The sequence below is a fragment of the Salmo trutta genome, chromosome 35 (assembly GCF_901001165.1).
Source record: "Salmo trutta chromosome 35, fSalTru1.1, whole genome shotgun sequence".
Taxonomy (NCBI): domain Eukaryota; kingdom Metazoa; phylum Chordata; class Actinopteri; order Salmoniformes; family Salmonidae; genus Salmo; species Salmo trutta.
In genome coordinates, this window is record NC_042991.1 from 30,385,160 (window position 1) to 30,508,095 (window position 122,936).

A 122,936-nucleotide genomic window follows, 5' to 3' on the forward strand; every position below is an offset into this window, starting at 1 on the left:
TTGGTCCACGGCTTGGCTTGGCTGACGTCAAGTACCCAATCACTGAAGCAGCAGCAGGCTGGTTTCCAGGGAGAACAAACCACTTGACCGTTCTAAAAATATCCTCCTTCAGCGCAGCCCCTTTCATATGGGTTGTCGTGGAACCTGTGCACCTCTCAGTCTTTATTAACGCATCCGCACCAAGGCATCCATTCAATATCAAATCAAATCAAACCACATGTTATTTGTCACGTGCCGAATACAGCTGCTGTAGACTTTACTGTGAAATGCTTGCTTACGAGTCCTTCCCAACAACGCAGATTTTCAAAATAATAATACAAATAAAATAGTAGCACAACAAATAAAATAAAATACGCAAGAATGGAGCTATATACAGGAAGTACCAGTACCAGATCAATGTGGAGCTATATACAGGGAGTACCAGTACCAGATCAATGTGGAGCTATATACAGGGAGTACCAGTACCAGATCAATGTGGAGCTATATACAGGGAGTACCAGTACCAGATCAATGTGCAGCTATATACAGGAAGTACCAGTACCAGATCCATGTGCAGAGGTACGAGGTATTTGAGGTAGATATGTACATGAAGGCAGGGTAAAGTGACTAGGTATCAGGATAGATAATAATAAGGTATTTGAGGTAGATATGTACATGAAGGCAGGGTGAAGTGACTAGGTATCAGCATCGATAATAATAAGGTATTTGAGGTAGATCTGTACATAAAGGCAGGGTAAAGTGACTAAGTATCAGGATAGATAATAATAAGGTATTTGAGGTAGATACGTACATGAAGGCAGGGTAAAGTGACTAGGTATCAGGATAGATACATATAAGGTATTTGAGGTAGATACAGTTGAAGTGGGAAGTTTACATACACCTTAGCCAAATACATTTAAACTCAGTTTTTCACAATTCCTGACATTTAATCCTAGTAAGAAATTCCCTGTCTTAGGTCAGTTAGGATCACCACTTTATTTTAAGAATGTGAAATGTCAGAATAATAGTAGAGAGAATGATTTATTTCAGCTTTTATTTCTTTCATCACATTTCCCAGTGGGTCAGAAGTTTACATACACTCAATTAGTATTTGGTAGCATTGCCTTTAAATTGTTTAACTTGGGTTAAATGTTTCAGGTAGCCTACCACAAGCTTCCCACAATAAGTTGAATGAATTTTGGCCCATTCCTCCTGACAGAGCTGGTGTAACTGAATCAGGTTTGTAGGCCTCCTTGCTCGCACATGCTTTTTCAGTTCTGCCCACAAACTTTCTATAGGATTGAGGTCAGGGCTTTGTGATGGCCACTCCAATACCTTGACTTTGTTGTTCTTAAGCCATTTTGCCACAAAAGTATGCTTGGGGTCATTGTCCATTTGGAAGACCCATTTGCGACCAAGCTTTAACTTCCTGACTGATGTCTTGAGATATTGCTTCAATATATCCACATAATTTTCCATCCTCTTGATGCCATCTATTTTGTGAAGTGCACCAGTCCCTCCTGCAGGAAAGCATCCCCACAATATGATGCTGCCACCCCCGTGCTTCACGGTTGGAATGGTGTTCTTCGGGCTTGCAAGCCTCCGCCTTTTCCCTCCAAACATAACGAATGTTATTATGGCCAAACCATTCTACAAATCTTTTTCTCAGGTTTTCTCAGCCAAAAAGCTCAATTTTAGTCTCATCTGACCAGAGTACCCTCTTCCATATGTTTGGGGAGTTTCCCACATGCCTTTTGGCGAACAACAAACGTGTTTGCTTATTATTTTCTTTATGCAATGGCTTTTTCTGGCCACTCTTCCGTAAAGCCCAGCTCTGTGGAGTGTACGGCTTAAAGCGGTCCTATGGACAGATACTCCAATCTCCGTTGTGGAGCTGTGTAGCTCCTTCAGGGTTATCTTTGGTCTCTTTGTTGCCTCTGATTAATGCCCTCCTTGCCTGGTCCATGAGTTTTGGTGGGCTGCCCTCTCTTGGCAGGTTTGTTGTGGTGCCACATTCTTTCCATGTTTTAATAATGGATTTAATGGTGCTCCGTGGGATGTTCAAAGTTTGGGATATTTTTTTTATAACCCAACCCTGATCTGTACTTCTCCACAACCTTGTCCCTGACCTGTTTGGAGAGCTCCTTAGTCTTCATAGTGCCTTTTGCTTGGTGGTGCCCCTTGCTTAGTGGTGTTGCAGACTCTGGGGCCTTTCAGAACAGGCGTATATATACTGAGATCATGTGACAATTAGATTGCACACAGGAAGACTTTATTTAACTAATTATGTGACTTCTGAAGGTAATTGGTTGCACCGTATCTTATTTAGGGGCTTCATAGCAAAGGGACATACATATGCACGCACCACTTTTCAGTTTTTTTATTTTTAGAATTTCTTTAAACAAGTTATTTTTTTCATTTCACTTCACCAATTTGGAATGTTTTGTGTATGTCCATTACATGAAATCCAAATAAAAATCCATTTAAATTACAGGTTACAGGTGCAACAAAATAGGAAAAGACCAAGGGGGATGAATACTTTTGCAAGGCACTGTAAACAGGGGTGCTAGTCACTGTATCTATCAAATGTCCAAATTTACCACACATTCAATGTATCTGTGGTCTGTTAGAAGTAGGATCATATTTTTAGTCATTGGTTTGAATTATGAGAGGGACACGACAGGAAGGTGGGAGGAGAGCAAAAGACAGGGAGAAAAGGAACAAGAGAGAAAGAAGGTGATAGATGGGGAAAGAGAGAGAGGAAGGGAGAGAGAAAGAGAGAGAGAGAGAGAGAGACTAAAACAATACAGAAATGCACAGCAGAAAAAGAAGGAACAGCACGTCAGAAATCAGCTCAATGTAATTGAAGAATCCATAGACTCGAACCACTTCTGGGAAAATTGGAAATCACTACAACACAAAGAATTATCTATCCAAATTGGAGATGTATGGGAAACCACTTCTCCAATCTTTTTGTCTCTATAACAAAGAACATACATGATCAAATACAAATACAAATCTTAGAATCAACTATTAAAGACTACCAGAACCCACTGGATTCTCCAATTACCTTGAATGAACTACAGGACAAAATACAAACCCTCGAACCAAAAAAGTCCTGTGGTGTTGGTATCCTCAATGAAATGATAAAATATATAGACAACAAATTCCAATTAGCTGTAGTAAAACTCTTTAACATCGTCCTTAGCTCTGGCATCTTCCCCAATATTTGGAACCAAGGACTAATCACCCCAATCCACAAAAGTGGAGACAAACTTGACCACAATAACTACCGTGGGATATGCGTCAACAGCAACCTTGAGAAAATCCTCTGCTTTATTGTTAACAGCAGAATCCTACATTTCCTCAATGAAAATAATGTACTGAGCAAATGTCAAACTGGCTTTTTACCAAATAATCGTACAACAGACCACGTATTCACTAATTGACAAACAAACAAACCAAAACAAAGGCAAAGTCTTCTCATGCTTTGTTGATTTAAAAAAAACCTTCGACACAATTTGGCATGAGGATCTGCTATACAAATTGATGGAAAGTGGTGTTGGGGGAAAAACAATAAACATTACAAAATCCATATATACAAACAACAAGTGTGCGGTTAAAATAGGCAAAAACACACACATTTCTTGCCACAGGGTTGTGGGGTGAGATAGGGGTGCAGCTTAAGCCCCACCCCCTTCAACATACAGTGAGGGAAAAAAGTATTTGATCCCCTGCTGATTTTGTATGTTTGCCCACTGACAAAGAAATGATCAGTCTATAATTTTAATGGTAGGTTTATTTGAACAGTGAGAGACAGAATAACAACAAAAAATCCAGAAAAACGCATGTCAAAAATGTTATAAAAGGATTTGCATTTTAATGAGGGAAATAAGTATTTGACCCCTCTGCAAAACATGACTTAGAACTTGGTGGCAAAACCCTTGTTGGCAATCACAGAGGTCAGACGTTTCTTGTAGTTGGCCACCAGGTTTGCATACATCTCAGGAGGGATTTTGTCCCACTCCTCTTTGCAGATCTTCTCCAAGTCATTAAGGTTTTGAGGCTGACGTTTGGCAACTCGAACCTTCAGTTCCCTCCACAGATTTTCTATGGGATTAAGGTCTGGAAACTTGCTAGGCCACTCCAGGACCTTTCTTGAGCCACTCCTTTGTTGCCTTGGCCATGTGTTTTGGGTCATTGTCATGCTGGAATACCCATCCACGACCCATTTTCAATGCCCTGGCTGAGGGAAGGAGGTTCTCACCCAATATTTGACGGTACATGGCCCCGTCCATCGTCCCTTTGATGTGGTGAAGTTGTCCTGTCCCCTTAGCAGAAAAACACCCCCAAAGCATAATGTTTCCACCTCCATGTTTGACAGTGGGGATGGTGTTCTTGGGGTCATAGGCAGCATTCCTCCTCCTCCAAACACGGCGAGTTGAGTTGATGCCAAAGAGCTCCATTTTGGTCTCATCTGACCACAACAGTTGTCCTCTGAATCATTCAGATGTTCATTGGCAAACTTCAGATGGGCATGTATATGTTTTTTCTTGAGCGGTGGGACCTTGCAGGCGCTGCAGGATTTCAGTCCTTCACGGCGTAGTGTGTTACCAATTGTTTTCTTGGTGACTATGGTCCCGGCTGCCTTGAGATCATTGACAAGATCCTCCTGTGTAGTTCTGGTCTGATTTCTCACTGTTCTCATGATCATTGCAACTCCACGAGGTGAGATCTTGCATGGAGCCCCAGGCCGAGGGAGATTGACAGTTCTTTTGTGTTTCTTCCATTTGCGAATAATCGCACCAACTGTTGTCACCTTCTCACCAAGCTGCTTGCCGATGGTCTTATAGCCCATTCCAGCCTTGTGTAGGTCTACAATCTTGTCCCTGACATCCTTGGAGAGCTCTTTGGTCTTGGCCATGGTGGAGAGTTTGGAATCTGATTGATTGATTGCTTCTGTGGACAGGTGTCTTTTATACAGGTAACAAACTGAGATTAGGAGCACTCCCTTTAAGAGTGTGCTCCTAATCTCAGCTCGTTACCTGTGTAAAAGACACCTGTGAGCCAGAAATCTTTCTGATTGAGAGGGGGTCAAATACTTATTTCCCTCATTAAAATGCAAATCAATTTATAACATTTTTGACATGCGTTTTTCTGGATTTTTTTGTTGTTATTCTGTCTCTCACTGTTCAAATAAACCTACCATTAAAATTATAGACTGATAATTTCTTTGTCAGTGGGCAAACGTACAAAATCAGCAGGGGATCAAATACTTTTTTCCCTCACTGTATATATCAACAAATTGGCGAGGGCACTAGAACAGTCTGCAGCACCCAGCCTCACCCTAGTAGAATCTGAAGTCAAATGTCTACTGTTTGCTGATGATCTAGTGCTTCTGTCACCAACCAAGGAGGGCCGACAGCAGCACCTAGATCTTCTGCACAGATTCTGCCAGACCTGGGCCCTGACAGTAAATCTCAATAAGACCACAGGTAACTTCCAAAAAGCTGTGAACGATCTGAGAGACAAGGCAAGAAGGGCATTCTATGCCATCAATAGGAACATAAAATTTGACATATCAATTAGGATCTGGATAAAAATACTTGAATCAGTTATAGAGCCCATTGCCCTATATGGTTGTGAGGTCTGGGGTCTGCTCACCAACCAATAATTCACAAAATGGGACAAACACCAAATTGAGACTCTGCATGCAGAATTCTGCAAAAAATATCCTCCGTGTACAACGTAAATAACCAAATAGTACCCGAAAAACACCAGTCTCAATGTTAACAGTGAAGAGGCGACTCCGGGATGCTGGCATTCTAGACAGAGTTCCTCTGTCCAGTGTCTGTGTTCTTTTTCCCATCTTAATCTTTTATTTTTATTGGCCAGTCTGAGATATGGCTTTTTCTTTGCAGCTCTGCCTAGAAGGCCAGCATCCCGGAGTCGCCTCTTCACTGTTGACGTTGAGACTGGTGTTTTGCGGGTACTATTTAATGAAGCTGTCAGTTGAGGACTTGTGAGGCATCTGTTTCTCAAACTAGACACTCTAATGTACTTGTCCTCTTGCTCAGTTGTGCACCGGGGCCTCCCACTCCTCTTTCTATTCTGGTTAGAGCCAGTTTGCGCTGTTCTGGGAAGGGAGTAGTACACAGCGTTGTACAAGATCTTCAGTTTCTTGGCAATTTCTCGCATGGAATAGCCTTCATTTCTGAACACAAGAATAGACTGACAAGTTTCAGAAGAAAGTTCTTTGTTTCTGGCCATTTTGAGCCTGTAATCAATCCCCCAAATGCTGATGTTCCAGATACTCAACTAGTCTAAAGAAGGTCAGTTGTATTGCTTCTTTAATCAGAACAACAATTTTCAACTATGCTAACATATTTGCAAAGGGGTTTTCTAATGATCAATTAGCCTTTTAAAATGATAAACTTGGATTAGCTAACACAACGTGCCATTGGAACACAGGAGTGATGGTTGCTGAAAATGGGCCTCTGTACGCCTATGCAGATACTCCATAACAAATCTGCCATTTCCAGCTACAATAGTCATTTACAACACTAACAATGTCTACACTGTATTTCTGATCAATTTTATGTTATTTTAATGGACAAAACAATGTGCTTTTCTTTCAAAAACAAGGACATTTCTAAGTGACCCCAAACTTTTGAACGTTAGTGTATATACGATACATATATATTGGCAAATATATATATGGGCATTGGAAATTATGCAGACAATTACATTGATGGAAGCCAGATTCTATCTGCAATATTGAAGCTGATCTACCCCTATTTTTATTTTATTTTTTATTAAAAAAATAACACACTAAATGTGATCAATTAAACGCATGTCTATTTAGACTGAGGTCTGACTCGACCATGTGATGTAGGCTTTCAGTCCCAGGATGGCTAAGGAGACCCAGATAAAAAGCTATACCAGGCTGTTATAAGACTGAGAATCAGGACGCCCTTCCACAGCCACACACACAAACACATTTTAAAAGGGACGCTAGTGAGAATCTCATCCATTTGTGTCCTCATAAGTCTCTGACGGAAAGCTCTAGCCATCTTTTAACCTTTTCATACAGCGTTAAATAGTAAGGACACTCAGAACAACACAGAACTGCAGCCAGGTTCCTCAGCGTGTGTCTCAATAATACAGGGCTCCCCAAATTTGGCCCGCGGGTGGTTTTATTTGGCCCCCAAGTTATCTGAGCAAAAAAATAATAATTAATTGTTGGACATAAAAAACTGTAAAAACACCAGGAAATCAGCTCCAAGTAATTTTAATTTGCTAAATCTGTTTCTAAGTATTTCCACTCATAATAGAGAGACACATGATTATATACAAATGTAAGCAAGGTTTGAAATTATTATGTTTTAGTCAAATATTACATCTGTTTGGGCTTCTTGCAGTCAATTTGCAGTCTACAAATGACTTGTAATTATGTTCTGGCCCCCCGACCGTCTGCTCAAGAAGAAATCGGCGCGCGGCTTAATCTAGTTGATGATCCCTGCAATAATATCTCCTTTCTCCCAAAGTTTGCACTTGTTTACTTGTTCCCCACAAATCCAAAAGCATTGGAAACACACACCTGTTTAGGTAAGGTGCTGGCTAGGGGAATTTCCACCATATTAATTATACCAGTCATTTTCTTTCAAATCAGTGAAGGGACGCGAACAGCTGCACACTTTGGGAGAAAGGAGCGATAATTGGGACTCACTCCTTGTTATAATGAGAATGGCCCCTCACACTTCATTAGGCAGCCTCTACTGTAATGAGGTGGTCTGAAACAAAGCACCCAATATGTGCGTCCTCCTTCCTATCCCCCAAGAGATCTGTGCGATTTTAATACCAGCTCAGTTTATTGGCATGCTGAGTCATGGGCTATGTCCCAAATGGCACCTTATTCCATATGTAGTGCACTACATATGGAACAGGGTCCATAGGGATCTGGTCAAAAGTAGTGCACTTTATAGGCAATATGGTGCCATTTGGACGAGGCCCATGGTTATTCCGCTTCAGAGGCTCTGGGCACAATCTTTTGCTCCAATCTCAACTAGCACTCATTTGAGGCAGAGTATTTCTGTGAAACTCTATGGGTTCATCTTCTACTGTTTGAAGTTGAACCAATGTTCTGTAGACTACTGCTGGTGAGCTCATTAATCAAATCGAATCAAATGTTATTTGTCACATGCGCTGAATATTAACAGGTGTAGACCTTCTGGTGAAATTCTTACTTACAAACCCTTAACCAACAAAGCAGTTTTAAGAAAATAGAGTTAAGAAAATATTTACTCAATAAACTAAAGGAAAAAAGATAAAGTGATACAAGTTGGGATACTGTATATTTCTGACTAGTGTCTTTTCATTACAAACAGGGAAGCAGTAGTGAAATAGGTTGCACATGTAGTATAACTGTAGTAGAATCAAGGCAGAGATAACGCAATCAAGATAAACCAGGATAGGTTAAGCTAATTCAAATGATCACCATGTCATTATCATCCGAAAACCCAAACCATCAACTGATTCATTGAAGCTTTTTTAGAACCTACTGTACATGTACATATGACCTCAATTACGTCGACTAACCTGTACCGGTACCCCCTGTATATAGCCTCGCTACTGTTATTTTACTGCTGCTCTTTAATAAATAAAAAAATAAACCAAACATTTTTGGGGGGGTATTTTTCTTAAAACTGCATTATTGGTTAAGGGCTTGTAAGTAAGCATTTCACTAAATTCTACACCTGTTGTATTCGGCGCATGTGACAAATACAATTTGATTTGATTTGACACAAACTATTCCAAATGAATGTGAGCCAATCTCTGTTGTACTGTCCTCTCTGGCCTCAGGGGACCCCAGGCACCTTTATTCATATCATTTGGTCCTGAGATCCTGGAATTGCATGTCCCCATGTCTGTGCACACTAGCAAATAAATGAACCTACATTAGAATCTATGGTGTGGCAGGAGGTCAATCCTAAGGAACCAACAGCAGGAGTATATTCATTAATGCACACTGTAGAAAAATGTTTTGCAACTGAAACAAGGGTTTCTTATTGGACAAATTCAGCTAGTGTCTCCCCTTTTTGTCCTGTTTGGTTCCTAGAGTAAATAAACTCCTGTTGATCTGAACACATACTGTACTATATAAAGCAGGGTTGGGGTCAATTCAGAATGTAATTCAATTCAAACAATGTGTAACGATTGTCGTCGGGAGACGAGGAAGCGGACCAAAACGCAGCTGGGAGCGAATACATGTTTATTTAACACACTAGAATTAAACATGTACACAAAATCAAGGAAAAACTGCCAATACGTTACGTGCTCAAATAACAGAGGCAACAACCCACAAACATCGTGGGGGAAAAGGAACTTAAATGTGATTCCCAATCAGACTTCACAAGCGACAGCTGTCTGATTGGGAAATCACCCCCGAGCCCAACATAGAAATAAAACACAAAGAAAGGCTATAACCAAAACATAGAAAATAAAGCATAGAAATGCCACACCCTGACCAAAATAGCAGAGTTCACCTGGTCAGGGCGTGACAGTACCCCCCCTCCAACGGTGCGTACTCCCGGCGCACCAAACTAAAGTCTATTAGGGGGGGGGACCCGGGTGGGCGCCTCACCCTCGGTGGAGGCTCTGGCCCCGGGCGTGTTTCTCCCCCTGCCTCCACCCTAGCCCTACCCCTCTGGCCCGGACTGGACCACTGTGGAGCGGCATGCTCAGGCTCCGGAGCGGAGCCGTCGACCGGAACAGGATTGGGCACCGGTGGACCAGACACGGGCCGTGCCGGACTGTGGACACGCACCGTGGGCTTGGTGCGGGGAACAGGGACGGGCCGGACAGGACTGTGGACACGCACCGTGGGCTTGGTGCGGGGAACAGGGACGGGCCGGACAGGACTGTGGACACGCACCGTGGGCTTGGTGCGGGGAACAGGGACGGGCCGGACAGGACTGTGGACACGCACCGTGGGCTTGGTGCGGGGAGCAGGGACGGGCCGGACAGGACTGGGGACACGCACCACTAACCTGGTGCGGGGAGCAGGGACGGGCCGGGCCGGACTGGGGACACGCACCACTAACCTGGTGCGGGGAGCAGGGACGGGCCGGACAGGACTGGGGACACGCACCACTGACTTGGTGCGGGGAGCAGGGACGGGCCGGACCGGACTGTGAACACGTACTGGTGACCTGAAGCGTGGAGCCGGTTTAGCCACTCGTCCTGGCTGGATGCCCATCCTAGCACGGCATGTGCTGGGCATGTCCACCGGACACACTGGGCTGTGCGTGCGCACTGGCGACACAGCGCGCAACTCTGCATACCATGGCTTGGTGCGGGGAGTAGGGACGGGCCAGACAGGACTGGGGACACGCACTGGTGACCTGAAGCGTGGAGCCGGTTTAGCCACTCGTCCTGGCTGGATGCCCATCCTAGCACGGCATGTGCTGGGCATGTCCACCGGACGCACCGGGCTGTGCGGGCGCACTGGCGACACAGCGCGCAACTCAGCATACCATGGCTCCTCCTCCAGATCTTCCCTCTGCAGGTCCTCAATCAAACGCCTCATCTCCTTCTCTTCCTCCGCCGTCATCCCTCACGAGAGCAGTGGTCTGGGCTCTTCCTCTGCCCTTCCGGACCACCCCATTAGCCCCCCCAAAAAAATTCTCTTGGGGCTGTTTTCCGGGCCTCCTCGACCGCCGCCTGCGACTCCGTCTACCGGCTGGCTTTTCCTCCTCGACCTGGGAGTCCGTCCGCCAGGGTCCTTTCCCCGACATGATCTCCTCCCAGGTCCAGAACTCCTTTCCCTCGCGAGCCCATCTCTCGCGCTCCTTTGCCTCCCGCTGCTTGGTCCTGGTTCGGTGGGTTGTTCTGTAACGATTGTCGTCGGGAGACGAGGAAGCGGACCAAAACGCAGCTGGGAGCGAATACATGTTTATTTAACACACTAGAATTAAACATGTACACAAAATCAAGGAAAAACTGCCAATACGTTACGTGCTCAAATAACAGAGGCAACAACCCACAAACATCGTGGGGGAAAAGGAACTTAAATGTGATTCCCAATCAGACTTCACAAGCGACAGCTGTCTGATTGGGAAATCACCCCCGAGCCCAACATAGAAATAAAACACAAAGAAAGGCTATAACCAAAACATAGAAAATAAAGCATAGAAATGCCACACCCTGACCAAAATAGCAGAGTTCACCTGGTCAGGGCGTGACACAATGAATCTAATGCATTATCGGAAATGTATTTTTCTGATATTAAAAAACAAGAGGATTATGAATTATTATAGACAACCCACAACATAATCTTAGAATATTTCCAGACCACTGTAATTATTTAAAATGCTTTTAGGAGAATGAGTTTTAAAAATGAACTAGATAGTAGTGTTAACCATACAGGATGGTCAAATAAACATTATTATGGTGATGTGTAGAATAAATAAGCCATTTGACTTTCATTGGATTCAATTCTACTTCCTTTAACTTAAATTCAATTCAAATTCTGTGGCCAATTTTAATTAAATTCAAATTCAAGAATTGAATTGGAATTAAAGAGCAATTTCTCAACTCAATTTAGAATTGACCCTAACCCTGGTATAAAGCTCCAAAGGCTCAGGTGATCGATTATGCAAACATATGCTAAGAGAAACAAACACTACAAACAAATCAACACATCAAGCCAAAGTTACTGATCTGTCCCTCACAGCATTTTATCAAGCAGATTATTCCTGGCTGACACAAAGATTTGGCAGACTAGAGAGAAACAGTAATGAAGCCTTTTTGAAGGCAATAACTCCAGCATTGATTCGGTGGACAAAGCCTATAGGGAAATTATAGTTTTTGTAGGGTTTTTTGGATAACTGCTGAAAATAAGGTCTGTGGTAAACACAGGTTTAGGAGATACGTTTGGTTTTATGACATAATCTTCATCAGCTAACGTCACCTTTTTTATGTAATAAAAAGCACAAAAAGCACATAAAGGTCATAATTCCTAAAGGTCACGTTAACTGACTGATACATAGAAGTTATCCTAAACCTGTGTTGACATTGGACCTTGTTTTCTGTGTTTTTCCCAAAACCCTCATCTTTCCCCATTTATTTTCCCCATGGGGATTGCTGAAGGAACCAGAGATAACTAATTTGCGGGTTTTAGGATGACAAGCTGGTGAGTTCTATTAGCCTAGTTCAGTGGTGGCTGGAGGGAGACATGTTAGGTAGGCGGGTGGGTTTGGGAAGGGAGTGGGAGGTTGGGGTGGAGCCTCACTTCTTTTCCTTCTTCCTTTTTCTCTCTTTGCATACTAAATGTTTTGTTACTTTTCGGCTCTGTGAAGGAAATGTGCAATTCACACTCCGACCTGTTAACGGCAGCAATACACAACAAAGGATATAGTCTGCCGGAAAACTACACGAAGAAGAATGAGGTCAGCGGGAACTGAGAGCACAGAGTAGGAAGCGAATGTTGTGTAAGTTATGTACCAGGGGCACGTCATGTAACTTATTGATTTTAGTTATCAAGATAAAGATATTTTGGGATTTTCGTTCATGCATAATTTCGGGTAATACTCTCGTATCTTCATGATAATTCATTAAATCTTTAAGGTATTTCTATGAGCGTGTATGTTTAATCAATAGCTACATGTCACCTCAACGCTGACATTCATAATTATCGTACTATTGACATGTAGCCCTTACATTAGACAGTGCATGAAGCCATTTATACTTTTCTACACAGTTGATTTGATAGACATTTCAGGAGGTGGATAATAACATTTGATATGGGCTCTGTCAAAGTCATGGCGTGCTGCCGGCAGCTATTTTTGCCCCATGCAAGAGCACTTGCTTTAACTACAAAGATGGCTAGTTCTGTGAACATCATATGCTGCATCCGAAGAAATCTCAGCTCCTCTTCGAGTTTGCGGTCCAGCATGCCAGCTTGGGTGATTGACGAGTATGGCAACAATGGGGTACTGAGGTTCACTGAAGATGCCACAGCTCCCAGTGTCAACTCAGCAAGTGAGGTCTTAATTCAGGTCCACGCCGCAAGCCTCAACCCTCTCGACATATCCATGAGGAGTACGTATCTATAAGTCTGTAATGTCAATATGCTCATGGTCATATTTCCTTATAAACCAAGATTATGGGACTTCAGTCAGTTGTAATGCATTAGCTGTCATGGGAGTCATTTTGCATCTATATCACAATTGTTTTACTAATCTGTCTGTTTATATTTCTCAGGTGGGTATGGGTCAAATCTTCTGAAGCTGAGACGGGACCCGGTGTCTTTGGGTCAGAATGGCGGCGAGTTTCCCATCATACTGGGTCGGGATGTCTCTGGCGTGGTGGTGGATTGTGGGTCGGGAGTGACCCATTTCAAACCAGGAGATGAGGTACGTCGTTGAGCAGCTCTGATGTGGCCTAGTAACAGTCATTAGGGCCGACCGTAGCAAAACGTTTTGCAACGGAAAATGAAAATGGACATTTGTTATTGAACAAGTCCAAGTTGTCTCTCCAGTTTTTACTCGGGTTCCTTCATTTGGTGTTTACTGAACACAACCATGCTGAGTCGGGATGGCAGGCACAGTGCCTTCCTGTGACATTCAAGAGAACAGCCGTTTTGCTGATCGAATGAAAACGCACCTGGCCATACTTTTTACCTACTGGTAAATTATTTGCATTGTTGGCAGGAATGAAACGGGTGTTGTTTTTTCTACCACACTTGTCACACTCATTATCTGATACATTGTTTATCAAGTAGAATTACATAGAGATACCCTTAGAATGTATTTTTCCATCCCCAGTGGTTGTGGCTTGGCCGGCCCCCTCAGCGGTGCCCCGTCTAGGCTACCTCCTCCGCTGAGTCTCCGCCGGGCTGCAGGTGGTGTGCAGAAACTTGTCTAGTCCAAACCTTCCAACTGTCTGCTGGTTGCCTGTCTGCTTATTGTAACAAGTTTCATTTTGTTTTTAGAGGACTTCGGTGTTGTTTTGTGTTTTTTGTATGCATTACGATGTTATTGTAAATAACTAATGTGTTAAAAATATATAATGTTTGAAATATATATTATTTTGTGTGTTTTTTTTTCTTCGCAGGTGTGGGCGGCCATCCCTCCATGGAAGCAGGGCAGCCTGGCAGAGATGGTGAATCTGACAGAGTATGAGGTAATTCTACTATGACTGTGTATGACTGTGTATGCTACATGTACATTTTATTAATGCAATGGCATAGGGTGGTTCTCAGCTAGTAGAGCGTGTCCCCTCCGACGCCAGGGTAGTGGGTTTGATTCCCGGGACCAACCATACAGAAAATGAATGCACGCGTGACACGAAGTCGCTTTGGATAAAAGCGCCTGCTAAATGGCATTTATTGTTGTTATTATGAATTGTTTTCCAAACAGGTTTTCATTCATTGTGTTATCCCATTATACATGTAGAAACTGAATTGTTTCATGAAATATATCTTAGTCTTTGTAAGACAGACCCCCCTCTTGGTGTTCAGTCGTCTGCTGAATAGAAAACAACATGGGCTTCTTTCAGATTTGAATGGCTCTGTTATAGAGGAGAATATTAGCTTATTTGAATGGCTCTGTTATAGAGGAGAATATTAGCTTATTTGAATGTCTCTGTTTTCTAACAAATGAAAGTACCAGGGGGCATCGCTTTCTACGACCCCTTGCTTCAACTGAGAAAACGTGTAAAATGAACTTGGATGAGGTGAAAGTCTATAATTATGTAATCATATAATCATATTGCAAAGAAGTGTGCTTAATTAATTAAGACTCCCAGTACAACTGGTTCCATGAGCCAGTGAAAGCAGCAGTTAGGCTAGCCAGACGAACTGTGAGTTGTGGGGTGCATCATTAGTTTGAGCCAGTGAAAGCAGCAGTTAGGCTAGCCAGACGAACTGTGAGTTGTGGGGAGCATCATTAGTTTGAGCCAGTGAAAGCAGCAGTTAGGCTAGCCAGACGAACTGTGAGTTGTGGGGTGCATCATTAGTTTGAGCCAGTGAAATCAGCAGTTAGGCTAGCCAGACGAACTGTGAGTTGTGGGGTGCATCATTAGTTTGAGCCAGTGAAAGCAGCAGTTAGGCTAGCCAGACGAACTGTGAGTTGTGGGGTGCATCATTAGTTTGAGCCAGTGAAAGCAGCAGTTAGGCTAGCCAGACGAACTGAGTTGTGGGGTGCATCATTAGTTTGGCACTTCTCAGCATGCTGTCCTGTTGTCCTGCTGTCCTGTTGTCCTGCTATCCTGTTGTCCTGCTGTCCTGCTGTCCTGTTGTCCTGCTGTCCTGCTGTCCTGTTGTCCTGCTATCCTGTTGTCCTGCTGTCCTGCTGTCCTGTTGTCCTGCTGTCCTGCTGTCCTGCTGTCCTGTTGTCCTGCTATCCTGCTATCCTGCTGTCCTGCTGTCCTGCTGTCCTGCTGTCCTGTTGTCCTGCTATCCTGTTGTCCTGTTGTCCTGCTGTCCTGCTGTCCTGCTGTCCTGTTGTCCTGTTGTCCTGCTGTCCTGTTGTCCTGCTGTCCTGTTGTCCAGTCCTCGCAGCAACTCCAGTCGTTTGGCTTTCCCATCGTTGCCTGAAACAAATGAAGGGTAAAGGGAGGGAAGAGTAACAGTTAAGCACAGACAGATGTGTGTGAGAGTTTGTACCTACTGTATGTCCTTCTAGTGTGTGTGTGTGTGTGTGTGTGTGTGTGTGTGTGTGTGTGTGTGTGTGTGTGTGTGTGTGTGTGTGTCCTTGTATGAATAAAAAAAAATTGTATTTGTGTGCCCTCCCACCTCAGGTCTCCCACAAGCCAAGGTCGCTGAGTCACAAGGAGGCGGCGTCCATCCCCTACGTGGCTGCCACGGCCCTGTCTGCCCTGGTCAACGCGGGCGGCCTGTGCAGAAACAACTGCACTAACAAACGGCAAGTACACACTCATCCATACATGACCAAATTCACTCTCTCCCAGACATCGCTCCTGCTCTGTGACGGTAGGTCCCCACCCTGTTCCACTTTGGCCACAAACCCTAGACCAACACTTCACACTTCTGAAGCAGCTTTCTAACCAATCTCTATACCAAAAACCATGGTCTTGGTTTGAGCAAGAGTGACTTTACTTTAAGTGTCACGCAGGATGACGTCACTGCTGCATGATGGTCACTCTGGCGCTCGGCTAAGCGATACTATGTCTGCTATATGTGCTACACTGAACATAAATGGATCACCTTCTCTCTTTGAATCCTGACCTCATGTCTGATCTCTCTCTCCCCCGCCCCTGTCTCTCTCTCTCTCCCCCGCCCTGTCTCTCTCTCTCTCCCCCGCCCTGTCTCTCTCTCTCTCCCCCGCCCTGTCTCTCTCTCTCTCTCCCCCCGCCTGTCTCTCTCTCTCTCCCCCGCCCTGTCTCTCTCTTTCTCCCCCCCCCCGCCCTTGTACTCTCTCTTCTCTCCCCCGCCCCTGGTCTCTCTCCTTCTCTCTCTCCCCAGCCCTGGTCTCTACTCTCCTCATCTCCCACGCCCTGTATCTTCTCTCTCTCTCCCCCGCCTGTCTCTCTCTCTCTTCCTCCCCCGCCCTTCCTGTTCTCTCTCCTCTCCCCCGCCCCCCTGTCTCTCTCTCTCCTCCCCGCGCCCTTGTCTTCTCTCTCTCTCTCTCTCCCCGCCCTCTCTCTCTCTCTCTCTCTCTCTCTCCCCCGCCCTGTCTCTCTCTCTCTCCTCTCTCGTTTGTGCCCCCGCCTGCTCTCTCTCTCTCTCTCTCCCCCCCGCCCCCCTCTCTCTCTCTCTCTCTCCCCCGCCCTGTCTCTCTCTCTCTCTCTCCCCCGCCCTGTCTCTCTCTCTCTCTCTCCCCCGCCCTGTCTCTCTCTCTCTCTCTCCCCGCCCTGTCTCTCTCTCTCTCTCTCTCTCTCCCCGCCCTGTCTCTCTCTCTCTCCTCTCTCTCTCCCCGCCCTGTCTCTCTTCTCTCTCTCCTCTCTCCCCCCCCCGCCCTCCCCCGCCCCCCCGCCCTCCACCCCCCCCCCCCCCCCCCCCCCGCCCCTCCCTCCCTCTTCTTTTGTCTCTCTCTCTCTCTCTCTCTCTATCTTCTTCTTCCCCCGCCCTCTCTCTCTCTCCTCTTCTCTCTCTCTCTCTCTCTCTCTCTCTCCCCCGCCCTCTCTCTCTCTCTCTCCCCGCCCTCTCTCTCTCTCTCCCCCACCCTGTCTCTCTCTCTCTCTCCCCCACCCTGTCTCTCTCTCTCTCCCCCACTGTGTCTCTCTCTCTCTCTCCACCACCCTGTCTCGCTCCCTCTGCCCCCCTCCTTTCGCTCCTCTCTCTCTCCCTCTGCCCCCCTCCTTTCTCCTCTCTCTCTCCCCCACCCCCTCTTTCTCGCTCCCTCTGCCCCCCTCCTTTCTCTCCTCTCTCTCTCCCTCTCTCAGAGTTCTTATCACCGGAGCCTCAGGTGGTGTTGGAACGTTCTCCATCCAGGTAAGGACCTTTCAGGGATGACCAGCAGCTCATAGCACCAACACTGAAGACTCACCTCACACCAGCACCAGTGGTTGGTTGACCTTGTGCAGTCATAAAGAGTATACACACATCAACACACACCCACACAGAGAGGTGTCTCTCTCACTAAGTGTCTGTTTCCTCTGTAGCTGCTGAAGGCCTGGGGCGCCCACGTGACAGTGACCTGCTCCCACAATGCCGAGGGACTGGTGAGGGGTCTGGGGGCGGATGAAGTGGTGGACTACACGGCGGGAGACATGGCCACGGAGCTGGGACTGCTGGAAAAGTGGGTTTTATTAGTTGGAATAATGTAAAAGTGCGTGTATCAAGGAATGTTTAAAACACTTTTTACAACCCCGTGATGTGTCGACTGAGACAGGGCCACAACACTAGAAGATAATGAGTGCCTCAAAGAGATCATGTATCTTAAATAAACCCTATTTTATCCATTGAGATTCTCCTCTAGATCTGATTGTTAACATATTTCTGAGACATCATGAGAGTAGCTAGCTGCCAAGGTCCAATCTAATGACATACAGTCACGTTCCCACTCGAATACCACTTTCCCCACCGACTCTCTCCCTGGCCAACGTCATAAACAACATTACCCACCCACGCAGCTGAGCAAGGTTGATTTGGCATACCAACTCACTGATTCGCTTCCTGGTTTCCATGGCAACATGGCTCAAGGACTAGAGTGGGAGACTAAATGCTCTCCATTGGTGGGGGGGGGGGGGGGGGGGGGTTTGATCAGAATAAACCCTGTTAACCTTGTCTCAGTGGTTGAGTGAAGACACACTTCAATCCCTTAGGCTTGGCTAGACATCTCAGTTTATCTTCAGGTTGACTTCTATATTTGTCTATTGAATAGCATGAAGGTATAGTACTTAAGACCATCTTGAGTGTTGTGGATCGGATTCTCTCTCTTTCTCTTTCTGTCTCGCTCTCTCTTTCTCTCATGCTCTCTCTTACCATGTTTACACTAGTGAATCAAGCAGAACTGTACTGTGCTGACCTGGTTACACATCCTCCATCTTAGTTGGAACCGTGCTGGACTGAACAAAGTGAAAGAAAGTACCCGAGTCAATACAGTGTCTCAGGTTGGCATGATAGTGTGTTAGACTTTTTCATTATAACCGCTGTCCCTGTGTTCCCCCTCAGGTTCGACGTGATCCTGGACAATGTGGGTGGGGACTCGGAGCAGTGGGCCCTGGGCCTGCTAAAGCCCTGGTCAGGGGCCAAATACGTGACCCTGGTCACCCCCTTCCTGCTTAACATCGACTCCATGGGCTTGCTGGAGGGAGCCGTCCACTCAGGACTCAACCTGCACCAGAAGGCCATCACGGTAAGCTAGCAAAACAAGTTGATGCCTCACGGATGAGGTCTGAACTCCGGTCTTACGCTCGGGAAACAAATGTCTTAACCATTCGACCAAGTCGCTGGTACGGCTACCTCATCACGAGAGCTTGAGTCCGATTCACCTCCGTTACATACGCATGGCAAAACTTCCTAAAATATCAATGCACTCTCATGTCAAAGTTTAAAAAAGCCTTTATTGTAACTTGACTAAACCAACCGACCCCGCCCCTCTGTCAGGGTGGGGGTTACAGGGGCCTTTTCACACCACTGAGCTGCGCTGGCCAGCTTACACATTAAACATAATTGCTAGAACCATGCTGGAAAAGACGATGTAAAAAATAAAATCTGTGCCAATGCTTTACAATAGTTGAAAATGGATAAGTGAAAGCCCTTAGTTTGGCCACGGTGGGGCCGTTGGCACCATGTGACTGATTCAACCAGGGCCTCTGACTTATATTTTTGTTTTTATGAGCGTTTGTCCGCTTGTTCTCATGTTGTCTTTTTGGTCTCGTTCGCTCCGTCTGTGCTGTGCACCTTTCCATTTACACCAGAGATCTGTACATAATGACAAGATGCTCATGTCTCCGCCCTAACAATGGGAGTCGTTGTCCCAAAGGCGGCAAGGCAGACGAAAAGCTTAACTTCATAAAATCGCATTGGGATTATTTTGGACAGATTTTGGCGAGAGTGGCACCTCTCGCTTCGCCTCTTTCTCCCAAGCCCCTCCCCCTACCACACACAACAACAAAGATGAGAGATCTCTTCTTCCTCTCTGACAAACGGTTTCAACTCTCTATTTGCATTTGAGGTTTGGTCCAAAAGAATGGGTCATGTGTACACCACAACACATGGAGAAATGATTTTACTGTAATAGAGGAGAAATGAACCTTTCTAATGAAACCCTGTTTATGTTTCAACTGCTCAGAAATAAGGTAGGCCACTTGATTTCAACATCTGAACAAAGTGGACAGGCTAGCACGCTATTCAAACAGTTGGAGACGGACAGAAGGTTGTGTTCATAACAATTCAACTGTTCTACCTTGTTAGCTGAATTCAGAGCTAGTGAAATTATACCTAGATCCAAGTTGGCTAAACTAGAAATATAAATATTAGCTGGCTACTAACTAGCACGTGGGCTTGTGCTTGAGAGATTGTTTATGAGACCAGTGATCATTTTCTAGAATGGCTGCTACATTATTAGTGAATGTGCATTATGCATGGTTCTGGTTACATTTGTAACAAAAAGTACATTTTTATAGACAAACCTGAAAGCCAGATTAGTGATTATTGCAAAAAAAAGCAAGTACAACTATTTTGATAAAATAATTAAATTACAAGTGGGTCTTATGGTTGTCGAAGGCATATGTTCAGCCTCAGTATAATTACACAAGCTCTGAATTCATTAAATAAGTTCACTATTTTAAATGCAGTGGATTTGACCTTTAATTGTATAACAAAGCTTATTTAGAAAAAACATTTAAAAAATTGAGATATACAGTACCAGTCAAAAGTTTGGACACACCGACTCATTCCAGGGTTTTTCTTTATTTTTACTATTTTCTACATTGTAGAATAATAGTGAAGACATCAAAACTACTAAATAAATATATTTTAGATTCTTCAAAGTAGCCACCCATTTCCTTGATGACAACTTTGCACACTCTTGGCATTCTCTCAACCAACTTCATGAGGTAGTCACTTGGAATACATTTCAATTAACAGGTGTGCCTTGTTAAAAGTTAATTTGTGGAATTTCTTTCCTTCTTAATGTGTTTGAGCCAATCAGTTGTGTTGTGACAAGGTAGGGGTGGTATACAGGGCTATCTTCTATTTGGTGAAAGACCAAGTCCATATTGTGGCAAGAACAGCTCAAATAAGCAAAGGGAAACAACAGTCCATCATTACTTTAAGACATGAAGGTCAGTCAATATGGAAAATTTCAAGTGCAGTCGCAAAAACCATCAAGTAACAGACACATCTCAACATCAACTGTTCAGAGGAGACTGCGTGAATCAGGCCTTCATGGTTGAATTGCTACAAAGAAACCACTACTAAAGGACACCAATAATAAGAAGAGACTTGCTTGGGCCAAGAAACACGAGCAGTGGACATTAGACCAGTGGAAATCTGTCCTTTTGGTCTGATGAGTCCAAATGAGAGATTTTTGGTTCTGACCGCTGTGTCTTTATGAGATGCAGAGTAGGTGAACGGAGGATCTCTGCATGTGTGGTTCCCACTGTGAAGCATGGAGGAGGAGGTGTTATGGTGTGGGGGTGCTTTGCTGGTGACGCTGTCTGTGATTTATTTAGAATTCAAGGCACACTTAACAGCATGGCTACCACAGCATTCTGCAGCGATACGCCATCCCATCTGGTTTGTGCTTAGTGGGACTATCATTTGTTTTTCAACAGGACAATGACCCAACACACCTCCAGGCTGTGTAAGGACTATTTGGACAAGAAGGAGAGTATTGGAGTGCTGCATCGGATGACCTGGCCTCCACAATCATGTGACCTCAACCCAATTGAGATGGTTTGGGATGAGTTGGACCGCAGAGTGAAAGAAAAGCAGCCCACAAGTGCTCAGCATATGTGGGAACTCCTTCAAGACTGTTGGAAAAGCATTCCAGTTGAAGCTGGTAGAGAGAATGCCAAGAGTGTGCAAAGCTGTCATCAACGCAAAGGGTGGCTACTTTGAAGAATCTCAAATATAAAATGTATTTTGATTTGTTGTTGAACACTTTTTTTTGGTTACTACATTATTCCATATAGTGTTGATGTCTTCTCTATCATTTTACAATGTGGAAAATAGTAAAAATAAAGAAAAACCCTTGAATGAGTAGGTGTGTCCAAACTTTTGACTGGTACTGTATATTGTGAATCATCCATAAGTTAGAAAACAAATAGAGATATGAGTTTTAGGCCATATGGCCTGGACCTAATTAAAGTATGGTTTGTGCTTAATCAGTGCAAATAACCCTGCAGGGTGTCACTGTTCTAAACGATTTCATGAGGAAGAAATTACACTGGAGGAATTCACCCGTTTGTGTATATGTGTGTGTCTCTCTTTCTGTGTGTGTGTGCAGGTGTGTGTCTTTCTGTGTGTGTGTGTCTCGCTCTCTCTGTGTGTGTGTGTCTCTCTCTCTCTCTCTCTGTGAGTGTGTGTCTGTCTCTGAGTGTGTGTGTTTGTCTTTGTGTGTGTGTGTGTATTACATGCAGCTGGGCTGTTTGGAGTTCATGTGTAATAGCCTGGGTGTGGTTGAGCTGAACTAAATGGATGGATGGTCTGGAACAGGGTGGAGCTGAACTAAATGGATGGATGGTCTGGAACAGGGTGGAGCTGAACTAAATGGATGGATGGTCTGGAACAGGGTGGAGCTGAACTAAATGGATGGATGGTCTGGAACAGGGTGGAGCTGAACTAAATGGATGGATGGTCTGGTACAGGGTGGAGCGGAACTAAATGGATGGATGGTCTGGAACAGGGTGGAGCTGAACTAAATGGATGGATGGTTAGGAACAGGGTGGAGCTGAACTAAATGGATGGATGGTCTGGAACAGGGTGGAGCTGAACTAAATGGATGGATGGTTAGGAACAGGGTGGAGCTGAACTAAATGGATGGATGGTCTGGAACAGGGTGGAGCTGAACTAAATGGATAGATGGTCTGGAACAGGGTGGAGCTGAACTAAATGGATGGATGGTTAGGAACAGGGTGGAGCTGAACTAAATGGATGGATGGTCTGGAACAGGGTGGAGCTGAACTAAATGGATGGATGGTTAGGAACAGGGTGGAGCTGAACTAAATGGATGGATGGTCTGGAACAGGGTGGAGCTGAACTAAAGGGATAGATGGTCTAGAACAGGGTGGAGCTGAACTAAATGGATGGATGGTCTGGAACAGGGTGGAGCTGAACTAAATGGATGGATGGTCTGGAACAGGGTGGCGCTGAACTAAATGGATGGATGGTCTGGAACAGGGTGGAGCTGAACTAAATGGATGGATGGTTAGGAACAGGGTGGAGCTGAACTAAATGGATGGATGGTCTGGAACAGGGTGGAGCTGAACTAAATGGATGGATGGTCTGGAACAGGGTGGAGCTGAACTAAATGGATGGATGGTCTGGAACAGGGTGGAGCTGAACTAAATGGATGGATGGTCTGGAACAGGGTGGAGCTGAACTAAATGGATGGATGGTCTGGAACAGGGTGGAGCTGAACTAAATGGATAGATGGTTAGGAACAGGGTGGAGCTGAACTAAATGGATGGATGGTCTGGAACAGGGTGGAGCTGAACTAAATGGATGGATGGTCTGGAACAGGGTGGAGCTGAACTAAATGGATGGATGGTCTGGAACAGCGTGGAGCTGAACTAAATGGATGGATGGTTAGGAACAGGGTGGAGCTGAACTAAATGGATGGATGGTTAGGAACAGGGTGGAGCTGAACTAAATGGATGGATGGTCTGGAACAGGGTGGAGCTGAACTAAATGGATGGATGGTCTGGAACAGGGTGGAGCTGAACTAAATGGATAGATGGTTAGGAACAGGGTGGAGCTGAACTAAATGGATGGATGGTCTGGAACAGGGTGGAGCTGAACTAAATGGATGGATGGTCTGGAACAGGGTGGAGCTGAACTAAATGGATGGATGGTCTGGAACAGCGTGGAGCTGAACTAAATGGATGGATGGTTAGGAACAGGGTGGAGCTGAACTAAATGGATGGATGGTTAGGAACAGGGTGGAGCTGAACTAAATGGATGGATGGTCTGGAACAGGGTGGAGCTGAACTAAATGGATGGATGGTTAGGAACAGGGTGGAGCTGAACTAAATGGATGGATGGTTAGGAACAGGGTGGAGCTGAACTAAATGGATGGATGGTCTGGAACAGGGTGGAGCTGAACTAAATGGATGGATGGTTAGGAACAGGGTGGAGCTGAACTAAATGGATGGATGGTCTGGAACAGGGTGGAGCTAATTCTTAGGTAATCTTGGTTAACCCAGAACTAAAGTTTTGTGTAATTGGTCAGCTGCTAGATTAAGTTCAGTGGCCAGACGTTAAGAGAAGAGATGTTAGAACGAGGAGCTCCACCCTCTCTCTTTGCGGGCAAGTCTATGGGCCGAATATCCCCTTCCGAAATTCGAAAGATACGAACAGCTGTGAAATCGTGATTGGTCCAAATAAGCTTAAGCACTGGAACTATTGCTGTTTGTTGGCTATCAGTGCCCATAGTATAAAGACTGATCTATGGCACCATTCAGGTTTCAGTAGTCTGCCCACGACAGATTACAATTTAGGGGACTTTGCTGTTCGGGAGGACTACATAGCACAAGCCTGGTAGGCAAGGACAATGACTTTGGCAGTGAGTTACAATAGTCACTAGACTGTCTGTCTGTGAGTTACACACACTGGGGTGGGGGGCTGCTGAAATGGCAGTTTTTAGGCACTCAAATCACTAAATGCCTGTATGTGTATGTTTGTATGTTTCCTGCCAAGCCTGGGGCTCAGGGCCCTATTGTCTGGGTGAGCAGCTGGCTGGCCATATCGGGCCACTGCAGGGCTGAAGCATGAGTCACACTAGACTGACTGACTGACTGACTGACTGACTGACTGGGACTAGGACTAGACACAGTACCTGAGAGACTACAGCCAAATGGGGACCTCTAGTGGGCAAACGTAGCCTTACTAGTCAGGAGCACAAGTGGCACTTTCATAGCCTGTTCCGAGATCTGTTTGTGCCATCATCATGTCATGACAATGACTTGACATGTTGGGCATAACAAGGTGTTGAGATAATAGTACAGACCTGGGACCAGGCTAGCACATTGACTTATTTCTGGAGACGCATAGTATAATGCCACCACGTGTTAACTTAGCATTATTATGTGACTATGCAGTTTTGTATAGGATGTGTCCAATGCAGTACATGGTGCTACCAAACAGTCATTATCAAGGTCATTTCATCAGCGTTTGTGCTTGCTGTTCATAATTAGTCCCTGGTCGGTTTTCTGTATGTTTATGGCCTTTGGGGACAATAAAGAATTGAAGTTGGATATTATCTTGACGATAAGATTTTTCCCTCTCAGAACATGTGTAACGGAGTGTTCTACCGCTGGGGGTTCTATGCTCCAGACGGCCCGGCGCTGGACGAGGTCAGCCAGCTGGTGGATGCCGGAAAGGTACTGCCACTGCATTCTGTAGTCTATAACATCCTACAGTAACTCATTTGTACAGATGGAAATTAGCCAGGTAGGTGGGTCTATACATGCCACAGATTCCAAGCATTGTCCTACATTCAGAGTCCCCCTCTGTCTTTGTGTGTGGGCGTTCCCCTGTGTCGGTACGTGGTCTATGAGTCAGATTTGAACAGTGAATGGGTTTCCGACAGTGCTGAGCAGCCATTCGCTAAAGTGCCCCCCCCCAGTCACGGGTGTAATCCATACCCCTTTGTCCCAGGGATTATAGGGACAGCATGGCATTTTGGGGAGCGGGCGTGCCGTGCTGGTGGCAGGAATCCATTCACACAGACATACCTCACACACACCCCAATCCCTGTCAGTATGGAGATAGAAATCTATCAAAATGTTTAAAATATATTAGTTGTGAGACACAAACAGAAGATGCAACTTTTAAATATCAGACTATAAATATGCCCATATAGTTTCACCAACATATGTTATGATCCAAAAGCAAATGAGTCATCATTAATAAAAATAAATAACAAATAAATGCAAGACAGGTTTTTTCTGGTTAAAACAGAACATTTTACAAACATATTTCTTTCTTTGCAAACACAAGTGGTCAAATATATGCTTTTGTGAATGTGACATTTGACAACATTTGTGACCTCCATTTTACATATTTGTGACTCACTACTTAGTTTTCTAATAAAAGGTAAAAAATATATATCTCCAGTCATTCATTGTTAATGACGAGACGCAGACGAGAATAACATGTTGGGTGGGGGGAGGGGGGCACAGGATTGTCCTTCCTCATCACATTTTTAACACTAGCCCTCCCTCGTTTTTTTTGTTGTTGACGCTTGTGCATTCATTTGGAGATGATTTGCGCATGGGTGGTTGAATGTATTCATAGATTACTAATGTGTTTAGGGTTCTCCTGCAGTATGTATTAGTTTGGTTGGTTGAGGTCCATACACACAGCTCGCTGCAAAAACAAGCAAGTCATTTCATTGGTTTTAGTTACACATTTAGTCCTAGGGCATTTCCTTGTGGTGGTTGTTCATTGGTGGATTGTGTTTTTACTGTTCATGTGTGTACAGACACTCGGTGTTGTCATTCCTTAGATCCTTCCAGTGGTGGAGGCCACGTTCCTGTTCTCCCAGGTGCCCCTGGCCTTCCAGAAGGTAGAGGGAGGTCACGCCAGGGGGAAGACTGTGGTCACCGTGGCCCAAGAGGAGGAGGGGACCGGAGTGACTGAAGAGGAGGGGGAGACTAGTGACACCTCAGAGCAAGTCAGGGAGGAAGTCAGGCAAGCAGCTCCAAAGAGCTAAACCGCTGTGATGTCAACACTAAGCATTGGGTCATTAAGACACGCAACAGTTGTTTTTTTTAACGCTTTGCAACGGACAACTTAAATCATTTTTGTTTTTTGTTCCAGTTAGTCTAACCCTGTTTCAGTTTTCTTACATTTGCCTAATGGACATGACCCTGGATATGGTTTCTCCATGTCCGTCCTGTAGAACGCTGAACTCTTGAGCTCTACTGCAAGACACTGTTTGGTTTGCATTGTTTGCGCTTTTGCAGATAAACTGCTTGTTTGAGTAAGGCAACATTTATTTATCTTATGGTTTGTCTTGTGTGTTGAGAATTCATTACGGAAAAGTAAAATATATATTTACATTTTGGCCTGCGCAATTGATTCATACTTTTATGACATGTTTTGTTAGGCAATTTGTTATTCCAAATATTCTAGATGTTATTCCAACTATTCTAGATAACAAAATATAATCACATCACATATTTATTTACATAAAGACATTAATGGCAGAAGGGAATAAAATGTCGAAATACATATTCATCAAAAATGTAACAATGTCAAACTCGTATATTATCAGATACAACATTAAAGGGTAGGTAAAGTATTTCAAGTTTAGTCTGAATCCATTTTCCCATAATATAGTAATGAATACTATTGTTTTGTCCCTGTTTGTTCGTGAAGAAGTAATGCGATATTATAGATTATCCAGAAAATGTGATGTTGACCTCAGAGGAAAGATTATACTGTATATAAGCTTCTCTTCCAGCAGCAAATGTTCTGTTCCTGAGGCATCTTGTCCTTGAGGCTTGTATGGGGCCCACGCTGCAGCTGCGCCACAGAGCACTGAGGCCCCTCATCATACTGCACCTCAGAGACTACACCTAGTTCTTCCCTCTCAAAACAAGACCTCAGAGAATCTCCACTGTCCATCTTTGGTTGGGTTTGTTTGGATCAAACGCGTTGAGAATCACCTGGTTTCTGTCATAGTGTTGACCACCTGCAAGGACAGACAAAATTATTTGAGTTGTGCCTTGTTTAAATACAATGTGTCCCTTCCTTCTTTGGGCCAATCACTGATCTGCCAAGGTTGGATCAGTGAAAGCACAATGGAAACGTTGCCTTAAGTTAAGGCAACGTTGTCTGGATAAGTTATCTAATAACTTACTGATTAGTGAATACCTCAAAGAAGGGGAAAAGGAGGGGCAAGTTTGAGGGGGGTTTTCATAGCCTATCGGTGAATCCCAAAACACCCCCTGGTCCCTACCAACTCGCATGGAAGGCCCTTCCTTGGGACACTTGTGCATATGGCGGAGGTGCGCGCAAATGGAGGGGTGAGGAGAAGGCAGTGATTTGAGATTCAGCCTGTCTGTCTCTAAACTTGTCACAAGCCTACTTGATACTGAATCCAGCTGCAGCCCATTGTCACGTCTCTGTCCATCCACAAGGTGTCGCTAATTCACAATTATTCTAGTCAAGTTACCTAATCTAAGTAAAACCCCAGAACTGAATGACGTGAAACCAGTGAACAATACAATACACAGACTAGTTCATGTAGCTCTAAGAGGTAGAAGCATTATTGCAATAGGTTTCTCTTGCCTTCTGATTGGCTGGGTGGGAATGTCGTCATATTGCTCCTACCTATCAAATCCTCTCAGATCTACAGGAGTGGCTAGTGAATATAAACCTGGTATCCCATGTTTGTTGTTGTTTTTGCCTCACCTTTGACCTCCAGGAGCAGGTCGGGGCTGGCGGTGTAGCGGATGAGGCCATCAGGCGTGATGCTCCAGCAGGAGGGTTGTTTGCCAGGCTCAGGTGAGAGGCCCATACGACTGCCTGTCATGGCCACGCTGCACGGAGCCACACAGCAATCCTCCTGCACCTGGACAGACAGAGTGAAAAACTTTATTATCCTCTAAAGAGGAAATCATTTGTACCGACATTCAATCACACACTTTAAATAAAGAATGGGCCTGCATCAAGCATAAAAACTAGTTGAGTGTTGTAATAAACCATATAAGTGCGATATAGAGCATGATGCTGTGAGACGTGGCAGGGAGTCCAGAGCTGGAGTACAAAGGCTGTTATAAACTCACCAATTGAAGTCATGGGTCGGAAATGTTAAGTTCATTAAATAATAATCAACGTGCTTACTCTAAAGTTCTACTCCCAAAAATAGTTGCAGGATCCTTGTCGATAATCCATGAACAATGAAATGGATGGCATTCAATTTATGTGAAGTTACAAGGCCATGTTCAGAGTGCTTCTCTGGAAGCATAAACTATAAGAACTGTACAGTAGGTGTAGACCAAGACAGAATACTTAACAAATCCCCAAGGGTTTGATTACCCAAGAAGCAGCAGTACTCCAGGCTGATTTAAATACCCCAGGCTCTAGTGCTTGTTAAGTCACAGTTTTCCTGGCCTGTCCACCTTCTCTAAACTGGAGCTCTGCTACCAGACCCGAGCCCGACGGGCCCTGACATTATGCATCGGGTTAGAGCCGGGTAAGGCCTGTTTTCTCATCAATTACATATGGGCTCGGGTATCACTACATCACTAACATATTGAAGTTGAGCCATTTGCTTGTGCTGCACAGTAGTCATATCTGACTAAGATCATAACATGGTGTCAGAAGTGCTTCAACCTCGTGAAATATAAAACTAAGATCATTTAAAAAAACGTATAATGTTCCTTGAGTTTAGAGTGACCAAAAGTAGCAAACAGCTAACTGCTCTCTCATGTCTCTTCGTTTGTTGAGCAGAGCCAGAGACACTTTTAAGGAGATGGAAAACTCCATTGGAATCCTATTAACGGCCATTGTGTACATTGCCCATTCTACATCAATGGGACACATGGTCCATTCTGGGTGATTCTGGGACAAGGAGAGCTCTCTCTTAAGGCGTGAATAGGAATCAATTGGGTGCTAGCTCAAAAACCCAACATTAGCATGAATTTTGTCAACAAGAAGTACAACATTACAAATCTTCGGAGATGTGTGATAATTAACTTGCTATCTGTATAGCTTTGGAATTGTGACATTATGTACTTATTGAGGAAAATAGGCACGTTTCTCGACTCACACCCTGATTTTGAGAAGGGATTGTGTGATGATTAGCTTAGCAACCACGTGATGTAGCATGAGAATGCGATTGGTTGACAGTCTGCTGGGTGGGGCGTAATGCGTTCCTCCATTCATTGCCCATTGCTATGGATTCACAGACTCAGAGTCGCCATGAGTAGAGTGCAGGAAGAGTGAGCTGCCTGCACGCAGGGATTGATAAGAGTGACAGAGAGGAGCAGCTAATGGATTTACTAATGGAGGAAGTTACTTCTGATTTCGGGCAGGGCCTTAAATTTGTCAGAAGCAATTGGGCCTGGGTAGGGTCTGAACGTCACGGGCATGGGCAAGGCTTAAAAATGTATGCCCCTGCAGGGCTTTACTCTAAACACCCTGTTGCCATGACGATGCTACCTTGCAGTGGAGATGTCCGTCCCGATAGAACCAGATCTGTTCGACTCCGCCCATCTCCTCCGTTGCCTGGATACGCATCAGCTTGATGTCATCCATCTCCCCAGTGACAGACATTAGAAGGCCCTCCTGGCTCCTCAACCGGAAGTGCACCTGTCGCTGCTCAGGTAACACACACACACTGGATTAGGGTTCACTGTCTATGAACCACAAGTAGTTCTCAGTTCAACATGCTGTCAATGTATTCCTGTCTGCCATGCAGCCCCTGTGCTCACACAGAATATTATGCAAAGCTCCATTGATGGGGCCGTTACAGAGTAGTGCACTATAGAAGCCAACAGCGCACCTTTAAAAGGTATTTTCCCTGACTTTGGCAGAGATCACATTAACGGTAAACACTGCCGATGTTGGCTCAAGTGTAAAGTACCTTTAAAAATCTGTTGTAGTGCGTAGCTCTATAAGGAAACTAGGATTGAATCCTGGCCTTAATCTCTGTGTACCCATATAATCATGTTATCACATTTGAGATGGCTTCTTACCTGGATCAGTGGGCGCAGGGATCCGATTCGCTGCCAGCTACTGAATGTTCGCCAATCGAGCACCTCGCCGGGCTTCAGCAGAATCTGAGCTCCGCGGTAGTTGATCCCCTCATACAGCACCCACCTGTCAATCAGAAGTAAGCAAGTGTCAATCAAAAAGTATCAATAAACACTAGCAAAGCTTATTGTCTCACATATCAGACAAATTATTCCTTGAACTTTTCACTCAGTGTCAATCAAAGACAAGGTCAAAGTCATGTGTAGACCCACAGTTACCAAACTAAGTGTCTCAAATATCAATTAGTGGGGAATGATTGCTTTGCCTTTTCACCCACTCAACCCCCAAAGAAACTAGAACACAACACAGGAACATTCTGTCTGTGCTGATGTCATCGCTTTATCTGGAATCAAAAGCTCCATTAATTTGGCCTCATCCCATTTCTCTCCCTGCAAGAAAGTCCCACTCATGAGTTATGTCTGACCCTGCCGGGTCGCCTTGTGTTTCTGTGTGTTCCAGAGGTGAGTCCACATCTCCAGTCTGAATGTCACACACCATTGGGATCTTTCCACTGGTCTGGACCAAGCCTCACTACCTCATAGTATCCCACGATTCTAAGACCCTTCCCTTCCAAATCAAATCAAGCTTTATTTATACAGCACATTTCAGACATGGAATGCAACGTAATGCGCTTAAAAAAAACGTTAATATTTACTACACAACAAACATAAGAGGATAAAAAAACTAAAGAATAACAATAAAAACTGAAAAGCACCCTTAAGAAAAGCAAAGCTAGAAAGGTGTGTTTTAAGATCTCATTTAAATATGTCCACAGTTTCAGCCCCCCTCAGGTTCTCTGACAGGTTATTCCAGAGGCTGGGGTCATAATAACTAAAGGCTGGGGTCATAATAACTAAAGGCTGGGGTCATAATAACTAAAGTCTGCCTCTCCATGCCTCTTGGTCCCCCTCAGGTTCTCTGGCAGGCTATTCCAGAGGCTGGGGTCATAATAACTAAAGGCTGTCTCTCCATGCCTCTTGGTCCCCCTCAGGTTCTCTGACAGGCTATTCCAGAGGCTGGGGTCATAATAACTAAAGGCTGCCTCTCCATGCCTCTTGGTCCCCCTCAGGTTCTCTGGCAGGCTATTCCAGAGGCTGGGGTCATAATAACTAAAGGCTGCCTCTCCATGTCTCTTGGTCCCCCTCAGGTTCTCTGGCAGGCTATTCCAGAGGCTGGGGTCATAATAACTAAAGGCTGCCTCTCCATGCCTCTTGGTCCCCCTCAGGTCCTCTGACAGGCTATTCCAGAGGCTGGGATCATAATAACTAAAGGCTGCCTCTCCATGTCTCTTGGTCCCCCTCAGGTTCTCTGGCAGGCTATTCCAGAGGCTGGGGTCATAATAACTAAAGGCTGCCTCTCCATGCCCTCTTGGTCCCCCTCAGGTTCTCTGGCAGGCTATTCCAGAGGCTGGGGGCATAATAACTAAAGGCTGTCTCTCCATGCCTCTTGGTCCCCCTCAGGTTCTCTGACAGGCTATTCCAGAGGCTGGGGTCATAATAACTAAAGGCTGCCTCTCCATGTCTCTTGGTCCCCCTCAGGTTCTCTGGCAGGCTATTCCAGAGGCTGGGGTCATAATAACTAAAGGCTGCCTCTCCATGCCCTCTTGGTCCCCCTCAGGTTCTCTGGCAGGCTATTCCAGAGGCTGGGGTCATAATAACTAAAGGCTGCCTCTCCATGTCTCTTGGTCCCCCTCAGGTTCTCTGGCAGGCTATTCCAGAGGCTGGGGGCATAATAACTAAAGGCTGCCTCTCCATGCCCTCTTGGTCCCCCTCAGGTTCTCTGGCAGGCTATTCCAGAGGCTGGGGGCATAATAACTAAAGGCTGTCTCTCCATTTCTCTTGGTCCCCCTCAGGTCCTCTGGCAGGCTATTCCAGAGGCTGGGGGCATAATAACTAAAGGCTGCCTCTCCATGCCTCTTGGTCCCCCTCAGGTTCTCTGACAGGCTATTCCAGAGGCTGGGGTCATAATAACTAAAGGCTGGCTCTCCATGCCTCTTGGTCCCCCTCAGGTTCTCTGACAGGCTATTCCAGAGGCTGGGGGCATAATAACTAAAGGCTGCCTCTCCATGTCTCTTGGTCCCCCTCAGGTTCTCTGGCAGGCTATTCCAGAGGCTGGGGTCATAATAACTAAAGGCTGCCTCTCCATGCCTCTTGGTCCCCCTCAGGTCCTCTGGCAGGCTATTCCAGAGGCTGGGGGCATAATAACTAAAGGCTGCCTCTCCATGCCCTCTTGGTCCCCCTCAGGTTCTCTGGCAGGCTATTCCAGAGGCTGGGGGCATAATAACTAAAGGCTGCCTCTCCATGCCTCTTGGTCCCCCTCAGGTCCTCTGGCAGGCTATTCCAGAGGCTGGGGGCATAATAACTAAACGCTGCCTCTCCATGCCTCTTGGTCCCCCTCAGGTTCTCTGACAGGCTATTCCAGAGGCTGGGGTCATAATAACTAAAGGCTGCCTCTCCATGCCTCTTGGTCCCCCTCAGGTTCTCTGACAGGCTATTCCAGAGGCTGGGGGCATAATAACTAAAGGCTGCCTCTCCATGTCTCTTGGTCCCCCTCAGGTCCTCTGGCAGGCTATTCCAGAGGCTGGGGGCATAATAACTAAAGGCTGCCTCTCCATGCCTCTTGGTCCCCCTCAGGTTCTCTGACAGGCTATTCCAGAGGCTGGGGGCATAATAACTAAAGGCTGTCTCTCCATGCCTCTTGGTCCCCCTCAGGTTCTCTGGCAGGCTATTCCAGAGGCTGGGGGCATAATAACTAAAGGCTGCCTCTCCATGCCTCTTGGTCCCCCTCAGGTCCTCTGGCAGGCTATTCCAGAGTCTGGGGGCATAATAACTAAAGGCTGCCTCTCCATGCCTCTTGGTCCCCCTCGGGTTCTCTGGCAGGCTATTCCAGAGGCTGGGGTCATAATAACTAAATGCTGTCTCTCCTTGCTTCTTGGTCCTAGGCTTTGGGATAGTTAAAAGGCCAGTGTCAGAGGACCTGATGGACCTACTGGGTACAACTTAAAAGCATGTCTGACATGTATTGTGGTGCACAGTCGTGGATTGATTTAAAAACCAATCAAATAATCTTCAAATAAATTCTGAAACTCACAGGCAGCCAGTGCAGAGACCTTAAAACCAGTGTAATGTGTGCTGTTCGTCTGGTCTTGGTCAGTACCCATGCTGCAGCATTCTGTATGTTTTGCAGTTGGCTTTCTTGGGTAGACCAGACAGGAGAGCATTACAGTAGTAAAGCCTGCGTGAGTATTTTTGTATCAGCCTGAGAGCGAAACAGCCACACCTTGACAATGTTCCTCAGGTGGTAAAAAAAACTATTTTGTTCACATTTCTAATGTGTGATTCGAAATGGAGTTCAGAATCTAAAATAACACCTAGGTTTTTTAGTTGGTATTTTATCTTTATTGCCTGTGAATTAACATTTGTGGCCAGATTCTCTCTCTGTGCTTTGGCTCCAACAATAATTACCTCGGTCTTGATTTAGCTATAGGAAGTTGTCAGCCATCCAAGTATTTAAATCACTAATACAGTCTAATAATTTATCCGTGGAGCTAAAATCCTCTGGTAACACAGAAATGTAAAGTTGTGTATTATCTGCTTAGCAGGGAAAATCAATGCTGTGCTTTCTGATAACGCTGCCAAGGGGTAACACCTATAAACTGAACAGTATCGAACCTTGTGGAACGCCATGTGACATGTATTTTCACTGAGTTATCTTCAACAAGGGTGACAAAAACTCTTGACCTGTTAAATAGGTCCTAAACCAATTTAGAACTGGACCGGAGAGACCAACCCACCTCTCCAGTCCATCCAGAAGGACATCATGGTCAACATTGTCAAATGCAGCACATAAATCCAAGAGTACAAAGAGCTGTTTGGCACGTGTTCACTCGTAGATCATTTACCATTTTAACTAAAGCTGGCTCTGTGCTGTGGTAGGCACAAAAAACAGATTGGATTTTTTTTTTTTAAATACAGTTGGCACATAAATAATTATTTTGCTGTTTGAAAAACAATTTATTCAGAAATGCAATTAAAAACAGTTTTGAAAAGGTGGTGGGGATAGGATCGAGAAGGCAGGTAGAAGACTTAAGTTGTGATATCCCTTTCCTGAGCATGTCTGTGTCAACCAGGGTAAATAAATCCATAGTGCCTTTGTGTGCTAGGTTAGGGGACATATCACCAAACTTCTCATCAGATCTTGACTGATACCCAGCCTAATGTTGGTTATCTTATCTCTGAAATATGCCGCAAACTCATCACATTTAGATGTGGAGGAAAGTTCACATAGGTCTGCGGGGGTAGGATTTCAGGCCATCAATGGCCGAGAAGAGCACTCTCAAATTATTGAGATTGTTAGTGATCCAAGTTAGAAAAATTTGCCCATCTGGCATTTCTAATTGCCTTGTTATTCAGTCATTCGGAAAGTATTCAGACCCCTTGACTTTTTCCACATTTTGTTACGTTACAGCCTTAATCAAAAATGTATTAAATCGTTTTTTTCCCCCCTCATCAAATCAATTCACACACAATACCCCATAATGACAAAGCAAAACCAGGTTTGTAGAAATTTTTGCAAATGTATTAAAATAAAAAAATGGAAATATCACAAGTTTTCAGACCCTTTATTCAGTACTTTGTTGAAGCACCTTTGGCAGCGATTACAGCCTCGAGTCTTCTTGGATATGATGCTACAAGCTTGGCACAGTTGTATTTGGGGAGTTTCTCCCATTCTTCTCTGCAGATCTTCTCAAGCTCTGTCAGGTTGGATGGGGAGCGTCGCTGCATATCTATTTTCAAGTCTCTCCAGAGATGTTCGATCGGGTTTAAGTCCGGGCTCTGGTTAGGCACCTCAAGGACATTCAGAGACTTGTCCTGAAGCCACTCCTGCGTTGTCTTGGCTGTGTGCTTAAGGTCATTGTCCTGTTGGAAGGTGAACCTTCGCCCCAGTTTGAGGTCCTGAGCACTCTGGAGCAGGTTTTCATGAAGGATCTCTGTACTTTGCTCCGTTCATCTTTCCCTCGATCCTGACTAGTCTCCCAGCCCCATCCACTGAAAAACATCCCCACAGCATGCTGCCACCACCATGCTTCACCGTAGGGATGGTGCCAGGTTTCCTCCAGGCGTGACACTTGACATTCAGGCCAAAGAGTTCAATCTTGTTTTCATCAGATCAGAGAACGTTGTTTCTCATGGCCTTTTCAACTTGAGCTATGGCATCAACAGTTGCCCTTAAATTGCAATAAAAACTATCAACTAAATCATCACAAGAGGAAGGCAGAATAGGTGGTGGAGTATTGGTCATACACTCAATAAAATCTGTAGCAACTTCAGAGGTAAGATAGCGTTTCTTAATAATGCGTTCAGTATTACCCTGTGCTATGGGCAACATGGTCGTAAAAAATACACAGTCCCCCATTGCCTGGATGAGACTCCAACTTCCTGCTGACCGTGTTCTACACTAGACTAAACTCCTACTTGCTGACCGTGCGTTCTACACGAGACTAAACCTCTACTTCCTGCTGACCATGCGTTCTACACTAGACTACACTAAACTCCTACTTTCTGTTGACTGTGCGTTCTACACTAGACGACACTAAACTCCTACTTTCTGTTGACTGCATTCTACACTAGACTAAACCTCTACTTCCTGCTGACCGTGCGTTCTACACTAGACTAGACTGAACTCCTACTTCCTGCTGACTGTGCGTTCTACACTAGACGACACTAAACTACTGCTGACCGTGCGTTCTACACTAGACAAAACTCCTACTTCCTTCTGACTGTGCGTCCAACACTAGGCAAAACGCCTACTTCCTGCTGACCGTATGTTCTAAACTAGACTGAACTCCTACTTCCTGCTGACTGAACGTTCCACACTAGACTAAACATTTCCAAAACTGTGAACTGTGCAATAATAGCTCCAACTATAGTCACCTGATCTAGTCTGTTCTACACTAGACTAAACTCCTACTTCCTGCTGACCATAAGTTCTACACTAGACTAAACTCCTACTTCCTGCTGACCATAAGTTCTACACTAGACTAAACTCCTACTTCCTGCTGACCATAAGTTCTACACTAGACTAAACTCCTACTTCCTTCTGACAGTATGTTCTACAATAGACTAAACTCCTCCTTCCTGCTGACTGTGCGTTCTACAATAGACTAAACTCAATGCAACATTTCCACAACTGTGAACTGTGCAATAATAGCTCCAACTATAGTCACCTGATCTACTACCCACGCAGGTGACTTGTGTGAAGTGTACTTCACTCTGAGTTTACAAAAGGTTGATGAACTGGTCTGGGGGTGTGAAGTGAAGTAGTGCTATGACTCATGAGAAACCTTTTGGCATTGTTAAATACAGTGATTAATTGGCTCACGGTGTGTGAACTGCTTGTATTAAGTGTTGAAAGAAAGACTACAAATGGCTGTCAGTGGATATGACTACAAATGGCTTTGTCAGTTGGATTAAGGACTACACATGGGTTGTGTCAGTGAATAAAGGACTACACATAGCTGTCAGTAGATAAAGGGCTACAAATGGCTGTGTCAGTTGATAAAGGGCTACAAATGGCTGTGTCAGTTGATAAAGGACTACAAATAGCTGTCAGTTGATAAAGGACTACAAATAGCTGTGTCAGTGGATAAAGGACTACAAATGGCTGTGTCAGTGGATAAAGGACTACAAATGGCTGTGTCAGTGGATAAAGGACTACAAATGGCTGTCAGTGGATAAAGGACTACAAATGGCTGTGTCAGTGGATAAAGGACTACAAATAGCTGTGTCAGTGGATAAAGGACTACAAATGGCTGTGTCAGTGGATAAAGGACTACAAATAGCTGTGTCAGTGGATAAAGGACTACAAATAGCTGTGTCAGTGGATAAAGGACTACAAATAGCTGTGTCAGTGGATAAAGGACTACAAATGGCTGTGTCAGTGGATAAAGGACTACAAATAGCTGTGTCAGTGGATAAAGGACTACAAATAGCTGTGTCAGTGGATAAAGGATGTGCTTTTGTGTCACACGACGGTGTCGTTTCTAACAGCTCCAAAGAAAAATGATCTTTCCAGTTTGGTGTTTCTTTATATAGTATGCACTGTAAGGATATAAACGTAACAGCTAGCTTCCTGGGGAACCGTCAGTAGGATTCTCTTAGACAAATGCGCTAACACACACACACACACACACACACACACACACACACACACACACACACACACACACACACACACACACACACACACACGAAGAACACAGAGCTCTGTCTGTGGATAGGAAGGGCCCCAAAACCTTGTCCACAGGCTATTGTGCACAATCTGGGGAGGACTATCTGGTGCGTGAGACTAGGAGGCTCATGCATACAAATATATGACCTTTGACAGAGAGACAAGCAGGTAGGCAGACAGACAACAGACAGAGACATGAGGACAGACAGGCTGTGCTGTATGTACTCACATGCCTCCCTCCACCAGGACAGACTGGACCAGGCTGCAGCCTCCCGCAAGTTGCAGGTTAACCGAGCTGTCGGTCAGAACCACCCTCTTCCCCCGCAGACCTGACCTCTCAAACAGGGTGACAGAGGGCAGCGAGAACTCCTATGAGGAGGAAGAGAGAGTGAGAGAGAGAATAGGAGAGGATATAGAGGAAGAGAGGGAGGGAGAGAGAATAGGAGGGGGATGGAGAGAGGAAGAACGAGAGGGAGGGGGATGGAGAGGAAGAGAGAGGGGTAGGGGGAGAAAGGAAGAGAAGGATGGAGAGAGAGAGAGAGGGAGGGGGAGAGAGGAAGAGAGGGAGAGAGAGAGGTTATTTATACGCCTGACAATGGTATGAGAACACCAACTCTTACCATTACTGGTGACCGTTTTATTGTTTGAATGACTAAGCATGTTCATACATCTAAATAGTGACCTTCTTTGTTTGATACCGACCTTAAACCTTCAAGCTACTTAATGACACAAATATTAATTTCCACAAAGTTTGCTGCTTCAGTGTCTTTGGATATTTTTGTCAGATGTTACTATGGAATACTGAAGTATAATTACAAGCATTTCATAAGTGTCAAAGGCTTTATTGACAATTACATGAAGTTGATGCAAAGAGTCAATATTTGCAGTGTTGACGCTTCTTTTTCAAGACCTCTGAAATCCGCCCTGGCATGCTGTCAATTAACTTCTGGGCCACATCCTGACTGATTGCAGCCCATTCTTGCATAATCAATGCTTGGAGTTTGTCAGAATTTGTGGGTTTTGTTTGTCCACCCGCCTCTTGAGGATTGACCACAAGTCCTCAATGGGATTAAGGTCTGGGGAGTTTCCTGGCCATGGACCCAAAATATCGATGTTTTGTTCCCCACTTAGTTATCACTTTTGCCTTATGGCAAGGTGCTCCATCATGCTGGAAAAGGCATTGTTCGTCACCAAACTGTTCCTGGATGGTTGGGAGAAGTTGTTCTCGGAGGATGTGTTGGTACCATTCTTTATTTATGGCTGTGTTCCTAGGCAAAATTGTAAGTGAGCCCACTCCCTTGGCTGAGAAGCAACCCCACACATGAATGGTCTCAGGATGCTTTACTGTTGGCATGACACAGGACTTGATGGTAGCGCTCACCTTGTCTTCTTTTTTCCGGATGCCCCAAACAATCGGAAAGGGGATTCATCAGAGAAAATTACTTTACCCCAGTCCTCAGCAGTCCAATCCCTGTACCTTTTGCAGAATATCAGTCTGTCCCTGATGTTTTTCCTGGAGAGAAGTGGCTTCTTTGCTGCCCTTCTTAACACCAGGCCATCCTCCAAAAGTCTTTGCCTCACTGTGCGTGCAGATGCACTCACACCTGCCTGCGGCCATTCCTGAGCAAGCTCTGTACTGGTGGTGCCCCGATCCCGCAGCTGAATCAACTTTAGGAGACGATCCTGGCGCTTGCTGGACTTTCTTGGGTGCCCTGAAGCCTTGTTCACAACATTTGAACCGCTTTCCTTGAAGTTCTTGATGATCCGATAAATGGTTGATTTAGGTGCAATCTTACTGGCAGCAATATCCTTGCCTGTGAAGCCATTTTTGTGCAAAGCAATGATGACGGCACGTGTTTCCTTGCAGGTAACCATAGTTGAGAGGAAGAACAATGATTCCAAGCACCACCCTCCTTTTGAAGCTTCCAGTCTGTTATTCGAACTCAATCAGCATAACAGAGTGATCTCCAGCCTTGTCCTCGTCAACACTCACACCTGTGTTAACGAGAGAATCACTGACATGATGTCAGCTGGTCCTTTTGTGGCAGGGCTGAAATGCAGTGGAAATGTTTTTTGGGGATTCAGTTCATTTGCATGGCAAAGAGGGACTTTGCAATTAATTGCAATCCATCTGATCACTCTTCATAACATTCTGGAGTATATTAAAATTGCCATCATACAAACTGAGGCAGCAGACTTTGTGAAAATTAATATTTGTGTCATTCTCAAAACTTTTGGCCACGACTTTACTGTATATAGATTACCACTATTCCTATTGTAACCCTTTATACCAAACAATTGTCCAAAAACAATTATTGTATTGGATGAAATCATGTGATTATGTGGATCCAATATATTTGTCACGACTTCCGCCGAAGTCGGTCCCTCTCCTTGTTCGGGCGGCGTTCGGCGGGCGGCGTTCGGCGGTCGACGTCACCGGCCGATCCACTTTTCATTTTCCATTTGTTTTGTCCTTGTCTTACACACCTGGTTTCAATCCCCCAATTACTTGTTCATTATTTAACCCTCTGTTCCCCCATGTTTGTTTGTGAGTGATTGTTTATTGTATTGTGGCCTTGGATTTATTGATGTGTATTGTGATTATTGTTGAGTAAAATTGCGTACGTTACTCATATCTGCTGTCCTGCGCCTGACTCATTTACACCAGCTACACACAGACGCATTACAGTATTGGATGAAATAGGTTTTTCTTTGGGCCATAGAAGGTTGACATAGACCAGGGATGGGCAACTTTGATGTGTTGTGAGCAAAACATCTTAGTGGCCCACCTCTTGTCAGCAGAGAGAAGTTGTTTATGTTTTAGAGTTCATTTCTTGCAATTCTACACATTTTGCCATGCGGGAGGAGAGAAATGTTTGCAGTTTTTAATATATCTAAGTGACACTGACTAAAAAAAATCAATGGGGGACACCCGGCTGGTAATTTGACCAAGATAACAAGTTTAGATAGCTGGCCGCTAAACTAATTTAGCATTCTGAAAAATGTTAGCAGACATGGGCTAATTGACTGACTATCAATGACTGACATACCAAGAGTAAATCTGCTGATGCACAACCACATTTTCAAATTGCACTTTGTGTAGTCTACTATTCACAACATCAGAAAACGTAATCTTCCAATACATTCACCTCCAGCAGAGAGATGGAGTTGCAGGAACAGTGTGAGAATGTTTGGGATGTCTATGCCCATCCCTGACATAGACATTTTGTGCATCTCAAATGGCATCCTATTCCCTATATAGTGCACTACTATATATCCTATGGCCCTGGTCAAAGGTAGTGCACTATGTAGGGAATAGGTTGCCATTTACAACACAGAAAGAGAGCTAATAGACGGGGTACTCACAAAGCCAGTAGTCTGCAGGGACAGGACAGAGGAGTTGGGCTCCACACACCCCATGGCCCTCAGATCAGGGTAGTCCCCCTCCTCTAACACATACATACTCTCAGTGAAGCTCTGGCCCTCAAACGCCAGCCAGCTGGAACACACAGACACGCACAGACATGGAGATTATCATTATTTTTCTCCACCATCATAATGTTCCAACAGCAAATGTATAAAAGTATAGGCATCATCTACAACTGTAGATATAAATGACTGTGGCCAACAGTAACTTCGTCTGGCAAATGATGTAGCTAATGGTACGGGAAAGATACTGTACATGTTACAATCTGCAGATTACGTTGGATGAATAACGACACTCACCTGCCAGCCAGCACCTTGCAGGAACCCAGGGAAAAGCCGTGTGGCAGGGCAGAAACACTGTCCTCCACAACGTGGACAGAACCCTGGAAGCCCGGCTCCGAGAACAACTGCATCTGAGACACACAACAGATACACTGTCAGATTCTGTGAAATATGGGGCTGTCATGGAGTGATTTACAAAATCTATGACAAAGAAATGTAGGTTGGTCCTGCTGCTTTTGGTTGACATACCTTAAACTTGGAGGAATTTCCCAGATTATCCTAGAAGAGACCACAAATGAGGGCATTATTGAGAGAACTGAGGAAATAATAGAACAATTGTTGGATCAGTGTATTGGTCATTGATGACTTTATTATCATTGGATGCATCCCAAATTGGCACCCTCTTCCCTATATAGTGTACTATCACCTCTCTGTAGATCAGCATTATCCCATACTGTATGGCTCATGTCATTCCCCCGACCTTGCCCCCTTTCCAAACGGATGTAACTGATTACAGAATATTTCAATGATTTAATATTTTATTTTACATTTACATTTAAGTCATTTAGCAGACGCTCTTATCCAGAGCGACTTACAAATTGGTGCATTCACCTTATGATATCCAGTGCAACATTAATACTATATTATATGATTAGTTTATCATTATAATATTATAATATTTTGTCATTTAATATTGTGTTGATCTTACCATAATGACAGGCATGACGGATGTGATCTTGGAGCTGAGGGCCCCCCAGTCCTCTGGGCTTCCGTAGAGGCCTTTCTCCAACACATACGCCTTTCCAGAGAACCCTTCCTCCTCAAATGCCACCCATCTAGGAGGGACACACGAGGACCGTATTCAGTACCGTTTCTTATTGCTCAAGGTCAGGTAGTGCCTTGATGTTTCAGTCTGAGGGCCAACATTTTGTGTGAACAGTTCAAACAGAAGTGTCAAAGACTGCAACTCGCAGTTGCATCACATGCATCCACACTTGACTAAACTCAGGTTAAAGGTTAAGGTTGAAAAAATTCTAGTAACTTTCCAGAATTCCCAGGTATTCCAGAAATCCCGGTTGGAGATTTCCCGGAATCAGGATGGAGTAAGCAGGAAATGTGTAATCCTCTGTGGGAATTTAGGGAAAGATACTGTAATTTGGCAACCCTAAACGCACATCATTAGAGAACGGGAAATTAAACTGCGCTGCACATTATAACGGGTTTTACGGTATTTTTTGTGCTCTTATGATGGATGACGCAAAAGACAAGGTCTATAACAACGAATAGATAGACGGAATCAAAGTCATTAAAACCAAGGTTAATATTAAACTGTTGACATTTCAGATCAAACATGTAGATAAGATACAGATAGTGGTTAATTAGCTCCTACGCTCCTACTCAATATTGTCTTTGATTAGTGTGTATCTGATGACTGCCTGTGTGTGTGTGTCACACAGCATAGAAAAGACCACAGCAGAAGCTGACGAGAGAGAGAAAGATAGAATGATATGAGCGATAGGTAGGAGGAGAGAGAGAGAGAGAAAGAGAGATAAGGGAGAGAGAGCGAGAGTCTGCTGGGTTGAGTCAACAGGTTGAATAACAGAGTTTAGTCAGCACGACAAGGGAGAAGCACGACGGGGGTGCGGGACGACGGGGGGAGCGGGACGACAAGGGAGCGGCACGACAGGGTGAGGCTATGTAGTACACTATAATAAGGGTTCACAACACTGTAACAGAACCACAGACGTTCCTCCAAATGCAAGTGGAAGTGCTCTGCTGCACATAGTGTACTCCACCCTGTTCCCAACTGACAGAGATACCCAGGAAATGAGGCGTGGACTGAACTGAACGTCTCCGAGGAATTTTGGTCCCCTGTCTGAACGTGCCAACCGGGGAGAGTCAGCCAGCCTACAGGCAGCCAGCCTACAGTCAGGCCTACAACTGTTCATTAGGTTCCAAAAACAAAGTGAAACGTGTATGAACAACCTGAACTTGAAATGCTTGTTTTTGTATTCCGTTTTTAAATGTTTTGGTATGGTGTGCCCTAATGAACACGACCCTTATCCGGAGAGAAGGAACTTAAGATAACATACTGTACATGAATGAACACGCGTTAGACCTTGCTCTGCAGGCAACACAGGAAGATATTTCAGCCAAAGTGAGAAACAATTAGCTAGCACAGACACATTAGTAACAACGATTAAGTCTAGAGGGCTGCACATGCTGTAGGATAGTATGTGTCAAGGTTCACTTATAAGTTAAACATCTGAGACTTTGAGATATGATGTTGCCACGAGCAGCACAACAGATGTTGCAGATGAGTGCGATGCCAGAAGATGCACTCACAGAGTAGCGCAGGGTATCTGCACATGTGCACGTTTCAATAGCTACAACACGCGGGACTAAAACAGCAGAGAAGTTTAAACACGCGCTTCAACGCTCTTAGTTGCTGCGGAAATCGGCCCGATATTGCTGTTTACTTGGTGCTTCGCTGAAACTCTCAAGGTAGACTCAGCGAGGGGAAGTTGAATGCACGTCTACACATAATGGGTTCATTTCTGCAACAACTTCTCTGCTGTTTTGGCCCCGTAGCTAACACGTTGTAGGAGCGTGAAGCACACACGTGCACATGTGCAGATCAGTGGAGGCTGGTGGGAGGAGCTATAGGAGAACAGGCTCATTGTAATGGCTGGAATGGAATAAATGGAACGAAGTCATACATGTGGTTTCCATATGTTTAATGTGTTTGATACCGTTCCATTGATTCCATTCCAGCCATTACAATGAGCCTGTCCTCCTATAGCTCCTCCCACCAGCCTCCACTGGTGTAGATCCTCTGTGTGACCGTGTGAGAGCAAAGTCTTGCATCACGGTCATCTCACTATCTGCGGTGCTGCTCGTTGCAACTTCATCTCGCTGAGTCTACCTTCAACTATACAGGATCAAATATGCTTTTAGAAGTTGCATTGTAACTTTGCTTCTGTTTATTAGAACACTACATTTCCAGCTTTGTAGTGATCATTTTGAACTATGTAGTCCGCCAGGCCACAGGACACAGTGATAATAATGAAACTTAGAAGACACCTGACCTGAGCTACTACAGATCACTGGAGTATTTAAATCAGGACAGTAAATTAGTGGTTAACAGTATGTAGACGTCTCATTACATTCACACTGAATAGCAGAGCACAGCCCGGACTTCCTGTAATCAACTAACTGGTCATTTTCCTATAAGACACACAAGACTGGGCAAGGTAGATTTAAAGCCACAATCTGTAACATTTCCTGTTGTTCAATGGTCATTTCAATTAATTATCCATGGTTCCATAGGTCTGTATGAATTTGAAAGTGGTTACATTTCCCCAGCCCCATCCCCAAGCTTACCAAACAAAGTGACAGGGCCAGGCTGTTGAAATGGCAGATTGTAGCTTTAACTGTGCACATCAGAGGTGGAAACAGAGAAAGAAAGAGATCTCAGACTTACACTCCGCCCATAACGTCGACAGACTGCGTTTTCAGCCCATAGCCGGTGTCCTCTATATTGATTATAGGCTCTAAGATGTCGATGTTGGCGCCCAGCTCGCCAAAGTCTCTCTCACTGAACATCTTGAGGTGTGGTGACATGAAATCCTGTCATGGGGAAATGAAACAAAGAACATCCTTGGTCCTGTTCTTAGAAGTAGAACTACTAGAATGTACAAAACCCTCAGTCCACAGCAATTTGACTGGTACACTCATAGGTACACCCAATATGACCGCTGGTCCATCAATCACAGAACATTGACTTGAATGGGGAAAGTCTGTTTTAGTACTGCATAACTAATTGTATGGTCATGGCATACCATAACAAACAATACCCTATCATGACTTACCTTTACACCATTGGCATACCATACCAAACAAGATCAGAGGTGCCCAACCCTCCTCATTGGCGAGAGCTCCCCTGCATGCTTTTGTTCCAACTCACCTGACTCTATTGATTAGCTGAATCAGGTGTGTTTGTGTGGGGCTACAATACACTCTTAGAAGAAAAAGGTGCCCGGCTGTCCCCATAGGAGAACCCTTTGAAGAACCCTTTTTGGTTCCAGGTAGAACCCTTTTGGTTCCTGGTAGAACCATTTTGGGTTCCATGAAGAACCCTTTCCACAGAGGGTTCTACATGGAACCCAAAAGGGTTCTACCTGAAACAAAAAAGTGTTCTACCGAGAACTGAAATGGGTTCTCCTACGGGGACAGCCGAAGAACCCTTTTGGAAAGACTGTAGAGCACAAAATAAGAGTGTAGAGCAAAACCTCTCCAAGAGGAGGGTTGATGCTCATTTATAGCAGGGGTTCATCCATACTGTAATTCATAATTTCATACCAAATCGTACACCATTCAGTTCTAGGTCATAGCATGATACCTACTGCCAGTACAGGTCGTATAGACAGCAGCTGATCAGTCATTCCTCCCCAGTCCCTCCAGTCCAGGTACTCTCCTTCCTCCAGGACATGCTGGTGACCCTCAAACCCTAGTTGGTCATACCCCACCCAGCTGGGACAGTAAATAAAAGGGAATTAGACAATGGCTACATTGTACGCACTTTGTACAGTATATTACTTCATATGTATGTTGCATTACTGTAACACATGATCCTAAACTCGTGCTTCTGGAGAGCTGCAGTACTGCAGGTTTTTGTTGCAGCTCAGAAGTGAGACAACTGATTCACATTATCAAGGTATTGAAAATCAGATGATAAGTTGAATCGAGTGTGATGGTTCAAACTAGGGACAATAGTCCACAGTACTGTGGCTCTCCAGGAGCAGGTTTGAGGATCACTGACAGTACCATTTTGTAACACTCTATCACAACACGACACCTTGATTGTGTATTGTGTTTCTTAATAACCAGTAATAAAGTATTCTCTCCCACATAAATACATATGAACGTTTTAAGAGCTATATGAACTTACAGTCCTCTGAGGATCTTCACAGAGCCCACTGACTTCAGTCTGTTTGACTCCAGGTTTGATGCCTCTTCATCTCCTTCATCTCCAAAACCGAACACGTCCCCATCGATCTCCAGACAGGATCCCTCAAAACCAGGCCGCTCATACACCACAGCCTGAGGAGACCAAGGCCAAAGGTCAAAGGTAGGAGGGAGCGGTTCAAAGGGTGTTTGACCCCAAGACCTGATCGTAATGATTTGTGATTGGTTGTTGTTTTTCAATGTGTTTCCATAGTCAGACCAACAATACATTAGCTGACAACATGCTAAAATAGTATGTGAATTTATAAACCAGACAGGTTTAGATAGCATTTGCTTTCTTTTAAATGCTTTAAACATTTGATTGAGCCTGTCTGGGGTGCCAGAAGGGTTTGTCCTTTTGGGACTTTTCTATTGGCTCCATTGTGCCAGGAAAACTCAATCAAGCGAAGCTAAAGTATTTGAAAGAACACAAATACTATTTGAACCCGGGACAACTTGAGGACGACAGTAAAGCAGAATGTAATGGTAAAGTAATGGCGTACCTTGACTTCATTAGGATTCTCCACCTTGAAGGCACCCTGCAACAAACAGAGATAATCAATCACAACAGCACTATAGTCCACTAATTAAAAAAGCACACAACATCGAGGTGGGAGTCAGCAGTATGCAAACTCTGCCATTTACGCACATAGCATAATGAACTGCTACGCTGCTGGAGACAGATGAGAGATTGCACCGCCCAGAGACTGGACAAGCCTCATTCAGATTGAATGAGTGCATTCTGTCTCTGCGTCTGAGTAATTTCAGTAATTTGGTACGACAGTGAACTTAATAACCTTCATGTAGAGTGGTATAGGACATAAAAAGACAAGGCAAAATGTCATTAGAACAATTGACAATTGCTCACTAGTCACTATCCAATTTTGCATGCTTGTGTTGGCCAACAGCTCACTCACTAGTCAGTCATGACTATTTGCACATGAATCTTATCACATGTCCATAAAATACATGGATTAAACTACATGTCCATGAAGATACATGTTCATAAAGATATATACTGTAGCTTTAGACAAATTTCCACAATTCAATAAAAGCAAAAATGTGGCTAAACAAGAAGATTATTCCAAAAATAAAGATAAACATTTATGGTTTAGTTCATCCTTTGCATGTACTGTTCTTCTGCCTTGGAAATGATTTGCTAAACATTGGCACCTGTATTTTCAAAAGGTAATTAAACATTGAAAACAGAGAAAAAGGTAGAACAAAGGTTTGGAGAAAGAATAAAACAAAGATAAATTGTAAATGAACGCAAGCCTTGTTTGTTGTTCATCATCCTTCGTGCTTCCATTGTATTTTATGGACATGTAGTTTAATCCATGTATTTAATGTGCAGTACATGTGTAGGATATTAATTTGAGCCAGTTTGCTACAGCAGGAAATGAATCCTGCAGTAAAAGGATATGTGGATTATAATTCATGGCCATTTTTTGTAGGGGTTGATACCTTTTTCATTAGAGAAAATCAAATTACAAACTTTAGAAGCCTTTTGAAACCTTGAATACACTGCGAGTTTGCATTTCCTCCAGCATTTTCGGCAACAAAAAAGTGATCAAATTAAGATCCTACATCTGTTATTGCGAGATACTGTAGCACCCACCATTTTGAGGGGTCTGAGGGATCCGATGAAGGGTGTGTTGAACCCCCAGGCCTCGGGACAGGGGTACTCCCCTTTCTCCAACACCGCCAGGAGGCCCTGGAACCCTGGGTCACTGAACACCAACCACCTGTGTTGGGGAGGAACAGGAATACCTAAACATTATGTACACACCAATGGGTCAGTCATCTGTTCTTCTAAGCAGGGTACCTCCCATTCCAATTCAGTCAATTCAGCAGCGGGCTAATCCAGACTTGAGATCAGTGTTTACATCAATTAATGATTTACATGAATGTCCAACTTGTCTTAACTTTAAATCGGTCCGCAGGTGAACTGAGATTAGATTCAAATAATGGGCAATTTTGAAATCATGGATTCAATTTCCATTCATCGCCTGAATTGATTAAACTGAAATGTTACGTTATTGATGCCAATCCTGGTTCATATTATGCCTGTGTATCACACATAAAACATCAGTGATAGATTTACAGTCAAACTCTATTCTCCATCCAATGCTGTGCCAGGTTCTTTTACCCCCAGTACTGTACAATGCTAGATTACCTTGAGTGAGAATAAGGAAAGAAAGACTGTACAGTACTCAGACATTCCATGTGTGAGTCAGAAAAAGAACCGCAGGGAGAGTTGCTAAGGAAACACAGGCCAAAGTATTCAGGGAATAACATTGGTGTTGAGTTGATTACTAGCCTGGTTCAACTAGACTGAACGCTGTGCTCACCATTCAGTCTGGTGCCATGATGTACTGTATCATTGGTCTGCTGTAACCAGGCTAGATGATCACTTCTTTGACAGCCACAAGTATTCAACTCTAACTTTAACTGCCTCCAGTAAGAATTTCCGGGATGGTCGGGCACAGAACAGAAATGATTCCTGAATGGGGACTTTTTGATCACACGTGTCTAAGTAAACCGTCTTTAGTAGCAGTTTGGCAATGAAGAGGGAAATGGTCTATTGTGGTGTACTTCAGCTAAGAGCCAGGGCACACAATGTTCTGAAACGTGCCTCTCACGTGGGAAAAATAACCTTTGAAAACTTTGCCAGATTCTTTCTTTCCTTTTTTCTCTCTCTACCTCTGTCTTTCTCTCTCTGCTTTTACCAGTTTCCCCCCCCTCTTTCTCTACCTCTGTATGTCCCCCACCCTTACTAGTCTCCTACCCCACCCCTCTCTCTCCCTCTCTCTCTCTCCCTCCCCACTTTTACCTTTCTCTCCTCTATAACATGCAGGGGCAGGTTGCATATGGGACATTCGGGGGGGGGGGGGGGGGAGTAATCATTATCTGTCAGTGCTCTCTCTCTCCTCAGCCTGCAAATCAATTCCATTAAAACATTATTTATCCCTGAGGGGCAATCACTTTGAGCATGTGAATCTGCAACAACAACACCATGACAGCATACCACTTGCAAGCCATATTAAAACAAACGCCTCATTCAAAAACATCAACATGCCCATCATTATTTAATCCAGTATTTCCCAATCCTGGACCGAAAGGGGTGCACATTTTGATTTTTGCCTAAGCACTAACACACATGATTCAACTAATCAACTTACCATTACGCCTTTGATTAGAATCATGTGTGTTAGTGCTGGGGAAAAACAAAAATGTGTACTCCCTTCGGTCCAGGATTAGAATCATGTGTGTTAGTGCTGGGGCAAAAACAAAAATGTGTACTCCCTTCGGTCCAGGATTAGAATCATGTGTGTTAGTGCTGGGGCAAAAATAAAAATGTGTACTCCCTTCGGTCCAGGATTAGAATCATGTGTGTTAGTGCTGGGGCAAAAATAAAAATGTGTACTCCCTTGGGTTCCCAGGACCAGGTTTGGGAAACACAGATGTAATAATTTCCTGACTCTTCTTCAATCCAAATTCTTTGAAATACTTTTCAAAAAAAAAGCTTATCTGATCTGGCACTCTGAGCAGGCTTAGTTTTAAAAGTAAACAAATTATATTTGAAGTCAGTGTCGGGTTCGTTAGGGCACACCCCAGAAAGGAAAACAAAAATCAGCATTTATTATTGTCCCTCCCTGGTTCAATCAGTTTTATTCCCATTGGAACCCAATGAACATGACCCAGGTTTGGTTCAGTAGCAGCCAGAAGCCATGAAATAATCAACGTAGAGAATTAGGATTGCCTGGTCGCTCAAGGCTCCGAAATGTCATTATCTCCAACTGAAACAGTAATTGAATTCTCTACAATAACAAGAGTTGTATTGCACTGCAGTATGTAATGCTGATCTCCCGCTGCCTACCCAGATAGCAATCTCATTAGAAGTACCATGAGGAGAATGCCTTGTTGCTGAGGAGGTTTACAACAAGAGCCAAGCAGCATACTAAACAAACTAAAGAGGTACCATAGACATCTAGAGGTACCGTTCAGGAGGACTACACACACTGACAACCCACAGTGGATCAAAAAGGTACCATAGACATTTAGGACAGGGGAGGGCTAACTGTTTGTCTTGAGAGCCACATCAGGATTTCGAAAATCAACAGAGCCGTAGATTTATTTTTACCAATTTGTTCGTCAAAATCAATTTGGGGGCCGGGAAAAGGGCAGTTGTTTGAAAATATAAAAGGTCCATTATAATTTCTACTTAGTTTTTAATCTAGTTTCAGACGTTCAAGCGTGTCCTGGATTTTTTTTTTCTTCTTCAAATAATAAATAGAAAAAAAATAATAATAATGTATGCCGGATGTTTCAGTAACTACATATCTGCATGCTAGAGTAATAAGGCAGCATACCAAATGACACACTATTCCCTATTAAGTGCACTGCTTTAGACCAAAAACTGTCCGGCCCGTGGGCCGTAGTTTGACCACCCCTGATTTATGAGGAGCAAAGATGTACTTACACAGAGTGGACTGATCCACTGAACCACTACACCATAGACATTTAGATGTAGCATTTTAGGAAGAGCATAGATGCACCTACACCCAAGAGCAGGGTTTCCAAAACTCGGTCCTGAGGCCCCCACGTTTTGGTTTTTGCCCTAGCAATACACAGTCCATTCAAATAATCAAAGCTTGATGATGATTTGGTTATTTGTGTAGTGCTAGGGAAAAAACAAAACAGGCACCCAGGACGGGCCACAGGAACGAGTTTGGAATACCCTGCCCTAGAGTGGACTGAAGAGGTACCATGTAAATACAACAACCATTAGATATACTTACACTCCAGAGTTGACTTTGATGGAAGCTGTGTTCTGTGGGATACCGAAGGAGCTGATCTCTACAGTGTCGTCATGGTACGGTGCTAGCCTGCCGTGGCCCTCTGGCTCAGTGAACAAGTCAATATGGGGAATGCTGTAGTCCTACAGAGGGGAACACAAGCCCAGGAACAGTCACCATACTGTGGAGGGAGAATTGTGATTGATTGCATTGTGTTAACACTTTATTTAAAAATGACAGATATAATGCTTTATATAAGCATTTATACCACAGCATTGTTGAATACTCGTTTCTGATGACCTTTAAAGGGCATTCTAGAGTGTGCATTATGTTTCTCTTTATACCATGGGTGGGTCTAATCCTGGATACTGATTGGTTTAAAACCACATTCCAGAAGGTGTCTATTCCCCAAATTACCACCAGCAAAAGCTAAGACTCAGCCCAGTCAGGCAATTTATAAACTTGATCTCCACTATAAAAAGCATCTAGACATTATCTCCCATTTCTTTTAGACTAACATTTGATTTTCAACAGCGGAGATTTGTATAAACCTTGCTGCTTGTCTCTTTGACATTTGCAACATTGTTTCAATATTGAAATTTGGTCTCCAGCTGTCCCATAGTAATGAACGTGTTGGGAGTCGGGATGAGACAGACAGGCAGGCAGCTTTTCTCAGCCAGTCAAAATCATGAATCAACTGGCATCATTTTTATGGATATATACAAAGTAATGTCAATAGAAAACAGGTCAAATTAAACACAGCTAAGCTAGTTTGCTGTCTTTCAGCTGCAGTTTGAAGTGATTGTGTTAGCATTTCAGCAGACGCGATTATCGCAACTTACAGTAGTGAGTGCATACATTTTTATTTCTACTGTTCCCCCTTTGGACTCGAACCCACACCGCTGGCGTTGCAAGTGCCATGCTCTACCAACTGAGCCACACGGCTAGCTCCCTTGAACAGCAGTGTCCTGACAAGAGACCAGATTTTCTATGCCAGGCAAAATTGCGCATCATTATCTCATTGTTATGGATGTATCCAAATAAATGTCACTAGAAAACAGCTTAAACAAATGCAAATGCAGCTATTTTTCTGTTATTCTGGCTGCACTGTTTGACGTGACAGTAAGTCAGCCGTAGTTGGCTAGCTTGCAAGCAAGGGATAAGAAAATGGCAAGACTTAACGACTGGGTCAAGTCTCTGATCAGCCGATTTTGGTAGCAACCTTAGATTTGTGTCGGCACTATATCTCTTGGAAGAATGAAATAGTATGAATAAATGAATCAATCATTATTTGAATATGTTGGTAACCCGTTGTATAAAAGTGATAATGCCCTCTAAGCCGGTGTTTGGAGGACATATTGGCACGGTTTGCCGGCCGTCGACTTAATAACACCGGTGTGCCAATATATCCTCCAAACACCGGCTTTTCCAGCATTATCACTTAAGTAATGTACGGCAATAACCAACAGCTATGAGGTTCATTCTAACATGTTCTATGTTTGAGTTGCTTTTGAAATAAAATTTTGAATTAAACATTATTGGGATTGTTGAATTCGATTTTCATAATAGCAAGCTAGGAGGACTAACGTTTTGGTTAGCTAAGCTAAGTCTATTTGTTTGGTTACCAAAGCAACTAATGTAGCTATCTAGCAAAGATAAACTTGCTAGCTACTTCAATGGATGTTTAACACATTTCTATAAGCAAATGAACACATTTCTATAAGCAACTGAACACATTTCTAGCAGCAAATGGGTTATATTATAACCGTGGGATAAGCCGGATAATCAACTCAGGCCTTTATGCGTTCTATGGAAAATAATGCAGGTCAGTGGCAGTCTGCTATGCGTTGTGGCACACCTTTCATACCGTGCATTATTTTCAACAGAACTCATAGTCCCTCGTCAGGGTTGCCAAGTTTAGCTACATTTCTAACCAATGACCTCAGAAAACCCGTCCACATGCCTGAAAACTAGCCCAAAATAGTTTTTTTTGTGCAGCAAGAGAGGAGTTGCCACATTTATCCAATAAACCTTTTACCCATAACGTTATCAAGTGAATTAAGAAGGAATATAGAAGTCATTTTTAACGATGTAGCCTACGAAGCAAAATTCGGTTTCCATCAAAATATTACTTATTGCCAGTTTAAGAATATGTCGCAAGAGAAAATATAAATGGCCCGTATCAAACTATCCCGATCATTTTCCATCAATGGATGTCGATTTAACTTGTTCTGACTGCTATGTGTTTATAATTAAATATCAACATTACCATGGTTTGCTGAGCTAGATGTAGGTAGCCTATATATTGTCCCTGATAGGCCAACATCTAATTTCAGGGAAAAGTCCACAATGAAGCTGACATTAAATGTGGAGAATGATACATTTGTTATAGAGCTGTGACCATGATCACAATTGATGACTTCAAATGTAATTAACTGACATTGCCATTAATAATTTCATAATAACACAAGGCTACAACAACAGAGTTATAGGCTATTTATTAAATCTATTTGCCAGCTCCAGGTAGGCTGCACAAGTGGCACAAATTGATTTGCAACGACTCCAGCGATATCGTAAGTTCAACATATTTATTGTATCAAATGGTAGGCTACAGTAGCCTAGAATGGCATAGAAATGAATAGCCTACTTCATGGCCAACAGATGCAGATGTACCCTATCATTCTCCACACGTTTTCCCATAACAGAAGCACACCAGGGAGTTCCATAACTTCCATTTCAAAATTACACTCACGCTGTGCTCCAGACCCTAGAACTGAGCATGAGTAAAACCCTTTGCTTATCCATAAGAAAAGTCGACATTAGAATGCAGTTTACTTTAAACCATCTCTGAGCGAATTTATCTAAAGAGTTGTAGTGTGCGCCTAAAGTCGCTTGACAATGCTTGGTCGCCGTTCTGTTAGTTCTAGCACGTTGATATGTGTTATGGAAAGAGGGTGTCTCCATAATGACCAATCTAAATAGCCTACCTACAACTGGTAAAAAGTAGTCATGACGTGCGTGCTGATCTGTCTCCGTGGCCCAGCTGCAGCACTCTCTCAACCAGTGCTCTCAACACACACATCCCTCCAGCCTTCAGTAACAGCTCACTGCAGTGAAATATACTGTACATTTTTTGAGAGAAATGCCATGGCGGCCACAGTGCAATTAGAAGTAGCCCAAAAACCTGCCACCCGCGACCAATACATTTTCACCAGCGACAACGTTTTCAAAGTAACCCAACTTGTTGGAAATCAGCAAACATGGCAACCCTGCCCCTGGTTGATTATCCCTTATGTATTATTAGCCTTTATTATGTCTTATTATAAGGCTCATGATATGTTACGGTGTGTCTCTCTATGTAGCAACATTTATAGTAGAGGGGACACTCACCCATACAGCCAGTCGGATGGAGCCGATGACCATTGGTATGTCGACATGGGGGTGTGAACCTGGTGGCCCTGCATCTGCCCAGACATTGGTCAGCTCAATAGGCCCCTCCTCTAGGGCAATGGAACGCCCCACGAACCCAGGCCTCTCGTAAAGCACCCAGCTGCAAAGACAGATAGAAGCAGGTAAACAACCACATAAAATATGAATAATAGAAATAGACTAATTGGAACAATATGATTATCTCTTTCTCTTAATTGATGTATTATTTGACATGTATTTGATTACTGTTGTATTGATAATGGATTTGTATGAAACATATTCGTGTGAGTGGGAGACGCTGACAGAGGGATTCCCCTGGAGAGGGGAAACCGGAGCTTAACAGGTATTCCATGTCTAAAATCCATTCTGGTTATCAAGTCTGTAATTGCATCTGAAATTAAATGTAATTGCTGATGATGTTTGTACCTCTGAAGCAGACCTTTGACCTGTTTAAGTGCTGATGTGATACTTACTTGTAATCTGTACGGCTAGTTGCCAAGACCACTGTGCCTTATTTGGAGGTTCCTACAAGATTTAGTGACATTGTCGACAGAACAGTTGTTCCTGATAGTGGCTATGTAGACCTTCTTTATTCTAACTGCAGAAATGCATACAAGGCACTCCCTCGTCCTCCCTTTGGCAAATCTGGCCATGACTCAATTCTCCAGCTTCCTGTTTACAAACGAAAGCTCAAATGGGAAGTACCAGTGATATGCTCATTACGAAAGTGGTCGGACGAAGCAGACGCGAGGCTACAAGACTGTTTTACTAGTACAGACTGGGATATGATCCAGGATTCATCCGATAACATTGAGGATACCACAACAGTCACGGGCTTCATCAATAAGTACATAGACAATGTCGTCCCCACAGTGACTATAAGAATTAATCCTAACCAGTGCTTAATTTGTACATTTGGAGGTGCCGGAACAAAAAGTGAGCCCGAGAGGGGGGTGACCCGGGGTAATCTGAGGTACCAGAAAGCATGAAAAAAAAACTCCTTTGTTATAAAGGAGTTTTTTTTCATATAAAGGAGGGTTTTTTTCATATAAAGGAGGGTTTTTTCATATAAAGGAAGGTTTTTTTCATGCATTGCATTGCATGCATTATCTTGCTTTTGTGTACTGGCATAGATCAGTAGAGCCGCTTGCAGAAGTTGCACACAATGGGGAAAATATTTTGTAGCCTAAGTCTCAGAAAAAAATGTGGCCCTTATAAACGCATTTCATGCAATTCTATTTCATTTTAGAATACCTCACAAATGATCGAAATGACAGGCTACTTTGACACTGACAAACTGAGAAACTGAGATGAATAAAAACGACCTTAACTTCAATCCATCATTGGCCTAGGGCCGGCCTAGGTGTGTGTAAATGGATGGAGGAAAGGGGGAAGGAGGAAATTCTAGTTCTAAAAAAGCTTTCTAGTTTCAATGACTCACCCAATGATGCTCAGCTCACTCACTGGCGACGGCCGATACGCTCGTGCCAAAAGCTTATCTCTCTCTTATTTTACTTGGTAAAACAATGCTGTTCGCTCAATAGGCCTATTTGGAAGCTGACAACTTGGTAGCCTACAGACAGATTAGTCTTCTTTTCAGCGAGATCCCTTTGCTTTCCAAGCTGTATTTTCCAGCGATTGTATTTGAAATATTGTGAAAGGCCTGTTTTGGCTTCATGCTGTTCACTGTCAGATTTGCAACGTGTTCCTGACTGTAGGCATGCCTCGTGATTGGGCTACACACAATTCACAGCTAGGCAATTTTGCTTTTTGATAGGCAGTCATTGTAAATAAGAATGTGTTCTTAACTGACTTGCCTAGTTAAATAAAGGTTAAAGAAATGTATTTTTTTTTTTTACATGAAGGCAGGGTAAAGTGACCTAGATATCTTTTCAGCCTCCTGAGGGGGAAGAGGCGCTGCCGTGTGTGTGGACCATGTTAAGTCCTTAGTGATGTGGATGCCAAGGAACTTAAAGCTCTCAACCTGCCCCACAACAGCCCTGTTTAGTTTTTTTTGTTTTTTTTAACCTTTATTTAACTAGGCAAGTCAGTTAAGAACAAATTGTTATTTACAAAGATGGCCTACCCCGGATGACGCTGGGCCAATTGAGCACCACCCTACGGGACTCCCAATCACAGCCGGATTTGATGCAGCCTGGATTCAAACCAGGTACTGCAGTGACTCTCTTGCACTGAGATGCAGTGTCTTAGATCACTGCGCCACTCTGGAGCCCACATACAGTGCCTTCGGAAAGTATTCAGACCCATTTACTTTTTCCACATTTTGTTACATTACAGCCTTATTCTAAAATAGATTAAATAAATAAATCCTCAGCAATCTACACACAATACCGCATAATGACAAAGCGGAAACAGGTTTTCAGAAATGTTTGCAAATTTAGTCAAACTAAAAACCAGAAATACCTTATTTACATGTGTTTTTAGACCCTTTGTGATGAGACTCGAAATTGAGCTCAGGTACATCCTGTTTCCATTGATCATCCTTAATTTTTTTCTACAACTTGATTGGAGTCCACCTGTGGTAAATTAATTTGATTTGACATGATTTGCAAAGGCACACACCTGTCTATATAAGGTCCCACATTTGACAGTGCATGTCAGAGCAAAAACCAAGCCATGAGATCAAAGGAATTGTCCGTAGAGCTCAGAGACACGATTGTGTCGAGGCACAGATCTGGGGAAGGGTACCAAAACAGTTCTGCAGCATTGAAGGTCCCCAAGAACACAATGGCCTCCATCATTTTAATGGAAGAAGTTTGGAACCACAAAGAGTCTTCCTAGAGCTGGCCACCTGGCCAAACTGAGCAATCGGGGGAGAAGGGCCTTGGTCAGGGAGGTGACCAAGAACAGACGGCCACTCTGACAGAGCTCTAGCGTTCCTCTGTGGAGATGGGAGAATCTTCCAGAAGGACAACCATTTCTGCAGCACTCCACCAGTCAGACCTTTATGGTAGAGTGGCCAGACGGAAGCCACTCCTCAGTAAAAGGCACATGACAGCACCCTTGGAGTTTGCCAAAAGGTTCTCTGGTCTGATAAAACCAAGATTGAACTCTTTGGCCTGCATGCCAAGCGTCACGTTTGGAGGAAACCTGACACCATCCCTACGGTGAATCATGGTGGTGGCAGCATCATGCTGTGAGGATTTTTTTCAGCGGCAGGGACTGTAAGACTAGTCAAGACTGAGGCAAAGGTGAACGGCGTAAAGTACAGAGAGATCCTTGATGAAAACCTGCTCCAGAGCACTCAGGACCTCAGACTGGGGTGAAGGTTGACCTTCCAACAGGACAACGACCCTAAGCACACAGCCAAGATAACGCAGGAGTGGCTTCGGGACAAGTCTCTGAATGTCCTTGAGTGGCCCAACCAGAGCCCAGACTTGAACGCGATCGAACATGTCTGGCGAGACCTGAAAATAGCTGTGCAGCGACGCTCCCCATCCAACCTGACAGAGCTTGAGAGGATCTGCAGAGAATAATGGGTGAAACTCCCCAAATACAGGTGTGCCAAGCTTGTAGCGTCATACCCAAGAAGACACGAGGCTGTAATCGCTGTCAAAGGTGCTTCAACAAAGTACTGGGTAAAGTGTCTGAATACTTATGTAAATGTGATATTTCAGTTCTTTATTTTAAATAAATGAGCAAATATATATAAAAAATCAGTTTTTGCTTTGTCATTATGGGGAAGTAGATAGATGAGAAAAACAACAACAATTTAATACATTTTAGAATAAGGCTGTAACCTTACAAAATGTGGAAAAAATCATGGGGTCTGAATACATTCCGAAGGCACTGTACCTCGTACCTCTACACATTGATCTGGTACTGGTACTCCCTGTATATAACTCCACATTGATCTGGTACTGTTACTCCCTGTATATAACTCCACATTGATCTGGTACTGGTACTCCCTGTATATAACTACACATTGATCTGGTACTGGTACTCCCTGTATATAACTACACATTGATCTGGTACTGTTACTCCCTGTATATAACTCCACATTGATCTGGTACTGGTACTCCCTGTATATAACTACACATTGATCTGGTACTGGTACTCCCTGTATGTAACTCCACATTGATCTGGTACTCCCTGTATATAACTACACATTGATCTGGTACTGGTACTCCCTGTATATAACTCCACATTGATCTGGTACTCCCTGTATATAACTACACATTGATCTGGTACTGGTACTCCCTGTATATAACTACACATTGATCTGGTACTGGTACTCCCTGTATATAACTCCATTCTCGTCAATTTTATTTTATTCCTCGTGTTAGTAAATATTTTATTTTGTATAATTTTTTTAAAAACTCTGCATTGTTGGTAATGGTTCGTAAGCAAGCATTTCACTGTAAAGTCTACACCAGTTGTATTTGGAGCATGTAATAAATACAATTTATTTGATTTAGGCCATTAGACTTTTTCTGTGCTCTTGCTGGATGTCTTTCTGTTGCAACTTGAATTAATCCAGATGCATTTTTTTATTGACTATCAGAGACCGCTCGTCTTTATTTCACCTGGAAATTCAGTTTTACGCTTCACGTTTAACTCTTTCTGTAGCCTGAAATCCTGAACCTGCTTGGCTAACATTCCACTCCTTGTACTCCATGTTTCGCATGACAAGGAGTGGAAAGGAGTGGACAGACTGGTCCGCAGGTTACTTGACTTTGGACTAGTTTATTGTTTGTGCACGTCCCACTATCATGTAGGACAATAACTTTGGGTGGTTGATTCATAAAAATGAAGTAATATGAATGATAAACAGCCAATATAATGTATCACGCATTGGTATTTCCTGACATGAGTCATAGGATGGGATGGTATTTGAAACCATCGAATTACTCAGCTTGGCATTCCAGATATTCTCTGCCAAGAAAGTACTACGCTACATGTTATGTAAATATGCTTTCTACAGACGCCAGACAGACCACACAAAGCTGTGTGTTGTTTCTGTTAACTGGATATTCCTATACCAGACCTTGCTCGAACTTTGAAAACAGAACATTTACTCTGTAGGAAATAAGAGCAAGTTTGGCTGTGTGACTCACCATCCTCTCACCACCTTCACAGAAATCCTAGGAGACAGTTGGAGCTGGGTGGCATCCACCACGTCTCTGAAGACTTCATAAGCCTGGCCGCTAAACTGGTCATGCTCAAACAACACCATCTAAATCATAGGAACAGGGAAGCCATTGTCATTTCAAAACATCAAGAGAAAAATATGTCATGAGCAGCTCTGACGAAGGTAAGCTTAATAAACTAAAGTGATACTGGCAAGGTGCACTGTGAGTTTTATTTTCTTGAAGAAAGCATAAAGAGAGAAGGAAATGCTCAAACATCACCATGGAAACACCATGTGTCATTTCAAAATACCAACAGAAAAATAAATGCTGTCATGTGTTGAAACGTGTTGGTTTAAAAAAATTATGAATATGTTTTTGAAGAAGCAAACTTCCATTAATCCGACTACCAAAACTAACTGTCTTTTAATCAAGACATCAAGAAAAGGAAGTACATTATCTCTCCCTTTCTGAATCTGATGTTGATATTCCATCACATTGTATGACTCATCGGGTGACTCATCATATGACTAAGTTGGTAGAGCTACCATGAGAGTTTGTTAGGATGTTTCATTCCATTCACTTCTAATTCTCATCTTCGAGTATTATATAACCTCACGATATAACATCCCAAAAGGCAGCCTATTCCCTTTATAGTGACTACTTTTGACCATAGAGCTCTTGTCAAAAGCAGTGCACTGTATATGGAACAAAGTGTCATTTGGGATGCCACCTTATTTCTCTTGCATGCAAACCTACAGTTACTGAAACAGCATAAAGAAAATAAAGTACATGTTTAACTGCCTGCCTTCCATCCCCACCCCGAGATTCCACAATGCAATGCTTTACCACAGAGTTGAAATGGCTCTTGGCAGTACAGAATAGCTTGTTCTTAAACATATCCAGCTGTAGATCTGTATAGCTCCTTTCTCAAACAACCCCATTTTCCCTTGATGCGAAACCATATGAAACAGATGTCTTCAATAACACAATGGTAGAGTCCCAAATGGCACCCTATTCTGTATAGTCCTATGGGTCCTGGTCAAAGTAGTGCACTACATAGGGAATAGGGTGCCATTTGGGACACAGATTATAGCTTGTCCTTCCATCCAGTTTCAATGCTAATTCTTTCAATTCTACCCTTGTTCTTTGGAAATATCTGTTTGAAGCTGTGCCTACCTTTCCTGGTCGCCTATGGAATCCATTCACAGCCTCTCTCTGTAACACCAAAATCACATGAATACTGCAATTATCATGACATTCTAGATGGTTATCTTCAATGTCATAAAATCCAGGTTCCAGAGCTGCTTATCAGTGTTTAAGTTAATGCTGTGTACTGTGTACTGTCCACTCTTAGAAAAAAGGGTTCCAAAAGGGTTCTTCAGCTGTCCCCATAGTAGAACCGTTTTTGCTTCCAGGTAGAACTATTTTTGCTTCCAGTACAAAGGGTTCTACATGGAACCCAAAAGTATTCTTTAAAGGGTTCTCCTATGGGGACAGCCAAAGAACCCTTTAAGGTTCTAGATAGCTTTCTTTTCTAAGACTGCGTACTGTGTACTTGTTTGTGGGTCAGGCCTTTCTGACTCATGGTTTGACTTTGGTTTGTTTTATTGACTATTATGAGACATGTTTAAGTCAATTAATATAACTGTTTTATACATATAACTTAATGTATATTACACATGTGTAACCCCCCACCCACCCACCCATCCATCCATCCATCCATCCCCTTCTCCCACACACACTTACATGGTCAGTACGAGTCCCTAGTGGGCCAGCCAGAGGGGCCATGGCCTCGAATAGGGAGGATGGAGGAACCAGAGGAAGACTCGGAGGTCTTCCATCCAGCATTAGGAGTCCAGGCCTGACATTCAAGTCTCCTCTACCACCTCCCCCTCCAATAACCTGTTATAACCAAACAATAACCATTAAATACCCATCACATAAGGATCAGTGTGTGAGGCAGTTAGACATGCTTCCCTCCCCGTAAAAACCTACGGAAATACTAAAACAATTACTGAAATAGGATAACATGTTTAAACACGGAACAGAGCGTCTGCGTTCTATGATAATGTTCTTCTCATCAACAGGAAATACATACATTAGCAATATTTTGTCCAATAACTTTGCTGATTGTTAGTGCTTGTCAGATTAACTTGTACATCAACTACAGTATTTATTTGCCTAGTTAACCTTTATTTAACAAGGTAAGTCAGTTAAGAACAAATTCTTATTTACAATGACGGCCTACCCCAGCCAAACCCGGATGACACTGGGACAATTGTGCGGCGCCCTATGGGACTCCCAAGCACAGCCGGATGTGATGCAGCCTGGATTCGAACCAGAGACTGCAGTGACGCCTCTTGCACAGAGATGCAGAGCCTTAGACTGCTGCGCCACTCGGGAGTACACTGCTTGCATTTCACACCATTCAATCAAGATTGATCACACACTCTATAGCTTTCAAACATCTCAACGGCAGTGTTCCCCAAAACACCTGCCAGTACCCGCACATCTGAATGGTCAACTAATCGTTAAGCATTGGATTAGAGTATCAGGTGTGTTGGTACTGGAATAGAAAAAATACGTAACATGGCTTGGGATTCTCAAAGAGAGGTTTGAGAAACACTGCCATTGAGATGTTCAAAAGTGCTAGATTCAACATACGGTGTGGGATGCAAGCGCTACTCAATAGAATTGAGAGTTGTCGAAAACCTACCTCTGAGTTGAGCGGTTCCTGCCCTGTGCTCAGCTCTAGTTTCCCAGCAGGCTCTCGGAGAGGAAGGTACTTCTCTAAATACTCCGGCAGCTTGATGTCGTTAAAGGACGGGAACGGAGAAGCTGAGTCACTGACCACAGCAGTCTGGGCAGTGGGCCTGTTCCCCAGGTTACGACTTTGGATGGTAGCCTCCCCAGAGGAAGTTGGGGAAGTCTGGGGGTCTGGTGGTGGAGGGCTGGGCTGTTTGGCCAATGCCTGTCTGAGCTCCCCAGAGAAAGTGGAGGTAGTCTGGGATGGCTTAGTGACTGGTGAAGGGCTGGGCTGGAAGTGAGGAGCCTCGGTGGGAGACACCTCCCCACCCGGAGTGGTGTCCATCTGGGGTTGAACTCCGGGCCTCTTGCCCCGGGTGGAGGAGCTGTTCAGGCTACTAAGGATACAGCTCCTCTCCAAGCGTGAGATACGAGGTTTCACCACCTTCGCCTCCTCCTCTTTCTTCTCCTCCCCCTCGCCCTCTTCCTTCCTCTTCTCCTCACCCTCCTCTATGGTGGTCTTCTCCCTCTCCAAGAGGAGCCTGGAATGGGTGTCGAGGCTCTTGAGTAGGATGCTGCCCCTGTCCCGGTCTGTGATGCTGGCCCTGGCCGGCTTCAGCTCCCCTTTGACCTGGTTCCTCTGGAGCTTAGGCAGAAGACTCTGGGTTGTCTCCCCAGAAAACTCCCTCTTCTTCCTCAGGCCGAACTGGAACTCCTCTGGGTCAAAGGTCTTCTCGAAGCGGTCCTCCCGGATGGCGGGCATTGCGAACGGTGGCTTGGGAGGATGGTGGTGGTGGTTCTGCCGCGGTGGCAACGAGAAAGGCACGCCAAGGCGTTTTATGTTCTCGATGAAGTCATCGTCGTCCAGTTCTCCGGACGTGTCCAAGAGGTTGCTCTCGCTGACCGATGAGCTGAGCTTGGGTTCAGCGGGGCGGAGGAGCTTCGGCTTGGGGAAGTGATGGTCCACATCTAGCCAGCTGGAGGGGGTGTCTCGTTGGAGGGGCAAGCCACTGCCACCGCCCCCCAATAAGGGGAGCTTATTCAGGGATGGATGTTGGGGAGAGACTGGGCTCTGTTTTTTGGTGGTTTCAGTAGAAGAGGGTATCTTCGGAGCTTTGCCTGGACTGGGGAAAAAGGTTGATTTCTCATTGGTTGTCTCGGGTTGTGTTACCGGGCGGATCTCGACATTCACAACCGGTGTAGGATTTGTTACCACAATTCCTTGCTTGTCATCAGCTGTCCTTTCTTGCACAGTAGTAGTACAACTACTAGTAGATGACTTTTGTTCAAGTGCATCCCATTTTCCCTCTGCTAGCTTTCCATTGGGCAACATCACTGTCTTTTCTCTGTCCTCACTCTGTGATTGGCTTGATAGAGTGTTCCCCTCCTTCACATCCTCTGACTTTTTTACCTCTGGGGCTATAGTCTTTACAGTGGAGTTCTCCTTCCCAACATCCAGCCTTGACCCCTCACATCTCTTCGGCTTTAACCCAGGTAGTTCTTTTTCCCCCTGACCCTTTGTCTTTTCCAGGGCTTTGGTCTCCAACGGATTCTGAGTAGAATCTACCGCTGTAGGTTTTGAGGCCTTGCTTTCTGTTTTTACAGCAGGGGAGTTCTCCTTCCCAACATCCAGCCTTGACCCCTCACTGCTCTTCGGCTTTAACCCAGGTAGTTCTTTCTCCCCCTGACCCTTTGTCTTTTCCAGGGCTTTGGTCTCCGAAGGATTCTGAGTAGAATCTACCGCTGTAGGTTTTGAGGCCTTGCTTTCTGTTTTTACAGCAGTGGAGTTCTCCTTCCCAACATACAGCCCTGGCCCCTCACTGCTCTTCGGCTTTAACCCAGGTAGTTCTTTCTCCCCCTGACCCATTGTCTTTTCTGGGGCTTTGGTCTCCGAAGGATTCTGAGTAGAATCTACCGCTGTAGGTTTTGAGGCCTTGCTTTCCGTTTTTACAGAGGTGTCCTTCTCTACTGCTGGCACTGTAGTGCTAGGCATTGAGGGGGTGGGTTCTGGGGTAGGCCTCACTCTGTGTGTCGGTGTGTCGTGGCTAGGTTTATCTGTCTTCGCCTCAGATGACATTACAGACTGGGTCTGCTTTGAGGCCTTGGTTTGCTGCTTTTCTAATACAGGGTCCTGACGATAAGATTTTGTTTTCTGCTCAGGCACACGTGTAGACGACCTTTCCTTAGAAGGCTCGATTGCACATTTATCACTGTCTTTTCCCATCGCTGTCTCATCAATCTGAGTGACAACACTGGCAGTTGTATCTGACTGAGAAGGCTCTGTAGGAGTCAGTGAGGCTGGAGGTTTAATAGGAGCTACAGAGGGTGGGACAGCTTTAGTAGCAGCTGTCTCAGCGGTGTCTTGTCTACTGCCTGAAGGCAAATCCTTCTCTGACTTTGTATCTGTATTTTTATCAGGCTGTTTTACCATTTCCACCACTTTCTTTTCAGGCTGCATTGGTCTGTTGTCGACTTTAGCGTGTGGGACAGGTGAGCCTTGCTCCACACGAGAGGGGTCTTGAACAAGAGTCTGTTTTTTCTTAGGCAAATGTGAAGGCAGGGATGTTTCGCTGTTGTCCTTGGAAACATTTTGATTTGTCTTAATGGTAGAGGTCGTCTCAGAGCTTCCCCCCTCTGCCTTCTCTCCCTTGTAACTCTGTGAGTGTAGAATGTCTACAGTTTTATCATTGGGCCCCTTTCTTACACTGATAGGATCAGAGGTAGCCATTTTATTGTCTTTGTTGACGTTTGGAGGTGTGGGTGATTGCGTCATTTCCTTTAACGGTTTGTTAGAATTTTGTTTTTCGTCTGACAATGACTCGTTCTGCTTGTCTGAGGGTGCTGGCTTTTTAATGACTACTTGCTGGCTGTTTTCTCTAACAGACTCTTTTTTAACATCTGATTTTACGTCTACAGATTGACTATATTGTGGCGATGTAACTGTATTAACGTCCTGCTCAAACGCAGTGGCCATTTTCTTTGTGGTGCCTGCCTCTTCCTGTTTGCTGTTGACCACTTCCTGCTCAGTGTTTGTCACTTCCTGTTTCATGTCACAGCTCGGGTTCAGGCGATTGGCTGACTCCCCTCCTTTGCTTTTCCGTTTCTTTGACCTGGAGTTTTGTCTGCTGTTGGCTTTGGATTGTGGGCTGACCACATTGGTTGAGTCCACCTGAGGTGTCAGCTGGCTTGAGTCTGAGCTACTCCCCCCTTTAACTGAAGTATTTAGGTCAATATTGGTAGGTCTCTTTGGTAGCTCCACTGTTTCAGTAGCCTCTTTGTCCTTTGTTTTGGAGTCTGTCTGATCTGCTTTAGGAACTGGCATAACCGCTACTGGGGTGGTATCTGGCTCCGCTGGTTTCAATGTTATCTCTGCCTTCGGGGTGCTCCGAGTAGGAGTCTTTTCCCCGCTGGCCAGTTTTCCCTGAATGTCCTGTTTTGTTGTCTTTGACACAGCAGGGAAATCTGTAGAATTTTCAGGTATTCCTGCAATACTAGAGGACTTTTGGGGTACCATTGTTTTATCATCCATCTTCTGAGCCTCTGCAAAGTTCCTCACCCGCTCCCGTATCGTTTTTAATTTCTCCCGAACAGGGGGGGCCGAGCTGGACCTGGCATCGCCACGTTCCACCGATTTCTCCCGCTGATCTGGCAACCCGAGCTCTCTGTGTACATTTGTTATTAGCTGCTCTGTGACTTTCCTGGTGGGAGAAACATCTGCACTCCTGGGGTAAGTCTTACTGGGACTGGCAACCCCCATCGCTCTCCCCTCGAAAAGGCTGATCCTATCTGCGATTCGCCCAATAGGCTGAGGAGTCTTGAATTCATCGTCCACTTTCTTTAGATCAGGTGGTCTGTGACCAATGAAAACAAAGAAGCATGTGTTCTGTCTCAATTTGAACAAAAACCCTGATATTCAATTGATCTAGCTGTAAATACACTACATTTGTTCTATATCACACACAAAATCTATCTCAATGGATTTAGTGTTTTGAAAATACTTTATCAGCTAAGTGGAGATAGTGGTTGAAATGCCAACAAATGTAGGACATATTTTGATGCACTACAAAGATATTCTACCTGTAAAGGGAAAACTATCATTATTTAACTTTTTTTGCTATAAACAGAGATATTTTTAAGTATTTAAATAACATCTGATTCCTAAACTGCGTAGTCAGGAAGTAGGTTATCCAACAATACAGTAATCAAGTAGTCAGGTAAACACAACTCACCTCTTGGTCACCTTCGGTTCCACCTTGCCCTTTCCCTTTGCTGTATCATGACCCTCCGTGACCTTTCCTGTAGCCATCCCTCCTTTCTCAAAGCTCACGGCAACGTGTCCTCCGTCTCCCTCTGGACTCAGTGGCTGCTCCGAGTTCACCATCACTTTCTTCGCAAAGAACTTCACCTCGCTGTGTGACACCTTCATGCTCCGGCGTTTGGACTCTGCGCTCTCCGTGCGCCTCTCCACCCGGCATGGGCTAGTGTCGTCGACCACGTCTACGTCCATGTCCCCTTCCCCGTCCACCACGGCCACCAGGGTGGCGTGTACTGGTGCGTCTAGGTCCTCCTGGGCTTCCTCCCTCTCCTTCCCTCTGTGTGTTTTTGTTGGAACTGAAGCATGTTTGTCTTTAGAAGAGGAGGGGGTGGAGTCTCCAAGTTTAGGTGTGTTATATTCTGATGATGTAGGTGAGTTCTCGGTTCCAGGCTGGAGTTTGGTGGGCGTATTCTCCTGAGAACTGGCTCCTCCTCCGTCTCCGGAGGAGTTCTTCCTGGACCGCCTCCTGCCTGAGTTCTTACGGCCCATCGTGTCTGTGTCTCTGTCTGACTCCTCTTCACCAGAGAGCTCAGAGATGGTCTGTGAGCTCGTCTGTGTCTCTGTAGGGGACTTCAGTGACACTCCCACCAGGGCACTGTAACTGCTATGACCTTTGATCCCTATAGCAGCTTTGAGACAAATCCTTTTGCGCTCCTCGGTCCTCTCCTTTGTATTGGTGTTCTCTGATGACAAGTCAACACTCTTGGATGATTTTGCTCTGGAAACCACCTGAAGTCTTTTCTTCACCCTGGTGGTGATGATGGTGTGGGGCACTTCCTGCTTTGTGTGGGTGTCCGTTCTGTTCTGACTCAGGCTCAGGCTCGTCTCCTCCAGGTACACATGCAGCCTCTTGCCTGCCTGGACTTGGGCTCGGGGCAGGGCCTGGGTGTGTTCCTGTCGGTCAGAGTCCTCCCAGGCCACTCCCTCTTCAAGGGCAGATGAAAGCACACGTGTCAGATGGCTGGCATTCCTCTTCGGGGCAGGATTCCCGCTCGCTCCACTGCTCCTTCCCCCCTCCTCCTCCGTTTCCTCTCCCTGCGAGGCAATCCACCACTCCTCCTCCCTAGGACCTCCTCCTTCTCCCCACTCGCTGTGGCTGCTGGCTGCAGAGAGGGGGCTGTCCCTGTGGGTAGACGCTCTGGCGTCCGCCGCGTTCCACTCCTCAAAAACCCTGGAGAGATGCCGCTGGGCAGGCTGGGAATTCTGTCCCTCCTTCTGCTGCTCCTCTTCTCCCCTCACAGGCTCCTCCTGGGCCCCCTCTCCTTCTGGCCTGGGGCTCTGGTCTTCCGTCGGGGACTGAGAGGCATCGTCACTTGGACTCCTGGGGCTCCCTCTTTCTTTCCAGGGGGAGAACCAGCTCCCGATCCGGCCCAAGACACCAGTACTGTGCTCTTCTTGGGTCTGAGACTGTAGTCGTAGAGGCAGACAGAGAACTAATTAGACATGTCTTTACAGTACCAGTACATACTCACTGACTGCCAGTGCCAATACACATGCATACGCTGCACATGCATAAGCATAAGTGGTAACCATTTACTTAAAATCTGCAGGTATAATGCATTATAACTTGTTGTAAGCATGTATGAGCCCTTACAATGCCTTGTTATGAGGCTATGCTTTGTCCCTCTCTACTGTATGTAGGAGATTTTCAAGTGACTCAAATAAGCTGTTATTTTAGTCAGGATGATTATAATAGGATAACAAGACAGTAAAGAGGCTCATTTGTGCCTATAGTCTTACAATGGATTAGAACGTCATTATAATGCATTATACCTAAGGGCTTTAAGCAAAGTGTTACTGCTTACAGTGTAGGTGCCTACGGGCTTTAAGTAAGTGTTACTGTATACAGTGTAAGTTACGTGTGGACGGCACAGTGAATATTGCAGATAGGCGAAAGGAAGGAAGGGTCAGAGAGTCCAAGGGTTATTTGCTTTGTCAATGTCAGATTTTGTGCAGCTCTCAACATAATGAAAGCATGCAACAGCAGTACTAATAATACCTTTGTTATAGGAGCTCAACTCACCCAAGAGCCAAGTACCATATCATTCAGAGTCTTTATGCCGCTTGTGAACATGTTTTAGGCTTTAAAACATTTAAACCTATAGACCATAAAACAAAAATATAATATATAATCATCCTAAAATACATACTATTTAGCTCTGTTGCAAATTAACATGCATCTATGCAAATAATTCATATTTTAGAGCATTTCCCCCAAAAAATAATATTGTGTAACGTGGTGTAATTCTAACGGAAACCACTTTATGTAACCAATTTTTTAACACCCTTGCTGCCACTACTCTTCCTCGACTACAATTTTTATCTGTCTCATCTAAAAAATGTGCACTACCGGTCAAATGTTTTAGAAAACCTACTCATTCAAGGTTTTTCCTTTATTTTTACTATTTTCTACATTGTAGAATAATAGTGAAAACATCAAAACTATGAAAAACACATATGGAATCATGTAGTGACCAAAAAAGTGTTAAACAAATCAAAATATACTTTATATTTGAGATTCTTCAAAGTAGCCACCCTTTGCCTCGATGACAGCTTTGCACACTCTTGGCATTCTCTCAATCAGCTTCATGAGGTAGTCACCTGGTGTGCCTTGCTAAAAGTTCATTTGTGGAATTTCTTTCCTTATTAATGCGTTTGAGACAATCAGTTCTGTTGTGACAAGGTTGGGGTGGTATATAGAATATAGCCCTATTTGGTAAAAGATCAAGTCCATATTATGGAAAGAACAACTCAAAAAAAGAGAAACGACAGTCCATTATTTCTTTAAGACATGAAGGTCAGTCAATACGCAAAATTTCAAGAACTTTAAAAGTTTCTTAAAGTGCAGTCGCAAAAACCATCAAGTTTTATGATGAAACTGGCTCTCATGTGGACCGCCACAGGAAAGGAAGACCCAGAGTTACCTTTGCTGCAGAGTTCATTCGAGTTACCAGCCTCAGAAATTGCTACCCAAATAAATGCTTCATAGAGGTCAAGTAACAGACACATCCCAACATCAACTGTTCAGAGGAGACTGCGTGAATCAGGCCTTCATGGTCAAATTGCAGCAAAGTAACCACTACTAAAGAACACCAATAAGAAGAAGAGACTGGCTTGGGCCAAGAAACAGGAGCAATGGACATTAGACCAGTGGAAATCTGTCCTTTGTCCAAATTTTACATTTTTGGTTCCAACCGCCGTGTCTTTGTGAGACGCATAGTAGGTGAACGGATTATCTCCGCATGTGTGGTTCCCTCCGTAAAGCATGGAGGAGGAGGTGTGATGGTGTAGGGGTGCTTTGCTGGTTACACTGTCAGTGATTTATTTAGAATTCAATGCACATTTAACCAGCATGGCTACCAAAGCATTCTGCAGCGATACACCATCCCATCTGGTTTACGCTTAGTGGGACTATCATTTGTTTTTCAACAGGACAATGACCCAAGACACCTCCAGGCTGTGTAAGGGCTATTTGGACAAGAAGGACAGTGATGGAGTGCTGAATCAGATGACCTGGCCTTCACAATCACCCAACCTCAACCCAATTGAGAAGGTTTGGGATGAGTTGTACCGCAGAGTGAAGGAAAAGCAGCCAACAACTGCTCAGCATATGTGGGAACTCCTTCAAGACTGTTGGAAATGCATTCCAGGTGAAGCTGGTTGAGAGAATGCCAAGAATGTGCAAAGCTGTCATCAAGGCAAAGGGTGGCTTTTTGAATAATTTCTTTAACACTGTTTTGGCTACTACATAATTCCATATGTGTTATTTCATAGTTTTGATATCTTCACTATTATTCTACAATGTAGAAAATAGTAAAAATAAAGAAAAACCCTTTAATGAGAAGGTGTTATAAAACGTTTGACTGGTAGTGTAAGTCACTAACAAAACGATTCTGAGTTAAGTTGATCTAATATTTCGTCATTTATAAAAAAGTTATATATATATAATATAATCGTATTACATCTATAAATGTTTTATGTATATACCATTAAGCTTACTGCAAGCTCTACGTTCTACGCTGACGCAAGATTTGGAGTGTTGCAATTACATGTTTTGTTACAAAAGGGGCGGCTTCTTATAATACGCTCTGGCATTCAACATACTTTTTTACTACCTGAACATTTTCGCGCTGTATCATTCCTTCTGCAGCCGTGGGGGCAGTGTGGCTTGGTTCCTTGATTTGATCTATGGGCTATATATAGGCAATTCATCAAAGTAGCCTTTTTGCATTGATAACTAAAAATAATCTCAGCCATTGTTCAAACAACAAGAATCCACCCCAAAAGGTGTTTTGATTAAAAGTAATAACTAGTGAATACAGGATATTGTGAAATGGTAGAAACTGCTGTAGCCAACTACCTAGCCTTGTGCTTTTTACTCTGTGACCAAAACACGGTGATGTTTTAGCTGATATGGGAATGAAAACACAAGCAGCATATCAAACTGCGATAATGTTTTAAGTTCAATCATCAGCAAATATAAGAATATTTGCTAGGGCATATTTTTTAAATTATAAATCAGATTTTTTTCTCGTGTATATGTGGGAAGCTAAAAAGGCTAGCTAGCTTGCTAATTCTTTAGCCAAGCTGAAGATAGCTGCTACTAGTAAGGGTAGGCAATTCTTCCTTGTTTTCACAAAATGAAAAGACAAAAATCAAAACTTTGCTATCGCCCCCTTGTGAATGGGCGTGGGACTGGCGAGGATATCATGTTACCAAAAGGTGTCCGCTAATCCAACAATCCCACTCAACAGAGTAAAGCTTGTAGTAACCTGTAGCGGAGCCTAAATATAAATCATCCACTTGTTTAGAAAGAAAAATAGGAATCAGTTTTGATTAAAGCAGTAACATTTAAGTTGAGGGTTTTGGAGGAAACTGGTTCCCCCTCCAATGGGGCAACTGGCCCCCCGGCAATCTAATGCAAGTCTATTCTACCTAAATTAGTATTTTACAAATAATGTCCAAATCATCTACAAGTAACTTCATTGAGTTACACAGTCATTTTTAGACACTTTAGAATGATCATAGTGAGGATATTAATAGTGAGATGTGCAATGCCATTTTGTTTCAATATTTGATGTATTTAATTAAAATAAGATACCTAGACTAAAGCTTTTAATTATTCAAAAATAAAATGTATTAAATAGATTTTAACACAGTAATCTTCGGGGGGGTTACACTTGTACTTGGGAAAACTAATTTTCTAAAAACGAAATGTCATTAAATAACCCAAAAAGTGTAAACTGTAGCCACTTACTCCTCTTCATAGTTTGCTTGCCTAAGCATGACAATCATCCCCATACCAAAGTTTTACCAAACTTTGCTTTTTTTGTGTCAGAAATTGAACATTGTTCTTAGGGGGGGGCTTGTTACCCCACATTACCCTATATATGAAAATGTATTTTTCAATCTAAATATAAGTACATGATATATATAACACCTCCAGCATGTTCAACTGCTTCCATACCCCAGTGACGGAAAAGTCTAAAGAACAACTTACCTTAAATTAGAGGAAAATTCCAATATTTGAAACCCAAAATGAACAGCTGTCAAGTACAGAATAAGTCAGTCTCACAATATAGTCAGTATGATAATAGTCTTTCTCTTGTTTTCTTTGTAAAAGTATTTTCCATGTCTGACCAACAGAAAAAGCAAGCAGAACAAGAGGAAGACGGTTTGAAAGCGGAATCGAAGGTATGTGTGCAGGCTGAGCTGAAGTTGGATAATTATTTCTGTGCGGAACGGCGCGCAGACGCAGCCTGGTGGTAAAATATCCGGCAAACGTTCCATCGGGAGATGACGCATTCGATTTGTAGGCTCGCCTGTTTCTTTTTTGAATCGTTTGGTTTCAAAGTGTGCCACTGTTGGCGGGCTGCTCAAGTCAGTCTTTCCATAAGCAGTTGAGAACTGTAGTTAACCCTTCAAATAACTGTCTGGCTCAGGATAACATGTAGTTGTTGTTTGTCTGTTTGTTTTGTCTATTTGTCAATAGAATGACCATAGCCACAAGGCAATTTAACAAATATTTACACATAGCCTATTTCTTTCCACTTAATGAAGTTATTTATGCGCTTAAATGTCAGCTATTAGGCCTAAAGTGCGATTGTCATTATGCTGCTTTGTAATATGTGTGTTTTTATCATTGAAATAGCCTAATCATAGGCTAGACATTGCCTACCTGTAATTAGAAAATAATAATATGATATAATAACATATAATAGAATATAGGCCTAAATAAACATTTATAGAACAGACAATTGATATATCACCAAGAAATATAACCCAAGTCACACAGATACATTTCCTAGGCTGTTTATCAAATATTCACATAAAATACAGTGCCCTTTGTAAAAGCCTTGGCGCGCAACAGGTAAACTAATTCTGAAACAGTCGACCAAAATGTCAGTGGCGTTCCTTTCTTTTTCGCCTCATTTAACACGCCCAGTTCATCTGTTAGACAAATCCCAAAGTTCAGTCAAACCGCCTGCCATACACTAATTATAGTCAAAGAAATACATTAGAGAGAGACGGAGCACTTACCATGATAACGCCTCCGTTATTGAATCCGTTCCAAATCTCCCAGGAATCGGTCAAATGGAAGTTGCCTGGGCGACTTTGAGCAAGGACCCGGTTAAAATAACACTCTCACTCGGCCACCGTCTCTCTGAGGTGAGGTAACCTATGGCTGCATCACCAGGACTTTTTCCTACAAACTAATACCATAAACAAATCATTATATCAGTCCAAATGTCCAATTTGTGAATTAAACCAATAGCGATGCATTATCCATGTCGTTTGAGTGGCTTTCTGAGAGGAGGGCTGAGGCTACATCTGGAATCTGCCCAGCCCAGGTAACACACCCCAGGGAGAAAGACTGGTGACAGCAGGTATGGCAGTATGTTATGCAACACTTTCAGTCCAACACAAAAGTAAAGCACTCTCAGAGACACAAACACATCAGACACACACACACACACACACACACACACACACACACACACACACACACACACAGTTGATACCCCCCAACTGATAAATTATTAATCTATTGCAGTTGAAACCCGCCTCTCCAACCCCATTAAACATTTAAACACTGTTTTGAGTAAACGTTCTTATACCAACACTTGTGGGAAATCGAACATAGACCTATTACATATGCAACAATTCATTATAAAATACCTGTAGACACACACCAGAAAAGCTGCCCTCTGAGCACATACTGGTTGAATCCACATTGTTTCCAACCAACAAGGAATAGCCTAGATGTTTCTGGCCAGAAGAGGAGGATTGGATTAAGTCCTAGATGCCATCACCTGCCTTTGTGCCTGTGAGCAAGGCACTTAACGCCCAGACTGCTCCTGGGGGTTGGGCTGGTAACCAGGTTGTCTATGCTAGACTGACCCCATAGGTAATCGTCCCCATCACATAATGGTGCTATATTATAAAATATACAACACGGATATCCCTTTGTAACCCTCTACCACACTTACATTGACACTCCACCAAGCCAACTGACCCTGAGGTAAAACGACACCACTGTTGCTTTTTCACCTGCGCCAAGATAGCCAACAGGCATCAGTTTGTCATTCACCTGGATCTTAGTGCACCATCGGCCTACTTTAGGTGCACTAATGAAACATTGCATATTTGAATATTATGTTAGAATAATTAAGTAAGAACTGGGCTGACTGGAGAAAATGTTGTTCCGACGGTCAGGGCTGGTTTCCCACACACAGACTAAACCTAGTCTTGGATTAAAAATAATCTCCATTGAAATATCTTTTTGGTCTAGGACTAAGCTTTATCTTCAAATTTCAAGTTTTAATGTCACATGCACAAGTACAGTGAAATGTCTTTCTCGCAAGATCTAAACCCAACAATGCAGTAATCAATATCAATGTAGCACTAAAAATAACAAGAAGTAAGTCAACTCTATACACTGAGTGGACAAAACATTAAGGACACCTGCTCATTCCATAGACTGACCAGGTGAATCCAGGTGAAAGATATGGTCCCTTATTGATGTCACCTGTTAAATCCACTTCAATCAGTGTAGATGAAGGGGAGGAGACAGGTTATTAAAGGATTTTTAAGCCTTGAGACAACCGAGACATGGATTGTGTATGTCTGCCATTCAGAGGGTGAATGGGCAAGACAAAATATTGAAGTGCCTTTGAATGGGGTATGGTAGTAGGTGCCCGGCGCACATGTTTGTGTCAAGAACTGCAATGCTGCTGGGTTTTTCATGCTCAACAGTTTCCCGTGTGTATAAAGAATGGTCCATCACCCAAAGGACATCCAGCCAACTTGACACAACTGTGGGAAGCATTGGAGTCAACATGGGCCAGCATCCCTATGGAACGCTTTCGACACCTTGTAGAGTCCATACCCTGATGAATTGAAGCTGTTCTGAGGGTGCAACTCAATATTAGGAAGGTGTCCTTAATGTTTTGTACATTCAGTGTACAGGGTCAGTTCCAATTAGGGTTGCACATTTCGGGGAATATTCAGAGGTGGAAACTTTCCGTGGGAATTAATGGAAATATATGGGAATTAACGGGAATATATGGGAATTAACGGAACTATATGCAAATTAATATTAATACCATTTAAATGTAGATGTTTTTTGCATTGAATATATTTACCATATCATACGGAGACAGAAACATAAACCTTTTACCTTATCATAAGTAGACATAATTGCAAATTATTCAATCCTTCCAATATACATTTTTAAAAAACAATTTAGTTACGAATTGAACTTTAATTAAATTAGTTGACTCTTCACATGGGATGGTTTCACTGAACAACAAAAGAAAGGGAAGATCCATCGCATCTCCCAAAAACGTTATTCAATATACATCTGTAAAATGATCATTTAGAAACTAAAGCTTTGATTGTCTTCCTCTCAGGCTTCCATGTCTTCTCCCTGGACCTCCTCAATGTCCACCTCTTGAACATCAGACCTCATCATCAGGCCTCATCTTCACTGTCACTTTCCAACCTTGTTGAGGATGGCTTGTTGTCAGGCTCACAAAGCTTCAAATTTGCCGTGATGGCCACCAATTTTTCAACCCTTGTATTGGTCAGCCTGTTGCGTGCTTTGGTGTGTGTGTTCCCAAACAAGAACCAGTTGTGCTCTGAGGCAGCTGATGTTGGTGGGATTTGGAGGATGATGGCGGCAACAGGGGAAAGAGCCTCAGATCCACAAAGTCCCTTCCACCAGGTGACTGATGAGATATGTTGGCATGAATACCATATTGCATCTCCATCCTAAAGCCCTTGCTTGGAAGTGTACTTTTGCCAGACTGCCAAGAAACTTGCCCTCATCCAGGCCAAGGTGGTGAGACACGGTAGTGATGACACCATAGGCCTTGTTGAGCTCTGCACCAGACAGGATGCTCTTGCCAGCATACTTGGGGTCCAACATGTACGCTGTGTCATGTATGGAATTCAGGCAGAAGTCTTCACGCTTTTTGATGTATTTCAGAACTGCAGTTTCCTCTGCTTGGAGCAACAGTGAAGTGGGCAGGGCAGTACATATTTCTTCTCCTACATCTGCAAGCAGAGTTTGAACATCAGACAGGATGGCATTGTCTCCCTCAATCCGTGCAATGGCTACTGCTATAGGTTTCAGGAGTTTCAGGCTGCTTACCACTCTCTCCCAAAATACATCATCCAGGAGGATCCTCTTGATGGGGCTGTCCATATCGGCAGACTGTGATATGGCCAATCCTTTTCAGAGACTCCTTCCCCTCCAGGAGACTCTCAAAAATGATGACAACACCACCCCAACGGGTGTTGCTGGGCAGCTTCAATGTGGTGCTCTTATTCTTCTCACTTTGCTTGGTGAGGTAGATTGTTGCTATAACTTGATGACCCTTCACATACCTAACCATTTCCTTGGCTGTCTTGTAGAGTGTATCCATTGTTTCCAGTGCCATGATGTCATTGAGGAGCAGATTCAATGCATGAGGAGCACAGCCAATGGGTGTGATGTGAAGGTAGGACTCCTCCACTTTAGACCAAGCAGCCTTCATGTTCGCAGCATTGTCTGTCACCAGTGAAAATACCTTCTGTGGTCCAAGGTCATTGATGACTGCCTTCAGCTCATCTGCAATGTAGAGACCGGTGTGTCTGTTGTCCCTGGTGTTTGTGCTCTTGTAGAATACTGGTTGAGGGGTGGAGATGATGTAGTTAATTATTCCTTGCCCACGAACAGTCGACCACCCATCAGAGATGATTGCAATACAGTCTGCTTTCTCAATGATTTGCTTTACCTTCATTTGAACTCTGTTGAACTCTGCATCCAGCAAATGAGTAGATAAAGCATGTCTGGTTGGAGGGGTGTATGCTGGGCGAAGAACATTCAGAAATCTCTTCCAATACACATTGACTGTGAGCATCAGAGGTGAACCAGTTGCATACACAGCTCGAGCAAGACATTCATCAGCATTTCTCTGACTACGTTCCTCCATTGAGTCAAAAAAACTTCTGATTCGAGGAGGACCATGAGCTGTTGCTATCGATAAGGTGTCTGATTCATAATTTTCACCTCGAACAGAAGTAGAGGGACTTTTGTCAGAGGTTGCTTGTTGTGAGCACTGAGGGAACTTGGCCAGATGGCTACTATTTACTAGTTAACATATAAAATATATTCACCCCACCCAGTATTGTAATCAAAACTTACCAGAAAGCATGTAGTCCTTGGCTCAGACAGTGAAGTAGTGTGGGCTCAATAGCATCTCATTAGTGTGCAAGATCTTGAGAATCAGCTGTACATGTGATGGAAGAATGCACTGTGCATGCAGAGGGTTGCAATTCCATTGAATTGGGGATAGTTTAACCAAAATATGCCACAAGACCTAGAATTGCCTTATGTGTATCCTACAAAAAGTGTTCACTGTTATAAGTTAACTTATTTTTATGAATTTAAGCAAAATTCCCCAAATTCCCGGGCTTAACTTCTCATGGAAATCTTCTGACCCTTTGCTAACCCTAGTTCCAATACCATATTTACAATGTGCAGGGATACTGGAGTGATAGAGGTAGATATGTACAGTGGGGCAAAAAAGTATTTAGTCAGCCACCAATTGTACAAGTACTCCCACTTAAAAAGATGAGAGAGGCCTGTAATTTTCATCATAGGTACACGTCAACTATGACAGACAAAATGAGAGAAAATATCCAGAAAATCACATTTTTCAGATTTTTTATGAATTTATTTGCAAATGATGGTGGAAAATAAGTATTTGGTCACCTACAAACAAGCAAGATTTCTGGCTCTCACAGACCTGTAACTTATTCTTTAAGAGGCTCCTCTGTCCTCCACTCGTTAACTGTATTAATGGCACCCGTTTGAACTTGTTATCAGTATAAAAGACACCTGTCCACAACCTCAAACAGTCACACTCCAAACTCCACTATGGCCAGGACCAAAGAGCTGTCAAAGGACACCAGAAACAAAATTGTAGACCTGCACCAGGCTTGGAAGACTGAATCTGCAATAGGTAAGCAGCTTGGTTTGAAGAAATCAACTGTGGGAGCAATTATTAGGAAATGGAAGACATACAAGACCACTGATAATCTCCCTCGATCTGGGGCTCCACGCAAGATCTCACCCAGTGGGGTCAAAATGATCGCAAGAACGGTGAGCAAAAATCCCAGAACCACACGGTGGGACCTAGTGAATGACCTGCAGAGAGCTGGGACCAAAGTAACAAAGCCTACCATCAGTAACACACTACGCCGCCAGGGACTCAAATCCTGCAGTGCCAGACGTGTCCCCCTGCTTAAGCCAGTACATGTCCAGGCCCGTCTGAAGTTTGCTAGAGAGCATTTGGATGATCCAGAAGAGGATTGGGAGAATGTCATATAGTCAGATGAAACCAAAATATAACTTTTTGGTAAAAACTCAACTTGTCGTGTTTGGAGGACAAAGAATGCTGAGTTGCATCCAAAGAACACCATACCTACTGTGAAGCATGGGGGTGGAAACATCATGCTTTGGGGCTGTTTTTCTGCAAAGGGACCAGGACGACTGATCCGTGTAAAGGAAAGATTGAATGGGGCCATGTATCGTGAGATTTTGAGTGAAAACCTCCTTCCATCAGCAAGGGCATTGAAGATGAAACGTGGCTGGGTCTTTCAGCATGACAATGATCCCAAACACACCGCCTGGGCAACGAAGGAGTGGCTTCGTAAGAAGCATTTCCAGGTCCTGGAGTGGCCTAGCCAGTCTCCAGATCTCAACCCCATAGAAAATCTTTGGAGGGAGTTGAAAGTCCGTGTTGCCCAGCGACAGCCCCAAAACATCACTGCTCTAGAGGAGATCTGCATGGAGGAATGGGCCAAAATACCAGCAACAGTGTGTGAAAACCTTGTGAAGACTTACAGAAAACATTTGACCTGTGTCATTGCCAACAAAGGGTGTATAACAAAGTATTGAGATAAACTTTTGTTATTGACCAAATACTCATTTTCCACCATAATTTGCAAATAAATTCATTAAAAATCCTACAATGTGATTTTCTGGAATTTTTTTTCTCATTTTGTCTGTCATAGTTGAAGTGTACCTATGATGAAACTTACAGGCCTCTCTCATCTTTTTAAGTTGGAGAACTTGCACAATTGGTGGCTGACTAAATACTTTTTTCCCCCACTGTATAGGGCAGTGGAGGCTGCTGAGGGGAGGATGGCTCATTATAATGTCCTGAATGGAGTCAATGGAATGGTATAAAACATGTGTTTCTCATGTGGTTGATATCATTCCATTGATTCCATTCCATCTATTACTATGAGCCGTCCTCACCTTAGCAGCCTCCACTGGTATAGGGGTAAGGTGATTAGGCATCAGGATATATGGTAAACAGAGTAGCAGCAGCGTATATGATGATCGTATATGAGTGTGTGTGCGTGTGTGTAGAGCCAGTATAAATGTGTGTGCATGTTATGTGTGTGTGAGCAAATGAAGTGAGTGTGTGTGTGTTTGAGTGTCAGTGTGTGAGTGTGTAGAGTTCTGTGAGTGTGCATTGAAACAGTCCAAAAATAAAATACAAGGGTCAACTCAGATTTGTGTAGCCATTTTGTTTGCTATTTGGTAGTCTTATGGCATGGGGATAGAAGCTGTTCATGAGCCTGCTGGTGTCTTGATGCACCGGTACCACTAGCTGTGCGGAAGCAGAGAGAACAGTCTATGGCTTGGGTGGTTGGAGGCTTTAACGATATTCCGGGCCTTCCTTTCACCTGATATAGAGGTTCTGGATGGCAGGGAGCTCGGCCCCAGTGATGTAGTGGACTGTCCGCACCACCTTCTGTAGCGCCATGCGATCTAGGGAGGTGCTGTTGCCATACCAAGCAGTGATGCAGCGAGTCAAGATGCTTTCAATAGTGCAGCTGTATAACTTTTTGTAGCTGTAGAACCAATGACAAACCTTTTCAACCTCCTGAGGGAGAAGAGGCGTTGTCACGACTTCTTCACGACTCTTCGCACGTGTGGACCATTTTAAGTCCTTAGTGATGTGGACAACGAGGAACTTGTAACTCTCGACCTGCTCCACTGCAGTCCTGTCAATGTGGATGGGGCTGTGCTCCCCTTTTCCTGTAGTCCACGATCAGCTCCTTGGGCTTACTGACATTGAGCGATTGGTTGTTGGCCTGGCACTACGCTGCCAGGTCACTGACCTCCTGTCTGTAGGCTGTCTCATCGTCGCATGTGATCAGGCTTACCACCGTTTTGTCTTCAGCAAACTTGATGATGGAGTTTGAGTCACGCGAGGCCATACAGTTGTGAGTAAATAGAGAGTACAGAGAGGGGACTAAGCACACAAACTTGTGGGGCCCACGTGTTGAGCGTCAGTGTGGCAGAGGTGATGCTGCCTACGCTTACCACCTGGGGTCGGCCCATCAGGAAGTCCAGGATCCAGTTGCAGAGGGAGGTATTCAGTCCCAGGGCCCAGGGTCCTAAGCTTGGTGATGAGCTTGGAGGGGACAATGGTGTTGAACGCTGAGCTGTAGTCAATGAACAGCATTCTCACATAGGTATTCCTCTTATCTAGGTGGGCGAGGGCCCTGAGAGCATGCCCTGGAATGCTGTCCGGCCCTATGGCCTTGCGAATGTTGACCTGATTAAAGACCTTACTCACGTCGGCCTTGGAGAGAGAGATCACCCAGTCCTCTGGGTTGGTGGGGGCCCTCACGCACAGCACAGTGTTGTTGTTGTTGTCAAAGCGTGCATATAATGCATTGAGTTTGTCTGGTAGAGAGGCATCATTGGGCAGATTACTGGGTCTTCCTTTGTAATCCATACTGGACTGTAGCCCCTGCCACATGCGGTGTGCATCAGAGGCTGTGTAATATGATTCCACCTTATTCCTATATTGTCCTTTTGCTTGTTTGATGACACTGCGTGGGACGTAGCGGGACTTCTTGTTCTTGTTCCTGTCCTCAGCTGTAGCTTCAGGGTTGTCTGCGATAGCAATGTGTGCGGTAGCCCTGTCCTTTATTTTAGCGCCAACCTCATAGTTAATCCAGGGCTTTTGATTGGGGAAGCAGCGAACCTTCACTGTGGGGACAACATCACAGATGCATTTCCTATGATGCCGGTAACGGAGGTGGTTAGCTTGTCGATGTTAAAGGCGGAGTCTCGGAACATATTCCAATCAGCGCTAGCAAAACAGTCATGTAGCATAATCTCAGATTCTAATGACCATTTCTCAATGGAGCGAGTCACGGGTACTTCCTGTTTGAGGTTCTGCTTGAAAACAACAAGCTGAATGGGGGACGAGGAAGGGCCTCGTATGCTTGTTTGTGGGTAAAGTAACAGTGCTCTTTATTGCCCCTAGTGGCAAAGGAGACGTGTTGATGCAAGTTGGGCATCACGTGTCTTAATGATGCGGAATTAAAAGCACCGGCAACAAGTAAAGCAGCCTTTGGGTTCAACTTTTCCAGCTTGTTAATAGCCTTGTTCAGTTTTTAAGTGCCATCTTGTTCTTTTTCTTGTCCTGAGGTGGAATGTATACAACAGTCACGATAACAGCTGGAAACTCCTTCGGGAGGTAGAATGGTTGCCATTTGAGCATCAGGTATTCCAAGACGGGTGAACAATGGTTAAAGAGTTCCACTGCACTCGAGTCAGCACACCTTTTGTTGTTAATGAAGAGACAAACCCTTCCCCCTCTCGATTTCCCTGACTCCACTGTCCTGTCGGCTCAGTGGATAGAGAATCCATCCAGTTGAATAGCCATGAGGGGTATCTTGTCCAAAAGCCATGTTTCAGAAAAAGCAGAGAATATTGCAGTCACGAGAGTCCCTTTGGTAGCAAATCTGCGATCAGAGGTTATCCAGACCCACACACGTTGAACTAGACACTGGCCTTACATACACTTTAAGGGAGTATTGGCGGGACAATTCAAGTCACTGTGCAGGTGTGACACATACCAGATGCCCCTGTTCAAGGACATGTCACCTTTTGTGAGGATAGCAACAGACACAAGACAGAGATGGGCAGTGACAGTGTATGTTTACAATGGATGGTTACGATGACAACAACACGTAATTTCCGCCACTTTCCAGCTGCTACAGTACCTAGGCAGACCTGTTAAACGTGTTTCAGTAGACACAATTTCTACCCAAAACAAATGGTCCAGCTATGTCAACAATGTTAGCTATGTGGTTAAATAGGTCGTCTTCCTCAATGTTTTTCAGACACATCTTAGTACATCTTTAATTAATGAATACAGTTGTCTCGTCTAATTTCCATATAACATATAGTACCAGTCAAAAGTTTGAACATGCCTAAATCTTGCGTCAGCGTAGAACGTAGAGCTTGCAGTAAGCTTAATGGTATATACATAAAACATTTATAGATGTAATACGATTATATTATATATAAATAACTTTTTTATAAATGACGAAATATTAGATCAACTTAACTCAGAATCGTTTTGTTAGTGACTTACACTACGAAATATTAGATCAACTTAACTCAGAATCGTTTTGTTAGTGACTTACACTACTACTAACGTTTTATAACACCTTCTCATTCAAGGGTTTTTCTTTATTTTTACTATTTTCTACATTATAGAATGATAATGAAGATGTCAAAACTATGAAATAACACATATGGAATTATGTAGTAACCAAAAAAGTGTTAAACAAATCAAAATATATTTTATATTTGAGATTCTTCAAAGTAGTCTTCAAAGTAGCCTTGAAGACAGCTTTGCACACGCTTGGCATTCTCTCAACCAGCTTCACCTGGAATGCTTTTCCAACAGTCTTGAAGGATTTCCCACATATGCTGAGCACTTTTTGGCTGCTTTACCTTCACTCTGCGATCCAGGGTGATTATGAAGGCCAGGTCATCTGATGCAGCACTCAATCACACTCTTTCTTGGTCAAATAGCCCTTACACAGCCTGGAGGTGTGTTGGGTCATTGTCCTGTTGAAAAACAAATGATAGTCCCACTAAGGGCAAACCAGATGGGATGGCGTATTGCTGCAGAATGCTGTGGTAGCCATGCTGTTAAGTGTGCCTCGAATTCTAAATAAATCACAGACAGTGTCACCAGTAAAGCACCCCCACACCATCTCACCTTCTACCTCCAATTTTCACGGTGGGAACCCCACATGCGGAGATCATCCATTCACCTACTCTGCTTCTCACAAAGACACGGCGGTTGGAACCAAAAATGTCAAATTTGGACTTGTTCGTGTTTCTTGGCCCAAGCAAGTCTCTTCTTATTATTGGTGTCCTTTAGTAGTGATTTCTTTGCAGCAATTCGACCATGAAGGCCTGATTCACGCAGTCTCCTCTGAACAATTGATGATGAGATGTGTCTGTTACTTGAACTCTCTGAAGCATTTATTTGGGCAGTAATTCCTGAGGCTGGTAATTCTAATGAACGTAGCAGAGGTAACGGCAGGTAGCCTAGTGGTTAGAGTGTTGGGCCAGTAACCGAAAGGTTGCCAGATTGAATCCCCGAGCTGGCAAGGTAAAAATCTGTCGTTCGGTCCCCTGAACAAGGAACTGTTCCTAGGCCGTTGTTGCAAATAAGAATTTGTTCTTAACTGACTTGCCTTGTTAAATGAAAAAAACTCTGGGACTTCCTTTCCTGAGAGCCAGTTTCATCATAGCACTTAATGGTTTTTGCAACTGCACTTGAAGAAACCCTCGAAGTTCTTGAAAATGTTCCGTATTGACTGACCTTCATGTCTTAAAGTAATGACGGACTGACGTTTCTCTTTGCTTATTTGAGCTGTTCTTGCCATATTATGGACTTGGTCTTTTACAAAATAGGGCTATCTCCTGTATACCACCCCTACCTTGTCACAACAGAACTGATTGGCTCAAACACATTTTAAAAAGGAAAAAAATTCCACAAATTAACTTTTAACAAGAGCACACCTATTAATTGAAATGCATTCCAGGTGACTACCTCATGAAGCTGGTTGAGAGAATGACAAGAGTGTGCAAGCTGTCATCAAGGCAAAGGGTGGCTACTTTGAAGAATCTCAAATATAAAATATATTTTGATGTGTTCAACACTTTTTTTGGTTAATACATGACACCATATGCGTTATTTCATAGTTTTCATGTCTTCACTATTATTCTACAATGTAGAAAATAGTAAAAATAAAGAAAAACCCTTGAATGAGTAAGTGTGTCCAAACTTTTGACTGGTACTGTACCTAGCATTGGAGTATGCTGTTGAACAAGTTTTCTACACACTTGAAGTCACACTATTCGTGTAGTTTGATTGACAATACAATGACCAACCCACCACTGGCATTCCTAGTTATCTCATAGCCATAATCTTGTCACTTTGGGGGCGTTCGTAATTTGCCTCCAGTGTATCAGAGTGTGCTCTGGGTTATTTGTAAATTCTGTTCTTTTCGCTTTTCGCTCTCTGCTATCCAGAGCGTACACACAGAACACTCTGATCTGGTCAGTATCCAGAGCGTACACAGGACTGACCTGGACACTCTGACCAAGGAGTAGGCTTTCTGGCCTCACAACAGCAGTCAAACACCCAAGCTAACTGGCTAAAGTTGGCTAGCTTGCTAGCTACATCCAGACACATAATGAGAGAACGCCTCACTCTGACCATTTTACTCCCCCTAGCAGAGCTGGTTAGGCTGTTTTCATGTTATCCAGAGTGTTGGTGACTGTAACTGTGCTGCTGGCAACAATTTAATTACGTTTTTTTGCTGATGTTTACCGACACCGGTCATATTGAATGGGTTTTGTGCGTTCGTAAATTCATCAGTATTTCTCCGCACTGGCACACTCAGACGAGAGTGCTCTGAAATCGGAGTAGATAGCCAGAATGAATTTACGAACACACCTTTTGTATCATTCTCTCTCACTGAGCCGCTGCTGGAGACATACCAAGGCGCTAACTCAATCAACAGACAGTCATCCATATTGGCAAACAAGAACTCTGTGTAGAAGTATGCACAGATCTAGGATCAGGCTACCATCCCTGAATTCGAGTTAGGGTGGAGGACACAAAATGGGCCTCAGGGTCCGTATCCGCAAAGCGTAACAAAGTAGAAAATTGGTCGTAAGTACCACGTATAGAGACATTTTACTCATGCTCTCATGGGTAAAAATAAAAGCGACGCATGAAGCCTCTTTAGTCATGAGTCCCACCTAGTCGACAGATATTTAGGACATCTCATGAGCTGTCCTAACTAGTTAAGAGTTACCAGCAGGTGTCTTGGTAATAGAAAAAGGCAGCGAGTCAGTGTTTCCTGCACCATAGACAGGCAAATGCTTTGGAGTTGTTGAAATAATAGTTTGATATTTTTATATGATCAACCCATAAATAATCTAGACATTCATGCAACAGTGTCTCTTGCACTTTTGCCAATGATTTCACATAGGCCTAGGCCTCATAGGGTGTCTTGGGGGTAAACCCACTCCCCTCCCTATCCTGTAATTCTCACAGAAATCACTATGTCAACAACAACAAAATACCAACCCTTTCCCTGGCTTCCATTACTCTTGCTCAACTAAACAATTCATGTGTCTCATCTCAACTTTTTAAGTCAATCCAACATAACAATTTGTGATGGCCTGTCTTATGTAGAAAAATCTGATTACAAAAGTTCAGTTTCAGAGCTCCAAAATTGTATATCTTACTTTGTGATTGGAGGAAGCATGGGCAAGTTATGCTACTTTAAACATTAATAAACATGTTATCCCACTTGGGTGACAAGTAGGAGAAAATGACCTGAAAGATTTAATGTACAGTCACATTCACCGTGGTTGTCTGAAGCGAGCACAGCTGGCGATGCCTCATCGCGACTGGTTATTCCCAATGATATATTCCCCATCATTTGCAACAATGTCAATGAGCGTCATCACTATATTTCCTTTGTTGTACCTCAAACTGTTGTGATTACCAGCTGAGATAAACTTTTTGGAGTTTATTTTACTCCTGGCTCAGGCTTTGCCTGGGCAGCGTCATATCACCCTAAAACCTACTCTGAGCTGGGAGTTTTTTATTGTCTTAAAACAGGTTTTAGCAGGATTCCTAGGTACTTTTCTGAGATGCTTTGTGGATACTGCCTCAGATCAGAAACTCGGGGAAACTTCACCCTACTTTGTGAACCATCATCAGTGCCACTCCACTGCCCCACCCTCTGGTCAACAACAGTCATTACACCTTCAAGGACCAGACTTCTCAATAGAAGCAGGAGTAGTTAGGGTGAAGTTGCCTCTAGACACTGATCTTGAGTCAGTTTAGGATGTTCCCCACTCTTGGTTGAGGATAAGATTGCGGAATGGAGAAGCTGATCCTAGAGCTGTACCTAGGGGCAACTTCACTCATGGACGCTCAGGGACGCTCATGGTCAACATGTGGGGTGGAAATAAATGGTCATAATAACAAAAAGTATGTATTTCTAATGTGGAACTTGTCTGTGTCAGAGTACTGAAATTATTTTCAAGGACGATTATGAATACTGTATTTTGCAAGAAGGACAATGATTCACTCAAAGGACAATGATTCACTCAAAGGACAAAGATACACACAAAGCCTTAAGGTGTGTGTGTGTGTGTGTGTGTGTGTGTGTGTGTGTGTGTGTGTGTGTGTGTGTGTGTGTGTGTGTGTGTGTGTGTGTGTGTGTGTGTGTGTGTGTGTGTGTGTGTGTGTGTGTGTGTGTGTAAAATGTGACGTAGTGGACCAGTCACCGGTAACCAACCTCTTCCATCCATTAATTGATTGTGTTTCCACTCTGGATTCTGCTTTGCTGACCTAAACAGAACTCATTACTTTGGGGAAGGATGAAGTCTGCATCTCAAATGGCACCCTATTCCCTTTATAGTGTACTACTTTTGACCAGACCCATTTTGTCTATGGAAGAATAGGGTGCCACGAAGGCTGATGGAACACTTCATTCAGAGGAAAATGTAAGAACGCCTGACTCCACCCTTCCCACTCAGTCCCGGGTCGCCATAGAAACATTCCTTCTTGAACAATAAATACAGTGACTAGTTCTGAACTTCTACATTTATTCAACAGAGAGTATACTCTGTATTCAGTTTACACAAATCATTCACAACACCAACTGTGTTCCTATTGTGAAACTTTTCAAATCAAGTTGCATATGTAAACCGACTCTTAGCTTGTGTTTACGTTATAAAAATCTGTAGTTATCGAGTTGGAATTTAAAAAGCTCAAAGAGTCTGTAACAAAATTGGAGAAGCCAGAGCCTGTATTCATAAACATGTCAGACTATGAGAGCTGATCTGGGATCAGTTTTGCCTTTTAGATCACAATGAATAGGATTATATGAACAGGTGGGAACTGACATATCAGCCCTCCAACTCTGAGAAGCTTTATGGATACGGACCCTGGTAGACCCTGGCAGACCCTGGCGCTTGCAACCCCAGGATTGTGGGTTCGATTTCCAAGCGCCACCCATATGTAAAGTGTATGCACGCATGACTGGAAGTTGCTTTGAATAAAATCATCTGCTAAATTGTAGATATTTTATTATTGTACACGTATACTGAAAGCAATATAAAAGCATTATTTACAATGAATTGTTCAGTACCTAATATGCTAAGGGCCAGTGATGTAAAGCACTTAAGTAAAGTCGTTTTTTGGGGTATATTTACTTTACGATTTATATTTTTGACAACTTTTACTTTTACTTCACTACATTCCTAATGGAAATTATGTACTTTTTACTCCATACATTTTCCCTGACACCCAAAAGTACTCGTTACATTTTGAATGCTTAGCAGGACAGGAAAATTGTTTAATTCCCACACTTATCAAGAGAACGTCCCTGGTCATCCCTACTGCCTCTGATCTGATGGGCTCACTAAACACATGCCTCATTTGTAAAGGATGTCTGAGTGTTGGAGTGTGCCCCTGGTTACCCATAAATATAAAACAAGAACATTTGAAATTATTTATACTTTTACTTTTGATACTTAAGTATATTTAAAACCAAATACTTTTAGACATTTACTCAGGTAGGATTTTACTTGGTGACTTTTACTTCAGTCATTTTCTATTAAGGTATCTTTACTTTTACTCAAGTATGACAATTGGGTACTTTTCACTTTACTGCAAGGGGCTACAGTGGCAAATGCATTTTGCTAAGTGTCTCAACCAGTGGCGATTTTAGCATGTAAATCTTGGTGTGGAAAACAACGTTTATTTGTATTTCTATGCATGCCAGCAAAGCCACTAAACTACACAACACAACACTAAACAATACATGAATTGCACTATAATGGTGACAAATGGTGCCCACAAACTGTTAGGGCCTGCATAAAGCTGTCCCAGCAGCAGAGCTTTCTTTTCAGCACCATGGAGTGAATGTTTACCACTGCAACACCTGGCTATCAGCAGAGCCTTGTCTGGCAGCGAAAGAGTTCATTCAGCCTCATTTACTGCCTTTTTTTAAAACAAAGCTGATATGGCTGACTTGCTTAAACAAAATGGTTTCTACTGACAGTTGAGATGTACACACTTTTGAAATGTACAGCGAAAGAATTCAGAACATGGGCCGTTCTTACAGTATTCAGCCTGTACACCAAGTCAGAACCGTAGGATAAATAAAGGGGTCATATAAGCAGACAATGAAAGCTCTTACAATATTCAATGATGACATTTCTCTAAAATAAGCTATAGGCTACATGTGCACCATCAAGTCAGAACAGTAGGCTAAGTTATGAACTGGGAAAGGGACCAAATTATTAGGGTGAGGCACATGGGCTACTAACAGCTTACTACACAACATACACTTAGTATTACTTTATTGGCTACAGTATACATATCTCCCTGGCGTAATACATAATTTATGTAGCAGTATACAAGACATTGTTGGACTCACCTTGTTGTGCTGTGCTCACTTGAACAGGAAGGTGGCGCGGCGGTCCTTCTTGTGGGCTCTAGAAAGAGGCCAGAGTTTGCGATTTGGAATTCCGAGTTGGATGACCATTCAAAATTATTTTCTGTATTTTCCCAGTCTGAGCTAGTTTTTTTCAGAGTTCCCAGTTGTCTTGAACTCACTGAAGTCTGAGATTTCCCAGTTCCGAGTTTCCAGTTGTGTTGAACACGGCATAAGTCATGCTGGATTGATAACATGGTCAATGTATTCAAATATAACCAATTAGATATCACGAATTGCGGAGAAAAAAGGGGGTCATTTTTAAATGTATTAATAAGGATAAACATTCACGTGCAACGCCATTGGCCGTAAGTTACGATCTTGTCTCATCACCGCAACTCCCCTACGGCCTCTGCGAAGGTCGAGAGCCAAGCTGCACTGCTTCTTGACATATTGCCCGCTTAACCCGGATGCCAGTCGCACCAATGTGTCAGAGGAAACGCCGTCGAACAAATGACCGAAGTCAGTTTGCAGGAGCCCGGCCCGCCACAAGGAGTTGCTAGAGCACGACCAGACAAGTCCGACCAGACAAGTCTCTCTCTCTCTCTCAAAAAGTGCAAATCAATCCCAGAACAACAGCAAAGGACCTTGTGAAGATGCTGGAGGAAGCAGGTACAAAAGTATCTATATATCCACAGTAAAACGAGTCCTATATCGATATAACCTAAAAGGCCGCTCAGCAAGGAAGAAGCCACTGCTCCAAAACCACCATAAAAAGCCAGACTACGGTTTGCAACTGCACATGGGGACAAAGATCTTACTTTTTGGAGAAATGTCCTCTGGTCTGATGAAACAAAAATAGAACTGTTTGGCCATAATGACCATCGTTATGTTTGTTGTCCAAATGGACAATGACCCCAAGCATACTTCCAAAGTTGTGGCAAAATGGCTTAAGGACAACAAAGTCAAGGTATTGGAGTGGCCATCACAAAGCCCTGACGTCAATCCTATAGAAAATGTGTGGGCAGAACTGAAAAAGCGTGTGCGAGCAAGGAGGCCTACAAACCTGACTCAGTTAAACAAGCTCTGTCAGGAGGAATGGGCCAAAATTCACCAAACTTATTGTGGGAAGCTTGTGAAAGGCTGCCCGAAACATTTGACCCAAGTTAAACAATTTAAAGGCAATGCTACCAAATACTAATTGAGTGTATGTAAACTTCTGACTCACTGGGAATGTGATGAAAGAAAACAAAGCTGAAATGAGTAATTCTCTCTACTATTATTCTGACATTTCAAATTCTTAAAATGAAGTCGTGATCCTAACTGACCTAAGAGGGAATTTTTACTAGGATTAAATGTCAGGAATAGTGAAAAACTGAGTTTAAAATGTATTTGGCTAAGGAGTATGTAAACTTCCGACTTCAACTGTAAGTATGTGGACACCTCTTCAAATTAGTGAATTTGGTTATTTCAGTCTCACCTGTTGCTAACAGGTGTATAAAATCGAGCACACAGCCATGCAATCTCCATAGACAAACATTGGCAGTAGAATGGCCCGTATTGAAGAGCTCAGTGACTTTCAACGTGGCACCATCATAGTCAGTTCATCAAATTTCTTTCCTGCTTGAGCTGCCCCGGTCAACCGTAAGTGCTGTTATTGTAAAGTGGAAACAGCTAGGAGCAACAACATCTCAACCGCGAAGTGGTAGGCCACACAAACTCACAGAACGGGAACGCCGAGTGCTAAAGCTTGTAGCGCGTAAAAATCATCTGTCCTCGGTTGCAACACTTACTACTGAGTTCCAAACTGCCTCTGGAAGCAACGTCAGCACAAGAACTGTTTGTCGGGAGCTTCATGAAATGGGTTTCCTTTGCCGAGCAGCCGCACACATGCCTAAGATCACCATGCGCAATGCCAAACGCCGGCTGTAGTGATGTAAAGCCTGCCGCCATTGGACTCTGGAGCAGTGGAAACGCGTTCTCTGGAGTGATGAATCACGCTTTACCATCTGACAGTCTGACAGACGAATCTGGGTTTGGCAGATGCCAGGAGAACGCTACCTGCCCCAATGCATAGTGCCAACTATGTGCATAAAGCTTGACTGGCCTGCACAGAGCCCTGACCTCAACCCCATCGAACACCTTTGGGATGATTTGGAACAACGACTGCGAGCCAGGCCTAACCACCCAACATCAATGCCCGACCTCACTAATGCTTGTGGCTGAATGGAAGCAAGTCCCCACAGCAATGTTCAAACATCTATTGGAAAGCCTTCCCAGAAGAGTGGAGGCTGTTATAGCAGCAAATGGGGGACCAACTCCACATTAATGCACATCATTTTGGAATCAGATGTTCAATGAGCATACTTTTGGTCATGTAGTGTATATAGAACCAAAAGGGTTCTACCTGGAACCAACTAGGGTTCTTCAATGGGTTCTCTTATGGGGAGAGCCGAAGAACCGTTTAAGGTTCTAGATAGCACCTTTATTTCTAAGAGTGTAGATGGCAGGTTTAGTGTTTGTACCTCCCTCCCTCCCTTGTTTGTCAGCATTAAGTCTCCTGGTTTGAATGCATTAATTTACATCTAATGCTGATCGGCTCACTTGTATTCGCCACACACCTCTTTGTATGTGCCCCAAATTGCAACCAATCACTATTTAGTGTGCAATGTTTGACCAGAGCCCATGGGGCCCTGGTCAAAAGTTGTGCACTAAAGGGAATAGGGTGACATTTGGGACGCAATCAAGTCTTTGCAAGATGAATGCAGGATGAGTCATCTCCTCTAACTCACAATGAGACAATCTCCTTGTATATTTTATTGTCATCTTGTTATTGACTAATGTGTTTGTATTATGAAAGGTTTGTTTTTTCTGTTCTTTCATAAAGATTAATTAAATCAAACAAAGATTAGATTAGATGCAGCTGCAGGTTCTGAAGCTGGCCTAAGACTTTAATTAGCTGTTTATGCTATGCTAGTGTAATATACCTGTAAACAAAAGAAACTCAGAGACTCATGTCTGATGGTTTATATTACCTGTATAATCATCTATACATGAACAGTATTTATACATGCATTTATACATTTAGAACCTGTTTCTTTAGTGTCTGATGAGGTTTCTGTCTGGGAAATTTCTCAGTCGAGATACGACAAGGGCAGCGGAAGACTAGTATTCATCAATATGTATTCCACACAGTCTCTCTCCCTCTCTCTCTTGCTCGCTCTTCTCCAACCCCCTCTCTGCTTTTTCATTCAATCTTTATGAGATGGTTTCTCATAAAGAGGCATCTCATCTCTCCAGTGTAGTGTCATCCAGCCCATACTTATAAAATGAATTCATGAGTTAGCTATTAAGATAAAGTAATGGTTCATGATGGTTCGGGGCGGTGGGTAGCCTAGTGGTCAGAGTGTTGGGCTAGTAACCTGAAGGTTACTAGATTAAATCCCCGAGCTGACAATGTTCAAATCTGTTGTTCTGCCCCTGAACAAGGCCCACTGTTCCTAGGCCATCATTGTAAATAAGAATTTGTTCTTAACTGACTTGCCTACTTAAATAAAGGTAAAATTAAAAAAAGAGACTGCAGTTTCCACTTCTGAATATTCTCCCTTGCAAAAAACATTGTCAACCTATTAGTACAAGCTAACAAGTATGGTTCACCAGGGGCTGATGGTGGTTTGTAGAGAATATTTTCAGCCAATAGCCAGATGGAAAAGAGCTAGGTCATGTTCATGAGGCACCAAACACAGGAAAACGGACTGAAACAGGGCGGGACTAACTGGAATTGTCCAATAAGAAACACACATTTTCGTTTTTATGTTGCAAAATGTTTTCGGTTGCATGCCCTAATGAACACAACCCTGGTAGTCATGGGTGTGGTCAGTGTCACTTTACAGTAACTGTTAGTCCACACTCCTATAAAAGAAATTAGCAGAGGCCATTTGGAACTCAAGTATTGCCATTCATCTGCAGCTACGGTAACATATCTCCAATAATGATGTCACTGATGTATGTGGAGGGGGTGGGGCCTCAGCTGATGACGTGGTGGCCATCCTGACCGCACGATTGGCTGTCCAGGAGGACGGGCGGCTCACAGAGCAGCAGATCATCCTCTCCCATCATTGAGCTGTGCTCCGAGTTCACAAAGTTGGGAATGTCGAAGTGGTGCGACAGGAAGCTGTGTTCCCTGTCTGACTTTCCCTCCTCCGGAAGTCCCTGGAGGTCGATACCGCCGTCTCCCCGCTCGCTGGCATCCCCCGCCTCCCCCATCTCCTCCAACCCGAAGGAGCTGCGTCCTCCCAACCTCCCGCGGACCCTATGTGGCCCACATCCACCCCCTGCTCCCCCTCTCCCCTGCTTCTCCTTGCTGATGTAGAAGAGGGAGCGTGATTCGTCCAGAAGGGGGCGCGAGAAGGCCTTGTCCTCGTCGGCCAGGGAGTCCCCCTGGGGGCAGCGGATGTCCACGACGCAGTTCCCCAGCCGGTGGCGCTTCTCGCACGGCTCCGGGTTTCTGTTGGGGAGGGAGAATAGAGAGCGAGATGTTACAAGGAGAGGAGAGAGGGAGAGTGTGAAAGAGAGGATTTCAATAGAGACCTTCATTTTAAAGTGTATTTATTCCAAGTATTTATAGAGCCAAACGTTCCAATAACTAGATCTTTCCCATAATTTTCAACCAATTGCAGTCATGTGTTCATTGTCAACTCTTTCTATTGGTCCAGTTAATGGAAGTCGGCAATTGAAACAGGGGTTTCAGCTCAGTAATTGGGTCACCTGCCATCTTAAAGTAGGTGTGCCAGAATGTTTGTGTCAGTAGAATGTGCTTGGAGGAGGGAGAACAGGGGCCTCGCATTGATCCGTACTTCTTGAGAAGTCATTTAAGTCAGTCGAATGTTCAGTGACTCGAGCAAAACCAAAGTTTGCAGAATATCAGTACCCCTGTCTCTGAGCAGGTTAACTCATGCACATAAACATCAAATGTGGAGTGTATTGAGCCCATCCAGCAAGAAAGAACAAGTGGGTATAAACCTAAGGTGAAGTGGCCTAGAGACCTCAAACTAAACTCTGGACCTCGAAGCCAGTTCCACTGCGTTTATTCATTGTTGCCCTCTAATCAGGGACTGATTTAGACCTGGGACACCAGGTGGGTTCAATTAATTATCCCTTTAAAATTCATCAAAGCGCTTTTCACCAAGGAAAAAAATCAGAACTTTAAAAGCAAGAGCTGGAGGGTCACCTGGAAAAAACACACTGATGAGAATTCGCATGAGCAGACTGTTATTCCATCAGATATCCGATCGAACAGCTGGAACATCAGATGGATGGCCTTTGAAATGGAACGAGGTTGCGAACGCAGTAAGATTGGCCCTGAGGCTGATGATGCTCTGGCCTAACAGGGTCTCATACAGGCTATACAAGAGTGCACCTGACGTCTGTGGAGGCTAATGTGAGTGGCATAGGAGATGAAAGTCATACCAAAAGCTTGGCAGAGAGCAGGAGTACTGATCCCTTAAGAAAAGGAGTCCTCAGATATCAGCCAATTCTGCCTCCTAAATGTAGAGGGTAAAACTTATTTTGCGCCACAGCTCAAAGGATGTCAAGCTATCTGGAAAGAAAGAATAGATCAGCTATGAAATTAGCAGATAGACTTTAATTATATCAAATAACATTACCTGCATAATTTTAACAAACTGGTTGATACAAACCAATGAAAAAAAGCAGGAATTCCAGGCTTGTTCTCCAAATGTCTGGAGCATGCATAAATGATCTGGAAGCAAATTCAGTCTGCCATGAGAGAGAAGAGAGATCTCCACACCATATCTCTTGACCTCACCACTGCATTCGGCTCAGTTCCACACAATCTCCTCTGGGCAACATTCGATTTCTTCAAGGTTCCAGAGTCCATCACAACCCTTGTCAAGGCATACTTCCAAAATCAAATCAAATCAAATCAAATTTATTTATATAGCCCTTCGTACATCAGCTGAAATCTCAAAGTGCTGTACAGACCTTTGACTCTTCAGAACACCAGAATTCACCAACACATGGCAGTGCATGGAAATTGGCTTATTGGCAGGTTGCACCATCTCTCTACTGGCTTTTACCATGGCTATGGAGGTGATAATGAAAACATCAAAGTGGGTAGTGAGCGATTGAAGTCCGGAGTGCGTCTACCACCCATCTGAGCATACATGACATGACAACCATGACCACAACTGCAGCATGCACCAGGTGCCTGCTTGGATAACTTCAAGATAACGTCAAGTGGGCCAGAATGAAGATTGAATGAAGACCTTGCAAATCAAGAAGCAAGGTAAACTGTCTGACAAAAGTTTCTTCATCGATGATGAGCCAATACCAACAGAGCAGCCCATAAAAACCCTTGGAAGTATTGTATGATGCAAGCCGCAGGGACACAGACCAAGCCCAGGTGACGACGGTATGATGCAAGCCTCAAGGACACAGACCAAGCCCAGGTGACGACGGTATGATGCAAACCTCAAGGACACAGACCAAGCCCAGGTGAAGATGGTATGATGCAAGCCTCAAGGACACAGACCAAGCCCAGGTGAAGATGGTATGATGCAAGCCTCAAGGACACAGACCAAGCCCAGGTGAAGATGGTATGATGCAAGCCTCAAGGACACAGACCAAGCCCAGGTGAAGATGGTATGATGCAAGCCTCAAGGACACAGACCAAGCCCAGGTGAAGATGGTATGATGCAAGTCTCAAGGACACAGACCAAGCCCAGGTGCTAATGCAGACCATCAGAGGCCTCAAGAGCATTGACAGGTCCATCCATCCTGCCAAGCTGAAGCTTTGAACCCAAGTGAACAACCATCAATGCCTTGCCTCCCAGAACACCTGACCCTACGCAACAAAAAGCATTTGTCCACAGAGGAGAACAAAAACAGAGAAATCTCTCTCCAAGGACAGAGGCTGGAAAGCTGAATGCGGCCCTTGAATGGAAAATGCTGACGGATGTGGGCCAATGCCTCAGTTCCATCTGAGATACAACAGCTGTTACCAACCTAAGACCAAACTTGGTACTATGGTCTACTATGGTCCAACTCTCTGTGCGCTCTCTAGTTTGTGGAGTTAACAGTGCCTTGGGAGGATAAGGTGGACGAGGAATACGAGAGGAAGAGGCTGAACTTGCAGTGGATACAGAGCAGGGAGGCTGGAAAGCAAGTTTGCCCAGTGGACGTTGGGTGTCGTGGATTTGTGGCAACATCTACTACCAGGTTGCTGAAGGATCTTGGGATCCACTGCCAAGCCTTATGTCAAACCATCAAGGCAACTTCAGAGGCTGCTGAAAGGGGTAGCCAGTGGCTCTGGCTGAAGAGAAAATAACCCAGATGGGCCTCAAAGTGAGCGGGGGGGGGGGGAGATTGAGCAGGTATAGAGGGGGCTGGTTCTGGGATACCAGAATTCACTGTTGAGCCTTCTGGAAATGCTGTGAACTCATCAACAAAACATTTAAGATGGAAGGTGCCCACTTATCCCCATCTCAACAACATCAAGCAAGTTAAGTTAGTGCTCACAATCAACTATTGGCACAAAGGATTTATAACACCATGTCCTGTGTATTCAGAACTACTTTTAACTACGGTGAGCCATATCAGTTTTAGCTGCCAGTTTTGTATGTTTAACTTGCTCTGCTACTGCAGTTTTAAATAAATAAAGTAATTTTGAACAGGACATTCTCAGTCCGATTTTAAGCCTTTTAAGTGTTAGAGTAATGGCCAGCTCTCTCACAGAGGCGGTTAGAGTGTGTGTGGGGGGGGGTTAGAGAGGAGGGAAGAGAGAGGATAAAAGGAGAGAAGAGAAGAGGGGGTTAGAAAGAGAGGAGGGGATAAGAGAAGAGGGGAGGTTAGTTAAAGAGGTGAAGGGTTAGTAGAAGAAGATGGGGGTGGCGAGAAATTCAATTTAATAGGACTTTAGGAAAGATTATGAGGATGGATGGAAAGGAAAGAGCAGAGAGAAGTCTATGAAAGAGCAGAGAAGTTAAGTGGCGAGGATGTGAGCAAGATGAAGAGGAGAGAACCCACTGGGCACAGACGTCAGTTCAAGTCTAGATTTACATTTGGTTGAGTTGTCAACTAACGTCAATTTAACGTGAAATCAACAACAAAAATGTCACCATGTCGTTGTATTTAGGTTAAAAGTTGGGTGCAAAAAAATACAAAATGACCTTACTTTTAGACTTTTTGCAAATCCAATAATTTTCCCACATTGATTCAACATCATCACATAGATTTTTTGAGGTTGCAATGACGTGGAAACAACGTTGATTCAACAGTTGCCCAGTGGGAAGGGACAAAGCAGAAGGAGCAATACGTGTCAATTAATTTATATTACTTTCAAGGACAGCAATATAGCTCTTGTGAATGTCTTATAATCCAATATTTGATTGAATCCTTTATTAGATCGTGTGATTCAGAAATAATCTTAACAGGTTGATGATTTATCACATTACGGAGAGAACAGATTATATATACTGGGTGATTACTGGATGTTTTTTTTTCCAAAGGTAGCCTTTCCTAACCTGGTCCCAGATCTGTTTGTGCTGTCTTGCCAATAACCATATGGGAGTGAGCAACACAGTTGGTTCTTTTTCCATTGAGACTTACCTCCACACCAGTGTGTCACCAGCGTTTTGTGTTAATGGAAGCTCTAGTGTTAGTGTGTTTCCACTCCAGAGCCAAGCCATCTGCCTCTAAAGCGCCATGAAACAGCCTCGAGAGGTGAGACTTAATGGATTGATGCAGAGACAAATGAATATAAACAGATGAAAATAAAGCTCCTTATTTCTCCTTGACATATACCTCTCTTTCTTATTTATTATCTACTAACGGAAATCCTGCTGATGGCATATTAACCAAAAAGCTAAAAGTTATCCACAGTTGTTCTGCAGTGCGGTAGGTAAGACAGTTGGGTATCAACAAGGAGGGAATCGGTCTTTGGCTCTGTCTCAATTGTCTAAAAATCTGTTCTCTCCTCGGGTATTCTCCTTCATTTGCACTGAATAGAAAAGACTTGGCAGGTGAAAACAATATGGTGGAAGCTCATCATTAGGCTGGCTTTCACCTGCTCAATTATTTTAGATTAGTGCAGATAACGGAGAGGAGGCAAGGAGGGGACAGACTGAGACAATTGAGAAAAAGGCCTTGAAACCGCAATGCTAGTTTCTGGGGCTGTCCACGGTGCTGGAAGGGCTCCCAGCAAAGGGGGGAGAGGTAAGGGGTAGAGGGTTTCAGGGGAAAAGCGGAACGTAGATGGGGTAGACAGATTGCACGGTTTAGGGGGGAAAAGAGGGGCTGTTTTCAACTCACTCTTGGTGCGGGGCTCCTGTCTTGGTCAGCAGGGTGAGGACGAAGAACATGAAGACGACGAACACGGCTAGTCCCACCCAGAAGCCGATGACGATGGAGTCTGCAACATCAGATCAACAAGGGATTATGGTCCAGTTCCGGTCAGTAAATAGTCATTAAGTTGTAAAACAAGCACACTGCGTTGGAAGATGTTACATCATCTCCATCTCTCCCTCTGTCTTTCAGGTTTCTCTTATTCCCTCTCTTTAAATACAGTAAGATTGTTTTGGTGAGATTTTTGGATGCGATGGAGAAGTGAATGCAACATATGTATTATTAACTTGCCGATTCCATTTTATATACAGCGGCTTGCGAAGGTATTCACCCATCTTGGCATTTTTCCTATTTTGTTGCCTTACAACCTGGAATTAAAATGGATTTTTGTGGGGTTTGTATCATTTGATTTACACAACATGCCTACCACTTTGAAGATGCAAAATATTTTTTATTGTAAAACAAACAAGAAATAAGACAAAAAAACTGAAAACTTGAGCGTGCATAACTATTCACCCCACCACCACATTTTTGCAGCAATTACAGCTGCAAGTCTCTTGGGGTATGTCTCTATAAGCTTGGCACATCTAGCCACTGGGATTTTTGCCCATTCTTCAAGGCAGAACTGCTCCAGCTCCTTCAAGTTGGATGGGTTCCGCTGGTGTACAGCAATCTTTAATTCATACCACAGATTCTCAATTGGATTGAGGTCTGGGCTTTGACTAGGCCATTCCAAGTCATTTAAATGTTTCCCCTTGAACCACTCGAGTTTTGCTTTAGCAGTATGCTTATGGTCATTGTCCTGCTGGAAGTTGAACCTCTGTCCCAGTCTCAAATCTCTGGAAGACTGAAACAGGTTTCCCCTCAAGAATTTGCCTGTATTTAGCACCATCCATCATTCCTTCAATTCTGACCAGTTTCCCAGTCCCTGCCGATGAAAAATATCCCCACAGCATGCTGCCACCACCATGCTTCACTGTGGGGATGATATTCTTGGGGTGATGAGAGGTGTTGGGTTTGCGCCAGATATAGCGTTTTCTTTGATGGCCAAAAAGCTAAATTTTAGTCTCATCTGACCAGAGTACCATCTCCATATGTTTGGGGAGTCTCCCACATACCTTTTGGAGAACACCAAACATGTTTGCTTATTTTTTTCCGGCCACTCTTCCATAATTCCCAGCTCTGTGGAGTGTACGGCTTAAAGTGGTCCTATGGACAGATACTCCAATCTTCGCGGTGGAGCTTTGCAGCTCCTTCAGGGTTATCTTTGGTCTCTTTGTTACCTCTCTGATTAATTGTCACGTCCTGACCAGTATAAGGGGTTATTTGTTATTGTAGTTTGGTCAGGACGTGGCAGGGGGTGTTTGTTTAGAGTGTTTCGGGGTTTGTTGGGCTATGTTCATATTTAAGAGGGGTGTTTGTTTAGAGTGTTTTGGGGTTTGTTGGGCTATGTTCTTTGTTAGTCTTTTTCTATGTTAGTTCTAGTATGTCCATTTCTATGTGATGTTTATTGGGTGGACCTTCAATTGGAAGCAGCTGCTCCTCGTTGCTTCTAATTGAAGGTCCTATTTAAGAGGGGTGTTTTTCTATGGGATTTGTGGGTAGTTGTTCCTTGTTTAGTGTTTGTTGCACCTGACAGGACTGGTTCGTCATTGTTTGTATACGTATTTAGTTGTTTCTCCTTCTTCAAATAAAAAGAGTCCAGCCTCTCTCAGCCTATTGCGGACAGTCTGAGCACTGATGGAGGGATTGTGCGTTCCTGGTGTAACTCAGGCAGTTGTTGTTGCCATCCTGTACCTGTCCCGCAGGTGTGATGTTCGGATGTACCGATCCTGTGCAGGTGTTGTGACACGTGTGTAACAGTGTAGGTTCCGTCCCTCTCTTCGCCCCAACCTGGGCTCGAACCAGGGACCCTTGCACACATCAACAACTGACACCCACGAAGCATCGTTACCCATCGCGCCACGCAAGGGGAAACCCTACTTCAAGTCTCAGAGCGAGTGACGTCACTGATTGAAACGCTATTAGCGCGCACCACCGCTAACTAACTAGCCATTTCACATCGGTTACACTCACCCCCCTTTTGACCTCCTCCTTTTCCGCAGCAACCAATGATCCGGGTCACGGCACCAATGTAACAGTGTAGGTTCCGTCCCTCTCTTCGCCCCAACCTGGGCTCAAACCAGGGACCCTTGCACACATCAACAACTGACACCCACGAAGCATCGTTACCCATCGCGCCACAAAAGCCGCGGCCCTTGCAACGCAAGGGGAAACCCTACTTCAAGTCTCAGAGCGAGTGACGTCACTGATTGAAACGCTATTAGCGCACACCACCGCTAACTAACTAGCCATTTCACATCGGTTACACGTGGTCTGCCACAATCAGCTGTCCGTCCTGTCTCCCTGTAGCGCTGTCTTAGGCGTCTCACAGTACGGACATTGCAATTTATTGCCCTGGCCACATCTGCAGTCCTCATGCCTCCTTGCAGCATGCCTAAGGCACGTTCACACAGATGAGCAGGGACCCTGGGCATCTTTCTTTTGGTGTTTTTCAGAGTCAGTAGAAAGGCCTCTTTAGTGTCCTAAGTATTCATAACTGTGACCATAATTGCCTACCGTCTGTAAGCGTGTTAACGACTGTTCCACAGGTGCATGTTCATTAATTCTTTATGGTTCATTGAACAAGCATGGGAAACAAATTCTTTGAAAGACAGGGTCCTGAAAAAGCGACGTTTCCTTTTTTGCTGAGTTTATATGATTGAAGTATTGTAACATTTAATTTGCTCTGTTAAACTTACCCTTTGGAATGACTTTGATCGCAACAGTGAATCTATTAGGTGTAGATTTCTCAAATCATTCTCACATTCGTAATACTGAGTGAAAAATATCTAACCTGGGCTTGGTTAAAACCCTGGATGGAAGATCAAAGGGATAGCTGTAGATGGCTCAACTCTCCAGTAGGAGGTTCTGCCCAGCTTATAATTAAGCAATAAGGCACGAGGGGTTGTGGTATATGGCCAATATACCACGGCTAAGGGCTGTTCTTACACACGACGCATCGCGGAGTGCCTGAACGCAGCCCTTAGCCGTCGTATATTGGCCATATATCACAAATCCATGAGGTGCCTTATTGCTATTATAAACTGGTTACCAATGTAATTAGAGCAATAAAAATAAATGTTGTCATACCCGTGTTATACGGTCTGATATACCACGGCTGTCAGCCAATCAGCATTCAGGGCTGGAACCACCCAGTATTATTTTTTCTTATAGCAGATATTGCATAGAGTATCTGATGTTGCTTCAAAGGTACAAATTCAACATATTTTCTGAGGTTTGTTGAAAACTGGTTACCATAATGACATAATCCTGTGGTTGAATTTTCAAATCCACTGTATTTTCCACATAGATTCCACATCACAATATGTTGACAAATGATGTTGAAACAAGGTTGATTGAACCAGTTTGTGCCCAGTGGGGTCCCACTGATTTGGAAAAAAAGGAGCATTTCAATCAGCGAAGCAGCTGCCTGATGCAATTATAGAAACCCAATTAAAATAGAGGATAGACGTGGTGGGAGTGTAAACAAACATGCACGCGCGCAGACACACACGCACAGCGACAAATTCACGGAAACAAAATGTAATGTACACACGCACACACACTCAATAAATTGACTTATCTAGCGTTTCATTAAGAGGCCAGGGCAGGCGTTTAGTAAAATAAGATGTCACTCACATCGATGAGCCTTGAGACCCTCGAAAGACACGGGCTCGTCATCATCATAATATTCATACTGCCACACATAATCACTGCCACGTGTGCTGCTGGGTCGACTTTGATTATAATTATGGATTTCGGACATCTCAAATGGACTGTGTCACTGGGTTTACCAGACCTAAGAGAAGACAAAAAATAACAGAAAAAGTATTGGCATGCTGAACAACCGACTTAGACCAGGGCATCCGTATGAAAACCGAACCATAAACATTTTCCAGAAATATAAGAACAGATGAAAAGTTTCCAATTTAAGTAAAATGTTCACGTTTTTTTTTTACAATAGCCTACCTGCATTTCATTCCGAATTTATAAATCCTACAAATGCTCCAACACATTTATCCAGCATCCCCTCTTGGAAACGGTAATTCAGTCGCGAACAAATTCCGAGACACGGAGCGTCAAAAGCGAATTCAAGATAAGAGAAAAGTAGAAAAACCACCACAAATAGACACAAACTCAGCTGCGTTATTTTCAAGCCTGTGCATCAACTGGACATCACACCTAGGCTATGCATCACACTGCTACTATAGAAGCCTGCAAAGCGCAGTATCAAGTAGCCTCCGCACGAGGGTTCACTGCGGTTGGATAAGCAGCAGCGCGGGTGGGATACCGTCTGACGCAACCTAAGATAATATATTCATACTGGTCTGTTTGGGGTATTGAATTGGATTGGATGAGCGAAGGGAGACATTGTCGTCAAAAATCTAGTGAATGGGTAAAGGCAGTCATGTAGGAATATTGTAACAAATATGTTAGGCCTCTTAAAGGGGCAATCTGTGATTGATACATCAATTTTAGGACTGAAATTAAATTAACCATACATTGCCATTGATTCTTGAAGAATATAACATACACATGCCTCATGAGATTGGTTCAACTGTCTAACACCACCAGAACCCAAAATATAAGCTTGTTTTACTCCTTTGTTTGTAAAAAATATGGTTGTAAACAAACACTATAGCCTCACAACACGGTTAAAACTATAATGTTGATACCATATCATGAACTTGAGAGTGCTTACATTTCTACAGACCCATCCTTCAGCTGCAAGGTTATTATAGTTTTGTGATTTTGTAATAGTTTTTATTTATTAGAGTTTTATAAAATAATTTATATTCCTATTTTATATTATTTAGTTTCAGATTCAGATGTAGTTGTAGTGTTAGGGACAGACAGGAGCCTATGTGTGGGAGGCTAGGAGCCATTTAAGTGTTTTAGGCTTATAGTTGGTGTTTTTGGGGATGTCACTTCCTGCCACAGGGGGGGTAATACATAAGGTGATGAGGTTTGGTTATGTTCCAATTATTAATCAATCTTAATGTGACTTGGATTTAAAAGGATAATCGTCGGCAGGGGCATTCCTGTCAGGGTTTTTGCTGCTGGTCATTCGAGTCAAGTGCAGGAGAGCAGAGAATAGGTGATCAGGCAACTTTATTAGCCAAGAGCAACAAACAGACGGGCGCAAACAGCTACAACTCAAGCCAACCAACAAAAGTGACAAGCGCAAAATACCGTCAATAATATAACAATAAGGTTCACCAGTAATTCCCCAAATAGGGTACAGGCAATGCCCAGGGTGAAAAACCAGACTGGCGCGGTACAACAAACACAAAACAAAACAATTCCACACAAAGACATGGGGGGAACAGAGGAATATATATATGCAGTGTGATTAGGGAATATAAACCAGGTATGCGGGGAACAAGACAAAACAAATGGAACAATGAAAAATGGAGTGGCGATGACTAGAAGACCGGTGACGTCGACCGCCGAACGCCGCCCGAACAAGGAGGGGAGCCGACTTCGGCGGAAGTTGTGACAACTCCAGGGATTTTGGGCCCCATGAAAAGATATCATATTGGGCTCCACCACCACAGGCCACACCTACCCAGCCCAATTGCTGTAACCACACACCTCCAGAACCCAATCGACCCATTGAAAGCTTTAAATAACTCTAACTTTGCAGGCTTGTAACTCTCTTATAGTCCAATATTTACTGTACGATATTTACTGACAGTGAGCTGTGAAAATATAACACTGTGCAGACATGCATGCAACATTCTGCATACAGTGGAATTTACTATTTAATGCAAGAATGATACCCTCTATAAGAAATGTGCTAAAGGCCATCTTTCACAGTCTACATGTAATTTTAATGGTATAATTCTTGAATGGAAAATTCTCTTAACATTCATGGATAACTTAAAATAAATATAACTTAAATATACACTAACCTCTTCAATTAAAATAAATGAACATTATCATCTATAGCATGCTATAACAAACCAAATAATAAAATCAGCAGCAGATGTTTGAACTAAGTATACATACCAACTAGAAAATCAGCAGCTGGAAAAGTGGAAATGGAAAATGGAAAACAACATGGAAATGAAAAGGCCTGATGGTGGCGCTAGGGGAAAGGTCAAGTGGTCACCAAATCAATAGGTTTCTTCCACTTGGGGTCTTGATTGTGCACAACACATTTTATGGCAATCCAGCCATTACTTTGAGATATATCTTGTTGTCAGTCTGTTGTCAGTCTTGTTCTCAGCCTGTGGGCATCATGTGTGTAGTGATCCAATAACCATAGCCATGCCATTTAACAGTTATCACTGGCCCTTGCTCAGCCTTACTCACCAAGAGCCTAGCGCCGAGCCTTCTTGCTAGCAAAGTCACTGATCAAGTCTTTGAAGTCCAGCTTTCTAGCTAACTGACTTTCAATGGGCAGCATGGCAAGACTACAAAGCCTGTCCTGGGACATAGTGGACCTCAAATAGCTTTTTATCCGTTTTATCTTACTGAAAGCTCTCTCGCCACCAGCAACAGTCACAGGCAGTGTGCAAAATATACGTAAAGCAATGCACACTTTTCCAAAAATGCTTTGCAGCTGCATCTTACAAATTGCATTCAGGAGACCAAGAGGGGACTAGTTAGGGGGGAAAGTGGCAGCATATACAGTGAAACTCAGGTGTCTTACTTCCTTTTGAAACTCAGGTGTAAGATCTCTGGAATACTTAATGATCAGTGGTTGACACACAGAAGGGACTTTATCCTCACTAATCTGCCCAACTTTCAGAACAGCAGAAAATGATTCTTCAATTTTCTTCAACACAGACCCAATACAACCGTCTTCAGCAAGTACTAACACAGATCCAGGTGAAGTACAGGCAGCCTCAGCCAGTACTAGCATAACCAGAGGTGTTCAGCCAGCATCAGATACAAGCAGCTCAGACCCTAATAGAACAGTTGCTGCTCCACCAAATGACCCAGCAGATTGGCCCCCAGTCTTAACAGACTTTATGAGGACTGAGTCAGTGAGCAGAGGTCCATTAAAACCAGGACTGGATTTTTCTTACCCCAAAGACAAGTCTAGAAGAGGTTTCCATTCAGGCTTATTACAGAGACAGGAGCTGGCTTTCAGGAGCTGGCTTTCATATCCAATCAAAAACAAAGCTGTGTATTGTTTTTGCTGTAAGCTCTTTTCTACAAAAGACTACAAAATAATAAAGGAAGGCGTGAATGACTGGTCAAATATCAACACCATTCTGAAACACCATGAGGGTAGTCCTGAACACACAAACAATATGATTACGTGGAGAGAACTTGATCTGCGCCTAAGTCGGGGAAAGACTCTTGACCAGATACAAATGACAATTTTGGAGGCTGAAGAAAGAGATGGTGGGATGTCCTTACATGTTTAATAAGTATCACCCAGTCTCTGGCTGAAAGAAACCTAGCATTCAGGGGTTCATCAGACAAACTCTTCCAACCAGATAATGGAAACTTCTTAAAAGAGTTTGAATTACTGGCAGAATTTGACCCCGTTATGGAAAATCATCTCAGCAAAATTAAAGATGGAGAGACACATGCTCATTACCTTGGGAAGAGCAAACAGAATGAGCTGATACAGATTGTTATTGACAAGATTCTGGAAGCAATAGTGACTCAAGTAAGAGACTCAAAGTTCTTCTCCATTATCTTGGACTGTACACCTGACATTAGTCACCAGGAGCAAATGTCCATTATTCTGAGAAGCGTGGCTTTAAAGGGAAAGCCAGAGATCAAGGAGCACTTCCTCGACTTTGTGAATGTTGAGGTTACAGCAGCCTTGAATCTGTCATCTTAGATAAGCTGAAGGAGCTGAAGATTCCATTTGAAGATTGCAGAGGGAAAGCATATGACAATGGGGCCAACATGAAGGGCAAGCACCAAGGAGTAAAGCCAGACTGCTAAAAAAAAAATCCCAGAGCCGTGTTCGTCCCATGTGGAGCACATACTCTAAACCTTGTCATTGCAGATGCTGCCAAATCTTCAAAATATGCAGTTGGGTTTTTTGGGCATGTGCAAAAGCTCTTCCCCTTATTTTCAGCTGGCATACAAAGATGGAGTGTTTTGAAGAAACAAGTGAACATAACCGTGAAGTTATGGAGTGACACAAGGTGGGAGAGTAGGCTCCAAAGTGTTCATGCAATCAGGTATCAGGCTTCTGAGGTCCGGGAGGCATTACTGGAAGCCAGACAGATAATCAACGATCCTGTGGCCAAAGTGGAGGCACAAGCACTTGCAGAGGAAGTTGGGTCCTAACGCTGCTTGGTTTTCTGTGTCCTATGGTGTGAGATCCTGACAATGACAAACAAGGTGAACATGCTCCTCCAATCCGCCTCAATGTAGTTGGATATCACAGTGAATTTAATCTCAAATGCAAAGGCCTCCCTCACTACACACCGGGAAACTGGATGCTTTGAGGCCCAGACAACAGCCAAAAGCATTTGTAAAGAAATTAATGTGGAGGCTGTTCTGTAAGAGAAGAGACTGAGAAACAGCAAGAGTCTTTTGAGCTATGAGGTTCTTGATGAACCAGTGACTGATGCACTGAAAAACCTTGAAGTCAACTACTTCAACATTGTGGTCGACTCTGCTGTGACATCCATGGTTGAGAGATTTGAAACACTCAACCAGGTGAAAACGAAATATGGAGTTCTGCTGACCTTCAGCATTGCCTCTCAGATGTCCAGTGAATCTTTAAAGGCTCACTGCATGGAAGTTGAAAACACTCTAACCTTCAGAGATGACTGTGGCGTCAGTGGAATGGATCTGGTACACGAGATTCAGAATTTACCTGATCTGCCATCAGATAAGATGACTGCCTTTGAGCTGCTTTCCTTTCTCTGTGAGAAAAACTTGGAGGAACTCTATCCGAATTGTAGTCACCCTACCAGTAACAGTAGCATCGGCAGAGATGAGCTTTTCAAAATGAAAGCTCATCAAAAGATACCTGAGGTCGTCCATGTCACAGGAATGTTTGAGTGGTCTGGCCATGATGAGTATAAATCATGACGTGGGGAAACACGTCCTATGATGATATCATTGTGGTGATTTTTCCTCAAGAAAGTGCAGAAGACTAATATTTTGATGGTAAGATATTAATTCAAACATTCAAATGTTTACACACTTAGTAACATTTAAGATTGTATGGCAGAAGTGCATTTGTGTAAATGACTGCTTAACTAACTATGTGACATACTTTCTCAATTTCTTCCAGACAGTCCAGATAGACTGGTGTCCATGCTGATGCTGAAAATGCCCAGGCTGTAGAGAGAACCAAAGTTAATCACACAGCTGTATAGGTTTTATTTGACTATTTTGAGACCTATAGCTACAGCCATAGTCTATAGGCATATGTTTACATTGTATAGCCAAAGCTAATTGTATAATATTGTAAGGACTGGACTAATTAGCAGGCAGCAGAGCCAAAGCTCAGTGTTATATTTTATTATTTTCTACATTTTGTATTTTCTACAATTTCTTATTTATGTTCATGTTAATATTCACTTATCTTAAGATTGTATAGAAATATTCTATTCAATAAATATTGTTTGTTTATACCTCGTTCTGTTCTGTATAGGTCTACTTATTGTTAGACCGACAGATGGAGCAAACGGTTTTAAAGGAGGGAGGATTGTAGTGGGAGCACTGGGGTATCAGGTGTGACTGTGTGGCAATGGCACATGGTTTACATGGCTCACGGGTCATGTAGAAGGGCCCCTTAGTAGAATATTTCTTAGGGCCCCATGGAGGTCAGGACCGGCTCTGGCGCTTACGCTCCGTATTTGAAACATCGCCATCTACTGGCAGAATTTACCCGCCAGAGTTTGAAAACCCCATTCGAAAAAAAGCTTTGAAACCCCAATTGATTTTTGCCCAAAGTAGAAGAAAAAAATAAAAAATAAACATAATTTATGATGGTTTTTATTTTAATTAGTTTTGCAGTCAAAGGTAATAATTTTAGTATAGTTTTAGTTTTTAATACATTTATTTTATTTCAGTTTATTACATTGTTTTTTCAATTTTAGTTTTTATTTTAGTTTCAGTTTTAGTTGACTATATATAATACATAACCTTGCTGTCACGACTTCCGCCGAAGTCGGCTCCTCTCCTTGTTCGGGCGGCATTCGGCGGTCGACGTCACCGGCTTTCTAGCCATCGCCGCTCCATTTTTCATTTATCCATTTGTATTGTCTTGTTTTACACACCCGGTTAACATTTCCCAATCACACTGCATGTATTTATTCCGCTGTTCCCCCTCATGTCTTCGTGTGTTACGTGTTTTGTAACGCGCTAGGCTGGCGTTCGTTATTTCCGTGTTATTTTCACAAAGCTTGTTTGAATTGTTGAACATTGATGTTTTGTGACTGTTTTTGCGCGCTTTACACTTTTCCTTGTTGGTGAGTGATGTAAAAAGTTGAAATAACAACTTGCCATATTGATTTAAAATAATGGGGGAGGCAGATTAGATGATATATAATGAAAATATATAGCAAAAAATATATTAGCCCTAACCAAGTAAAATATAAATTGCAAGGCTATCAGTGGTTTCACATCTAATATTTATACAAATGTATAATCGGGCAATCTGCAGTTCAAACAATAACAAAGTGGGCATCCTGCCACTGTTTCTGTCAAACAGCTGAGCAAGTGTCAGGCGTGTGCGTACTTGTGGTGCAGGAGAGCAGAGAATTGTGAACAGGCGCACACTTTATTTCGTCAGGAGAAAGATTACAGACGGACGCAGCTGCGTCAAAAACCTCCAGCCAATAATCAATCAAGGAGCCTCTTTTTTTAATCGTTCCTATCTAGCCTACCTCATGAAGGAACAATTGGTGTACTCCATCCAATGAAATTCCTACTTGCTTCTAAAGGCAAGATCCAATGGTCTATCAGAAGTGCATCAGTGGTCATTGATGTGGACCGCTAGAGGTGGTCTATGGTACATTTGATTAAATTGTACATTTTCTGCTCCATTGATCTATGGAATCATTTATTTATAGCACCATGAACAAGATATTCTCAAATTCCATTCTGTTCTAAAAAGTTGTAGTTGTTTCAACTAATTATTAAGTAACTGGTTCCACTGCCTTTTTAGTTTACTAAACTTTTGATGAAAGTATTCACTGAACTTAAATGTTTTAGTTGGCACAAACTTTGCTCCAACTTAAGAAAAATTCAGTCAATTTAAAATGTGTTTGCTCAATTTGTCTCATTTGTTCATTCAACTAGAAATTATTATTTGGGCGTCTTCACTAAATGTTTTCAACTTACATATTTGACATACATTCAGTGGCGACCTGTCATTCAGGGCAGGTGGGGCTGTATTGAGAACCCACATTTGTAGATAATTTTTGGAGCGGGGCTTTCCTGTTTTGCTTGTTATTTTGGCATGAATACATGTCACATATCAGTTTATATTATATATTTATATCATTGAGTTAATAAATCTGCATACAAACATGGTCTCTTTTTTGTTTTCTTGAGTAAGGCAGCTCCAAAATGCAGGTGTTTCAGCCTAGCTCAGTGCTTTCTGTGGTGGTGGGGCAAGCCAGCAGAAAATGCGGAGCGTTGCGCTGTGATTGGCTCAGTGTTCTGTCACACATGGGGACACTACGTCATTGGCAAGTCTAAGGGTAGAGCTAGAAAATTCAAGCCCCTTGGGTGCTGCCATAGAGTTATATTAAAAGTGCCCATCCATGAAGGCTCAAGGTCATTGGCCACAGAGAAAATTATGTCAAATCACATTATAACCACAGTAGCTTTGATTGGACGGATAATATCAACATCATACTTTCAAAATCTTAGCAAGCAGTCATCATCATGAATCAAGTCGACAATCTACTGGAAAATCATTTTTAATCCTATGAAGAGAAATAATGAAGAGAAATTATAGATAAAATGTATCGGTGCTCATGGGCCATTGGACGTAAACATTACACAAGTTGGAAATTGCAAATTCCACAATGAGTGGTATGGACGGAATCAGGCTAACTGCAAGCATTGCAAAGCAATCACTAGCCTGCTATTCAGTGGAGTGGCTGTGTGGTCCCAAGTCTAAGATTAAGGTTATCTTTTCTTAGTTTAAAATGATAAACATTCAACATTGGCTATGCTGTCAATGAAGCATGATTTATGCTGCGCTCAAAACAACTGTTAACTCGGAACTGAAAAATCTGACTTTAGTGAGTTCAAGACAACTGGGAACTCGGGAAAAATGAGCTACGACCGGGAAAATACTTTTTTTAACTTTCATCCAACTCGGAATTGTACATTCGGAACTCAAGTCTCTTTCTAGAGCTACGACCTGAAGATCACTGACGTCATCATGATTCAACCTTTTTTTTCAGTGTTCCCTGTTGTCTCGAAAGCACCATAAATCCATAGAATGCCAGACTTTGATGACAATGTTTGATGACAAAATTTGCCAATGAAGGACCGTCGCACCACCTTCCTGTTCAAGTGAGCACAACACAACAAGGTGAGTCCAAAAATGTATTGTATGTTGCTGCATAAATGATGTAATATGCCAGGGAGATATGTATACTGCAGCTAAGAAAGTAATACTAATTGTATGTTGTGTCGTAAGCTGTTAGTAGCCCATGTGCCTCACCCTAATAATTTGGTCTATTTTCACCTCTAAATTTCGCCTACTGTTCTGTCTTTGTGGTGCACATGTAGCCTGTAACCTGTTTTTGAGAAATGTAGTCATTGAATATTGTAAGAGCTTTCATTGTCTGCTTATATGCCCCCTTTATTTATGCTCCGGTTCTGACGTGGTGTACAGGGAGAACACTGTAAGAATGGTCCATGTTCTGAATTCTGTTGCTGTACATTTCAAAAGTGCTGAACAAATACTTATATTGACCATGTCCGTCCTAGCTTGCTCATTAATGTCTTAATCGAAATTCCGGATTGCCTCTTATCCGCTTGTCATCCCCTTATGCCATAGTTTGTACATCTCAATTGTCAGTAGAAATCACATTTGTTTAAGCAAGTCAGCCATATCAGCCATGTTTTTTTAAAAGGCAGTAAATGAGGCTGAATGAACTGTTTCGCTGAAAGACAAGGCTCTGCTGATAGCCATGTGTAGCAGTGGTAAGGTATTGGGACTGCTGTTGGGACAGCTTTATGTAGGTCCTAACAGTTTGTGGGCACCGTTTGTTACCGTTATAGTGCAATTCATGTATTGTTTAGTGTTGTGTTGTGTAACTTGTGTAGTGGCTTTGCTGGCATGCATCCCACATTCAATTTTTTTTGCTCCACCAACATTTACATGCTAAAATTGCCACTGCATACATTGACATGTGGATGTTGATTTACACTGTAAATATTATTCAACATGTCCTCACCTGGGATTTTAACTCAAAATCGCTTGGTTCATGACACACCAATTACATTTTAGTCCCTTGGTTAAAGTGCACTATCGATTTCAATTCAACCGCTTTAGCATTGTGTACCACCTAGACGTGATGATGATGGTAACGACAGCCTACCCGACTGCATTTTGACAAATCGATAAAGCTCTAAATTGATTTTTTTTTAATGATGTACGAGAAACGTACATGTTGTAAGGACCACATATATTTTTTCCATAAAATCTCATGAATGTGTGTGAAACATGTAAACCCAAATTTTTTTGTTGTCATATATGCTATAATGTAAAAACGTTGTCTGACGTTAGTAGTAGCTGGTAGCCTAGTCAAGGATGCATCAGTGCAATATTGGCACGCAACCTTTTGTTACAGACCAACGGAACAAATTTGTAGGTTTAAAATATCCCTCTAGTGGCCATGGTTGACCGATTTTTAGAAATGCCATTGATTTGGGAATTTAAAGTCAACGATCTTTGATAGGCTGATGAAGAATTTGTGCCAGGATATAATCAGTGCCACCGGTTGAGGTTAGCATAAGGCTAATGTGTGTCATCAAATCAAATTTATTTATAATGCCCTTCTTACATCAGCTGATATCTCAAAGTTCTGTACAGAAACCCAGCCTAAAACCCCAAACAGCAAGCAATGCAGGTGTAGAAGCACAGTGGCTAGGAAAAACTCCCTAGAAAGGCCAGAACCTAGGAAGAAACCTAGAGAGGAACCAGGCTATGAGGGGTGGCCAGTTCTCTTCTGGCTGTGCCGGGTGGAGATTATAAGATCATGTTATCTGACGCGACCAGCTACAATTTAGTGTTCTGTCACGTTTAAGTAAATCAATGATTTGAATTGGCTGATACACATTTTGTGCCAGAGAACCCGTTTAAATTCAAATGGTTGCTTATGTTCCCAAGTGTGGACATGTCATGCCAAATAGTGTCCCCCTGCCTAAAAGTGTCCCTCCCTGCATCACAATGAGATTCAAGAAGCTATTAGTGTCTGTTGCTAGGATCGTTGCTAGGGTCGTTGTTAGAGCATGCCAAATTCTTCCCGTTTTCTAAAGTTGGACCTAAGTTTGGGACAACTAAAAATATTGAGTTCAGGTAACACTTTGACTGAAAGTTGAGTAAATTGAAAAGAGGCTGTGGAACCAGTTACTTAATAATAATTTTAAACAACTAGAATTTGTTTTACAGTGTAGCCTGTGTGTGTGTGTAGTGGACGTTATGCTGCTTGCTTAGCGAATACTGCTTCCTCCTGATTTGTCTCTTACCGAGGCACCAACCCAGGACCTCTGCCTTTGCTAGCACACGTGTCGGTGCCACCGAAAGCTAGCAATTTGGCAATGGAAGTGGGGACACTTCAGGCTGGGGAGTCAGTTTCATACATCCCCATGCTCTACATGTGTGAGGGGAACTTTGGAAATAATTTGCTCTGGAAGGAGAATAAACATTCACAAATGAATTAATCCGTCCATCTACCCATCAATCCATCTACCCAGCCGTTCCTAACAGAATGCTCTGTCTCCTAATGCATTTTAGGCATTATCAAAGGTTGCTACACTCAACAAGCATATTTGTCCAGATCATAAATGCCTCTGGCCCTTCTCATGTAGGGAATGAACACTGTTGGCTTGTCGGTGTTGCAGCACGTGCATTATTTTATTTAGCAAAAAAATATGAACGAATTAGCCCCCACATTCGTTCCAACTCAGAATCATGACTATCACATAGTTTTCTCATTCTGTGGACTTACTCAGAGAGCTAAATACTCATGTATAGGTTGTAAGCTAGTTTACATGCTGTGCACTCCTCGTACGAAAGACAGGGAATTCCAATGACTTAAAGGACATGCCTGTGATCTTTCTACTGAGGCTTTGTAGGCCTGCTATAGAACTAGGCCATTGTCTTCTGTAGTGCTCAAAGGCAGTTGACAGTCCTTGAAATAGAAGGATACAGTCTCTTCTCATCACCATCCCCATGTGATGTGGCCTTGTGATGTGGCCTTGTGAGCGAGTAATGGTTTAACTGAAAAGTATGTGTAATGCCTACGTTGTGGGGATCAACATGTATTCTATTAACAATTTGAGTAGTGTAAAATATTGTCAAGATCATAAGAAGACATGAAATCCCCAACATTTAAGAATTTACTATTTCTAGTTTACCTCCAGATATGAATCTATAATCCTTTCCATAGACAAAGAACAACTCACATAACCTTGTCCTAGACCTGTTTGTGCTGTCTTGCCAACGGTCTGTTTGGCACGACGCCGGCCAAATAGGACTTGGCTACACTGCACAAACAGATCTGGAACCAGGCTACGGTGCCCATATATTTACATAGATATAGCCTTAGTCTCAGCCATACTACCACTCATACATCTCCACCACCCAGAAAGGCATAATGGGCTCTAGCTACTGCAGCAGAACTCTCGTGACTCACCCATGCAGATAGGAACTAGGCTTACATTTGGCCTGAACCGACATAGGTTTCGTCCCAAATAGCACCCTATTCTGTACATAGCACACTACTTTTTAACCAGAGTTCTATGGGCTCCTCGTTAAAATGTGTTGCACTAAATAGGGAATAGGGTGCCATTTGGCACATATCCTGAGTTACACCACATTTCAATTAAAATTCAGTGATGCAACTGTAGTTCAGTACAAAACACCTAATTAGCGTAATATGACCTGTTGGTTCTACCCTATTTGAAAGTACTGCATATTTAAAGGAGCAATCAGGGATCTAAATGAATGACATGCAGCCATTGATTATTAAAGAACAGAACTTATAAATGCCTCATGAGCAAATTTCAACTGTCTTACCCCATCAGAACTATATTTTACTCCATTGTTGGTAACCTTATAAACGCTGTATAGGTTCAAAACATTCTTAAAACGATAATTTTGATCTCATGGATGTATAGCTCCGTCTATGAATTTGAGAGTGGTTACATTTCTCCGGGCCCATTCCTCAGCCGTTTACCACAATCCCAGATTGCCCCTTTAAACATTACTGGCTATTTCAGAATTCAGAGTGTGGTTCACCTATTGTGTCGCTCTGGGCTTAGGCACGACACAACTGGGGTACTGAAACATTTTATTGTGCCTCAAAATAACCCAAAGAGGGCTAATGAACTATTCATTGATTCTGTTAGCTATATTCACCGATGCCTCCTGCATAATTTATTTATAATTTTATTATTATTCGATTTTTCTTGCTGAACTGGAGATGGTATTTCCTTCTTGACAGCTCAACTAGTGAATCAAAGGAGAGAAGACCTGAGATGATGTTACAGTTGCCTGTGCATGTTGTTTTTCCTTTTGGATTACCAGCCCTTTCATTTGTCTAGTTTGAGTTGCAGTGATCTTTATTGTTAATTTATGGGCATCGCACACTGTATCAGAGTAATTCACCCAACACCTTTCTTGCTATTGAAGTCATCTCTGACTTGTGTAAAATTAGATAATTGGGCACCATGCGAGGACAGAGCCTCTTGTTCAATAGAGCTGACGTGCTTTAACCAGATTGATCCTAGATCTACAGAGGATAAAAGTGTCAGGTTGGTGGGTGTAGCTGGTGTATAAAGTCAGGCGCAGGAGAGCAGAGATGAGTGAAACAACGCACTTTACTCGACAGGACAAAGTAAACAATTTACAAAGTGCAAAAAGAACGGTTGCCACAAAGCATGGGTGATAAACAGCACCCGGTACAAACCAGCCGGAACATACCGACCTGAACTAATAACAATCACACACAAAGACATGGGGGAATCAGAGTGTTAAATAAATGACCAGTAATTGGGAAATGAAAACCAGGTGTGTGGGAAAACAAGACAAAACAAATGGAAAATGACAAATGGATCGACGATGGCTAGAAGACCGGTGACGTCGACCGCCGAACACCACCCGAACAAGGAGAGGCATCAACTTTGGCCGAAGTCGTGACAAAAATAAAAATGCCACCTACAGATGTAGGATCTTAATTTCACCTTGTTGCAGGAGATCTTTCCTGCAATGAAATGCAGGAAATGTTTAACTTGTAGTGTATGTGAGGTTTCAAAAGGCTTTGGAAGTTTAGAATTTCCAATTAGACATTTCAGACCTTTACATAAAACGTATCAACCCCTAGAAAAATGTTCATTAATTATATTTAATTATTCACATTTCCTGTTGCAAACTGGCTCAAATTAACATCCTGCATCTGTTGCAGACACAATTTTATCTATAGCAACTTAGAGTACTGAATGCATACATTTTTGTACTTTTTTCATATTGGTCCCCTATGGGAATTCAACCAACAACCCTGGCATTGCAGGCAACATGCTCTACCAACTGAGCCACACAGGACCAGTAGGGGTTCCTGAAAGGTTTAGCAGCACTCTGTTGAAGTGTTAGATTACAAGAACTACATTTTTGTCATTTAGCGGTTGCTCTCAGAGCAACCTATGTTATTGGCCCAGCCCTCTTATCCACTAGGTGACCTATATAGAGCTGGAGGGATTTTCAATGCACTGGCAGAATAGAGAAGCTACATCTGGTAAGACGAGGGGTGTGGGTGTGTGTCTTTTTGTCAATAACAGCTGGTGCACGATGCCTAATATTAAAGAAGTCTTGAGGTATTGCAGTGGGGGATAGGAAATGTTACAAATTCCTTTTTGGCCCTGCAGTCTAGGGGGGATGGATACGAGACCCGTAACATAAATCATGCAAATTAGAATAGTGACAAGTAACAGTGAGAACAAAAACCACAGACAACTGAAATCTACCGTCAAACTCTCAGGGTTTATTTTAAACACACGGTAAAGGGGTGTGAGAAAAGGGGCTGAGCTGGACCCAAGCAAAGAAACAATCCAAAACACCCCTAAGCTAGACTAGCCTACTTCAAGAACAGCTAACTAACCAAAAATACAGTGGGTGGTTCGCCCAGTTCTAACTAGGGTACTTAGACAAAGTATTCCTACGGGTAATGTATGCCCATGGGCGACTTGTCTTGGTAGCCCCTTTTCCCACCAAATAGTCAAACAACAAAACAATACTCACAGGTTAACCGGACAAATGTGACATGTAGTTGCAAAACAAAAGAGATCAATACAGAGATATAGAGCTGGGGAGAGAGCGAGCAATTGAGAGAATGAACACAAAGATTGATCTGGGGAGAAAACAACTGACTGGGTTTTTAAACCAAGGGAAAGGGGCTGTGATTAGTTGAGGGAAAAGGAACAGGTGTCTTCTGATTGATGACTGATTGGGGAGTGATGATTGTCACCTGTGAGGAGGAGAAGGAGAGAAAATAAATACACATACAGGATATACACACAGGATACCTGTATCTGTAACACTCCCACCCTTAAAAGAGCAACCCCAGGGGGGGATTGCGAACAAAGTATTTACTATAAATCCCCACGATATCAACAAACAAAATCAATCTTTCAAAACATACAATAATTATTATTTTACATACGAGACAAAGCATCTGATAACACATTTTCAGAACCCTTTTTGTGGTGGATCTCCAAATTATAATTCTGTACAATAAGCGCCCAACACATAAGGCGCTGGTTCTGGTTGTACATACGGTGGAGAAACACTAAGGGGTTATGGTCCGTATATACAATCACAGGTAGGGCACTAGAACCTATATACACTTCAAAATATTGCAGAGCTAACAACAATGCTAGAGCTTCTTGCTCGATGGTGGCATAGATTGTCTGACATTTGTTACATTTTCTGGAAAAATAACACACAGGATGATCCACTCCACTCTTATCCTGCTGCAGTAGAACAGCACCAGCACCTCTGGCACTAGCATCTACTTCAAGTTTAAATGGTTGTTCAAAATCCGGAGCAGCAAGTACAGGGGTATTACATAAGAGTGCTTTAGCAGTCTCAAAAGCTATCTTACAATCTGGGGACCACTCAAATGATCTAGCCGAACTGAGCAAATCGGTCAATGGAGCAACTACCGCAGAGACGTTTTTACAGAAACTACGGTAGTAGCCAACCATCCCTAAAAAGCGGCGTAGCTCTCGTCTGGTGGTAGGTGCAGGGAATGCAGTGATAGCCAATACCTTATCATCAACAGGGCGGACCTGTCCATGGCCGACCTCTTTGCCGAGATAGGTAACAGTAGCCTTCCCAAACTCGCACTTTGCTAAGTTCAGGGTTAGAGAAGCAGCTGCCAAACGTTCACATACTACCCTTAGAGAGCTAACATGATCTGACCACTCAGATGAATAAATCACTAGATCATCAAGATATGCACTACAATTGGAAACGCCAGCTAATACGGTGTTAACCAGTCTTTGAAAAGTGGCTGGTGCATTCCGCATCCCAAAAGCCATGACAGAGTATTGTAGGAAGTTGTCTGAGGTCACAAAGGCAGAAATCTCAGAAGCACGTGAGGTTAACGGAACCTGCCAGTAACCTTTTAAGAGGTCCAACTTAGTTACATAAGTAGCAGCACCAACAGTGTCGATACAGTCGTCCAGTCTGGGTAACGGGAACGAATCAGACAGTGTGACAGAATTTACCTTTCGATAATCCGTACATAACCTGGATGTACCATCAGGTTTAGGAACAAGAATGCAAGGAGAACTCCAAGGGCTTGAACTTGGCGTAGCCAGGTCATTCTCCAACAAATATCTCACTTCATCCCTCATTATCTTCCTTTTAGAAGCATTGACACGATATGGGTGTTGCTTGATAGGGGCAGCATTTCCAACATTAATGTCATGTTCCAATACGTTTGTGCGAGTAGGAACATCATTAAAGAGACATGGAAAACTGTGGAGTAGCCTCACAATATTGTCAGCCTGTCCGTCCGTTAAATGAACCAGACCTGACTGGAGAGACATCAGCATTTCTGAGTTGGGCAATCTAACACACTGCTGCTGAGTATTGCGCAACTCTAATCCATCTCCATCAATATGACAGTTCACTACCCTAGCAGTAGAAGCAGAAGAGACAACAGTATCTTCTGCTGTGGTTGAACTATCTACCTGGGTGATGGGTCGGGTGTGGTATGCTTTCAACATGTTAATGTGGCACACACGAGATTGCCGTTTCCTATCAGGAGTTTGAAGCACATAATCAGTTTCACTTAACTTCTTTTCAATCAAATAAGGACCAGAGAAATGAGCTGACAGTGAAGATCCTGGAACAGGCAATAACACCAGTACTTGGTCACCTGGCTGTAGTGGACAAGAACCAGCCTGTTTATCATAGCCTCCTTTCATACTCGTCTGTGAGGAAGACAGAGCTTCAGTAGCGAGTGCACAGGCTTGGTGTAGGCACTCACGAAAGCGACTAACATAGCCCAACACATTCTCTTCTCCCGTACACAACTCTTGGGACAAAAACTGTTCTTTAAGGACTTTCATTGGTCCTCTCACTGTGTGACCAAACACTAGTTCAGCCGGGCTGAATCCTAGGGACTCCTGTACAGTTTCACGAGCAGCAAACAAAACTAGAGGAACTCCCTCATCCCAATCTTTCTCAGATTCAAAACAATATTTACGTAGCATAGACTTCAGTGTCTGATGCCAACGTTCAAGCGCACCCTGAGACTCTGGGTGATATGCGCTTGACACACGGTGCGTAACTGACAAGGATTTTAACACCTGCTTGAAGAGCTTTGACAGGAAATTTGTACCTTGATCAGTTTGTACCACCTTAGGTAACCCGAATGTCGTGGAGAACTTTAAGGCTTTACTCACCACCGGAGCTGTAATCCTTCTCAGAGGAATGGCTTCGGGGTATCTTGTTGCCATACACATTATCGTTAACAGAAACTGGTTACCCGATTTTGTCTTCGGTAACGGTCCAACACAATCAACCACCACATGTTCAAATGGTTCACCTATGACAGGTATAGGACAAAGAGGAGCAGGAGGAATAACCTGATTTGGTTTTCCTGTCACCTGACATGTGTGACATGTCCGACAGAACTGAGCCACATCTTGTTTTAAACCTGGCCAAAAGAAATGTTGAAGGAGCCGATCATAAGTCTTTGTGATTCCTAAATGACCAGACCACTGGTGATCATGAGCAAAGGATAACACATTGTGTCGAAAGGCTGTAGGAATCACTATTTGGTAAACAGCATTCCAATCTCTGTCTGCGTCAACATGGGCGGTCCATTTACGCATGAGGAGATTACTATCAAGGAAGTAAGCCACGTTCTTCTTCTTTACCTCTTCCAATGAGACAACGCTAGAAAAACATTTAGCAAGCTTGTTGTCAACCTTCTGGTTAGCAATCAGCTGCTCACGAGTGACTGATAACTGTATTGCCTCAGCAATAAGTTCAACATACTTCGATTCTTCCCTGGGCTGTTTGTCAGAGGTGATCAGCTTCTCAGAGGTAGCACACAACCCATCCTCTTGATCATCTTCTTTGAACAGAACAGTGTTCGACAAATCTATCACGTCACCCATTTGTCTTGCCTGAGCACGAGTGACAGCACAAGCGGGGAACACATGGGGATAACTCTGTGCCAACTCATTGGAGAGAGAGTGGTCACTTTTATCCAACACTTCCAAAATGGGTACTACCTTTCCTCCGGCAATATCGTTACCCATTATAAAGGTCACACCTTTTACTGGCAACATAGGACGTACCCCCACTCTGAATATTCCACTGATTAACTCAGAGTGTACATTAACAAAGTGCAACGGCACTGGGACAAAACCCATTTCAATACCCTGAACTAACACACTGGAACCACAGTATGTATTGTCGGATAAGGGCAACACATCAGACAATATAAATGACTGCGCCGCACCAGTATCTCTAAGGATTTTAACCGGGCGCTGAGATGCTTCGTCATTCGCTATGGACACAAACCCCTTGAAAATGAACGGTTCGTAACTGCGGTCGGGGACTGAGACTTTCAAACTACATTTACCCTGAGGCACTTGTTTCGTTTCATACCTCACAACAGTACGAATTAGCCCAACCCCTGTTGGCGGCTTGGCACGAATAGGCATCCCTTGTTTGCGTTTTAGCAGGAAGCAATCATTAATCATATGTCCCACTTTATGACAATAGAAACAGGAACGCTCATTTTTCTGGCGTGCTTGATATACTGCTGGCCGACTAGAGCTAAAAGTAGGCAACTCAGGAGCTCTACTCTCAGTATGAGCCGAAAACACGCTCTTGTGCGTCAACACAAACTCATCTGCCAACACATACGCTTCTGACAAGGAGGATACTTTCTGTTCACTTAGGTAAACTACAATGCGTTCGGGTAAGCAATTTTTAAACTCTTCCAACAAGATTAACTCCCGGAGAGAGTTGAAATCAGTTACCTTACTAGCAGCATGCCATTTATCAAACAGATTTCCCTTGTCTCTAGCAAATTCCACATAAGTCTTACTAGAAGACTTTCTATGAGACCTAAATCTCTGTCGGTATGCCTCAGGCACAAGCTCATAAGCGCGAAGAACAGTAGCTTCGACCACTTCATAGTTCAACCTGTCTTCAAGAGGTAGCGCTGACAAAACCTCTTGGGCTTTACCAGTTCATTTACACTGTAGTAATAAACACGAGAAGGAGAGAAAAGAAATACAAATACAGGATACACACTACCTGTATCCGTAACAGGGACATTAATCCGGACGCCTATAAGAAATCCCGCTATGCCCTCAGATGAACCATAAAACAAGCAAAGCGTCAATACAGGATTAAGATTGAATCCTGCTACACCGGCTCTGACGCTCGTTGGTTGTGGCAGGGCTTGAAAACTGTTACGGACTACAAAGGGAAACCCAGACGCGAGCTGCCCAGTGACGCGACACTACCAGACGAGCGAAATGCCTTTTATGCATGCATCGAGGCAAGCAACACTGAAGCATGCACGAGAGCACCAGCTGTTCTGGATGACTGTGTGATAACGCTCTCGGTAGCCGATGTGAGCAAGACCTTTAAACAGGTCAACATTCACAAAGCTGCGGGGCCAGATGGATTACCAGGATGTGTCTTTACTTACATTTTCAACCTCTCCCTGACTGAGTCTGTAATACCTACATGTTTCAAACAGACCACCATAGTCCCTGTGCCCAAGGAAGCAAAGGTAACCTGCCTAAATGATTTACCGCCCCGTAGCACTCATGTCAGTAGCCATGAAGTGCTTTGAAAGGCTGGCCATGGCTCACATCAACAGCATCCTCCCGGATACCCTAGACCTACTCCAATTCACATACCCCCCCAACAGATCCACAGATGATGCAATCTCAATCGCACTCCACACTGCCCTTTCCCACATGGACAAAAGGAACACCTATGTGAGAATGCTGTTCATTGACTACAGCTCAGCGTTCAACACCATAGTGCCCACGAAGCTCATCACTAAGCTAAGGACCCTGGGACTAAACAAGATCCTGGACTTCCTGACGGGCCGCCCGTAGGTGGTAAGGGTAGGCAACAACACGTCTGCCACACTGATCCTCAACACGGGGGCCCCTCAGGGGTGTGTGCTTAGTCCCCTCCTGTACTCCCTGTTCACCCACGACTGCATGGCCAAACATGACTCCAACACCATCATTAAGTTTGCTGACGACAACAGTGGTAGGCCTGATCACCGACAATGATGAGACAGCCTATAGGGAGGAGGTTAGAGAACTGGCAGTGTGGTGCCAGGATAACAACCTCTCCCTCAATGTGATCAAGACAAAGGAGCTGATCGTGGACTACAGGAAAAGGCGGGCCGAACAGGCCCCCATTAACATCAACGGGGCTGTAGTGGAGCGGGTCGAGAGTTTCAAGTTCCTTGGTGTCCACATCACCAATGATCTATCATGGTCCAAACACACCAAGACAGTTGTGAAGAGGGCACGACAAGACCTTTTCCCCCTCAAGTTACTGAAAAGATTTGGTATGGGTCCCCAGATCCTCAAAAAGTTATACTATAAGGGCACAAGGCGAGACCCAAATGCAGACCTTGGAGGCAGATGGTTGAGCTCTGATATTTATAATACCAAAAGGGGTAGGCAAAAGGCAGGTCGGGGACAAGCGAGAGTTCATAAACCAG

The 122,936-nt window shown here is 43.6% G+C and overlaps 3 protein-coding genes across 6 annotated transcripts; 1 reads left to right on the plus strand and 2 right to left on the minus strand.

Moving 5' to 3' along the window:
* The first annotated feature begins 12,406 nt into the window (after positions 1–12,406).
* On the plus strand, positions 12,407–26,676 carry LOC115175056 (reticulon-4-interacting protein 1 homolog, mitochondrial). Of its 3 annotated transcripts, XM_029734212.1 has the most exons (10): positions 12,407–12,470; positions 12,799–13,080; positions 13,243–13,394; positions 14,095–14,163; positions 15,781–15,905; positions 17,386–17,434; positions 17,605–17,741; positions 18,617–18,800; positions 24,901–24,993; positions 26,121–26,676. In XM_029734212.1, the coding sequence occupies exons 1-10, from the start codon at positions 12,464–12,466 to the stop codon at positions 26,325–26,327; spliced, it is 1,305 nt and encodes a 434-aa protein (XP_029590072.1). In that variant the 5' UTR covers positions 12,407–12,463; the 3' UTR covers positions 26,328–26,676. The 3 variants fall into 3 exon arrangements, with proteins under 3 accessions (XP_029590072.1, XP_029590073.1, XP_029590071.1); XM_029734211.1 differs by having other exon boundaries at positions 12,417–13,080; XM_029734213.1 differs by lacking the exon at positions 24,901–24,993 and having other exon boundaries at positions 12,416–13,080.
* A 105-nt stretch (positions 26,677–26,781) lies between these two features.
* LOC115175055 (beta/gamma crystallin domain-containing protein 1) lies at positions 26,782–73,658 on the minus strand. 2 transcript variants are annotated; one of them, XM_029734208.1, is made up of 23 exons: positions 72,206–72,794; positions 68,729–68,804; positions 66,620–68,112; positions 62,362–66,241; positions 61,392–61,547; positions 60,822–60,860; positions 59,631–59,749; positions 54,514–54,673; positions 51,127–51,266; positions 47,943–48,069; positions 46,828–46,863; positions 46,269–46,420; positions 45,724–45,850; positions 44,802–44,947; positions 42,027–42,153; positions 41,567–41,596; positions 41,336–41,448; positions 40,976–41,108; positions 37,839–37,978; positions 30,322–30,445; positions 29,786–29,941; positions 28,034–28,193; positions 26,782–27,311 (listed from the first exon to the last, which is right to left on the minus strand). In XM_029734208.1, the coding sequence occupies exons 2-23, from the start codon at positions 68,777–68,779 to the stop codon at positions 27,223–27,225; spliced, it is 7,698 nt and encodes a 2,565-aa protein (XP_029590068.1). In that variant the 5' UTR covers positions 68,780–68,804; positions 72,206–72,794; the 3' UTR covers positions 26,782–27,222. The 2 variants fall into 2 exon arrangements, with proteins under 2 accessions (XP_029590068.1, XP_029590069.1); XM_029734209.1 differs by lacking the exons at positions 68,729–68,804; positions 72,206–72,794 and adding an exon at positions 73,246–73,658.
* An 18,854-nt stretch (positions 73,659–92,512) lies between these two features.
* On the minus strand, positions 92,513–102,770 carry LOC115175057 (melanocortin-2 receptor accessory protein 2A-like). The gene is made up of 4 exons (XM_029734214.1): positions 102,496–102,770; positions 102,166–102,325; positions 98,392–98,491; positions 92,513–93,568 (listed from the first exon to the last, which is right to left on the minus strand). Exons 2-4 carry the CDS (start codon positions 102,290–102,292, stop codon positions 93,088–93,090), a joined length of 708 nt encoding a protein of 235 aa, XP_029590074.1. The 5' UTR covers positions 102,293–102,325; positions 102,496–102,770; the 3' UTR covers positions 92,513–93,087.
* Between the last annotated feature and the right edge of the window lie 20,166 nt (positions 102,771–122,936).

What these genes read in the sequence shown, in the direction of transcription:
- LOC115175057 (XM_029734214.1), bottom strand. Translation starts at nt 102,292, where the DNA reads ATGTCCGAAATCCATAATTATAATCAAAGTCGACCCAGCAGCACACGT. An exon ending in GGGTCTCAAGGCTCATCGAT is followed by an intron (nt 98,492 to 102,165) that starts GTGAGTGACATC and finishes CTGATGTTGCAG; the next exon opens with ACTCCATCGTCATCGGCTTC. An exon ending in ACAGGAGCCCCGCACCAAGA is followed by an intron (nt 93,569 to 98,391) that starts GTGAGTTGAAAA and finishes CCTCCCCAACAG; the next exon opens with AAACCCGGAGCCGTGCGAGA.
- LOC115175055 (XM_029734208.1), bottom strand. Translation starts at nt 68,779, where the DNA reads ATGTTCACAAGCGGCATAAAGACTCTGAATGATATGGTACTTGGCTCT. An exon ending in GTGAAGGTGGTGAGAGGATG is followed by an intron (nt 54,674 to 59,630) that starts GTGAGTCACACA and finishes CTGTCTTTGCAG; the next exon opens with CTGGGTGCTTTACGAGAGGC. An exon ending in TGCAAGGTGCTGGCTGGCAG is followed by an intron (nt 41,109 to 41,335) that starts GTGAGTGTCGTT and finishes TGTGTGTTCCAG; the next exon opens with CTGGCTGGCGTTTGAGGGCC.
- LOC115175056 (XM_029734211.1), top strand. Translation starts at nt 12,783, where the DNA reads ATGGGCTCTGTCAAAGTCATGGCGTGCTGCCGGCAGCTATTTTTGCCC. An exon ending in TGAATCTGACAGAGTATGAG is followed by an intron (nt 14,164 to 15,780) that starts GTAATTCTACTA and finishes CTCCCACCTCAG; the next exon opens with GTCTCCCACAAGCCAAGGTC. An exon ending in TGCACCAGAAGGCCATCACG is followed by an intron (nt 18,801 to 24,900) that starts GTAAGCTAGCAA and finishes TTTCCCTCTCAG; the next exon opens with AACATGTGTAACGGAGTGTT.